The 144,179-nt window shown below is 41.3% G+C and overlaps 1 protein-coding gene across 4 annotated transcripts; it reads left to right on the forward strand.

Annotated features, from left to right (window-relative positions):
• The first annotated feature begins 6,055 nt into the window (after positions 1-6,055).
• On the forward strand, positions 6,056-102,175 carry FUT8 (fucosyltransferase 8). 4 transcript variants are annotated; one of them, XM_088654469.1, is made up of 12 exons: positions 6,076-6,481; positions 41,777-42,190; positions 49,168-49,283; positions 49,381-49,546; positions 53,442-53,556; positions 58,823-59,060; positions 61,598-61,674; position 62,690; positions 90,419-90,665; positions 92,794-92,970; positions 93,505-93,655; positions 100,898-102,175. In XM_088654469.1, the coding sequence occupies exons 2-12, from the start codon at positions 41,988-41,990 to the stop codon at positions 101,213-101,215; spliced, it is 1,809 nt and encodes a 602-aa protein (XP_088510595.1). In that variant the 5' UTR covers positions 6,076-6,481; positions 41,777-41,987; the 3' UTR covers positions 101,216-102,175. The 4 variants fall into 4 exon arrangements, with proteins under 4 accessions (XP_034969984.2, XP_088510595.1, XP_088510586.1 ...); XM_088654460.1 differs by lacking the exons at positions 61,598-61,674; position 62,690 and adding an exon at positions 8,389-8,486 and having other exon boundaries at positions 6,272-6,481; XM_035114093.3 differs by lacking the exons at positions 61,598-61,674; position 62,690 and having other exon boundaries at positions 6,056-6,481.
• Positions 102,176-144,179: the final 42,004 nt, after the last annotated feature.

The raw sequence follows: 144,179 nt of genomic DNA on the forward strand, positions 1-144,179 counted from the left end.
GTTTGAGCTTTGAGAACCTGCATTCATCACTTGCTACTGACAATGGAAATGTGAGAAGGATCAAAAATAAATAAATAAAAAGGAAATGTGAGAAGAATCCTTAGAGCAACAGAAATATTATACACATTATATAGGAGTTTTTGCTGTAGTATGAAGAGATGTGGTGGCATAGACTTTGGAAGTCTTCAAGCTATAAGTTTGCAGCATAGATATTCATCATCAACATATTTGCTTCCATTGTGCATCAATTATTTTTTCCAAATTATTGCAGGCCTTAAGTACATCTTCAGCAGATATTATGTTGATACTGCATATATCATACAGGAAGCCAAATAGGAATTTATGTTGCTGTAGCTGTTGGAATCTCTCTCCAACATATTGAATGGCCATGTCTAAGCACAGCACTCCTTCATGGATCACTGCCTTGTCGTGGCGAAGGGGCTTGAATAACTCAGAGAAGCTATGAGCTATGCCGTGCAGGGCCACCCAAGATGGACAGGTCATAGTGGAGAGTTTTGACTTAACGTGATCCACCTGGAGCAGGAACTGGCAAGCCACTCCAGTATCCCTGCCAAGAAAACTCCATGGACAAAGACAACAAGCATATAAAAGTTATGACGCTGGAAGATGAGCCCCTCAGGTCGGAACACGTCCAATATGCTACTGAGGAAGAGCAGAGGAGAAGTACAAGTAGATTCAGAGCTGATGAAGCAGCTGGGCCAAAGCCAAAAGGTTGGTCAGTTGCAGATATGCCTAGAAGCGAAAGGAAAGTCCAATCCTGTAAAGAAATATATTGCATAGGAACCATGAACCTTGGTAAGCTGGATGTGGTCAAAAATGAGATGGCAAGAATAAATATTGACATCCTGGGCATCAGTGAACTAAAATGGACGGGAATGGGAAAATTCAGTTCGGCTGACCATCATATCTACTACGGTACTGTGGGCAAGAATCCCGTATAAAAAATGGAGTGGCCCTCATAGTCAACAAAAGAGTGGTGAAAGCTGTACTGGGATGCAATCTCAAAAATGATAGAATGATCTCGATACGAATCCAAGGCAGACCTTTTAACATCACAGTAATCCAAGTTTATGCACCAACTACCGGTGCTGAAGAAAGTGAAATTGACCAATTCTATGAAGACTTACACAACACGTTCTAGAAATGACATCAAAGAAGGATGTTCTTCTCATTATAGGGGATTGGAATGCTAAAGTAGGGAATCAAGAGATAAAAGGAACAACTGGCAAGTTTAGCCTTGGAGTTCAAAACGAAACAGGGCAAAGGCTAACAGAGTTCTGTCAAGAGAACAAGATGGTCATCACAAACACTCTTTTCCAACAACACAAGAGATGACTCTACACATGGACATCACCAGATAGGCAGCATCGAAATCAGATTGATTATATTCTCTGCAGCCAAAGATGGAGAAGCTCTATACAGTCAGCAAAAACAAGACCTGGAGCTGACTGTGGCTCAGATCACCAGCTTCTTATAGCAAAATTCAAGCTTAAACTGAAGAAAGTAGGAAAAACCACTGGGCCAGTAAGACACAATCTAAATCAAATCCCTTATGAATACACAGTGGAAGTGAGGAGCAGGTTTAAGGATTTAGATTTGGTGGACAGAGTGCCTGAAGAACTATGGATGGAGGCTCGTAACATTATACAGGAGGCAGCAACGAAAACTATCCCAATGAAAAGGAAATGCAAGAAAGCAAAGTGGCTGTCCAATGAGGCCTTACAAATAGCAGGGGAGAGAAGGCAAGCAAAATGCGAGGGAGATAGTGAAAGATACAGGGAATTGAATGCAGATTTCCAAAAAATAGCAAGGAGAGACAAGAGGGCCTTCTTATACGAGCAATGCAAAGAAATAGAGGAAAACAACAGAATGGGAAAAATCAGAGATCTGTTCAAGAAAATTGGAGATATGAAAGGAACATTTTGTACAAAGATCACCATAATAAAAGAAAAAAGTGGAAAGGACCTAAGAGAAGCAGAAGGCATCAAGAAGATGTGGCAAGAGGAATTATACCAGAGAGATATGGAGGTCTCGTATACCCCAAGTATACCCAATGTCTGACCTTGAACCAGACATCCTGGAGAGTGAAGTCAAATGGGCCTTAGAAAGCACTGCTAATAACAAGGCCTGTGGAAGTGATGATATTCCAGCTGAACTATTTAAAATTTTAAAAGATGATGCTGTTAAGGTGCTACACTCAATATGCCAGCAAGTTTGGAGAATTCAGCAGTGGCCAGAGGATTGGAGAAGATCAGTCTACATCCCAATCCCAAAGAAGGGCAGTGCCAAAGAATGCTCCAACTACCGCACAACTGCACTCATTTCACACGCTAGCAAGGTTATGCTTAAAATTCTACTTAACGTAAGCAGTATGTGGACCGAGAACTCCCAGAAGTGCAAGCTGGATTTCGAAGGGGCAGAGGAACCAGAGACTAAATTGTAAACATGTGCTGGATTACGGAGAAAGCTAGAGAGTTCCAGAAACTGCCATTATAGTAGCATTGCAAAAACTACATGTTAGATGTAAGAAGGGAAGCTGATACCATATATCTGTGAGAGAAGACAGAGGTGGTTTGGGGAAGATAGTGATTAGCTGTGCATTACTGCGGTCGAGGACTTTCAGACAGGAAGTACCAAAACCATTCATGAACAGTCCCATAAATACAAAGTCCTGCAGTCATGTCACCAACGTATTTACATATTTACCACATTTCTACAACACCCTATAACAAACGTATTCCCAAGACAGTTAATACACAATAAAGCAATCAGAGAAGCATGTGTATGTATAAAAATTATAAAGCATGTTAATGAAATAATTCAAAAACAAAACAGCCATAAAAACACATTCCCAAATAAATCTCAAATGTTTCTGAACATTTGAGGCAGAACACAAATAGGACTCTTGAGAATATATTCAGGAGTATATGCCACAGGTCTGAAGCTGCAGCTGAAAGGACTCTTCTCCTAATACATACTAATCTCAACTCCTGGGAAGGCGGCACTTAGATTGGCAGTTCCGAAAGCCCCACTGGGCTCATAAGGGAGAAGGCATCTCTTCAGAATTTTGAATTAGCTTTGGAAACTGGTAACCAATGCAGATGGTTTGGTATCTGTTTACACTGGAGCTGAACTAAATGATTCTCATGTGAGATATGGGGAGGGATGATTCCCTACCCCCCACCTCATGAAGTCTATCCAATTTTTATGGACTGCAAATTCTGATGGGCTAAGTAACCTTCCCCCTCCCCTTTAAAAAAGTTTTAAAACGGGGGGAAGCAGCAAATGGAATCTTCCTGGCTGCCTTCTGGAAGCTGCCATTCCCATCCCTACCCCACAATGCCGCAGGCAGTCCACAATCCAAGTAGTCTTATATGCAAGAGCACATTTTCTCAGGACATTTTGGGGGACCCTCCACCAGTGGCTGCCACCCGCCCTCAAACTGGTTCCAAATGCCCTGCATGAGAGTAGGGTTGTAAATTGGGTGTCATTTTGATGCAGCTCTGGTTCTTGCCACCTGAAACTTCATGGTGTTATAGATGTGGGTAAAATTGATAAATGCTAGGATTTTGGTTATTTGTGGTATGAAGGGAGAATGCAAGCTGCAAATGAATTCCTGGGCTAGGTGTTGATTCTTTGGCCTGGGGAGTCAGATGTCACAAAGGTTGTCTTTGTGTTTGTGTTAACTGTGTTTGAGGGGACAGGAAAAGGGAGGTCTGGGCATAAGGAGGACAAAGAGAGGCTGGGATCCATCTTGGCAAGAAGAGGGAAGATTGCCTGCAATGCTTTGGACAATGCCATAACATCAGGACTTCTTTCATGCAGACAGTCTCCACTGTGTCTTCTATTCTCCAAAGGGACACAGACCATGTGTGTGCGCGCGTCTGAGGCCTCATGTCTTGCCGCTGCTTGGCAGAGAGAGGGGCAGGCACCAGGCTTTTGTAACAATAAGTTAAAGAGGTGGCAGTAGCATTTTAAGCTATTGACCCATTTTCAAAGGCAGCCCCACATGAAATAAAGTAGGCCAATCTGGAGATCACCAAGGTATGGATTACAGTAACCAGGTTTCTCTGTTCCAGCAACTGGTGCAATTGGAGACGTTGATGAAAGGTGTCCCAGGCTAGATACTATCTAAGATTCTGTAAGTCATCCTGGTTCCAGGAAGGCTTAAGCCTTGGAGTATTTTGGGGGGAAGTAATAAGGTCATTAAGGGACACGGTTGGCGCTGTGGTCTAAACCACAGAGCCTAGGGCTTGCTGATCGGAAGGTTGGCAGTTCGAATCCCCATGACGGGGGTGAGCTCCCATTGCTTAGTCCCAGCTCCTGCCCACCTAGCAGTTCAAAAGCACTTCAAGTCCAAGTAGATAAATAGGTACCGCTCTGGTGGGAAAGTAAACGGCGTTTCCGTGTGCTGCTCTGGTTTGCCAGAAGCGGCTTACGTCATGCTGGCCACATGACCCGGAAGCTGTCTGTGGACAAACGCCAGCTCCCTCTGCCTATAAAGCGAGATAAGCGCGCAACCCGAGTCATCCGTGACTGGAACTAATGGTCAGGGGTACCTTTACCTTTTAACAAGGTCATTTGCCGTACTCGCATGGCTCCTTTGTGGCAAGATGTCCTCAGTCATGCAATCGTGGTCTGCAGAAGTGGCTCCCAGGCACTACCCCTCACATAAGAATTAAGAATTGGGCCTCATTCTTTCCCCTCCTCCTTGGTAGATGTAGGGGCAAGATTTAGATCACTGATGGGGGGAATCTGTGGAGCTCCAGATGTTGTTGGACTCAAGTTGTAGTCCACAAACATATGAAGAGCCACTGGTTCCCCACCTCTAATCTAGAGGGCCTATGGTGCTGCACACATACAGAAGCAGCCTCCTCAGGAAACACCATATAGGCACACCTTCCTATTGAAGGCAGGAACCAGTTCAGCAACTGCTTCACAAGCAACTCCAGGAAGTTAAGGCAAAAATATGAATGAAAGTAGTGTATACTAATATTTGTGTGAATTTTTTTTTGCTTTCAATATAACTGACACTGTTTGATAACAAAATACTATGCATGGTGAAATCCTCATCTTCGTTTCTTTATTCAAGAGTCTTCTTCTTCACCTGGCTCCCCTGTATTTCAGTGTTGTCACTGCAGCTCTCCTCTTGCGACCAGGGGCAGACCTACATTTGGGGAGCCCTGACGTTTGAGCTATAGGGGCTCCTTCGCAACCAGCACTGAGGTCTGGGTAGCCATTGTGATATTCAATAGAGTACAGTACGTAGTTCTATGACAGATGGCCACATTTATTTATTTTAAAGTTAGCTACTACATCTCAGATTTTGATTAAAATTGCTGTACTGGATTATCTCGCATGTCAAAGTCACTGGTGTGAATAATTATTTCCTATACCTTATAGTTTTCAAGTTAGTGTGTGTGTGTGTGTGTGTGTGTGTGTGTGTGTGTGTGTGAAAATTAGGGAAATGTCATATACCGTACCTACATGAATAAAGTCGTTTCTTGGGCCCCGTGGGATTAGGGGCCCTAAAGTTTAAACTACATTAATTTCATAGTAGATCTGCCCCTGCTCGCGACTCTGGGCTGCTTGAGAAGCATTTCAAAAACACGAAGACGCCGAAGAGCGGCTGTTCCGCCGGGCTGAGGAATAAAAGCCTCCACTTCGCGTTCAGGATCAGGGCCGAGTCCGACGGACTGACAGGTCGCTCCCCAGCTCCCGGCAGTGATAATCGCATTCGGTGGAGATTATGCAGAACGCCGCTCCTACCCGATCCCGCCAATGCGCGTTCCGCGCGCTCTCCGCCGGGCGCGGCGAGACCCGCGTTGCCTTCAAGCGCAAACGCTAAGCAAGCCGGAATGCAAAAGCAGAGCAGCGGAGACCGCCCTACCACGCATGCGGGCTACCAGCCCTTTTGCCGCCGCCGCCGCCGCCTCCCCGGCTGTGAAGCTAACGTTCCGCCCGCAAGGAGATTTCACAGGAGCGCCTCTCCCATTGGCTGCCTCCCTCCCAGCACGCGCGTCTACGCCACACCCACTTGGCTCCCTAGTTTCCCTCTGAGGCGTCGAGGGCCAATGCCTCGCGCTCCTCCTCCCCAGTTCGCGCGCGCCCTAGTTGCTCGTAGTTCCTCAGCTCGGATTACTTCTTCCCCTCCCTCCTTGCCTGCCTTCGGTGCGCGCGTGAGGGGAGCGCGTTTGCGCGCGCCGTTTCCCCCCTCCCCCCTGCGCTCTGTCAGTGTCTCGCGCTCCTCCAGTCTGTTGGAGGCTCCGTTAAACGGCAGTGGGTTCCTGTTTCCGTCTTTTCATCACTCCCTTCCCCCGCCGCCACTCCGTTTCCACGGCCGTCTCCCTCCGCCTCTTCTTCACAGCCGGCAACCTCAGGAGCGCCGGCGTTGAGGAGCAGAGGTGACCAGGAACCCAGCCTGCGGGCGGGCGGCCGGGCAGCACGGGCACCGAGTCGGGTAAGGCGAGGCCGTGGGGGCGCTCCGGGAACTTGAGGGATGCTGCTTCTCCCGCTCCAGCCCATCCTCCCTCGCGGGCCTGGCGCAGCAGCAGCAGCTGCGGTTACTGATGAGGAGGGAGGGGGCGGGCGGGCGAGCGAGCGAGGGGTGGCTGACTGGGAAGCTCCATTCAGCGAACGAGGGGAAGGAGTGATGGGGAACGGACGGACGGGGACCTTCCGCCGAGGCCGTCTGGCTCTTGGGGTTCCTTCGCCTCGCCCGGGACAAAATCCTCAGGGACAGGGAAGGAGGAAGGAGGAGGTGTCATCCTGGCCGGGGCCTGCCTGCGTGCCCCGGGAAGGCGGCCGGGGGTGTCTCAGGCCGGGGGTGTAGGTAGGAGATGATTCTCTTGTTGGGGCAGCAGCGTTGCTATGTGGGTGCTAGGAAAGAGGCAGCGGCGGCGGCGGCAGAAGCAGCAGCAGCAAAAGCAATGCTGATGCACACACACAAAAACACCCAGGAAAAAAAGGACGTGCACAAGCCAAAGCCCCGAACATCGTGCGCGGAGGCGCCCGCGAGAGACGCGGCAAGCTGTACAAAATGCAGCACGAGCATGTCAGCAGCCAGTGTGCAAGGAGCTGGGGGTGGGGTTGCCATCTGGGGAATAGGCGGGGGTGGAAAAGGAGGGGTAGGATGTGCTGAAAGCGGGCGCTGAAGAAGAAGGACTGCGGGAGTGGTCTTGCTTTTCTTGCACCCCCGCCCCTTGTGTAGAAGTGGTGGCTTTCAACTTTACTTCAGAGTCAGGAAGTGCACTCGGTAGCTTGCGAAGGTGCACACTCCTTTTATTTCCTTAGATCTTGCTCTTTCATTCATGGGCCTCATTAACAAGCATGGGCGCTTGGCCGTCCGCTGTTCAGTGGCCTTGGCATTATCGTTTTTTATGTACTGTATCTGTTTTAGTCAAATTGCTTACTAAAACAGGGTGTTTTGTGTTTTATGTAATTGGTGCTGTTTGCCCTTGGATACCTTTCGCATTTAGTTCTTTGGACTTTTTAAAACTTCTGCTGTGTTGTGTGAGTGACTCAAACATGTCAACTAGAGACTATTTCAATAAAAGTCGCTGTTACATCCTTTCCAAATGTTCATGGATGATCCCCATTGCAAAAAATTCAGAAGACTTGAGAAACTATAGACAAGGACATAAAGACCTCTAGTATAAACAGCTACTCTTTCTTTCCTCTCTTTATATCCTCATAACCTGTGGACACATCCCCACCTACTTCAGAAGTGCATATGGTATTGTACAGCTTCCGTAACCTGTTCTTGACTTTAACTCTGCAAATATTTACATGCATTCTAAATTTGATTACTGATAGTTTAACTTTGGGGAGTAGTCCTTTCAGTGGGGCTGTTGACACCAATAAAAAGAATGGTATGTGTTTCGTTTTAAAGTACTTTAATGGTTCAAAATTTATTTGCTTCCATATGGCTTGAGCTTCCAATGTTGATTTAAATTTTTGCTCAGCAAGGAGTGTTAGTGTTAATGCCAACATTGTTTCCAGTACTAATGTCTCAAATTTCCAATGATGTTAATACATATTTGGACAGTCCTCATGTTTTAAAAAGCCCTAAAAGCTGAAAGAACTATAACAAATCATCCGTCAGACTTATGCCTTCGAGTCTTTCCTTCATAGTTTCCCAAAATTGCCCTGTTTTAGAGGATTAGAAAGTAAGGAACTTGCACTTTAAAGTCTATGAAGTAGATACTGTACAATATTTAAAATCAGTTGCTGGTAAGGGGTTTTGTAGAAAGATACCTGGTGCAATATGGCATTTCTTTATTAATGCAATTTTGCTTTGAGTAATGGCCTTGTTGATCATGCATCCTTTAGATATACACTAATTTGGTACTCACTTGCATCCTGCAGATGTTCATTCTTTTGTAATAAAAAACAAGGAAAGCCTACTTGCAGCACAATCGTAGGTCTGTCTGCTTAGAAGTAAATCCAGTGGGATTTATTCCCAGGTAAGTGTATAGGATTGCAACCTTAGATTGTATCTTCTGATAACTTTGTTATAAACTGCACTGACTTGTTTCATACTTCATATCGTGCAGCTATTTAGAATGTCCAAAGAGTTAGCTGGGTTCTTAAGTTGTGTTAAAATAGTGTTTATTTCAGAAATGTAAGTTGATAGAAGTAAGAAGTGCTATTAGTTGATAAAAGCAGAGGCTTAATTTTCGGTAAGAATTCTCGTAGAGTTTTTGTTTTAATTTACTTAGACTATTTCTTCAGAGGAGTGAAGGGAAATACTGTACAGAAAGGTTGTATGGTAGACTACTTTACAATACTAAGCAACCAAGTAGGCTATTTAATAACAGGAGTTTAATAATAATAAGTTGTGTGGAGAATTCCTTGATTACATAATTTCATTCTAAATAGGTTATGTTTGCATCTAAGTCTACTAACAAACAGGTTAGTATAGGTACAATAAAACTGAGTGTTTCTTCCATCTGAAAGCAGAGTGTTTAATGTTACAACAAACTGTAATGAGTGTCAGTACTGTTCCAAATAGTACTATCTTGGCAATATGGACAATACAGACACCTTCCTTTAAAAAGTAGTTCTCATCATTTTTAAAGACTCACTGCATATTATTTGAAGTTTTGAGAGACAGTTTCAGTCTGTGGCTTTTGTAGCTGTGTATTCCATAATGAAAAAAGTAATTACAGTGTTAAGTTGGTCTGGAGGGGGAGCTAGTGCTAAAGCAAAACAACATTTAAATTTATGTTGGAATCCTACAGACCTTACAGGACTGTTTCCCGTTTGATTGTGGTATGTTCTTATTATGGTTATAATTGCTTTAAATGCTTCAAGGGAAAAGAAAACTATTTTTATTATGCTGTACTCTAATGCCAGTAATCCAAATATGTTCAAGAAGTTCATATAATAGTGTTTTTCACAAACAGTGCATAAAATGTTGGCTTGGAACATATGTCTGCAGACATTTTAAATAAATTATTTTGTTCTGAAAGTTATGATTCTGTTTCAGTGTAAAAAAAGTTTTTAGTGTAGATGTACTCTTCTTGTATTTCTTTTGCAACCTGGTTCATAACCAACTAATTACAGGTAGGTAGCCGTGTTGGTTTGACATAGTCGAAACAAAATTTTTTTAAAAAATCCTTCCAGTAGCACCTTAGAGACCAACTAAGTTTGTCATAGGTATGAGGTTTCGTGTGCATGCACACTTCTTCAGATACACTGAAACAGAAGTCACCAGACCCTTATGTATAGTCAGAAGGTGGGGGAGGGGTATTACTCAGAAGGGTGGGGGAATGGGTGATTGACTGATAGAGTGGTAAACCTGTTGACAACTGTTAACCAGCTAAGTTATAGTACTTGGGTTTAAGCTGAGTTGGACTGCAATCCTAAAAATACTTTCTAAGAAATAAGCCCATTTGAACCCAGTGAAACCATGCCTTTTAGTGTCATTGAACTCAGTGGAACAAAACTGCTTAAATAAAAGTACATGCTGACTGGTCTGACAGTATAGTAATTTCTTAACCTGTTTATATATTTTTTGAAATATTAAGTGCTTTATAAATGCTTTTAAATAACTCCAAGATTAGTCCTTTATGCACTTACTTGGGAGTAAGCCCCAGTGAATATAGTGGGACTTACTTTTGAGTAAATATGCATAGACTTGGAAGAGGTCCTATTGGTACCATGAGAAGGTAACATTTAGGCCTGAGCCAAATTTCCTCTCAGTTCATTTGGGTCCTTTTCTCATAGATAGGCTTCTTGTTTTGTTGGGGGAAAACATTGAAAAAATGTGATATCATAATTATGTCTTTATTTAAGATTTGCTGTCTTGCTCTGTATGACATTGTTGCAGTGCTCAGTAATATCAGCACCTCTTGTCAAGTATAACACCTCGTGACAAGTAGTGGTATAATTGCTACACTGGTGGCAGCTCTGGCTTTCATGTGTTTCAGTTGACTTCTATGTCACTTGTTCATGCCTAAGTTCAAAAATCATATCTGTATCTCGGATAAGGTCCTGTAATTAAGATAACTGTTCTGCACTTTGCTCTTTGTAGAAATCTTGGAACAGGGTTAAATAGTGTAAAGTGTGGGCTGTAGCTGGCTTGTCAAGGCATTTCTCATGGTGCTGTGTACAAATTTGTCCATTGTCAGGTTCTTCTGTGGAAAAAGCCTTAGCAGGCTGAGTGGTGGTATTGCATATTTTTGCTTTAAAAGAATGATTATTCACTTATGATGTAATTCTTGTGATTGTCTTGCAAGTAGGGACTTGTTTGTATTTCGTTAACCTGTATGCAGCTTTGCATGACAGTGAGCCACATACCACATACCAAGTGGAAGTGTTAGAGAAGTGTAGTAGAAATTACTGAAATACAACTTGTTGTTAAGGAAAGCAAATGACACAATATGGATCCTTGTTCCTGAGTGGATTAGATTGACTTTCAACCACTTTTCTAGCCACCTTCTCTCCAATCTCCCTACCCCCCGCCCCTGCCCCACAGCCTATAATAGAAATCTGGGAGCTCAAAACAATGGTTTTTGTAACACATTCCCTCATGGCTTTAAAACGTGTTTCCAGGTGGAAGATGCTGCCTGCTCAGTAGTCTTAAAATGTTAGGTTCTGTACTCCTCTTTGCCCTGGGATGTCTGCTCAACAAACAAAGAGAGAGCATTCCTCTTGTGTGTGCATATATTGATTGATATATCTCAGGCATGTCCAACAGGTAGATCGTGATCTACCGGTAGGTCACTGGACGTCTGCGGTAGATCACTGGTAGATCATTGGCTCCCCCCAAAGAAGCTGAACAACTGTGGATCCCTAAAAAAGCTCAATATTTTATCTACTCCCTGAAAAAACTCAACTTTGACCTACCCCCCCCTGGGCTTTCCTCAACAACTTTGACCTGAACCCCAAAAAGGGGGTAGATCACTGCCAGTTTTTAACTCTGTGATTAGATCGCAGTCTCTTGGGGGTTGGCCACCCCTGATATATCTGATATGGTAGCACTCCATGTGTGTATAACATGAAGGTATGTAAAAAGGGACAGTGGATGCATGCCACTGAAGTTGCATATCTCTTTGGCCCAACCCCAATGCATTAATGTCTGCACAGGTGAAGCCTATGTATGAATTCTTCCACATGAGCTGGAGTGCTATGTAATTAGATACAACTTCAGGGGAAGCCTATGCACACGAGTTTCACCTAAGAAGAGTCTGCACTCAATAGCCATGCAATATATTGCCCCTTGAATATTTAGAGCCCCTTCACACAGTTGATAGTAGTTGGGAACAGCATTTAGGAATAATTCTTTTTGTAAAAAATGTTTGACTGTACTAACAAGACTTTCAAATGTGCATGTGGAGAACAGTAATGTAAGTACTGTTGTTGTTAGGGTTGCCAGACTCAATAGAGGACAGGACTTCTGTGCCTTTAATTGCCCTGCTCCCTTTTGAGTCTGGAAACCTTAAAGAGAAACCAGCAGACCCTTTGTTTAATTTCCAAGCAAAGGGTCTGCTGGTTTCTCTTTAAGGTTTCCAGACTCAAAAGAGAGCAGGGCAATTAAAGGCACAGAAGTCCTGTCCTCTATTGAGTCTGGCAACCCTAGTTGTTGTTGTTTTAAAAAAAGAACCAGCAGAAGCCCTTTAGGTCCATTAGGGGGGGGATCAAAATCCAGTTTCAGGAAATGCCTTTATTTGTATTTTCATTGTTGGATTATTATTTCTATATTTTTATTTTTAAGCTGCTGTAAAAAAAGGCTTAGCAAATACATTTCTATACTGCTTTTCAAGAATAAAATTCTTCCCAAGATGGTTCAGATAATGTATCAAAATACTGTACAACAGTAAAGTACAGTAAACATAATTCAAAAGTGTCTTGTCATTTTAATACAGTATAACATAATCCTATACTGTTAAAAGTATTTACTAACACCTGTTCAGTGCTAAAAACACAACATAGTTCAGTCACCAGTATCAGATTCCAAACCATAATTTGCTACCTTAAGCGAAGGTAAAATATCCAGTGACAGGGCCTTCCTAATATCATTTAGGTGGTCTTCTATTTGAGAGTTGTGAGACCACTGCTGAAAAACCCCTTGCCTGCATATCTGCCAGCTTGACGTCTTTTGCTGGCAGGCATTTCAGCAGGGTTTCAGATGCAGATCTGCTTTGCTTTGAGCAGTGCCTTTGGACGGGAAGATTAGGGTATAAGTTTTAAAAATAAATAAGAACATGCCAAAATTGTAAGCAGTCTTCCAAGTTCTGTTGTAACTTAGTATTCAAATTTTTGGCTGCCTTAGTGTTACGTTGAACCTGTCAGGGATTACAAACCTGTGGCACTTAACTCCCATCAGTTTCAACTAATGTGGTCTGGGATGATGTAATTAATTGGTGATTCAACAAAGGCTGCAAGTTTCCCATCCTTGTTTTAAATTGTTATAATCACATCTAAGTCAGTGTTTCCCAAATTTGGGCCCCCAGCTGCTGTTGGACTATAGCTCCCATCTTCCTTAACAAGTTAATTTATTCCAAATACAGTGGTACCTTGGGTTACAGACGCTTCAGGTTACAGACTCCGCTAACCCAGAAATAGTACCTCGGGTTAAGAACTTTGCTTCAGGATGAGAACAGAAATTGTGCAGCAGCAGTGGCGCAGCAGCAGTGGGAGGCCCCATTAGCTAAAGGGGCACCTCAGGTTAAGAACAGTTTCAGGTTAAGAACAGACCTCCAGAGCAAATTAAATTCTTAACCCGAGGTACCACTGTAATAAAGGAAGGCACTTGTGATAGGACAGTGAAGATGAGTTTAAGCTACAAAGGAAGGGTTTATCTCTTCCTTTGCCACAGGATTTGCTGATAGCACCAAAGGGTGAGTAGTACGTAAGTATCTTATTCTGGTATTACTTCATCTTATCTTGCGGTGGTATGTATCCTGAGCCCTTGGGATGGGGATGGTTAAAATATAATAAAATAAGTTTATTCTATTCCTGTTCTTCATGTTCTTGTTTCTTCTTCTGACCAGCCATAGTTGGCTGAAAGATAATCTGAATCAATTTCCTTTACCATCAGAAGGGGAAATGCTACTTTCTTCACCCCTTTTGAAATGTTTACTCCAGAGCGGAAGTGAATCACTTGACAATATATTTTAGAGAGAATAGTACTTTTTTGATGCTATGATGTTTAGTTCTCTCTTGCATCATGATGTGGAAATGATCATGATTATCTCTTTTATCAGCTTACACAGACCAGTGATGTAAGGGCACTTGCATTATCTCCTTGTTACTGGTTATCTTTTCCTCCCTTTCCTTGAAGTCTTGAAGCTGATAAGAAAACCAAGTTCAACACACCCGTATAAATAAACTGGAAAACAACTTTGTCTTCTCCAGTTATTAAGTAAGTTCTGTCCCATCTGAGTATTTTTAAGGTGCCCATTCTGTATGCTTGCTCTCTTCCGTGTTTCTGCAAAGTTGCAAGGGAATTAGCAGTTTATTTTGCATTGTTGACTCTCTGGGTTTTGCAGTTAAGCATTTGCTCATGTAGAGGTACCGTAGTATAGTGAAATGTGCTGGAGAGCTTCACTTTGATGTCTCCTTGTTAAAGTTTGCATTGAACAAAATCATTGCATGTGTGGAATGACTTCTGCACATGCAGTGCAACTTTCCCTTCTTTTCCTTTTATTCTGCATGGGCCCTAAATCTGCTTTGAAGGGTTGGGGGAATGCACAGAGCAGGTGAAGGGGAGGAGTAGTTCTATTATGCTTATAGAAGTAATTCTGCATGTGCAGTTATTTAGTTGAACATGACCCTGTGACTACAGTCCTGTACACATTTTCACTGTCTGCCTTAATGAAGGATTCTTGTTTCAAGTTTTCATAGAAGCAGAAAAACTTCAGAGGAAGGCCTTTGTCTGTTCCTTTGAACCTGGTATTTTGATCAGGTGCAGTTTGCTTTTGTGGGGGAAACTTTTTCTTAAAGGCAGTTCACATTTCTTGAAGTAAACAACATCTAAGGTTAAAAGCATTTGACTGTGTCGACCACAGCAAACTATGGCAAGTTCTTAAAGAAATGGGAGTGCCTGATCACCTCATCTATCTCCTGAGAAATCTCTATGTGGGACAAGAAGCTACAGTTAGAACTGGATATGGAATAACTGATTGGTTCAAAATTGGGAAAGGAGTACGACAAGGCTGTATATCCTGCTTATTCAACTTATATGCAGAATTCATCATGTGAAAGGCTGGACTGGATGAATCCCATGATGGAATTAAGATTGCTGGAAGAAATATCAACAACCTTAGATTTGCTGATGACACAACCTTGATGACAGAAAGTGAGGAGGAATTAAAGAACCTTTTAATGAGGGTGAAAGAGGAGAGCGCAAAATATGGTCTGAAGCTCAACATCAAAAAAACTAAGATCATGACCACTGGTCCCACCACCTCCTGGCAAATAGAAGGGGAAGAAATGGAGGCAGTGAGAGATTTTACTTTCTTGGGTTCCATGATCACTGCAGATGGTGACAGCAGTCACGAAATCAAAAGGCGCCTGCTTCTTGGGAGAAAACCAATGGCAAACCTAGACAGCAGCTTAAAAAGCAGAGACATCACCTTGCCGACAAAGATCCATATAGTTAAAGCTATGGTTTTCCCAGTAGTGATGTATGGAAGTGAGAGCTGGACTATAAAGAAGGCTGATCGCCGAAGAATTGATGCTTTTGAATTATGGTGCTGGAGGAGACTCTTGAGAGTCCCATGGACTGCAAGAAGATCAAACCTATCCATTCTGAAGGAGATCAGCCCTGAGTGCTCCCTGGAAGGACAGATCGTGAAGCTGAGGCTCCAATACTTTAGCTACCTCATGAGAGGAGAAGACTTCCTGGAAAAGACCCTGATGCTGGGAAAGATTGAGGGCACAAGGAGAAGGGGACGACAGAAGACGAGATGGTTGGACAGGGTTCTTGAAGCTACGAACATGAGTTTGACCAAACTGCGGGAGGCAGTGGAAGAAAGGAGTGCCTGGCGTGCTCTGGTCCATAGGGTCATGAAGAGTCGGACATGACTAAATGACTAAACAACAACAAAGGTTTAGAAGTGGGCACTATTCAATTTGATGCTCTGTTTCTGACTATTTGTGGCTTGATTTCCAAAATATTAAGAGGCAGGAATGGGAGAGAAGGAATGAAACAGCGGTGCTGTTGTTAAATTTCTATCCTTCCTATTTATGTAGAAAAAACCTGCTCCTTTCCCCTTATCGGGTATGCAAGAGCCCATATAGAGTCCTTAAGTGGGATCCCTATCTGTAGGGTAAAATAACAGGCCAACCAGAGAATATTGAGAAGCAAAGCAGCTACCGGTAGTATGGTAAGCCTGATCTTTATTAAATTGTTGCAACAGAGTCCTCACTCACCACATGCAGGAGGGAGGAGGAGGAACCCAGAACAATGGTGTGCAAGCCCTTATATAGACTTTTGAAATTGCCTACCCTGTAGCTCAAGACCACCCCCCAAAACATTATTACATATACATCACAGAAGGAGGCGGTCTACAACAGAAATCCTGTCTACCAGGATACCTGTCAATGGCCAGTAATTACTTGGGCAGCCTGCTCATTCTTTTGTGATGGTAAATACTTTAATTCCTGAATCCAGGTCACAGGTTCACCCTATTCATACACAAAGATGCCCTAAAGACAGGTAAGCAAAAGACAATGGAGAGGGTTTCCCATTTCCTTCCTCCTTGAAGAGAAATATTTGAGGTCAATTTGGGAGTTTCAGGATTGCTCTCCTGTACTGTTTCAGACATGTGGCTTATATACTTATGTATGTGTTTGCCTTTATGAACATTTAATTTTTATATCTGAGACCTTAAATTCTTATGTTGTTGTTGTTGTTTAGTCGTTTAGTCGTGTCCGACTCTTCGTGACCCCATGGACCATAGCACGCCAGGCACTCCTGTCTTCCACTGCCTCCCGCAGTTTGGTCAAACTCATGTTCGTAGCTTCGAGAACACTGTCCAACCATCTCGTCCTCTTAAATTCTTATAAATAAATTCTTATAACACCTCCCAAATTTCCATCCTGCCATGTCCTCCTCAAGACAACAAACTACAAAATAGCAAAAAAAGCAAACTTTTTAAAAAAAGAAACCAATCAAATATTTTCACAGCTAAATAAGTTCAAGGTTGCTAGGAACAACATATTTCAGCCATCAAATACGTGAGATTTGATGCTAGGTCTTTGGAATTGAGAATATTTATTAGACAATTTCCCAAAAAAGACTTTGAAGACTTCAGATATGTTATGTATCATCTAAATATGCAATGCAAATATGTTAAGAAGATTATTATCTTTGACCTTAGTAATAGGTATGAAATGCACTGTAGTGTGCAAACCTCAGAGCAAAATGAAAATAAAACATAAGATGCCAGGGGCGTACCCAGGATCAAAACTAGGGGGGGGCAAGGGGTGGGCCCAAGGCATGGGAGGGGAGGGGCAAGGGGAGGGGCCAAGGCACAGGAGGGGAGGTGCCACAAAGTGGGGACGTGGGTGGGGCTACAGAGCCCAGGTGAAACTGACTCCAGTCTAATAACACCAAAAGGGGGGAAATCCAGGGAAATAATAAGGAGGATCAGAGAAAGGTCAGGACAAGCAGCTATAAAAAGGGACATTCTCAATGAGCCTGCTGAGGACCAGCTGTGGTTACGCAAGAGCAAGGACAAGGCATATCCCATACTACGCACATGGGCACTCATATTATGAATGAACAGCATCCTTTGACAGCCTGGCACCTTCCACGTGTTTTGGACCACAACTGCGCTGCCAGAGGCAGATGGGAGTTGTAGTCCAAAGCACACGGAGGGGAATCAGCTTAGCAAAGCCTGCTGTACAGAAATAAATTAAAGTTTGCCTGCTTTTGCCTTATCCCATCTTTTGCCTTATCCCATTCTGGGCTGCATCAATAGGAGTATAGCATCTAGATCAAGGGAAGTAATAGTACCACTGTATTCTGCCCTGGTCAGACCTCACCTGGAGTACTGTGATTCTATGATTATATGAAAAGTATTGAGGGAATGGAGGAGGGGGGGGGGCAAACTGCAAGTTTTAATATTGTTCCATGCCACCCCAATATCCACAACAGTGAGATTCCAGGGGCCCAGGCACTTACCCAGGGTTCATATTTCCACAGTGGAGATAGTGGTGTCTTTATGATGTATTGCTTATTTACACATATTTATAAGCTGAGCCTACAATACAGGCGCTACATAATTATACTTTGTCCATAATAATTTTCACACAACCATCTTAAGAAATCAATCTATGCCTAGGTAAGCCTGTATAGGATAGCAGCCTGAAGCATAGAAACTATCTACAGCCGCTCCTTTCACTTGAACCCCTCACAGAAATCCTGTAGAGCTGGCCTGAAAGGGACCCCCAGGGTCATCTAGTCCAACCCCCCCGGTAATGCAGGAATCCTGCCCACAGCAAGACCGACCCCTTTCATACGTCTGGATTCCTGTAAGCCTAGCAAGCTGAATACACCAAGGTCCGGACTCTTCTGCCCTGCGAAATGCAACCCAATTGTCTGAATGGTGGACAATGTCAGCAAAACAAATAGGCAAGTTTGAAGACATGGCAAACAGTGGCAAAGTTCATTATGAGAAGGAGATGGAAAGTTATATCCCTCCTAAAGGAGAGAAGAAGAAGTAAAAGGACTCCAATTCCCCCAAAAGTCCACCACCTGCTTTCTTCCTGTTTTGTTCTGAGCATCGCCCAAAGCTAAAAAGCGACTGTTAGGGCAAAATTCTGGGTGCGAGAATGCTCAGCCACCCAGCTCATCAGGCAAGGGCCTGTGGTCGTTGCAGAGTATAAAAGGAAGGAGTCCAGCCACGATCCGGAGCAAACAGCAAGGTTTATTACTGCGCAGCAGGTTCAATGCCAGACTGAACACCATGAACAGGGCTGCAAGAACTTTTAAAAGTTCCCACCACCATCCCATAACGTACATCGAAAGCATCATACATACATCACTTGTGACAGGGTAAAACGTCAGAAAAGGGGAAGGGGCAAGGGGCATTAGCATACAGGTAAACAGGAGGTAAACAGGATTAACATACGGTAACAATGCACGATGTCCCAGAACATTGTTAAGCAAGTACCAGTAAGTATCTGGGAGGGGATCCTTGAGTACCTGGCGGGGGGGGGGGGAACAATGGGTCCAGGTGTGAGTATTGCCTCTGGCTTCGGAGGGTTGGGAATGGCAGGAGATGGTACCTGAATGGATTATGGATATGCAGAGGAGCACCACCCTGGCTACCTGACCTCTTGCTTAAAGGATTATGGCTGTTCCCTGCATCCCTGAGAGCCCTTGGCCAGAGTAGCAAAAGGGGGGTTCATTTAGAAATAAAGATACACTGTATTCATTCATAAAGAAATATGGTTACATAGAGTCTCAGGCAACAGAGAAAGGGTAGGAAAGGGAGCCTTTATTACACAGGGCTTGATCTTGAGGGGGTTCGTGTTGGTGCGATACTAGACTGGTGTTGTAGGATCAAATGGGGTCCCGTTGAGGGCATTTGTGCCAATCTTGATTCCCAAATGAAGCCTCGTTTGGGTGCCCCCCCCATAAAATTCCCTAACAGTGACCACCCAGGTTTTTCTATTGGTGAGACAGCAAAGAAACTAAAAACCGTAATACATAACAACATAAAAATATCTGTTGTCAATGCCAACATACCATCGCTTCCAATGAAGCTACATGCAGACTCTTTATAGCAGGGGTGGCCAACTTCCAAGAGTTAAAAACTAGCAGTGATTGATCTACCCCCTTTTGGGGGTTCAGGTTGAGGTTGTTGAGCTTTTTTTTAGGAAGGAAAGCCATCCATGTTTTAGCGGGTTCAGGTCAAAGTTTAGCTTTATTTAGGAAGGAAAGCCCTGTTTTGGGGGCTTCAGGGCAAAGATGTAGAGCTTTTTTTAGGGGAGCCAAAGTTGCTGAGCTTCTTTGGGGGGAGCCAGTGATCTACCACAGACGTCCAGTGATCTATTAGTAGATCATGATCTACCTGTTGGACATGCCTGCTTTATAGCAATAAAGGGGTGCTGGCCCTTTAAGGCTGAAAGAGAAAACTGAGACATCCATGCCCACCCTTTCTAACACACATCTTTTAAGATCACATCACACAGTGGCTGCCCAAACAGCTTGGATGATAAAAGACACAAAGGAGGGAGGACAATTGGGAAAGATATAACACCATTGCATTCCCATGCCTTCCAAGCCTCCTTATGCAAAACCACCCAGTTAAAACGGAACTCCTTTCACACCTCATTATCGCTGGAGGTTTCATTAAACTGATAAAGATCCCCCCTCCCCAAGGACAAGAGTAAAAGCTGTGGTGCCGACCATTTGCTACCTGAAACAAGGAAACAAATTGTATCTTAAATACTGGCACAGGAGCTTTGGAAGGCTCGCCCTGTCCAGCCTCCTCTCTTTGCGCGCGCGCGAGAGAGAGAGACTTCAATCCTTCAGCAGCCAGCTTCAAGTTCTCTCTCTCTCTCTCTCTCTCTCTCTCTCTCTCTCTTCCCCCCTCCCTCCCACCACGATCCCTGGGAGGAACATCAGAGTGAGTGTGGTGTTTTACGTACAGTGTTTTAATCCACACCCCAGCTCTTCCAATTCTGGTTCTCCATTCCCCCCTCCTTTTTTTGCTCTAGTAAGAGCAGCAGCAGAATGAGCTGAACGAGCGAAGGCTGTGGGGAGGCAGCCCGGCCGAGCTCCAGCAGGAGGGTGTTGCGCTCTCTCCCCTCCTCTCCCTCGCTGCGTCCTTTTGCTTCTAGAGAGGGGCAGCTGCCAGCTGGCTTCTAGAGTAGGGCAGCTGCCCTAACTTGCCCCATGGTGAGTACGCCCTTGTAAGATGCAATAAAGATAATTGTTTTGCAAAATGCAGTTACAGGAGCAAAGAGAGCAAAGAGATCCTCATGCATCACTTCACATTATTTCATGTGCTCAGTTATCCATTCAATGCATAAATGATACCAGAAGCTATGATCTACTTCACTAAAATTCAATAACCAATAACAGGAGTTAAAATAAAGTCATGTGCTTCCAAATAAGAACCCCTTTTATAGTCACGTGGTAAATAAACCTTAAGTAATACTAACCTAGTAAAGGTCTGCATGATATGTGATGCAGACACTTTATGATGTCAGACATTCCTGACATAAAAATTTCAACCTCGCTGCTCTTGGATTTACTACTGTTCCTCTGCAGCTGTAGATAGGAGCCAAACTCTACAGATAAATCCTTTAGTGCAGGAACCTTTGGCCCTCCAGATGTTGCTGAACCCATCAGTCCCTAAGAGCATGGCCAATGGTGAGGGATGATGGAAGCTGTAGTTCAGAATATGTAGAGACAGAAAGCTTCTTCACACTAATTCTAGAGAATGAATGATTCTACTCATATTTAGTAAGAAAAGCTAAAAATTGCTAAGGTTACCAATTTTCTGTGGAAAATAAAGTACTGGAAAATGTTCTGCCCCACATCACTGATGATTAACGTGACTGTTTGCCACTAGATTATCAGATTAGCAATATGTGCCTTAGGGCAGGAGGAAGAAGCATAGAAGTTGCCCTTGCTACCAACTTCATTCTCTTTTAGGAACTTGAATGAAATGCTGCAGGTTGGACTACATGGGCTTTTTGCTTTCCCATTCTTGACAATACTCTATTGTATCTTCCCCATAAGAAAAGGTTAAAATGCTTAGTTTTGTTGTTGTTGTTTTTTAAATAAAAGTTTAGGAAAGGGAAGGACTTGGCTGAGATTTATAAAATTCTGTTATGGTGTGGAGAAAGGTGGATTTTTCTTTCTTTCTTTCACACAGTAGTAGAGCTTGGCCTCCCAGTGAACTTTATTGAAAACAAAATGAAGTACTACTTTACACATTAAGTTCTTAAGTAATTAGCTGTCCATGGATGGGGTGATGACCATTGACATATATGGCTTTAAAATGGATTTACACAAATTCATAAAATATGGGTAGCAACACTGCTTCTGTATTGGATATGTTATTAGATGTTATATCACTTGTGTGTTTGCTCCCCATGGCTCCTATGCAATGAAGAGTGAGATGCAAGTTTAATTAATAATGATGGTGATGGTAATGATAATGTTGTTGTTGTTTAGTCGTTTAGTCGTGTCCGACTCTTCGTGACCCCATGGACCATAGCACGCCAGGCACTCCTGTCTTGCACTGCCTCCCACAGTTTGGTCAAACTCATGTTCGTAGCTTCGAGAACACTGTCCAACCATCTTGTCCTCTGTCGTCCCCTTCTCCTAGTGCCCTCAATCTTTCCCAACACCAGGGTCTTTTCCAAGGATTCTTCTTTTCTCATGAGGTGGCCAAAGTATTGGAGCCTCAGCTTCACGATCTGTCCTTCCAGGGAGCACTCAGGGCTGATTTCCTTAAGAATGGATAGGTTTGATCTTCTTGCAGTCCATGGGACTCTCAAAAGTCTCCTCCAGCACCATAATAATAGTAATCGCTATTAGTTATCATGGCCAAATGAAGCTTCCAGGCTATGTGCTTCGGAATGCTATCTGCTGGGTGTGGAATCTATATGGGGAGGGTTCCTTTGTTCCTTGCTTGTGACTTCTTAGAAGCATCTGATTGATCTGTTGCAAACAGGATGATTGACTAAATGGATTTCTTGATGATGGTCTGGTTTAGTTGGATGGTAAGTCTTCAGAGTAATATTCAGATTTGGTTTGTTGATATTCTTTGACTGTTACAGTGTTAATAAGTAATTTAATACAGTGTTACTAAATAATTTAAAATTTTAAACAAGTTGATATGTTAAATAACCTAGCTGTCTACACAGTTATATCTGCTTGCTGAATTGATCTTCTTGACCTAATTTGGTTAGCCCCTTTCTCAGTTTTGAAATTCACCATAGCTGAATTGAACTCTAGCCTTCTGGAGTTCTTAGAGTGTAAACAAGCGTGTGAATGGGAACAAAGTGGTATGGAATTGTATACTTGGCCTTTCAAAAAGCTTTTGACAGTCTATCAAATAATGCTTCAGAGTAAACTTCACAGCCATGGCTCATCTTATTGATTGGTGACTGGTTAAAGAAAAAGAAGTAAGGTACAAAGAAATGTACTGTTATTGGATGGAAGAAGTAAGAAGTGGGGTATTTCCAGACTAGCTGAATGGGTATTAAAGTGGGCAGTGTGTTCATTGTTTGCAAGATTAAAGTGATACACACTGAGGCAAAAAAAGAAAAGAAAAAGCCTAACTGCCCATATACAGTACAGTCATACCTCGGTTTAAGTACGCCTCGGTTTGAGTATTTTCAGTTTAAGTACTCCGCGGACCTGTCTGGAACGGATTAATCCACTTTCCATTACTTTCAATGGGAAAGTTCACTTCAGGTTAAGTACGCTTCAGGTTAAGTACGGACTTCCAAAACCAATTACACCCATACCTCAGGTTAAGTACGCTTCAGGTTGAGTACTCCGCGGACCTGTCTGGAACAGATTAATCCACTTTCCATTACTTTCAGTGGGAAAGTTCGCTTCAGGTTAAGTACGCTTCAGGTTAAGTACAGACTTCTGGAACCAATTGTGTATTTAAACCGAGGTACCACTGTAATGAGACACCGAACAGGAAAGGAATCTTAGGGTTGTGATGTATAGTTGAATGAAAACACCAGCTTGGCGTCAGATTCAACTAAACAGTTGTGCCAGTGGGACCAGGTCAATGAGTGTCATAAGCGCAACGAGGATTTCCCTCCCCAACCCACTCCACATGCCCCCTCTTCATTGGCTGTGCACTGACAGAATGATCATCATAACACAACTTTGAATTCCACCCTTGGTGTGTGCCAGCTGTGATGAGGCCAAATCCAGTGCTTGGAATCATTAAGCAATGCACTGAAAACAAAACTGCCAGCATTGTGATGTCCTTATATAAATGTACGGCACAGTCACACTTGGAATGCTGTGTATAGTTCTGTGTATAGTACCCATGTATCCAGCAGTAAAAAAAAGTTTTAAAATAATAAATTTCAATAGGACTGATCTAGGGAGACTGGGGGATTCTTTTGAATCGCCCTTTTGATTTTATTTCCCTTCAAATAAACTCGAACCAATCAGGAGTATCTCAGAAATGCATTGAAAATTTTATAACACTAGGACAGGACTATGAAGATCCTTACTTGCCATGTGTGTTTAAACAAGATTGAGAGAATTACTGAATGAGCAGAGATCTACAGTAGGTTCCTGTTCACTGCTGAGGAAGTGTGACTTAACTTTGTGCACACTCATGAAAGCGAGCATACAACTAAAGCTCCGTTGGGTGCCAAGTATTAATAAAACAGCAAGGTTTGAGTGTTCACTGTTTCTTTGCTAAAAGAGGAGGATAGGGAAAGAGCCAGAACAGGTGGAGGCCATGCAACTTTTCTCATATCAGAAAACTGTGACAGCTGTAAAATAATTTTCAGTATTTTACATATTTTACTGATCCCCTTTCACAGTGGGATCAGGTGTTAAACAGCGTTGTGTTATTGCCCCAACTCTATTCATTATTTTCATTGCCATGATCCTACACTTTGGCAAAGGGAAACTCCCCACTGGAGTACAAATCATATATCGAACAGATAGAAAGCTCTTCAATCTGAGCAGGCTGAAAGCAAAGAGCAAGGTTACCGTAACTTCCATCATAGAACTTCAGTACAGTGGTACCTCGACTTACGAAGGTTTCAACTTACGAAGTCGGCAAACCTGGAAGTATTTTCGCCGCGTGCGCGTTCTGCGCAAGAGCAGAAGTGCAAAATTGCGCTCCGCGCATGCGCAAAATGGACGCTTCGACATCCGAAGGTTTTGACTTACGAAGAGCGCTGCAGAACAGATCGCCTTCGTATGTCGAGTTACCACTGTATGCTGATTACAACGTAGTGCGCGCACGCTCAGAGGATGACCTCCAAACCATCCTAAATATCTTTGCAGAAGCTTACGAAAAGCTTGGCCTATCACTCAACATCCCAAAAACCAAAGTGCTACACCAACACGTACAAAATAACCCCTCTGCAGCACCATAAATCCAACTCAATGGTGTAACGTTGGAAAATGTCGATCACTTCTCCTACCTAGGCAGTTATCTTTCCACAAGGGCAAACATTGATGCCGAAATCCAGCATCACTTGAGCTCTGTGAGTGCAGCTTTCTCCCGATTGAAGTCCAGAGTGTTTGAGGACCGGGACATTCGCAGGGAAACCAAAATGCTTGTTTACAAAGCTATTGTACTACCAACCTTACTGTATGCTTGTGAAACATGGACCACTTATAAATGCCATCTTCAACTCCTCGAAAGATTCCATCAACAGTGTCTCCGAAAATTTTTACACATCACTTGGGAAGACAGGCGAACTAATATCAGTGTACTGGAAGAAGCAAAGATCACCAGTGTTGAAGCAACAATTCTTCAACATCAACTTTTTTGGACTGGTCATGTTATGTGGATGCCTGATCATCGTCTTCCAAAGCAACTACTCTATTCTGAACTTAAAAATGGAAAGCGTAATGCTGGTGGTCAACAAAAGAGGTTTAAAGACTGTCTCAAGGCAAATCTAAAAAAATGTAGTATAAACACTGACAACTGGGAAACACTGGCCTGTGAGCTCTCCAGTTGGAGAACAGCCTTTACCAAAGGTGTCATGGACTTTGAAGACACTCAAACTCAGGATGTAAGGGAGAAACTTGCTAAGAGGAAGGAATGCATGGCAATCCACACCGTGATCAACTCCCGTCTGGAAACCAATGTCCCCACTGTGGAAGGACGTGTGGCTCGAGAATTGGCCTCCACAGTCACGGACTCATTGTTAAAACCGTGTTTATGGAAGACAATCTTAATCGGCTACGAGTGATAGCCAAAGAAGAAGAAGATGACTTTTCAGTTAGATGCTATTTGCAAGGGAGCAAGTTTTGGAGAAAACTGGAAGTTGCCACACACCCTGTGACATCTTCCCAGGTCTAGTGGGCACCAACTGCCACTGTTCCAGACTCTTACCTTGCTTTCTTTACTGGAGCAGGTAGGGGAAGGAAAAGGTTCCACAACCAGTTGTGCTAATGGACAACTACTTACTTTAGCCTGCAAGGAGTGGGAAGGAAGATGGCTGTATTTTCATCCTCCAAGGATGACGAAGGATGAACCCTTCTTCAAGGGTTAAAAACATTGGCCTAGAGGTAGAAGGCATGTGAAACCTGGCCACTAATGCTTTATGTCTGTGATCTATTGCCCCAACTACTTTACTGAAAGAGAATTAGCTAGCTTCAGGTCAGGAACACATGTTTTTTTAAAAAAATGTTTTTGTTGAAATTTTATTGGGTAACAATAGAACATACAAAGCCTCTGTTTTCAAGTCATGGAATCATTCAAACAAATAAGTCATATTCAGGGTGAGACATAACTGTTACAGGTAATATGGGGTTGTGGGAAATAAGTTTCAGAGAGAGTTCCCTGCTTTTGGCTGAGATAGTTTTAAAGGGTAGCTTGGTCGATGACCTCCATTGAATGTGGTAGCTTGCAGTGTGGGAGAGTCTGAATAGTTTCCCTTCCCACTTAAAACAAGATTCTTATTACTTCCAATCATTCACCATTGTGTGGACCAAATGCTGTCTCCTCTAGTCAGTATGTTATAAAGATGATAATATAAAAAGTGCTCGCCATATATGCAAGACAGGAGTGCCTGGCGTGCTATGGTCCATGGGGTCACGAAGACTCGGACACGACTAAACGACAACAACATATATGCAAACCAAACAAACATGTAAAGCAATCAAGGGAGCAAGTGTTTTTAGGTCACCATAGGTTTGAATTTATCTTTAGTAGTGATACTGTTTTTCAAGCTCTGCTCTTCTGGATTAGCATTTTAACATGACACCTCTTGCAGGATATCACCTATATAGGACTATAGGTGATGGAAGCATGATTTCAGTCTGAACTCTACCCTCAGGAAGGTTTGCAACATAAAACACAAAAATCATCTTCAGAGGGAGCCCTATGTATAATGTGTTGCAGTAATCTACCTTAGAGGTTACCAGAGCATAGACAACAGTAGTTAGGCTATCCCTGTCCAGGTAGGGGTGCAGCTGGACCACCAGCCACTGAGTCCATCTGAGCCTCAAGCAACAGCAAAGGATATAGAAGTACCCCTTAGCTGCGAACCCGTTCCTTTAGAGCAGGCATAGGCAAACTCGGCTCTCCAGATGTTTTGGCACTGATGATGGGAGTTGGAGGGCCGAGTTTGCCTATGCGGGCTTTAGAGGGAGTGTAACCGCATCAAGAGCAGGCTATCTCCCAGCCATCTGATATAGGGAACCACCCACTAACAGTGCCTCAATCTTATCTGATTGAGCTTCAGATTGTTAGTTCTCATCTAGTCCATTACTGAGGCAAAACAATGATCCAGTACAGAAACTGCCACACCTGCAGATGTAAAGGAGAGCTGTGTGTCATCAGCGTATTGCTGACAATGTACCCCCCAAATCTGTAGGATCCCACTCAATGTTTCATGTAGATATTAAACAGCAAGTGGGTTATAATCGAACTGCGAGAAACCCTGCATTGAAGGCTCCACGGAACTGAGCAACACTCTCCAAGCATCACTCTCTGAAAATGACCATCCAGGTAGGACTCGAACCACCATAAAGCAGTGCCACCCCCCAAAAAGCCTCAGACAGCCACTACAGAATGTTATCCTGGTCGACTGAGAGTTCAAGGACAATTAACAGGAACACATACTCCCTGTCTCTCTCCCAACACAGGTCATTGTGCAGGGTGACCAAAGCAGCTCTTGTGCCAAAACTAGACCTAAACTTTGATGGAAGTGGATCTAGAAAATCCTGCTTCTCTCATCTGAGAGTAAGGAATCTCGTTAGGAGTCTTTCTCTCCTAATCTCTGATATAGTGGTACCTTGGTTTTCAAACTTAATCCGTTCCGGAAGTCTGTTCCAAAACCAAAGCGTTCCAAAACCCAAGGTGCACTTTCCCATAGAAAGTAATACAAAATGGATTAATCCGTTCCAGACTTTTAAAAACAACCCCCAAAACAGCCAATTTAACATGAATTTCACTAACTAACAATACCATTGATCCATAAAATGAAAGCAATAATCAATGTTCTGTAGTATAAAATAAATAAGACAGTATTGTAGATGATAAAAATTAATTTTTTTCCTTACCCTTCTGATGATAGTCATCCCCCCCACACGCTTATTTCCATGCTTATTACATAAAAAAAACACCGAAAAGGGGTACAACTTAAGAGGGGAGGGAAAATGAAAGAAAATAAAATTTGCACAATCTGTTAATAAGATAAAAATTATGACATAAATTTGTGATTGCAATTTCATGTTACAACAAAAATAAAAATAAAAATCTCATTATCTTTTATACCCGACCTCCCATTTTTCCTTAATTCTTTTTACATAAATTTACTGCCATATCAAAATGGTATTTTTATATTAATATTTTCACAGTTTATAAATGTTTATAATTATATAAACAATTAATAAAAACTGCTGGGATCACTCAAAAGCTGCTGCAGATTTTAACATGGTATGATTTGGTTTAAGATATGTTCTGAAGGCCTCCCATTTTGATACAAATTTAATTCTCTGTTTATTTTTATTTTTTCAGATAGACTATCTAATTCAGCATATTCAGTCAATTTTTGTATTCACTCTTGTCTAGAAGGAATTATGTTGCTCTTCCACCTTGCTGCCACTGTTGCATAAAAAAATCTTTAAATTTTTAAGGAATATCTGAATCATTGATGCCCAACAGATATGCCTCTGGTTTCCTAATGTAAATGAGTTTCTTAACATTTTTTCTAGTTCAAGTGGATTTCCTCCCAAAATTTCTTAATTTTTCTACATTGCCACCATACATGGTACAATGAACCTGTTTGGTCCCCACATCTCCAACAATTACTTTTGGCTCCTTTGTACATTTTGGCTAATTTCCATGGAGTTAAATACCACCGGTGTTGCATTTTTAACAAGTTTTCCTTTATGGCATAGCACGTAGTAAATTTCCAACTATTCTTCCACAGGTTTTCCCATTGGGACATTGTTATAGCATACCCAAAGTCTTGAGACCACTTCATCATGGCTGGTGTAATTTCCTTCTCCTCGACTTCCCAGTCGAGGAGGAGGCGATAAGCTTTAGTGAGGGTTTTACTTTTTGAATTTATTACGTCGGATTCAAATCTCAAGGTTTCCTTGGCGAACCCTTTTTGTTTATCTACTTTAAATCTTTCGAATATTTGACAATATTGAAACCAATCTGTAATGACATCTCTTAATTCCTCAAAGCTCTTAAGTTTCAGTTGGTTCTCTTCTTCTTTTAAAAGTGTTTTATAGGTAGGCCAATTTTCCAACATTTTTTTTTCTTTACCACTGTGGTCTCTACTAGAGAGGCTCACCACGGGATTTTGAACGCCAACCAATCTTTACGGGTATATTTCTCCCATACTTTAAGAAGTGATCTCCTTATGATATGATTTGAGAAACCTCTGTGTATTTTTGCCTTTCCATATATTAAATAAGTGTGCCAATCCCAATGTCATTGTTTGGATGGGGGGGGGGGGGTTATCCATTTCCGCAGTCACAAAATCAGTCAATCATAAAATGAAAAACAAGCCACAGTCACAAAAATGAAAAAGCCACAAAAACAAAACCGCAAAAAATAGCAAAAACAAAAGCACCAAATATCACCTCCAAACACTGCAACCAGAAACAGAAGGCTTTAATTACGATTGGGGTGGGGGGACTCAGATGAGCGGCGCAAGGGCAGAAGCGGGAAGAAAATAGGCTTAGTTACGATGGGGGGGGGGACTGAAATTTGCTGTGCAACAGTAAAAACAGAAGCTCAGGAGCACGTTCAGCTTCTGGGGCAAAGTTCGAAAACCGGAACACCTACTTCTGGGTTTGCAGCGTTTGGGTTCCGAGTTGTTCGGGAACTAAGCTGTCTGAAAACCTAGGTACCACTGTACATGAATTTGTATCCTCCTATCATTCACATATGCCATTTCTCTATCCAGAACTTTTAATATGACACCTGGTACATGGCAGCGACGGGACATGGCGGCAGTAACAGCGGCAGCCTGCAAGGCCTTGCGGACGCAACGGTAGGTGATGGCAGTAGCGGCATCCTGCGAGGTCTTGCGGTGATGGTGGCAATAGTAGTGGCAGCCTGCGTGGCCTTGTGGCGACACAAGCATCGGGGTTTGCAAGGCCTCACTCTGGCAGCAAGAAGTGGTGGTGGCCTGCAAGTCCTCCTGGCGGCAGTGGGAGCTTAGTAGATGCTGTAGCAGCCTGCCTCAGCGAGGCCTTGCAGTCCACTTCTGCTTCTGTCACTGTCTCCTGCTGTCACCGCTGTCGTCGCTACTGCTGCCACTACAACAAGGCTTTGCAGGCTGCTGCCGCCACTGCCCACTACCATGGCAAGGCTTTGCAGGCTGCTGATTATTGTGCTACTGCCGGGAGGCTGCTTCTGCATCCGCTTCTGCCCCCCTCCCCCACCATTGTTGATTCTGCTACCAGCAGGCTGTTGCCACTTCTGCCACCTAAGAGGCTTGCTGGTAGCCCCAGATTATTTGTATTCGCCATGACTCATCACCATACTTTGAATTGTCCCGAATACCACCATATGGTAGAACCATAAGTCTAATTTGGATGTGTTTTGGCTTGCTGAAACTGACCATGAGGTGATTGGTAATACCATTTATCATTTTTAGACCCTTAAGTAGTAGCATTGTCTTGTTTGCCTCTGTGTATTTCCTTCCTTATTTAAGATATTGTGATATATCAGTATATCGCTATATTTAGCTGGTGATATATCACAATATTGAAAACCTGTTATCGCTCAGCCCTACTGCCTATCTGCAACCCTTCGTACAAAACTTAATTTCAGCAGGTAGCGTGGTGAGGGGAGGCAACCATGCAGATTCCAGGGGAGGCTTCTTCTTCAGATGCATATGTGCATATCTGTTGGTGACCCTGTTGTAGGCTATTGCTGATTCATGATCAGGACCATGATTCACATCTCTGCAATAGTACTGTATATTCCTGTGTATAAGACTACTTTTTAACCCAGGAAAATCTTCTCAAAAGTTGGGGGATCTTCTTATACGCCGGGTCGTTTTTCTTATATATATATACGGCGAGCATACCCCAAACTCTTTATTTTAACTGGAAAAGTTGTGGGTCGTCTTATACGCCCAGTCGTCTTATATGCCGGAATATACGGTATATCATTTATGGAACATTGCACAGAACATTTCACAACATAACTTTACAATCAATCAGGAGAAACTGAATTGTACTCTTTAAAGCAGAGTTTTCCTAACTGTGTGTCGTGACACGTTAGTGGGTCAGCTGCAGTGTGTAGGTGTGTCTCACAAACATCATCCACACTCCTTCCAGGTCTGGAAAGCTGTTAGTTTGCTAGTAAAACTGAATTAATATGTTGCAAAATAATGCATGTCTAAAAAGTGTGTCACCAATATGAAAAGTTTGAAATGCTCTGCTTTAGAAAATGACTTTGGGCTGATAACTGGGTGAAGTGTTAGTAGATGAAAACATATTTCCCAAATGGTTATGGTTATGGAAAGAGCTTTGAAAGTAGATTAAAGTTTCGACTTCCTGAATATTGGCTGTGGACACCCCTGTACTAATTTCTTTCCCAGTGATGCAAGATCTGTTGAAAGCATAATGTAGAGTTGGGAGTAAGACTGCATCTTGCTGCCCTTCACTCAGGACTCGACTCAAAAAACAAAAACAGATTAGCAAAATTTGCTGGTGTTTATGGGTTACAGGGAGAGCTATATTGAAGTGCTAGTTTGAGAATCCTCCTATTATATTGGTCTCTGTAGGCCAATGTAATAGACTGTTGTATCTCCTTCAATGCTTTTCAGAAGATTCTTCTCCATTTCTTGCTTTGATATGTGTGACTGCAGAAAGAAACACTGGAAGAACATTAAGAAGTAAACAACTCTGTTTTTCTTCTACATGCCTCCATAGGGAATTCTGAATAGATGGTACCCTTGAAAAGCTTATAACTTAGCAGGTAGCTACAAGTTCCTTTCCCAAGAGATGGGAGAGGACTTGGAGAGCTGGTGTCAAGCTAATTCTTGGCCCCTTTGCAGTTTGTCCCACCACCAGCCAGGGAATACTTCCTTCACAGACTTAAATTGAATTCTCTTTTTCTTTTTGACACTTCCTGCCATTCTCAGTTTCTTATTAAGATGTGAAACCATGAACCCCCTGCCATACCTGGTATTTCTGCTCCCCCCCCCATATATGACCATTAACTCCTGGCTGTTTTACATTTCTCCAGGACTCTGGCGGAGCTGCCTCCATACTAAACCTTTGTGGTAAGCAGCCTCCCTTGTCTCTTGTTTACAATATCATTCACTTATACTGAAAGAAGTGGTCATTGTTTATACATAAAATCTGATAAAATATTTTAATTATCTCACAATCAATCTCAATTTTCTTAAGATATTTGAATTTCATGACTTGAGAAATCAAATTTCAACATTTTTAATTTAATTCATCCTTTCATTAGACTTTGTATGTGTGTCCCTCAGGAATAAGTATTATACAAAATTATTTCCTAAGGGCAAAATTAGAATGATCAAGTGCTAGTGTAGTAATCAGTACAGAAAATATCAAATCCTGCCATTTCGAATCCATTATATAAGTATGTACAATGATGGGGAGCAAAAAGTCAGCTATTGAGTGTTTGGCAGTTTTCCACTCGAATGTTAAAGAATTGTGAAGTTAGAGATGGTATGACCTTCTTCAGCAGTACAGTCATACCTCGGTTTAAGTACTTTCAGTTTAGGTACTCCGTGGACCCATCTGGAATGGATTAATCCACTTTCCATTACTTTCAATGGGAAAGTTCGCTTCAGGTTAAGTACGCTTCAGGTTAAGTACTCCACGGACCCGTCTGGAACGGATTAATCCACTTTCCATTACTTTCAATGGGAAAGTTTGCTTCAGGTTAAGTACACTTCAGGTTAAGTACAGACTTCTGGAACCAATTGTGTATTTAAACCGAGGTACCGCTGTACTTGAGCACAAGTGCAGGGGATATTCAGCATGAACACATGATTATAATTCACCATTGTGTTTACCAGTCTCTGTTTTCTGGCATATAAAAAAATGATCGTTGTCTTTGGCCACTTCCCCTCCTTAAGAAGATTGTTCTGCATAAGCACATCAAAATTTCATTTTCAACATGAGTAGAACTGGAAAACTCTTTTGACTCCGTTCATGGGTAAACTTTAAGTCTTCATATTGATGGAAATAAGTAGTCAGCAGAGGTGAAACAACTTGAGGGCATCCACTTTCAATTGTGTGTGTCTTGAATTGCACATCATTTCCAGTGAGATTGTTTCTTTGTGTAAACTACCCTGTTTCTCATATTTTAAGACATCCCCATAAAAAAAGCCATAGCAGGATTTTTAAGCATTCAAGGAATATAAGCCATACCCCGAAAATAAGACATAGTGATAGGCGCAGCAGCAATGCCGGCTGTGGCAGGATGAGGAGGAAAAAAATAAGACATCCCTTGAAAATAAGCCATAGTGTGTTTTTTTTGAGGAAAAAATAAATATAAGACGTGTCTTATAATATGAGAAACACGGTAGAATTTTCTGCAATGATGTGGGGGACTGTGACTAAATGTTAACCTTAATGCAATATCCTTGCCTGTCCTGTGTAGCACACTAAAAAACCATGCATGTAGAGCTGGAGTCTGGGGGCTTATGTAGTTACTTGTACTCAAGTGTCAGTGCCATAGTACACATAAATGTGTATCACATTGGATATGAATGAACACATGTATAAATTGTTTCCTTTTCAAATGAAAGCAAGCAGGAGCCAGATCTTTTTTAGGGCTGTGGATGGACACCCTGTTACAATTTGCAGCTCCAATTTGTGAATCTAGATTGGTCACAATCTGGTTTTAACAATTCTAGGACCATTCTGAATCTGAATTTTGCAAATTGCCAGAAATCTCATTGACCTGTATTGTGAAAGGAAAATAACCATACCTTTATTGTTTTTTGACATAGGGGCATGAAATTTGGGGACATGGTAGCTCTTATAGAGGGGATTAACCCTCCCAAATTTTCAATAGCGCTAGGATTTTATCAGAGCCACCTTTAAATTTTGCTTTTTCCTAAAAATATTTTTAAAAAGAATGGACTACGAGTGCTCAGTCACACCATTTCCCATGGATGTGTATTTGCCCCATTCCAGAGCTCTGAGGTTTTTATTTTAAAATAGGTTTGAGATACAAGGCACGAGTATAAGGATCTGACTGGCATAAGCAAGCAGCAGCATAGAGATAAAAATATACATAGGGACATGGAATTTAAAGATATCATGGCCCCTATAGAAATGATTAACATGTTCAATTGCAGGTGGGTAGTTCCAGAGATCTTCATGTTTGCCATCTTTACAGTTTATTACCCCTGCCTTTTCTTTAAAAAAGATCCTGCCATATTGAGGGCAGATTGCAAGCCATGAGTGAAGGGAAAATCAAAATACTATTTAATAATAATATTCACTGTGGTTAGTAATTGGGATAGTAGTAGTAATTCTGAAGTCAGAATGCTAGCTAACATGCACATTAATTTTGGCTGACTGGTTAATAATACAAAAGTTTTGTGTAAACCCAGTAGGTTACACCACCCAAGCTGCTTAGCAATTGCAGCTGCTCCCCTACCCCTTACTCCTCTCCTCACTCTAGCATTCTGCTTGTATGGTGTTGGAGAGACACTGTCTGGCTTTCTGAGATATTCCTTTGAACTATAAATCTGTACAAATCTGTATGAACCTATTTGGGAAAAATTGGATCCATTCTGTAATTTTACCTGCTTTTACCCAATCCAAACAGGATATAAATCTGCTTGGACAGGCCTGATTTGGTTCAGAATTTAGACACAGGCCTAATCTTTCTACAGTTGATGTTTATCAGTATTTTAGAGAGGAAAGTAATGGTGTATGGTGTATATGTGCACTTTGTATCTATTCTGAGATTTGATTTGATTTTTTGCACCACGGGAATATGTGCTTTGCCTAACTTGGTTGGCAGGATAGACACAACTAGTTTAGTTTTGGATGTAATTGCAAACTATGGAATACCACAAACTAGGACATATTCAGAGCATGTGAGGGGAGGAAGAAGTGGAAGGATGAAATAAATATGTAGAGACTGGAGTGTTTGAGCATGAAATACTGATCCATGATTTGGTTTTAAATGGTAATTGATACAAACTGAAGAACTCTTTTTAAAATGTATGCAAGTAATGGAGGGTGACCAGTATTTTTGTCTTCTGCTTAGTGCATGAAAATAGTACAATTTATTTCACAATGGCAACATGGATAACATGTTACCAGGCATTGCAGGCAGGAAAACTAGACCATTGCTGTTTGATGCTTCTTTTAATACAGTGGTACCGCGGGTTACGAACGCTTCAGGTTACGAACGCTTCAGGTTACAGACTCCACTAACCCAGAAATAGTACCCCAGGTTAATAACTTTGCTTCAGGTCTAGAACAGAAATCGTGCTCCGGCGGCAGCAGGAGGCCCCATTAGCTAAAGTGGTGCTTCAGGTTAAGAACAGTTTCAGGTTAAGAACGGACCTCTGAAATGGATTAAGTTCTTAACCAGAGGTACCACTGTACTGACTATTAGAAGGAAAAAAGAATGTGTCAGTTTGGGTGCGATCATCACTTGTTGACTGCAAATTCAGTGTGCTCCTTCTCGGAGCCTTGTTATTTTCCTGATTATGCCAGATGCTGCTGCTAGGTTGGAGTGGACCATATACCGGTATGTCTGGCTGAGCAAAGCAAGGCCTTTGGTTAAACTTGCCCTTTTGACATTCTTACATGACAATCTATTTATTTTGTAATATGATAACTCCCTTGGAGAATGAGATCTGTATGACATTTAGTACACAAGTTGAAGATGCTTAATGTCCAGTTAAGGTTTCAAAGTGATTTTAACTCTTGGGGGGAAAAACATGTGCAAACTGCTTTTAAAGATGAATTCTAATGCAATGCATTTCATTTTGCACTCAGTGCCATCATCTTGTTATAACCAGAAGCTTTTGTTTGTTTCATTTTGCCTTATCAGCAGCTAGGTTTTTGTTTTTTTAAAAAAGCTTGATGGTGTAATTCAGCATATGCACAGTTTATATAAACTGTAATAGCACATGCAGTGCTATGCTGCTTTCTGGCTGCTGACTTGAGCTCAATTTGCAGTTTGCTGTTTTCTCAAAAGAAATCTGAAGTGCCTTTCAGTAACAATGCTAAGTTAATAACTATAGCATCCATTAGAACCATTTTCAGGAGGTTTTTTTCCTCAAGCAATTTACTAAACACTAGTTTTAAGTAGAGCATAAACTTGATCAAGTAAACATATCCTTTGTTGGCACTGCCTTCTGAAACTCAAACTCTTAGTTAAAGATATATAAAACTTATGGGATAGGTTGCATTTATTAGCCAATTTCTGTTTGTAGAAATTGCTCTGGATTATGTTCTGCCACAACTTCTTTATACGATAGTGAACAAGGATGTATGCATTGGATTAAAGAAGCAACCTGCTTTCACTCTAAACATATAGCTGGTTTGGATTGTTTGTTTTCCCCTGGAGGGATTTGCTCTTTGAAAGGCTGCACACACTTTGGCTTTGTAAAACAAAGTGTGCATGAGCTTGCTGGTGGTGGGGATGTGATACTGAGTTTATACAACAGTCTCTATGTGGGCCAAAATGGATGAGAGATCCATGAAGGGATCCCTTAATATTTCTATTTTTAGCTAAGAGTAGCTGTTGCATCCCACACCCCTATTAGATTATGGCTGCAATATTGTGAGAAGTGGAGTTAACAATTCCCTTAATCTAAATCTCTCCCAGAGATTGCTATTTACCCCACTGGGGAAAGCCTACACAGGCACTTGTGTTTCCTTTGTTGATTAATCAGTTTTGCCTCTGTTTTGCAAAGTGAATTATAAACTGACCCTCTAAAAGAGAACATTATGCTGAGAGCAAAGTGACTGTTCCTGATAACAGTTAAGTGTGTCAAATACGGACGGGATTCGTTCTGGAGGCCTGACCGTAACACAGAACTGACACAAGCCGAAGCGCTGCATCTGTGCACATGTGCGGCACGATTTAGTGCTTCTGTGCATGCGTGAGCAGCGAAACCCAGAAGTAACCCGTTCCGGTACTTCCAGGTTGCTGCAGGAGACAACACGAAAACACGTAACCTGAAGCAGACGCAACATGAGGTATGACTCTATCTGAAATGATTATACTAATATGAAGCATTATCATAAACATAATACAATACTACAAACAGGGTGAAATTTCAAACTGAATACCTGCAGAATCATCCAATCATACAAGTGGGGGGAAAGTACTTGTGTGTGAGAATGAAACAACAACAACCAACACCTGGAGATAGAGGACCTAACTAGGGTTGTTGTTTTGCTTGTTAGGTAAAATGAGGGCCATTCTTAAAATTCTATTGAGTATAGTTGCACTGGCTGCCTGGTGGAAATCTAAGGCAGTATTTATTAGCAGGCCCCTCTACCCAACTGGTGATATTGTATATAAAAAGGCTTTTGGGTGTTGAATTGCTGGAATGCATTGTTATTATTGTTTATTAGATTTGTTAATCACTTGGTTCCCAGAGGTATGTAACCTTTACAATTTAGATTTGCACATTGTCTTTATATTCAGCAGAAGAGAGAATGTTCCAACTGTGGACAATCAGTGTTATACTGATGCTAATATTGGAAAAAAAATGCTATCATGACTCATAGCCACTGATAGCATTGATGATTAAAATTCTATTTTTCCGTAAGAAAATGAATTTGTTTTCTTTTCATTAAAATGATTTTCAAATGCTATTTGAATTTTGGGCAAGAACTACAAAAGAAGAATAAAAAGTTGTATTATAGGTTTGATATGCTGTGCTTACGTTGAAGCCTGTTTTTAATAGAGCCATTCAATAGAGCTTATATGACTTGTCATGTTTAAATCTGAGTTCTTGACTTGTTTCTCCCAAACAAATTATGAGTGGTAAGCCAAGAACAAACTAGGGAGTAAGTTCTAAACTTTATTGACAAATAGAAAATGACAAATCACCATGTCCAGATGGTGCCCATCTTACAATTCTTAAAGAAATCAAATGTGAAATTGCTGATCTTCTAACAAAAATGCATAACATGCCACTGAGAATGGTCCCCTTCTCAGAGAACTGCAGCTAATATGCCACCATTTTTTAAAGGTCCCAGATCCCCATGTTGGGCAAAAAGATTATTCCATTGCAGGGGTTTGGACTGGATGACCCTTGTGGTCCCTTCCTACTGTACAATTCTCTCTCTCCTCCCCCCTTTAAAAGCCAATTATGTGAGTGTCTGTTCCTGGTAACTTGGTGGGACACATTATAAAAAGATAAAAAAATATTGAGTATCTAATAATAATGATAATAATAATTTTAAAAAAATTATTTATACCCCACCCACCCCAGTCAAAACCGGGCTCAGGGTGGCTGACACCAACAAAACCACAACAAAACCAAAAACAACAAAGCCATATAGAAGAAAGAGTATTGCTGGAAAAGAATAAACAGGGCAAAGTTAAATTCTGTCTCACTAAGCTTGTTTATTTGAGTGTGTGAACAAGCACATGTATAGGTATAACCTGGTATATATCTGGAGTATATAACTTTTCAACAAAGGTTGCTGAGCAAACTTAGCAGTCATGGGAAAAGATGATACTTTCTTTTATGAGTTGGTAAAGAACAAGAAGGTGCAAGAAGAATAAACAGACAGTTTTTCTAATGGAGGAATGTACGTAACTAGTGTCAGAAACTCAAATATATAAGCTAGGCATCAAATGGCTCCTTAAACCTAGTCCAAGTGGCATAATTCAAGAAAATCCACACTGTTTGATCTGTATAGGTAAAGGTAAAGAGACCCCTGACTATTAGGTCCAGTCGTGACCGACTTTGGGGTTGCGGCTCTCATCTCGTGTTATTGGCCGAGGGAGCCGGCGTACAGCTTCCAGGTCATGTGGCCAGCATGACAAAGCCGCTTCTGGCGAACCAGAGCAGCACACAGAAATAGCCGTTTACCTTCCCATTGTAGTGGTACCTATTTATCTACTTGCACTTCGAGGTGCTTTCGAACTGCTAGGTTGGCAGGAGCTGGGACTGAGCAACAGGAGCTCACCCTGTTGCAGGGATTCGAACTGCCAACCTTCTGATCGGCAAGCCCTAGGCTCTCTGGTTTAACCCACAGTGCTACCCGCTTTTACTCCTTGCATTTATTAACAAGAACTTTTATTTTTCCCCCCTCCAAGGAGCTCAGAGCAGCTTGTGAGACTCGTGAGAACTTTATAAAATATTAACATAGTAAGTGTGGAATAGAGAGAGTCTTGTTCCACGTTGATGAACTGCATATCTGAGCAGGAGTTTGAACACAGGTCTAGTCTCACTTGCTTCTGGGAGAATTCCATTTGTGTCTGGGTGGTCCTCTGTGGAAGGGATTACAAAATAAGGGTATAGAGGCAGATAACACCACTGTTAATTCTGCCTTGAAGGAGCATGTCAAGGCTTTGCTTGGTTGCTTATAGAGATAATGCTGATATGTATGAAGAGTTGGTCTCCTAAGAGCCAAAATTATTTAGCTTGTATTGTGCCTGAGAAGAAAAGGTTGGGTAGGTTGCCATCTCAGGAATAGTAACTTCAGAAATTAATAAATTGCCATGTAGGAAGTAGGGAGTTTGGTTACAGGCTTTAGCTGGATGAAGAAGTAAAACACTGGCATGAAAGCTTTGAATAAATAAGCACGTGACATCATTCAGTTGCTGCATCTTATGCTAGGATGGGTGGTGATGGGGGAGGCACCCAGCTGAATGTGTGGTATCACAGTGTCCCCAAGTGGCCAAGCAGGAAAACTGCAAACTGAATCTGACATTGTAGGTTGGTTTGACATGCTGATATAGGTGGTAGCTATTGTTGCTTTGTCTTGTATGTCATCACTATTATAAGGGATTTCTGTCAACTATTTTAATGATTTTATACAAGTGTGTACAATATCATTTTAATTATGATTTTGTGTTTGTAACATGCTGTTTAATGCTTAATGCTGGAATGAATACATTTCATGTTCTAGATTCTTCCTTGTTTAAATTACTTCAAATTGGAAGTGGAAAGTTTTATGCTTTGCTTTGATTTTAAAGCACCAAATAATTTTGCAACAGGACATCATAGATACAATATGGATTTTTTATCATAGAATTTTGAATTCTAAGAGAACATTCACCAACTGTTCTCCAAAGCAGCTGTATATTTATGTCCTAATAAGAGCTTGTGGTTTTAGTAAGCAAGTAGATCTCAAAATAAAAACACAGAAGTTTTGACTTACTTGGTGTGTGTTCTGAGCCCCAAGTCATACAAAATTGCACTGTGATGGCCACGTTGGAGGCACCAAATGTTTTGGCTGTAGTAGTTGCTTGACACATGGATTCATTCTGGCTACATCTTTTTAATTTTTTTGCAAAGTTGTTACTGAAAGCAAGTATAATGCTTTCATTTACTTTTAAACATTATTAATGTTATTATTATTTAAATTAAATTTGTATCTCCCCTTCATCTGTCGATCTCAGGGCAGTTCACAGCATAAAAATGCAAGATAATAACAGTAGTGGTGGGCTTTCAGAACTAAAGATTAATTGTAATTCTGAAATGCTATGTTTTTAGTCGATTGTTTGTATCAAGAAAAAATGCTTTCTCCTTTTTAGTGTGATCTGTTGCATGATCTGTAGTGTGTAGTGTCATCTGTTTTCAGGGGTTCTAGCCAGCTTAGTGACCTAAGTACGTCTTGCTAAGTATTAACCATCTTCCTTTATTTATTTAGACTTCCATTCCAAAAATGGTAAGTAGAAGGGAAAATAGCTGCTGCCATTCCATAACTGCCTGTGTAAGGGGCTAGTGAAAGCTCACACAGTGCCACAAAATACTGGGAGTTAAACTACAGAAGGTGAAATATAAGGTAGACAAAGAAGTGGGAAGTTTCTACATACTTAACACATCTAGACCCTGATTTAATACTGTGTATGGGTGTATGACTAGAGTGAGGCTGTGAAGTACATAGTACACATTGTCTATTTTAAGATTCTGGCTGATGTAGTGGGCCTCTCAACTGAGGATGTAATGGAACATGGAGGCCATTATTGTCCTGCATGTGAATTATATGGATAGTGCTGCAGAAAAACAATGAAGGATAGTTAATCAGCATTACAACACAGACTACTGCTATAATGCCACAGTGCTAGGCATTTGAATGCAGGACTTTTAACAGAGAACTCCTGCAAATGATTGTGCATACTGGTTCAAAGTTGCATTATACTGGGTCTAGAGGGTCCTTCTTTTTCAGCCCCTGGTTATTGATTACCCCTGGTTTTGGTTTTTGCAGGAAGAGTGGGTAGTTAATATACCAGTTGTTATGCTTCTGTGAATCACAGCTCTTGTGGAAGTGGAAGAAAATCTTTTGGATTTGATGTCACCTTTATCTTGCGCTCTACCCTGATTTTTACAAGGGCTCTTCTACAATAAGATGATGTTATTGACTTGGTTTATTATCAAAATAAACTATGGCTTAATGTGAATGAGGACAAACTTTGGCTTCTGTTTAGAATGGTTTGGAGTGCAGCAAGCGTCTAGCCTCAGTTCAAATGCCTCAAACAGCCAAGGCATGTCTTATTTTGTTAGCAGCATGGTAGAAGCAAGGAATCAAGACCAGTATAAGAGAACTAAAACTTCTGAAGTTGCTAGTAAGTTTGCTCAAAGAGAAGAAAATACATTATGTGTTATAAGTGGTATCCATTCCACTTACAAGTGTATTGTCTTGCAAGAAAGAATAAATCCAAACCTGTTGCATAAGGTCTCTTATGATTTAGATGCAGTTTTCTAAAGTTCAAAACAGCACTGTGTAAACAAATGTGCTACTTTTTAGTTTTTTTGTCATTTCTATACATGCAGTTGCTGAGAGACTTGTTATTCCTTTGCAAGTTGCTGAAATGTTATAATGCTATTAACTGACTTGAAATTCAGCACCAACTCATTTAAGCTTTACCTCAATATATGTTATTAGCTTTAAATCAGAAAATGTAACTTCATTTTGTTTCTTTCCCCACAGACTATAAATCCAAAACATCTGTGACATTAGAACTTGGATTGCTCATCTTCAGTGATAATTGTTTCAAAGTTTTACTGTTGGAGAAATGCTGTGAGAAGCACAATGTGGTGAATGAAAGACACAGAAACCTTGGAATCTTTGTACTGATTGAGGAGTTACAATGTTTGCTTTGTGAACAAAAACTATTTGGTAGTGGATAGAACTTCTGAAAATGCGGCCATGGACTGGCTCCTGGCGTTGGATTATGCTCATCCTTTTTGCTTGGGGGACCTTGCTGTTTTACATAGGTGGACACTTAGTACGAGACAATGAACACCCAGACCATTCTAGTCGTGAACTATCAAAGATATTAGCAAAACTTGAACGGTTAAAACAGCAAAATGAAGACTTACGACGAATGGCAGAGTCTCTCAGGTAAGTTGATAAAAACTTTCTCAGTGCGGGTATACTGAAATTGCATTTTCTCTGTTAATGTAAAAGACAAAATACTGTACTTTTTTTCCTGGCATGTGTCTTTTCTGAGGTTGAAGGAGACATAAGGGTGCTATGTGTGGTGGTATAGTAGTTGGCTGTTTGTACTGTATTTGTGGAAGCTGATGGTGAAAGTTTGGGGGAAAGTGCAAATTTAATGTTGCTTTTAAGATCCAGTAATCTCAGGTAAAAACTGTAATCCATAATTCTAACTTTCACCAGTACTTAGGGCCAGGCCCGTGGAGAGGAGGGGCACAGCTGGGTACACTTGCCCTGGGCCTCGGAGGGCTAAGCCTGCCAGACACTGGCTGCTGTTTTGCTTGAGTTTATAACTTTATTCTAACAAGACTCCTGCCCTGGGCCTCAGATAAGTTCTGCATAGGCCTCCTTGGGGCTTTATCTCCCTCTAATAAACAATTTATGATAGACAGTCTGTTTTCCTCAGCATACATGCTTACCTTCCTTTCACTTGAAGAAATAGTTCTGTTAGATTATCTTCCAGTTATCATGGCTTGGAGACTCAGTACAGGTTTTTGCCCCCACCCCAGCTTAACGTCTGAATCATCCTGAGCGAAACTGATTTTTCAGTACCAAGGCCCTTTCCTTAAGCCGGTACAGGAGGGTAAGAGACTGGGATATAAGAGACACCTGGTTTTATTCCCCATACCTGCTAGATACAAATGTTAGACTCTTTAGAAGTGGGAAATGCCATGTTTGATAGTCATTGTCTCATGGTCATGTAGCTGGCAAACATATGGAACAGAAAGGGTAGTAATAACTTTTTTACTCTGCCTACTTGGTCCATCTGGACCTATAAAAGAACCTGAACATGTTAATAAATGGAATTGAAATATATAAAGTGAGGTAGCCCAACATGCAATAAACAATGATTTTTTTCATGTTGGTAAAATACTAAGCAGGTTGTGAAGAACTTCAAATGTCCACTCCAAAATGGATATCCATAGAAATGGGATCTATTGTAAGGATTTGTAAATGTGTAGACACTTGGGTTTTATAAGTAAAAAGGGAATGGTAGGTTTTCTGAGGGTCCTCAAAGACATTTAGGATCCTGGCAAGAAGAACAACCCTGTGGCATGAAAGTGTTGCATGATTGCTTTTCTCAAATAAGGATGATTCCTGTCAGTTGAAGGTTGCACACAGATGATAGTATTCTGCTGAGGGCTGAATTGTGTTGCAAAAGAAGACTGAACAGTCTGATACTTCTCTCACTTTCGAGTTAAATATTAGATTTTTAGCTCAGTTTTCAGGGTAGGGCTCATCTTCAACTGAACCCAGCTGTGGACTGATTTTCAGAGTGTATCTGTGGAAAGGAGAAAAATTTCCCTAGGATTTTCAGTGAGTGGTGGCTTGTTTTAGATTTTTAAAAAAGGGGAGAGGGGACTACATTTTTTAAAAAGCATCCTAGCTGTCCTCAGGACCCTGCTATGCTATGCAGGAGTTGGATTGGATCACCTTTAAAATGCAGCAGTAGTCTCCAAGTGGCTATGATGCTACTATATGCTGCTTTCCTGCTGCTTCTGAGTACTCTGCCCCTCACCCAGGCATCTTAGAGATTAGAGCACCTCAGTGGTCAAAACTACTCAACTCTTGCATTTAGCTATTCAGGCACTGCCACTGACTACTGCTTCAGTTCAGCCACAAACTCAGTTGGCAATATTCAGCATTCAGTTTCCATGAGACAATTTTTTTCTTACTTGATGTCATATATGACATACCTCACTGCCCAAAGCAGGGTTTGCAACAGGAATTTCCCCACAGAAGAGGTGGTTTTGGGGATAGCACTGCTTAAAATATATTGCCACACCCCCCGTCAGCCCTGATGGTTTATAACTACCGGTAGTACTATGAGTCTGAGAAAGAGCAGGACTAGATTTGTAGTTCATGGTTCTTGTCCCCAAGGGCAGTGTCTTGGGGTAAATAGCTGCAAGTGTCTTAAATGAGCAGAGGGATGGGGAGGGGAGGAGGGGCTATTCCATGCCATCTTTTCCATCCATTAGTCTGTTCAAAGTCCTTCCCTGTTTGTCTGCAGCTGCTTTCACTGATAACGGAAAAGCCATATAGCTGTATGTAACATGTATCTCAGCCCTAATATCTTACACGTGGTGGGGGGCAGGAATAGAAATGTAAAAAGTGTGTGTGGTTTTTGTCCCTCCCCCCCAATAATGCTTTTAATTTGGGGCATCACTGAAGTAAATTTGAAAAATGTTTTGTAATTAGTGGGGTTTTTTTTAAAGAAAGGAAAGCTATTCTTCATTCCATATGTGGTGCGAATACTTTATGTAAGACAATGCCATATAGCATTAGAGAATGACGGTTCCTATGTATATAGACATAATGCACCACTCAGATCTAAGATTCATTTCTGCAGAGGATACTGAGAGTGCCAAACTACTGGTAGGTGTTCATTGCTTGGGGTTAGGGCAACATTTGATTTAATTTGGAACTGCTTAAAAGCAAGTAGCTCTGTACATTTTATAAATATGTAAAACATTGGTTTTATATGGTTATAAATGATGCTTTTATGAATCTAAAGCAATAATGTTAGTTTAGCTTTGATAAGAAAGTCAAATCTAAAAGGTTTTTCCCCATAAAAAGTGAAAAATGATATATTTTCATGGCTTTACAATTTCTGTAAATCTTTTATCTCTATGCAGAGAGGGAATAAAGTTTTTCTTCAAGTGCTTACAAAAGAGACAAATTAATTTAACATTTCTGTACTGGCCACTACCCAGTGATATTTTTCCACATGAAGAAAACTCTTTAATTCAAGAGTAGCTTTCTGCATAACACACATAATCTGTATAAGATTTTAGAAAATCAGGATAATTATAGAGAAAGTTCTGCATGCAAATGTTTCATGCCACTAATTTGGCATATAGCTTTTACATGACTAGCATGCACAAGCAGTATTTTTTCCTCTGCCATCTAGCTTTCTACATTGTGCCCAGTATATGTTAAATCTAGTGTTCCATTTACTGTATTTTCACTCCATAAGGCGCACTTTTCCCATCCTAAAAACAAAGGGAAACTGCCTGTGCGTCTTATGGAGCGAAGGCACTGGATGGCAGCAAGATCCCTCGAGCGGAGGGATGCCTCTGCTGCCAGAGCCATGGCTCCCAGCGGCAGTGGAGGGATGAGCAGCCCGAAATCGGCTGCTCCCCCTCCACCGCTGCTGCCGACAGCAGCAGGGGGGGGCAAGCAGCCCGAAAGCAGGCTACTCCTTTCTCCGCCACCGCCGACAGCGGCATTGATTCAGAATTTTTTTTCTTGTTCTCATCCTCTTAAAAACTAAGTGCGTCTTATGATCAGGTGCGTCTTATGGAGCGAAAAATATGGTGGATATTTTTACAATATGATCGAAAAGACCATGCTTTTAAATAATTTATGTATTCTCTAGATTTTAATGCTTGTGACTTCATTTTATTGCATTCTATTCTGTCCTTTCTCCAAGGAGTTCAGAGCAGTATTCTTCCCAGCCTTCAGTTCATCTTCAGCATCAGGAGAACTGTAGGTTCTGGATGTTATTGACTCCAAAAATTGTATTGAGAACCCTTCTATAATAGGGAAGGCTATGGATCTTTGCCTTATGAATCCGACTTGATAATGGTAGACATAGTTGGGTAAATTTTTTGAAAGCCTACTGGCCCAATATGCCTGTAAATAATTAAGTATCCACACTAATCATTGAAATAGTTTAAGGAATTTGGCCTCTATTCTGTATGTCAATAAACAATTTCAGAAGAGAAGGCTAATGAATCTGCTGGGAGCAGAAGCATTGTGGAACTTCATATTTTTGATTCCATTTTGGATTTCTGCTAGAGTAAAAGATTGATACAATATAATGATTCCTGGTGAGTCTGTTTAAATCTTGGAATTATATTTTTTTCCTAGGAGTTTTGTGAAGATTTGGGAGTCAAATGGTTCAGTGTCATAGAGTTTTGTATATATATATTTAAAATTCCTCCAAAACCTTTTTTTGTCTATAGGTTTTTTTTTTCAACTTTTGCATTTTAACAGTGCATTACTCATTTTGCTTGCTATATGTACTTGTTTCACTAGGAGGGCAGAATTTTGTTGTTGAATTCATAATAATATTGCTTTATCTTCTGAAGTGAATAAGTACCTGTGGCATATATAGAGATCTAGGTTCTGCTATTTTTCTTTAAAAAATGTTTTCTGTACACTTTGGTTTTGTGTGTGGTTATGTCTAGTTATAATACCTTGTATTTCCTGAATTATATTGACACTTGCCTTTTGGTTATATTTTAAAGTTCTGTTTCTTTCACTTAACAAGTATGCCACAGATCACAGCATTAAATATGTCCCAAACCATGGAAGTTTTCCATTCTCCAACCTATACTATTAAACTTAAAAAATTCAGGAATCTCTTTAAGGCAGAGGTTTTCAACCTTTTTTGAGTCCACGGCTCCCTTGACCAACTACATTCTTTCTGGGGCTCCCCTGTGGGGAAATGTGCTCTGAGCCTCAGAAGCTCAGTTATGTCACTCCTTGCCTACGGAGCCAGCAACCCCTCAACCCTTTTCAAACACCCCACACCCCTCCCTTGTGGAGTGTTTCCTTTCTTCTCTCCTTGGGAGTCCTCCGGACAGCAGCTGCGCCTCCCTCCACAAAGAGAGGTGCCTTCTCACACTGCTCCACAGGGGCCTGGGAAGAGGATACCCCCAGCCTTAGTGGCCCAATGGGGAATGGCCAAGGGTGAATGTGAGGAAGCAGTGGGTGCCACCAGGCCTGCATGGCGGAAAAGCTCCCTTTCAGCGCTGGGCACTCAGCTCCCAGGCAGGCACTGCACACAGCAAGCACAAGAAAGGCCAGTGCGGCACCCGCCTGCCTGCCCGGCCTCTCACTTGTCCATCCATTCCTAACATCAAGGGCTGGTGGACTGGCTGGCTGGCTGGGCTCCCTCACCCACTTGCATGCTTACTCTGAGGCTGCCTCAGCTCCTGGCAACCAGCACCTCTTGGGCACCATTCACCTGGGGAGTTTGTAGCCAGATGTGCTGCAACAAACAACCATACAAGCCTTTTGGAGGACATCAGAGGAAGGAAGGAAGGAAAGAGGGATGGAGGTCAGTTTTGCCTGCAGCACCCTTGACAATTATTCAAGGCACCCCAGGGTGCCACGGCACACTGGGTGATAATCTCTGCTTTAAGAAGCTTCTCTCTAGTAAATAATAATTATGTCTAATTTATGACAGAAAGTTTTAGGTCTGTGCACTCCCAATTGAATTCTGGTGATAACAGGGGTATGGTCCAAGATATTAAGAAGACCAATCTCTGAGTTATGAACCTGAGAGACAAGGCCTTCTGTGATTAACAAATAATCCAATCTGGCATAATTTTTGTATCTTGCTAACATGTGTATAGTTTCTTAGTTCTGGATTGGCTGTGTGCAAAGCATCAAAGGAATTATGTTTATGTAATATTTAGGGTATTTTAAAAAAAGACTGTTTACATGGGTTTTGTTATAGGTGAGATGTTCTGCTTTTATCAAAATAATAATTGAGTACAAGATTTAAGTCAAGTACATTGAGTACAAGATTAAATGAGTGCAGTAATGTAATAAGTTTCATCTAGAATTTGTTCTTGTTGGGTATTAGGCACATAAATAGAGCATAATGTCAGCCAAGAGTTAGCTAACAGACCTTTGAGGAAGATAAATCTTCCATTAGGGTCATTTAAAGGTAAAGGTAAAGGCACCCCTGACCATTAGGTTCAGTTGTGACCGACTCTGGGATTGCGGCGCTCATCTCGAGGCACTCATCTCAGCTTCCAGGTCATGTGGCCAGCATGACAAAGCTGCTTCTGACGAACCAGAGCAGCACACGGAAATGCCATTTACCTTCCCGCTGTAGCGGTACCTATTTATCTACTTGCACTTTGACGTGCTTTCGAGCTGCTAGGTGTGCAGGAGCTGGGACTGAGCAACGGGAGCTCACCCCGTCACGGGGATTCGAACCGCCGAACTTCTGATCGGCAAGCCCTAGGCTCTGTGGTATAACCCACAGCGCCACTCACGTCCCTTATATACTAAGGGTCACTTAGTTTATCTTTTAATTGAAAATAAAGTTTGGGAGGAATCTAAATTGCTGACCCCCTGCTTTTGGAAGTACCTTGTGAGATGTACAATGTCCACCTCTACTTTTGAGGAAGGATTTTACATCAGTATTGTATTTCTTTTTTTTAAAAAATGAATAACTTGTAAAAAAAAAATATAAGGTCTGGGGTATTTCGCTTTAAAGCAGACCTTATCCATATTCTTCTTTTGCTTGGTGCACCCAGGCAATTCCAAGTTACTGCAGTTAACTATGGCACTATAAGGTTAATTTTAAATTGTACAGCATATACCAGGCAACAGATCTACAGTCATGGGAAAAAGAAAGTGTACCCTCTTTGAATTCTGTGGTTTCACATATGAAGACATAATAACAATCATCTGTTCCTTAGCAGGTCTCAAAATTAGGTAAATACAACCTCAGATGAACAACACATGACACTGTGTCATGATTTATTTAACAATCAACCTTCCCAACAGAATAATCTCTACACCTATGATTGAGAGCAGAATAGCCCATCTCTTCCTTCATGAGCTAAATGATCATAAGCTAAAGTGAAATAGAGGTTGTTACTCAAGTAAGTTTCACTCAGAGTAGACCCACTGAAATTAATAAACATGTTTAAGTTAGGCCCATTAATTTCAGTGGGTTTATTCTGAGTGTAAAATAGGTTTTTATATTTTTGTTTAAGTTTTATAACAAAAGACAAAGCCACTCACAACACAAAACTACACTTTTTTCCCTAGTCCATTATCAAGGATATCCTTTCAAAAAGCATGTAATACTAATCAAACTTATTTCATGCATTCTTTCAATTTTGCTATAGGATACCAGAAGGTCCTATTGATCAGGGCCCTGCTGCAGGAAGAGTTCATGCTTTAGAAGAACAGCTAATAAAGGCCAAAGAACAGATAGAAAACTATAAGCAACAAACAGGAGATGGTTGGTATATGCCTATTTTGTTCATAATTCTACAAATGCATTTTCTGTCAAGAAGAAAACTAATGTTGACAATTCTACATTTTTTCCTTTTTTTTAGTGGGCTTAGGAAAAGACCATGAAATATTGAGGAGGCGGATTGAAAATGGAGCCAAGGAGCTTTGGTTTTTTCTCCAGAGCGAATTGAAGAAACTTAAAATATTAGAAGGAATTGAACTCCAAAGTCATATTGATGAACTTGTATCTGACTTGGGTAATCATGAAAGGTATTTGCTGTGCTATATTATTTAATTTGTATACCACCCTTCATCCATAAATCTCAGGAATCTGAAGAGAGCTGGAGATGCCAGACAGACTGGTCTCCCTTGGAGCTGGTTCTCTCTGGTTGGCTGTCTGTCTTCCCTTTTGACTCTTCATTCCGCCTTGCAATAACTGCGATGTACCCTCTCTCTCTGTTCTGGCTGCTTTCTATGATTCATCTCAGCCAGCCATCAGGCACTTAACTGCCCGGCTGCTTCGTTGACCAGCTGCTTTTCACCTTGGCTACCCCTACTCCTTTGACCGTATGCCTATCTGCATCCCTATCCCTGAGATCTCCAAGGATGCCTGCTTCTTTGCCCACAAACCCATTCCCATGCCGCCACCCACAAGATCTCCAAGGCTGTCTGCTCCTTCTCTTATTTGCCCCATCTCTACCCCTCGACCTGTGGATCTCAATGGCTGCTCTTCTTCCCACCACCACCACACGCAATCTTAATGTCCACCCTTCATGTTTTAGACATCGTGATACAGTGGTTACCTCGGTTTAAGGACGCAATTGGTTCCGGGGAGCTGTTCGCTCCCCAAGCAGTACTTAAACAGAGCGCCTCTTTCGCGCATGCCCGAAGTGCCGCTAACCCAGAAATAGTACCTTGGGTTAAGAACTTTGCTTCAGGATGAGAACAGAAATCCGTGTAGTGGCAGCGCGGCGGCAGCGGGAGGATCCATTAGCTAAAGTGCCACCGCAGGTTAAGAACAGTTTCAGGTTAAGACCAGACCTCCAGAACGAATTTAAGTTCTTAACCGGAGGTACCACTGTATATTACTATATTGCATTGTTTAGCTGGTGGTATATCACGATGTTGAAAATCAGATATCGCCCAGCCCTAGTGGCTAACATTGTCCTTCACAGGCAACATGGAAATTTACTGTAGACACTCAGTGGGTTTTATAGTAGAAGCAGGTTGGCTCAAGGGTACTACGGTAGGTGTGAATTATACCCCAGGGATGTAGATGGGTCCCTTGAACAATGAAATAAGATTTTGGGGAGGTACAGGGGGCTTTTACTCAAGATTTATTTGTTTCATTCTGTATAAATTGAAAGCAAGTACAGCTGAAAGCTTATCTGCAGTGCAAATGTTTAGATGTCAAACCTGTTCTAGGTTTTGTAGACTAAGGTGCAATTTATCCCCACTTACTTCCACTTTCACACTAACACATATTTAACACCACCCCCTGGGCATATCTAAATAATGGCCTGGCACATTGAGAGCATTGGAAACTGTCTCACACCATGTCAGACCATGCTCAATTATCCCAGTTTAATCTTAACTTCTGGTCGTTGCCCAGTATTTCTAGCAGAGTACATTCCCATCACCCCTACCCATCACTTGCTATCTGATTCCTTTAATTGTTGGTGCCAGGCATTGAATATGAGAACTTTTGAATACAAAGTATGTGTGCTACCATTGAACTATAGTTCCATCTCCTGAGGTCTGCATTTACTAAGGCAACCAGAGCCCTAAACCCAGTGCCATTCTCTCTGCATGCAAAAGGCTTGATGAACCTGAGATGGATCATGCATTAAGATTATAGCAGACAAATTTTGGGGGTGCAGGTACTATTTAGTCCTAAAATAACCTGAGATTCTCCAATAATTGAACGGACCAATTGCATCTAATTTGTTTACCTAATGTGATTTTAAAAATACTTGTTTTAAAGATAGCACTACCTGATAATGAAGATTATGTGGCTGCTTGACCAGATTATGTAACTCCATGAAAGCTGATACTCACCATGGATTCCTATTCAGTTGCATTCAGGGTCTTATGGTTTATTGAGCCTTTGACATGCTGATTTTACCTTATAACTGTATTTATTGGGCAATTATTGATCTTCCACTAAAAGAGTGATAGGGAATATTGTGCCCTGTTCTTTTTTTATTTGATACAATATACTATGAGATGTTGGGAATGCAGTTGCAGGATATGGCAAAGATTTGTGGGTGCCCTCTTGAGTAATTCTGGATATTGTTGGCCAGTAAATTTTAGAGAGCATTGTTGCTGCCATCACCATAGGACCTTTGTGTGTCACTTTAAGCTTTGATTCTGTTTTTCCTTCCTCTGCCATTCTCCTTCAGGATGTATTCTTTGCATTCTGGGATTTGGCAATATTTGTCTGTTGATAATTCACAGATATCTCTTGAATCCCAGGCAGCTGCCCTGCTGAGTTATCATGCAAGCCTAGTTGAATCTGTCCTTAACCCATTGAGAGTGTTTGTCCTGGGCTTAGCTCACGTGAAGTTCACATCAGGCATTCTCCGACATGCACTCCAATGCCATACATGTTGGTACATGGCACGTAGCACATAGACATATTGTGCTAAGAGTTGTGCTCAGCACTGCACAGCCAGCCTACCATGGTGATAGAGAATTTCACTGATTTTTTTTGAGGGAGTGGATGTTGATTTGACCAGCTACCATTTATTTATTTATTTATTTGTTTATTTATGGGCAGGAAAACTATACAATCACTGGAAATGTTTTCCTGTTATTTATCTGTAACAAACATGAATTTGTCTGGAACAGATAGGTAATAGATACAGCCAGGTCTGTATCAACACCTTTACCCCTTCTTTGCATTCTGTGTGAATGGGAGAGCCATGAATAATTCCTAAGTAAAGGCAAAGAAGGCACCCTCTGAAACTGCTTAGGGGGGAAAGGGCAAGGCTTCAGATATAATTTTGTGGGGTTTGGGGCCTGTTACTGGTTGGCTAAGGTCTAGCACAGGTGTGAGGAACCTGTGGCCTCTCAGGTGCTGAACTACACTTCCTACACTCCCTAACAATTGGCCTTGCTTGCTAGGGCAAAATAGAGTTGTACTTCAACATCTGGAGGGCCAAAGGTTCCCAGTCCTATCTTAGCCCAAATAGTAAGAACCTTCAGCACTTCTAAAATGTGTTCAGAATTTGCAAGCCTGCTGAGAAGGAACTTTCATAACTGTGGAGCAGCCATTCTAACTGTTCATTTGTCATGCAGATTGTATGCATTTGCAGTGCCTTTTTGGTTGTTCTTGAAACAAATGTATGGATACTAGTCAGGGTACGATTTCTTGTGTGACGTTCAAACTATATATGTAGTTTTTAACTAAGCTATGAGTATAATAAACTCTGGGTATAATTATACACATTTATAGTTTTTCTCTGTTACCTCCCCCAAAATGGATTGAGTGGTTTGAGTTTGTTATTGCTCAGAACTAAATTTATTAGTATGCACTGATGGTTTGTGTCTTTATCAACAATATTGAGTTAGCCTAACTGCCTGTAATTTCCACCATGAACCTATACTTTCTTCTCTTTTGCCAGCACCTCTCCTTGATATTCTCAATGGATCAGGGTACCAGTTTTAGTCCACCTCTCTGCCTGCTATCTGTAAACTGAAAACTTTTCACAATACTTTGAGAAGCAGGGAGATTGTGTATTAAACCTATATGCATATTTTCTTAGTGTTTGATGGTAGCAACTCATTTTGGCTTTCAAGAGAGATTATTATGTTGCTCTACCTGCACCAGAAGATTTGTTTTAATATGAATATTGTTTTTGATGCTTAGGGGAAATCAGTTCCAATTCTGTCTGTGCATGTGTGTGAGCTTGGTTTTCTCATCCCTAAACTGTTCAAATATTTTGAATAAATCAGTTTGAGATTGCTAAATTTATTGAAGGTGAATGGCATGTGTACATACAGATATTGGGTTCTGGAAGTGGAGGGAAATCCATTTTTTTAAAAAAAATTCCTATTTTAAGATCTTGTAATCAGCATTTACTGTAGTTTTCATTTTGTCAGTGATTCTTCTGATTAGTTAAGTTAGCCACTAAGGTTGTTTCTTTCCTTTTTAAAAAAACAGGTCAATAATGACAGATTTGTACTACCTCAGTCAAACAGATGGAGCAGGTGATTGGCGAGAAAAAGAAGCCAAAGATTTGACAGAGCTGGTACAGAGGAGAATAACTTACCTTCAGGTAAGAATTATGGAGAAAGTGTCCTTGAATAGTGTCAGGGGTTCTTGCGACTATTCCAGAGTAACGACACTCCACATGCTTGTCTTTAAACAGTATTTTATTGGTGCACTCTATTTACACTGAGACAGGTGTGGAAAACATGTCTGCTCATTCCGATGCAGAATCCGGCACTGCCCCTCCGTGTGACTTCCTCCAACATAAGAGTCTCGGGACAGTAAACCTCCCTTTTTTTCTCCTGCGTAATTCCGGAACTGGAGGAAAGGGTCTACGCTCCATGCTTTCCTTCTTCTCCCTCTATCTCCTCCCTCCTGTGTAGCCGGGGCTCTCCCATGCTGCCAGAGCCCTGGCACTCTCCCTCCACTTCCTGACTGGTTTCCTCAGAGCCCTCGCTTCCATCACTGCTTGGGGAGGAGCTACTTCTGATGCAAGGGGGAGGTTCTCTATACTGTCTCCCCCTTACAAATAGAAAGAAATTAAAGTAGGATTTACTGAAGGAACATTTAATTTACGCTAATATAGAGCACCAGAAAAATATATACGTATTTATCAGGATTAAAGCAACTTCAGTGATTAAAATAATGAAATTAGTTTATTTAATATGTGTTTGGACATTAAATAAGATTTAAATAACATTTGGTAAGTTTTATAGATCAAATTTATTTGCTGTTTGTTTTCAATTTCTGTTGAAGTGCATTTCCAGTCACTTAGCTATGAAAAATTGCTATACCTTTCATCAATATACTTTCTGGTTTTATCATTTTTTTACTAAATTAATTAAAAATAAGAAAATCTCTTTGGCTGTTCAGTATTTTGTCTAGATAACACTTTTTCTCAGGCTCTGAGGGAAATCTGTAAGGTATGTTCTCTTGGATTGAATCACATATGCAAATTCCATAAGTCGATGGCCCATCAGCCACTATCTTTATGGTTAAAGGACATAGTGACCATAGTATCCAGGATGTTATGCTTGGTTGTTCCATGGCAAATACTTTTCTGGTGACATCTTTAAAAATCATGGTACTACTGCCAGAGAGAAGGAAGTGCCCATTCAAACATGACCTTAGGTTACCAGACATCCCCGTTTCCCAAGGACGGTCCCCGGATTTACAAATCAGTTCCCATACAAAATCCATTGAAGTTGACAAGTGTCCCCAATTCATTGAAAAAAAATCTGGTAACCTTACCTTAGAGATACTTCATGTAGTACTTTTCCTGACATTGAGATTAGTTCTAATCAGAAAAAGTATGTAGAATTATTTTATAGAGAGGTATGTTTGTGTGTATGCATGTGTGCCTTGGTACACATATTGAGAAGCAAATTAATGTAGAGGTGCAGAACCCATGGCCTTCTAGATGAGTCTGCCCAGCTGCCAATCGCCTGATGTTACTATGACAAAAGGCAACCCAGTTTTCCTTTGTAGCACAGCAAATTATACAGCAAAAGAAAAGCCAAGGCTTGAAGTAGCCATGGGGAACTTGGTAGCGAAGCTGATCCCAACAGGTTTTCTCTCAGTGCTGATCTGCTGATCAGCTCATCAGTGCTGACAGCAAGCCTGCCTTGCAAATGCACAATTTGGAGTGTTTTTTAAATGCACCTGATTGTGCATTGGCAGCTGTGTCTTCACCTGCGCCCCCCACCTCATATCACATCTGATGTCAGGTGTGGGACAGGTAGACGTGCTTTGAGGGAAACAGCCTTGTGAACAAAATTGGCATCTTTGCCAGGCTTAATTAGGTGTGTAGGCCAGAGCTTTCCTGTTGCTGTTGCAATACATGAAAATTCAAAAACATGCATTTCTTTTAAATTGTTTAAAGGGGAGAAAGCATTCTGTATAAACTTAGCATTTCAATGGGTAGTGTTAGATATCTGATTACATAGTTACCTGAAAAAGAAGTTAACTTTGAAGTGATGCAGTTGGTATTTAATTTTATTATACAATAATCATATCCCATTTATTCACCACTCAGGGCAGCTAGTGACATTTAAAATCAATAAGAAATAGAAAAAAAAAATAGAAATAATAATAAAAAAGTTGAATCCAGCATTGCACAAATGGAGGTCTGCTTGGATAATGGGACTTCTTCCTCTCCTCTCCCCCTACAGCACCACGTGCTTCCCCAGAATTGCTGTGGAGGGTCCCCCACTCTCTAAAACATGTGGGAGGCTGCAGGGAGGAGGACAGGAAGTGGAAGTCCTATTGTCAAAGTGGAACTCAGTTTGGATGCAAACCATAGACAAGCAGCAGCAGCTAAAACATAGCTATTGAATACATGCTGATTACTGTCAGAGCCCGTAGTGTTGATGACCAACACCAACCTCATACTTCACTGATCTACAATACCACCTACAGGGTAACATCAAGGTCAGTAGTGAACACTATTTCCTGGGCTGTGACTTCTGGACATAGCTCAACATCTGGTGGTCCAGCCTATGGAGGTATAGGGAGCTGGCCTTTGCAGTGCCCCACCCCCAATTCAAAGCCTGATCTAGATCTTGCCCTGATTTGCTTTGGAGTGATCTAGTAATCCCAAATATTGTAGTCCCATTCACTTGCATTAGGAAACCAAACCAGACACAACTATTAGGTTTTTACACACAAATGCATCAAATTAGAAGAAAAGATAGTCCCCAAAAGAGGGGATTAACCCTGCTAAATTTCAGATAGGTAGGTCCAGGGGATTTTGTGCTAGGGGATTTATTTTTGCAATAAAGTATTTTAAAAGTACAGTACTACATTGGTGTGCAAAGAATCATGAAATGTCTGGGGAAGGTTATTAACGTGATTGTGTGGCTATGCATTTAAAACTTTAAATTTTCTAAAGTAATATGGAACAAAATAAAAAGAAACAATACAGTATTGTTAAACAACTTCACTAAAACCTAACACAAACAATTAGATAATACAAAGCAGACAGCAAAAGGAATCCCATCTCTTCTCTACCTGAGATGCAACCTTCTTGTATGCAAAGTATGCACTGTGCCATGTGAAGTAATAATCCAACTCGGTTCATTTTTGTAGGAAGTGAAAAACATGTCTCTGACCTGGTGCAACTTTTCATTGGGGGGTATAATGAGCAATAGAAAGTGGGATTGCAAAGACACAGTACAGTGGTACCTCCAGTTACAAACTTAATTTGTACCGGAGGTCAAATGAACAAGAGGTGCACTTTTGCTAATGGGGTCTCCCGCTGCACGCGCGCCTCTGGCGTGTGACTTCTGCTCGCATCCCGGGGCAAAGTTTGCTACCAGGAGCACCTACTTCCAGGTTAGCAGAGCTTGTTACCCGAAGCGTTTGCAAGGAAGACGGTACGTGACACGAGGTTCCACTGTACCTTGTGTCTTAAAGAAGAACAGACTGTATGTAGGCAAGAGGATAGGTGGTGCAGGAAAGGCAGATAAATGTTAAATGAACAGTTGGATTTTAAAGTGTCACCCAGGAAGAACTGGAAAGGACAAGAAGTCTACGACTATAGCTGAATCAATCAGACTTCCTTTTCTTAATGCTGCCTATATTTGTTTTGATTTTAACTTGATTTATTTAATACCCCATTTTTATTGCCCTTCACCAGAAAACTGTTATTCAGTTTTATTCTCATAGCAGTGTTTTAGACTAGGTTAGGCTGAAAGATGGTAACTTGCTCAACGTCAAGCAGTGAGCCTTATATTTGCATGGTAATCTTAACCCATTCACAAATGGTGGATTTTGGCAATTGCAAGTGGGGGGGGGGTTCTACAAAATTTCAGGGAGCACATAACTCATTTTCGCTGGTGGCCACTTAACTCCCCACTCCCCAATGCTTTCAAATGATGCAGTTTCCAATCATTCTGGGTAAAATATTGGCACCAGTGGCTGCTGAGAAGATCTCTGTTTCCATAAATAACAGCACTGAAATAATGGGGGAAGGGAGAGATAACAAAATGACCTCAGTTCAGGAGTTTTTGCGCTCTCAAGTTTAAGTCAAAAGTTCTTTTCAGAGAACTTTGATCTCAGCACTGTTGGTTTGGGATTTTGAACATGGGTCTCCTTGATCCAACTCCATCTTTGATTAAATCAATTCTCACTTCATGTTGTACCACAAACTCAAGCAGTCCCCTCCATTATACATCAGATCCTTAAAGTCCCTTTTGAAAACTATGATGTGCCCGTGTGTATTTGTGTGTGTGTGTGTGCGCAAACACATACACATACACACACACCTGCATTTGTGCGCAAACACACACACATACACATACACATACACACACACCTGCATTTGTGCATGTGTGTGAGACAATGTTAGTATGTGCATGTATGTTTTACTACTTTCCTGGACTTTCCATTGTAATAGTTTCCAGAGAGGGTAGTATCCAGGTCTGTATCTGCTGAACAGATTCTTGAGACTCCTTGTTGTTGTTGTTTAGTCGTTTAGTCGTGTCCGACTCTTCGTGACCCCATGGACCATAGCACGCCAGGCACTCCTGTCTTGCACTGCCTCCCGTAGTTTGGTCAAACTCATGTTCGTAGCTTCGAGAACACTGTCCAACCATCTTGTCCTCTGTCGTCCCCTTCTCCTAGTGCCCTCAATCTTTCCCAACATCAGGGTCTTTTCCAAGGATTCTTCTCTTCTCATGAGGTGGCCAAAGTATTGGAGCCTCAGCTTCACGATCTGTCCTTCCAGGGAGCACTCAGGGCTGATTTCCTTAAGAATTGATAGGTTTCATCTTCTAGCAGTCCATGGGACTCTCAAGAGTCTCCTCCAGCACCATAATTCAAATTTCAAGTTTATGTTAGTCTTCAAGCCACAAAGCTCTTTGTTCTCCTGGACTTGTCTTTTTATTCATACATCTGTTTCTTTGTCCTTGATATACAAAAATTAACATACAAACAATTAACATTTGTTTAATGTTAACAATACAGGCAGAATTGCAGTAGGATGGGTGGGTGGTTATGCATGTTCACTGAAGCAAACTAGGAAATTTGGAAAGTAGCCATCTCAATGGAGAACATTCCACTTTCAAAGCAATACTGGTGGCACGTGAGCATTGAGACCAAAAGCTATGATTCTGATGAATTCAGAAATAAAACAGTAATTTAAAATCATAAAATCATTTTATTTTATATTAGCTTAGTGAAGAATGTGCATAAAATTTTGACTGAGCAGAAGTCTATTCCTGTATCTGCATATGAATTATGATAATTGCTATATAATTTAATATCTCATTTGCTCTGAAAAAATTATTTCTTTTGTGTGTATAATGTCTTCATGTCTACTTTCTCATTTGTAGAACCCTAAGGATTGTAGCAAAGCCAAGAAACTAGTTTGTAATATCAACAAAGGCTGTGGTTATGGTTGCCAACTTCATCATGTAGTCTACTGCTTCATGATTGCATATGGTACTCAAAGGACGCTAATTTTGGAGTCTCAGAACTGGCGATATGCTACCGGAGGCTGGGAGACTGTTTTTAGGCCAGTGAGTGAGACATGCACAGACAGATCAGGAAGTACTACTGGGCACTGGTCAGGTAAGTCCCATTTCATTACAGCTATTTTTCTTTCTTGCATAAGGGGCATGTTAAGAGAAATCTGATAACATTTCAGTCCCAATTACCATTTGGGACCCAGCCTGCCTTTCCATAGTAGAGGAAAGATAATTTATGTTAGGAAATAAAGAAAAACAATGGAAAGAAGAAAAATGAATATTATCAGGTGGTTCAAGAATTTCCACAGATCACTGCCCCATGCTTAATTGGCTCTTCTGATGTTTTTATCAATTGCTCAGACACAGAAAGTATTCAACAGTGTGTGAATGGACTTCTCTGCCTGCGAAACAAATCTTCTTTTCTTCTCCCCACACATCCCAAATCTGTTTCAGAGGTTTGGGGAGCCCCTTCAGTCAGATTTGGAGGGCACAGAGGAGGAGAGGAAGGGGGAATGTTCCATTGAACAAGCAAAAGTCTGCTTATTTAGCATTTGACCTACTACTCTGGGTAGTATCCTTCTTCTCATAGCAATTCAGATAATCTACTGGTCAAAAGGGTAGATAATGGAGAATTTTTAAAAATTATCTAAGGTATTATTTCATGAAGCTAATCCTTGTAAGATAAGGCTGAAGTCCAATGCTCTAACTCTGGTTCATCAGATGAACTTGGGAAGCTCATAGATGAGCATACAAGAGATATCCCTTGTTTTGGTCACATCATTTGAAAAGACGATGTGTACTGTCAGTGAATGTTGTGTCATTGGTTTGTTTGTTGTTGTTGTTTAAAAAAAACTTTGGCTGGTAGCCAGTCATGTTATCAACAGTATCTAGGCTAGCCTTCAACCCTTATTCTCTTTCTAATTGAATAGCTATATTAGGCATGTTGGCTGGAATCCAAAAGGCAATGGCGAGAGCCTTTCTGTATTCATTTGTATCAAAACAAGGGTCACTTATTGCACCAAAGAAATACATTGCTGAGAGCTGTTTATATATAAAGAGTTTAAGATGTATGGTTAGGAATCTCAGCCTAGCATGGCATAGCAAATGTTTATAAGCATATTAGATATACCAGGCATTGGTTGTCTGATCTTTGTTTGGATCTGATTTTATTGTGCTTCTTCCATACTTTATAGTTTTGCTTCTGTAGAGATTGATCTTGTTGATAAATAGCTGTGATTAAATTTCTCCTCCTCTTGGAATTTTTGTTCAAAAAGTAGCTCTGGGTTATCATCTGAACTACCAGGTGTTCGGCTGAAAATCAGTTACACTGAATAGTTTATCTGGCGTATATAAGAGTTCCAATTTGACCTATGTTTTAGTTAGATGACTTGTAGCTTTTTGTTTCTCCTTAACAAATGTTCCGGTCCTAGAATCTTAGCTTGTTTCTTCTTTCTTCTTTAGGGCCACACTTCAAAGTGATATTAGCCACATATTTCCATCCATAATTGAAGGGAGTCTTTTTGTCTTTGTTTTGACCAGTAGCCAATGTGGAGGCTTAAATCAGATTGGGATCCTGGTAGATGAAAGAGGGGCTCTAACTCCCTCCCCCTCTCACAAATACATACTGCAGCCTGATCTAGATCAAGGTCACCACACCTGAAATTTGCATTGCCCAAAAGGGGTCTTCTTGGAAGCCGCCCAGAGTGGCTGGGGGAACCCGGCCAGATGGGTGGGGTATAAATAATAAATTATTATTATTATTTTATTTGGTTATACAAACTCTGGATGCTGTATCAAACCCTGATCTGTATCAGCCCACAGTGGGGAGGGCAAAAGGGTTAAAGCCATATTCTTCACACACTAGGGCCCTGGTCTGGTTCAGGTCTCATGCTATTTGCTCCCAAACTCTTTGCATATAATTTTTTATTTATTAAATTTCTATATCACCCTTCATCTGAAGGTCATAGGGTGGTTTACAATATAAAAAGCAAAAATATATAGCATAATTTTTGGGTTGGATAGCCATCTGTCATGGATGCTTTAGCTGAGATTCCTGCATTGCAGGGGATTGGACTAGATGACCCTTGAATCCCTTCCAACTCTTAAGATTCGATGATTCTATAAATCACAAACAAAAACAATACCCTCAGTTTAAAAGACCATTGATTTGTTTTAGAGCAGATATACATGACTAAGGGGTCATCCAAACTTTCCTTTGTTCTGGATTTTCTAGTCATAGTTCTACACTTTCCAGGTAGGTGACGGAATGGTTTGCTTGTTTTTGTCCCAGCGCTTTCCCTTGCGATACCTGCATTTTACTACTGAATTGGTACAAACAGCAATCTGAGGGACAAAATAAATAAATAAATCAGATAGGCTTGGAAAGCCCAGACCTTTTGCCTAGACACACGGCACAAAAGGAAGTGTGGATGAGCCTGAACATTGCCTGTAATTTGGCCCAAAGTTTCAGGAAGTCTTTCACACCTTTTTACACTACTTGAGTACTTGATAATGAACTGCTTACTTTGAGCCAGTTACTGGTTTGTTTCGAGAAGTTCAATATGCGTCAAGGAATCTGAGATACTTTAGAGTTGGATTTAGCTGCTTCTCTGAAACAACACTCTCTGAACCGGTTTCCAGGTTCGGTTTCAGGTTCGATTCGACTCTCTGAATTAGACTGCAGGATCCTCCAACTGCGAAACATCAGTACATGTAAGGTTATAAACACATGTGTGTGTGTGTGTGTGTGTGTGTGTGTGTGTGTGTGTGAGAGAGAGAGAGAGAGAGAGAGAGAGAGAGACAGAGAGAGATTCATTTTAAAGATGATTTAGAGTGAGTGAGTGAACAACATGCAACTTGTATTGAATCCATAATTTCAGACTGATAACATTTCGCTCTTGTTTGTGATTTGCTTGTTAGTGATTTGGGTTGGTGCCAGTTGGAAAGAGGCTTCTGTTCTCACCAGAGCTAATAGAGAGCAAATGGTGGCTTGAGCTTGTGTTGGCAGCTGACAAATGATCACATGTAAAATTATCCATTAGCATACTTATGAAGTTCTTGGCCTCTCAGTCCCATGAGAACAAGTAATCTTTCACTGAGGGCAGCCAGTGGTATACGCAGGTTTGCTTCACCTGTGCAATTATAGTGAATCCGTTCATTATCCATTCATCTATTGATTGAAGTTCCAGGATTTACTCTTATTTTGGGCTGAATGAACTGCTGCACAATTCAAACAAGAACACAATTAGAAAGCAGTTCTTTACTAGACTGCTCCCCTAACCATACAGGTGATTAAATTATATGGCATGGTTTGTAACACTCTTAAGATGGAATGTGGGAATTGTTAAAAAGGACTTAACTTGTTTTGGTACAAAAAGGCACCAAAAACATCAGGGACAGAAAAGCTTAGGTGTTGTCCCTCTGAAAAGCTACCAGTTAGTTCAGTTTTGTATTCTTCAATCCCTGTGATGCAACCTGAGCATCGTTTTATTTTTTGCACCAAAAATCGCCTTGCAGTAACCTAACCTTATAAGGACTCATAGTTGAAGATCTTACTTTGCACAACTAAGAAAGTCTAGCTTTGATGGTGTTTCCTGTTTGGCAGGGGGTTGGACTGGATGGCCCTTGTGGTCTCTTCCAACTCTATGATTCTATGTTTCTATTCTATGACTTAATGGTGACAGGAAGATGCCCCAGTTATGTTGAGTACTTGTGTTTGGAGTTCTGAAGCAGGGTAGCTTGAAACGTTATAGTATGAGAAGTGTTTTCAGTATGCTCAAGTTCCTCTGTGTTCTGAGGCAAGACTTTTGTGGGAAATGCCAAAGCTTCCATCACCAGAGCTTCAAGTATACCCAACATGAATCCAGAAAGAGATAGTCTTGTGCTGTTTGCACTGTCATTTCAAGCTTCCTGTCTGGAGTTTATAGACAGGTGTTGATGTGATTGAGTTTAGGTGTAAGGTTAGGGTCACCCCCAATCTCTTATTCTACAATGTGCCTGGCAGTGCAGGGGGCATTTTTAAAGTGTGTTTTTCTTCTCCAGTGGGAGATATTTTCCTCCCATCAGCTCTTGTTGCTCAAAATCTATTCTTCAAGGAAAACCTCAAAATGTGGGGGTGGGTGGGATTGCGTTTTGCTGCTCTCTGAATGTATTTAAATATATTAACTTCTTTCTTCCTGTTTCTTTGAAGTAATAAAACTTTTCAACTTAACTTGTGCACACAATAAATAGCTATAATGATCTATGCCAATGCACATTCCATTAGTTTTCCTTTTGCTCTTTCTATGTAGACAAGTGCATTGTGAGTTCAGAGGCAGCGAGCCTGGCTTCACTGGGGGCCAACAGAGTACAATTACCAATAATGACAGGACAACAGTTTGGGATTAAAATGGTCACAACCTTATTGATTACAAGATGCAAGAAGGCCTTTGGCAATAGGCACTTGATATGTATTCTGAATCAGCCTAGCCTGATTGCTTGCTAATTGCCCGTTATGGTCGATCCTGGGTTAAAGGATCCCCCCATGATGCAGATCAAATGGGGAAGACCTGCTAGGCTGCCATTTGGGAAGTTTTATGGCCTGTTAGTCAATGTCTGGGCCTCCGGACAAAACTTTCCCCATGGTCCGTTGCAGAGTGCATTGCCCACTCACAGTACAGCAGGAATGTAAGGTGTGGAGGTGGACCAGAGTGAAGACAGGCTCCCCCAGGTCTTCCTCCAAACCCATTCCCCCGACCACAATTGGCCAATTTGAATTTAAGTTTTGGTGGAACGTCCCAGAGCACCCTGCAACTGGCCGAGATTGTTAATGGTGCTGGCGGCTGCATGGGTAAGGACACCCGGCTCCCCTGAGTCTGTGCCAGGCTTCAATCACTGCCATTGATGATATGGTAAGTGGTCCTTCTAATAAGTATGCAAAGGGAAAAAATTCAGAACTCCTTTAAAATACGTTTTAGTATTTATATTCCTTATGCAGTGCTCTTTCATTGTGACAACTTGCAGTCAATGACATTAAATAGCAGTTACTAAATTGTTTGTTCCTATCAAGCAGAGTGTAGTGCATTTATCTTCATACTAATGAACTGAACTGTCCCTGTTGGAAATTTTTAATTAATTTTGATTAGTAATTATTTAAATATGTTCAAAGCCTGGAATGGATGAAACAATTTATATAGTTACCTAGTGTGAAAATAATTAAGCGGTTTATCTGTGTATTAAGAGGATTTTTACCTTTAAGTGCCATTGTTGATGTCTTTTCTATTTATGTACACTAGCCATTTGTGTGTATTTCAGAGGCTAATTAAATCAGTTCTAGTATTAAGGGAAATAGCATGAATTCTAATAGGGTATTTGACAGTAATCCTTCAGCATTTAATGAGGTAGCACCCCCACCCCACTTTGTATTCTTCTGGCAAAGAATCTTGGGATTTTTCCTATGAAGTTCAAGCTGGGTATTTCTAGAGAGTTGAAAAGACAACAGTTATGGTTAGATGAGTCTGTTGATCAACTTTAAGTGATAAAACAGCCAGAAAGACAAGTATATTTATATGGGAGTCCATCAACATTTCTAAAGTAAAGCATTTCACCTGCCAATCCCGGTGGGGTTCAGGTGTGGACAGAGGGTTGACCAGCCTGGATGGAGGCAGGACCTCCTCTGCATCAGCATACCAACACAAACCATGCCAAAAACCAGGTTGGGGCAGAGTCAGCTAAGTTATGTAAACATGCACAGTCCTCTTTGGATTTTCATCACTTCTTTTGGGTCAAACTGTAGGACTAGTTGGTTTCTGAGTAACTGAGTATCACCACCACCACCACCGATTAGCTATAATTGGCAGGTTTTCTCCCACTTCCTCTGCACTACACAGAGTGGAATGTTGCAACTGGTTCAGAAGTGCCTTCTTAAACAGTTGGCAAGTTGGTTCTTTGTACAACTTGGAGCCACTAACATGCCATTTTACTATCTAAATTCTGATCCTAGCAGACAGTTTATGTAATCCAGGCCAGCTCTAGTGATATATGGCTTTTTCACTGCCTATGTTTAGGAGGCCAGTTAAACGTCTTATAAGTCTTTAAGGTCTCTAAGCTATTGTAGTGTGCTGTGAGTTTGGTGGTACTTTGTTTTTCAATTTTTATTGCATGCTGCATTGATATCCTTGGGCACGAAGAACAGGATATATTGTAAATTATTTGAAATAAACAAACTAGTAGGTTAGAATCTGATTGCTAGAGTAAAATGATTGTATGGATGGAGGTGCTGAACCCTCCTTATACTTGTAGCTTAACTTCCAGCAGACTGTTCCAACACTCTGTTCCTCTGCATCTGAATTCCAATACATTACTGGATATTAGCTCAATTCAGAGATTTTGGGAATTTGGCCCTCCTCTGCTTTAGTTTTTCAGATTTCAGATTTTCCTTTTGTGTTACATTTGCTGGTTTTAAATTTTGCTTGGGTTGTGCAAATGAGTTTTATTCATATCACACTGGAATCTTTTTATAAATAGTGTTTAAAATATTGTAAATAAAAGGGAATGTATAGAGTAAAATCTTGACTGTCTGCTAATAGAATGAGACATGAAGGAGGAACAGATGTTATCAGCCCCATGGAGCAGAAAACGAAAAAAAAAAAATAAGAATACTCCTATACAAATTAATGCATCTTCACACCTAACTGTGGTGGGGTCCAGATGGGCATGGCACATCTTAATTAAAAAAATATGCTGTAAAAGTTTATGATGAAATGCAGCAAGAAAGTTCAGGTATTTTGAACTTACCCATTCAAGTAAATGGGGTAAAGGTTCCAGTTGTCTATTGTGTCAGCTAATTTTGAATAGTGATGTACAAGATATATGAAGTCACATGATCTAGGTGATTTGAGAAGCTAATTTAAAAGCTAATTTCAGAGTGTTGACCTTCCAAGCTCTTCTCACAGAAATAAAGGTCTTATTCTAATGTGGAATGCCTGTTAACCTACAATGCGAAGTAATACATGTTGTGATCACACACAACCCTCCAATTTTCCCAACCTGTATGCTAGAAACAAACCAAAATTACTTACGGCTTTATCTCTGATCTTTTCACTGATGTCATTATGTGTTGGACTGAACTTTTTGGACATGAAATGTCAGATAGGCTTACCTGTATCCGAAACTAGATGTCAAGTACTCTTCACATTGAGGATAATTAGAGGAAACACTTCATGAATATCAAGCTCTCGAAGTGTTTCATGTAGGGAATATAGCCAACAAGCCTAATTGGGCCCACCAAGCCTCTGAATGTGTCCTGCTAGGTCATTTTGGACAATCCATATCTTACAGCCCACAGTTGTCACCTGACATTATATCAGATCTGTTATTGCCGATCTAAGCATTATGATCAGGGGTAAATATTTGATTATCTCTGATCTTAATGCTATGTGATTAATTCTAAAATTGGAGAGAAGGCTCTGTCTCCTCTTTAAAAGACAGCAGACACAGACTTTTTCAGATCTTAGCTCTGTGGTCCCATAGTGCTAAAATTAGATATAACAGAAATGCTGCCTATTTTTGACAGTAAAATGTAATTCTTTCTTTGTATTCCTGGCTTGAGTTCAAGCTGCAGTTTGAACTTTGAAGCACCTGACATAATATGAATGGCATCAGGTGATTGACTCATCTGTCAAAATAGTCCATGGATCTTCCCCTTATGTGTATTGATACAGTGGTACACTTTGGATTATTTTCTTTTGACATTCTAATAGCAATAGAAAAGGGGGATCTTGCAGTGTTGGTTCTGGAGCCCCTATGCTTTCTTTGTAGATTGAAGTTAACTTTTGGTTTTGCTCATTGCGGCAGTTGTTCTTGTAAATGAGAGGAGAGTGCATGTGCAGCAGTGACTGATAACTTGGAATATTTTTTCCCTTTATCTCTCATCATAAAATTAAGTAATACATTGCAACATAGGTACAAAACATCACTACTATTAGCTGTCTTGGGTACCTCCCATAACAATACTTATAAACAATCAGATTGTCCAACAACTACCTGTAATTTGACATAACCTGATTTCCAGTACTGGAAGCAGACAATAGAGTGTTTTGAAGACTGAAGGGTACTTCATGGGCACTTCTTTTCATATAGTATATTTTGCCCCAACTGTTTTATATATATTTTGCCCCAACTCTTTTATTTTGCCCCGTTGCTTCTTGCAGCAGGTTTGTAATTTTCTGAAGCATCTAAAATAAATGGTTTTACTACAGACTATTGTGGTATGAATGTGCATGCCACCAGAAATAATGCTTGTTTTATACCACATCACCTTTGACCTTTTGAGAAACTATTGCCTATCTTCAGGCGAAGCCACAGGAAGATAGAATTTAGATATTTCTGTTCTACAATAGTGGTGCTCTCAACCGATATTTAAGGATGTGACAAGAATCCATTCTTAATCTGCAATATTAAGTCAAAGCCATTCCTTTGAAAGGATAGGGCCGGTAATATAAGAATTGAATATTATGGATGAATGCTTGGAACAAATGCATTTTTGCTGGAAAAAACAATAAATGTTTAGAACAGTCTACTAGGCAGGAATAATGAAGCAAAGAATTTAGTGCATTTCAAAAGCAATTATATTATATTCCAGTAGAAATAATATGTTATATGTCTTAGTAGTAGAGCGTTTTCTTGATTTTGTGTGCTGGTGTTTTCAAGAACAGTCTAGAGAATATACCATGCCTTCCAATTCAAATAGTAATGTACTGTACTTTGAGAATTGGATTAACAAAACTGAGATTATTTAAATCAGGGGTAGGCAACCTAAGGCCCATGGGCCACAAGCAGCTCACGGGGGTCATTTAACCGGCCCACGAGCCACCCCCGAACCGAGCTGCCCACTCGGCGAGTCCTCGCGCGCTGCGATAAACCAGCACAGTGCGGGGACTCGCTTCTGCGGTGCTGGAAATTGCATCTGCATGACCCGGACGCCAGAAATTGCTTCTGTGCAGACGCCAGAAATCGCGGGCACGCTTACGCGCAATCCGGCCCTCAGAGGGATCTCCGCTGGAGTGAAGTAGCCCAGGCGAGGTAAACCTTGCCAACCCCTGATTTAAATGGCAAGTGGACAGTAAATGAAACCTGCTTTTGAGACTATGACTGGCTTGTAAAACAATCATAATGTCAAAGGCAGGTTTCATTTACAGTCCATTTACAATTAAGATAATCTCGGTTTTATTGCTATAATTTAAAAGCTATGGAAGTTGGGGTTGTTGATCATTTGTAAACCACTGGGACAATGTAATTTTTCCAATGGACAAACTGGCTGCCTTTTAGCAAAAATGAACAAAACTTATGTCTGTGTCACAGGAGGTGAAATTATTTACACATAAGATTGAATTTGATTTGGTTAAAAAGATGAACTTGAGCACTATTTATGTACATTAAAAAAACCAAAAACAAATTAATGATAAAGAACAAGCGATGTATGACCTGATAGTTCTTTCATGGTTACTTGTGGCTGTTATATGTTCTAACAGGAATTCTTCAATAAAATGTTAGAATATTGAAAAATTCCAATAAAAATAGTTTTGTTTGGGGTTTTGCTTTGTTTTTTAAAAAAGAAGAAGCATAATGGAAGTACACCAGTGTTCTAAAGGATTGCATAAAAAGATAGGAATTGAGTGTCACGGGGGTTCCCAATTTAAAAAAGACACACCATCTAAACATAGACTGCCTTCACATGCTGAGATTAATGAACCGCCAGGAGCCAAACTTTGGGAAACTAGCTTCAAGGAACTCACAGGGGAGGAGAGGCACCACAGCAATTTCTCTCCTAAAATCTCCAACTACAAAAGGATGGGTGGGTGGGAACCCTGAAAAGGTACCTTCTGTAAATCATGAAGTCCAATTTTGCAATAACTCACCCAAAAGTCTATAGCAGCAATACAAGATCCTGTAACTCAATGCAACGATAAAAATTTGAAGATAAGCCATATTAGAATTTTAGGAACATTTGAATCTCAATACAGGCACACACCAAGAAAATAATAAATACCGTAGCTTAGGCCAGAATACTTACTTTCCAGGCCCCCCAGTGAGAAGTGGCTTGACGAAACTGGGCCTTGAACACAGCTCCAGGGAATCAGGCAAGGAGAAATAGCCAGCAGAAATAACTGAAGCAATAACTTCACAGCAGCAGGAGGGCTAATGGCTGGCAGGGGGCAAGAAATCTATGAGGTAGATATATTTTATACCAGTTCGCACAGAGACAGCACAACCTGCCCTCAACTAATCCCAGAGTTTTATTGAAATTTCCAGAACTAGTCAGAAGATGAACCCCATGACAGGCTCAGCTGCAAGATGTTTCTCTAGTGATTTTGGAATGCAAGGGGATGTTGTTGAGTTTTTGGTACCAGACTCTAGAGATAAGGGACTGTATATTAGCAATTACTACATTAGAACACTAAATTCCCAGAGAACCTGGGTCAACCCAGTAGTGCTAGCTGCCAGTGAACTGAAGTTTGCTCAAACGGCCCTGATTTGCACAGTTGTAAAACATACCAATTCCGATTAATAATAATCACATCACAAGATTCACCCAAACCTGATACTGAACACTAATGACATACATAACACCAGTATTCCTGTTACTGGTGGCACTACTATAAGTACTGTGGATGATCAAATCAAAATGTAAAAAACGGGGGGGGGGGGATAGATATTAGTGTCATTGATCCTTTAGAGCAGGCTTCCTCAACCTCGGCACTCCAGATGTTTTTGGCCTACAACTCCCATGATTCCTAGCTAGCAGGACCAGTGGGTCAGGGATGATTGGAATTGTAGTCCCAAAACATCTGGAGGGCCGAGGTTGAGGAAGCCTGCTTTAAAGGAAACAGCTGTTGACTTTTTGACTGATTTTTCCTCCAACAATGCCATGTAGAAGAATGGAAATGCTGAGTGTGTGTGTGTGTGTGTGTGTGTGTGTGTGTGTGTGTGCGCGTGCGCGTGCGCATGTGCCTTCATGGCTTGTGTGTGAGATTCTGTTGACTGGAATTTTCTACTCCATTATGTGTCACTTACCTGAAATCTAGCTTGCCACTTTGTTGCCATTTCACTTAATTTGGAGAGAGTATCTTGGAGCGATTCAGTTTACTTGACTTTTTGCCATCCTGAATAATTTGGTGTTGTCTTCATACATGCTGCTCACCCAGACTAGTTTATTTATATACGGTACAGGTTAAATGTATGTATTAAATGAATTTCTAATCAGCATTTCAGGGCACATTGCTCTTATAAGGAAGGTGGCAAAAATATCTTAAACACACAGACACCATAACCAACCTACACACACACACACACACACACACACACACATAACTTTCAAAACCATTAATTAAAACTAGCAGCAGCTAAAGTTTTTTTCTAAGCATGACACATCGACTAAGTGTGGACTGGAATAATGCTAGTCCTAAAACAAAACCTTAGTAGACTCCATTGTTTTCTTCCATTGATAACCAAAAAGTATTCATAAACCTGTTCTCTCTATATTTTAGCTAACTGCTGATCAGTTACCAGTCCATAAGACAATCCAGTCTATTATAGCATTACCGCTAGGACCACTTGGTGAGTGCTTTTTGAATGTCCCAGTACATAGAGTCTACCATATGACCACTATGTACCTGTTTACTTTAAGCTCTAGGTCACAGGTGTCAAACCCAAGGCCCGCGGGCCAAATGCGGCCCGCCAGACCTCCTCATGTGGCCCGCCGAGCGCCCCAGCCAGCAGGACCCAGCAGCGGGACCTTGCTGCTGAAGCGCCGCACCGACAAACAGGCCGCTATCTGGAGGCGCGCGGGGAGCGCTCTGCTTGGAGACTACAGCTCCCAGGGGCTCCTTTCGGGAAACCGTTCTCGCCTCTTACTCTCGCGAGATGGCCCGCCGCCGCTCCCTTCCCCAACCCCACCTCTCGCAACTTCGCGCTCGCTTTCGGCGCGGTGGTTGAATGTGGGGCGGGGCGGTGGCGGCGATGGCAACATGCTCCGCTGCCACGTCGTCTCCTCCGACGAAGCTGTCCTTTGTCGCCATTCGTCCGGAAGCTCCGCAAGTCCTCCAAAGTCCCTCTCCCTTTCTGGCTAGAGGAGACAAGCGCGCTGCAGCCGCAGCCGCAGCCGCGGCTTCCAGGGGCGCCGGAATGAGCGGCAGAGGCAGGGCTGGCTGCTGCTGCTGCTTCTCCCTCTCGCTCGCTCGCTCGCTCGCTCGCTCGCTCTGAACTACCCAATGAAGGGTTGCTTCACTGGGAGGGATCAAAAGAGCAGCGAGGGGTGTGGGAAGGGAGAGGGGTGGGAGAAATGCAACAGTGGAGAAACTGAGGTCGGGCTGCCTTTAAGTGGGAGTTTTTAAAAAAAGGTTTCAATCCAAGTTGGGGGGGGGGGGAAGAGAAGGAAAAAATCAACTCCTCCTGATTCCCGAGGAAATCAGAAGCAGATTTCAAGACATTTAATCACACACAGGGTGTCACTCTTGTGTGTGTGGGTGTGGGTGTGGGTGTGGGTGTGGGTGTGGGTGTTATGCTTTTCAAAATCTGCTTCACCCAACAAGGACAGCGAATTTGGGTTTCCTGTAAATTTCCCAAATGGAGAAGGATTGATTGGCGAAAAAGGGGAGGGGGAAGGGGTGGGCAGCTAGCAAAGGAGCGGAGAAGAATGGCATATTATCTGGCAGGGGAGGGGTGGCAGGAAGGAGGCAGCCCTCCATTCCTCCCTGGATAGTTTATATAGATCAGGGGTGGCCGACTCCAGAGAGACTGCTTGAGTTGTTGAGCTTTTTTTAGGGAGATATATGGTCCGTTTTCTGAGGAACGAACAGAAGCAGCCACTAACGTTATGGAAAGGGTTAAACTCCGACTTCACTTCTGCACAGGGAGAGGGGGCGGGGCCAGAAGGGCAGAGCCTCGCAGGGATCGACCAATAGACTAACTTGCAGGCTGCAGCTAGCTGCAACAGAATATTCTAAAGTAGAGCGGTTTGAGAATTTGTTGAATATAAAACATTTTTACTTGTCCTAGATACCTGCGTGCTTTGCTGATTACTGGATCCATGGTCCCTTGTGTTCACATTAATGTTTGCATATCGTATGACTTATGAGGCTCAACCCAAGGCTGCACTTCCACACCCATTTATACAAACCTATGCTCCATTGGGTATTAAAGATACATAGGCTTGCAGTGCAGAGAATTCTTACATTTGCCCTCTGCTCCATGAAGCGCCAGAGCAGGAGCCCCACCCAGCCCCCTTCTGCCCCCCCCCCCCCAACCAGCAGGAATGAGGAAGGGCTGAAGGCTTCCTCACTCAGCCCCACACCCAAGCCCCTCTCCCCAGAGAACCCTGTGAGGCGCAGGGGGATGATGGGGGACCCTTGTAAATCCATCTTCCTGAACAGCAGCTCCAAGCGTTTGGCAATATTTGTATGTTTTAAAAAAATACTGTCTGTTACCAAAAATCATTTTTCAATAAATTGTACAATAATTGTACATTTGAATATCTACTTGCCATTATTCTGACTACGTTTCTGCTTTCAGAGCTAGTTATTACTTACATTATTACAAAAAACAGTAATAATTGAATGCAGTGACAATAATTTATGATAATAAAGAGTGGACACATAGTCCTACAGATGCAACCGGCCCTTTGAGGGTGACCAAACTGCTGATGCGGCCCCCGATGAATTTGAGTTTGACACCCCTGCTCTAGGTGTATAAGCTGAGTTCTGAGGTTACTGAGGTAAAGCTTTCCTTCACACAAGTGAAGTTAACTTCTTCGTAAGAGGCATTTAAATTATTTTACTTGACCACCTCCTATGATGCTTATGAACTACAGTTTGCTCATTAGAAATGATGGCAGAATAAAGCTTACATATAAGTGAGAAAATAAAAACCCTAAAAGACTTTATTCAAACTTTCTGTGTGGGATTTTTTTCATTTATTTTCTCACCAGTATTGCCATCAAAGACTTTGAAAAATGTGTTGTGTAGGAGAGATTTTCTCCCCCCCCCCCAGCTTTTCATTATGTGAATCATGGTGATAGGAAGCATAGAATCATAGAGTTGGAAGAGACCACAAGGGCCATCCAGTCCAACCCCCTGCCAAGCAGGAAACACCATCAAAGCATTCCTGACAGATGGCTGTCAAGCCTCTGCTTAAAGACCTCCAAAGAAGGAGACTCCACCACACTCCTTGGCAGCAAATTCCACTGCCGAACAGCTCTTACTGTCAGGAAGTTCTTCCTAATGTTTAGGTGGAATTTTCTTTCTTGTAGTTTGAATCCGTTGCTCCGTGTCCGCTTCTCTGGAGCAGCAGAAAACAACCTTTCTCCCTCCTTTATATGACATCCTTTTATATATTTGAACATGGTTATCATATCACCCCTTAACCTTCTCTTCTCCAGGCTAAACATACCCAGCTCCCTAAGCCGTTCCTCATAAGGCATCGTTTCCAGGCCTTTGACCATTTTGGTTGCCCTCTTCTGGACACGTTCCAGCTTATCAGTATCCTTCTTGAACTGTGGTGCCCAGAACTGGACACAATACTCCAGGTGAGGTCTGACCAGAGCAGAATACAGTGGTACTATTACTTCCCTTGATCTAGATGCTATACTCCTATTGATGCAGCCCAGAATTGCATTGGCTTTTTTAGCTGCTGCATCACACTGCTGACTCATGTCAAGTTTGTGGTCAACCAAAACCCCTTAGATCCTTTTCACATATACTGCTCTCAAGCCAGGTGTCTCCCATCCTGTATTTGTGCCTTTCATTTTTTTTGCCCAAGTGTAGTACTTTACATTTCTCCTTGTTAAAATTCATCTTGTTTGCTTTGGCCCAGCTGTCTAATCTGTTAAGGTCATTCTGAAGTGTGATCCTGTCCTCTGGGGTGTTAGCCACCCCTCCCAATTTGGTGTCATCTGCAAACTTGCTCAGGATTCCCTCAAGCCCATCATCCAAGTCATTGATAAAGATGTTGAACAAGACTGGGCCCAAGACAGAACCCTGTGGCACCCCACTAGTCACTACTCTCCAGGATGAGGAGGAGCCATTGATGAGCACCCTTTGGGTTCGGTCAGTAAGCCAGCTACAAATCCACTGAATGGTAGCATTGTCTAGCCCACATTTTACCAGCTTCTTTACAAGAATATCATGGGGCACCTTGTCAAAGGCCTTGCTGAAATCAAGATAGGCTACATCCACAGCGTTCCCTTCATCTACCAGGCTTGTAATTCTGTCAAAAAATGAGATCAGATTAGTCTGACATGACTTATTTTTCAGGAACCCATGCTGACTTTTAGTGATCACAGAGTTTCTTTCTAGGTGCTCACAGACTGTTTGCTTAATGATCTGCTCTAGAATCTTTCCTGGTATTGATGTCAGGCTGACTGGGCGGTAATTGTTTGGGTCCTCTCTTTTCCCCTTTTTGAATATAGGGACAACATTTGCCCTCCTCCAGTCTGCTGGAACTTCGCCTGTTCTCCAGGAATTTTCAAAGATTATTGCCAGTGGTTCTGAAATCACCTCTGCCAGTTCTTTTAATACTCTTGGATGTAGTTCATCTGGCCCTGGAGACTTGAATACATCTAAACTAACCAAGTATTCTTGTACTACCTCCTTACTTATTCTGGGCTGTGTTTCCCCTGCTGAATCATCTGCTCCATATTCTTCAGGTCAGGCGTTTTTTTCTTTCTTGGAGAAGACTGAGGCAAAGAAGGCATTGAGGAGTTCTGCCCTTTCTCTGTCCCCTGTTTGCATTTCACCATCTTCTCCTCTGAGTGACCCCACTGTTTCCTTGTTTTTCCTCTTGCTACGGACATACCCATAAAAGCCCTTTTTGTTGCTTTTAACCTCTCTGGCGAGCCTGAGTTCATTCTGTGCTTTAGCTTTTCTGACTTTGTCTCTACACGTGCTGGCTATATGTTTGAATTCCTCTCTGGAGATTTCCCCCCTTTTCCATTTTTTGTACATATCCCTTTTAAATCTTAACTCAGTCAAAAGTTCTTTAGATAGCCAGCCTGGCTTCTTTAGGCACCTTCCATGTTTCCGTCTCATTGGTATTGCCTGAAGTTGTGCTTTTAATATCTCCCTTTTAACAAACTCCCAACCATCATGAACTCCCTTCCCTTTTAGTATTACTGTCCATGGGATTTCACCCAGCGTTTCCCTAAGTTTTCTGAAGTCGGCTTTCTTAAAGTCTAGAATTTGGACCTTAGTATGCTTGGTTGCTCCTTTCCGCTGGATAATAAACTCCAGAAGAGCATGGTCACTCCCACCTAATGATCCTGCCACTTCTACCCCACTAACCAAGTCATCACTATTGGTTAGGACCAGATCTAAAATGGCTGATCCTCTTGTTGCTTCTCCCACTTTCTGGACAATGAAGTTGTCTGCAAGGCCAGTGAGGAATCTGTTCGACCTTATGCTCTTGGCTGAGTTTGACATCCAACAAATATCAGGATAGTTGAAATCCCCCATTACTACTATCTCACTTCCTTTGGAATGCTTGGCCATCTGTTCCAGGAAGGCATCATCTGTGTCCTCAGTTTGGCTTGGGGATCTATAGTAAACTCCCACAATGAGATCACTGTTGTTTTTCTCTCCCTTAATTTTGACCCAGATACTCTCAATTTGGCTTTGAAGTTTTAAATCCTGGATCTCTTCACAGGTATACATATCCCTAACATATAAAGCTACTCCTCCTCCTTTCCTGTTTGGTCTATTTCTCTTAAATAGATTGTATCCCTCTATTACTACATTCCAGTCATGAGACTCATCCCACCAGGTTTCAGTGATGCCTATTATGTCATATTTAGTTTGCTGTACCAAGAGCTCAAGTTCATCTTGTTTATTTCCCATGCTCTGTGCATTAGTATACAGACATTGAAGACCGTTGATCATTCCCCCATGTCTCTTATTTAAGGATATTTTCGTCCCACCACTAGGTCTGCATGCTGCTTGCTCCATTTGGTCCTTGACATTCGGATGATCATCTTCAGCATTTGATAGACTCCTACCTTCAGGACCACTGTCTCCCTCCCCCACATAAGTCAGTTTAAAGCCCTCCTGATGAGGTTTTTGAGTTTCGTGGCAAAAACATTCCTCCCAACTTTTGTGAGGTGCAGTCTGTCACTTGCCAGAAGTCCATCTTCAAGAAACTGCAGACCGTGATCTAGGAATCCAAACCGTTCCTGTTTGCACCATTTGCGAAGCCAGTTGTTCACTTCCCCTATTTTTCCCTCTCTCCCTGGGCCATGTCGTTCAACTGGGAGGACAGAAGAGATGACAATTTGTGCATCTAATTGCTTCAACTTCCTGCCCAGAGCCTCATAATCATTTTTGATCATCTGTAAGCTATGGCTTGCAGTGTCATTGGTTCCCACATGCACCAAAAGGAAGGGGTATTTGTCGGTGGGTTTTATGATTCCTTGCAGCCGTTCTGTTACATCTTTGATCTTGGCCCCAGGTAGACAGCACACCTCTCGAGACATCTTGTCAGGCCCACAGATTACTGCTTCTGTACCCCTCAGTAGGGAATCCCCAATCACCACTACACGCCTCTTCATAGGCTTGGTTGGGATTCTTCCATGTGCTGTCCCTTCCAAGGTTACCTGCATATTCCCAGAGGACTGACTTGGTTGCTCGTCTTCATATTCCTCATCAACTGTGATGAGGGAGAGATCCTCAGGTGGAGTCTGTTTCTCGTCTTCCATGAGCACTTCAAAATGGTTGTGTAATTCTAAGCACTCAGAGCGATCCCTGGGCCTTCTACTTCTATGAGTCACGTTCCTCCATACATCTGGCTGCTGTGTTGGGGAACTGACCTCCTCCTCAAGGAGATCCCCTGTCTCCTCCTTGGTGCAGACAGTGTGCTCTGCTGCATCCAAGAAAAGCTCCAGCTCTTTAATTCTCTGGAGCGTAGATACATGCCCCTGAAGCTGCTGCACCTTCTCTTCCAGAAGGGCAACCTTGTTTTCTAGTAGGGCAACCAACTTGCAATTGTTGCAGGTGTAGCTACCCACATCCTTTGGCAAGAAAACAAACATTGCACAGGAATTGCAGGTGACAACGGTTGTTCCCTCCACCTCCATCTTGAAAATCTTGAGGTCAAGGGGGAAAGAGGAAGAGGCCTAGGTCCCCCCTAACAAACGTGTGAGACTTGCTGTCCTAGATCAAAAAGATGGGTCAAACAGAGTGTCTCCCAAGCTCAGCTCACCTTCTGCTCCTTCCTCAGTCGCTGCACTCCAAGCTCTGACTAGCTCCGCCCACAGCTAATCACCTGACCCTCCTGACTCACACTTCTAGGTGAAAGGTCACAGCTAGAAACAAACAAGGTCACAGCCAGAAACAAACACCCACACAAGCCTGAACAGTCACCCAAATCCAAGAGGCAGCAGCCCTTCTGCTCCTTCCTCAGTCGCTGCACTCCAAGCTCTGACTAGCTCCGCCCACAGCTAATCACCTGAACTTCCTAACTCACACTTCTAGGTGAAAGGTCACAGCCAGAAACAAACAAGGTCACAGCCAGAAACAAGCACCCACACAAGCCTGAACAGTCACCCAAATCCAAGAGGCAGCAGCCCTTCAGGGGCCAGGGGCCCTGCTTCTGGTCTTCCCATAGAACACAGTGAGAACAGGATGCTGGACTAAATGGATCTTTAGTCTGATCCAGCATGGTCTTAGTTATTGTGTACATGAAATAAAAGGCAAAAGCTTTTTCTTCTTCACCTCTGAAGCTATTTGCGAACGTGTTAAATCATTCACATCAGTTTATCCTTTTCATCTGTTCTTTGAAGAACAAGCATTGAGTGTTAGTGTTAATAGTGTAAAGCTGCTGGTGAGGAGTCTCCAATTGAATAGGTTAACAAGAGGGAAGCATCTCATAATTTGACTGAAGTTCTGTGCTCTGCAATGATAATTCTTAGCATGAAGGTTGTGTCTGCAATTCTTCCTTTGTCAGTGTGGCAGGAGGAAGCAGTAGAAGAGTTCTCACTGTCTTACATAAAGTACAAATCAAGTATGGTATGTATAAAGATCTTGTGCAGATAGACAGCAGCACTCACTAGCAATGCTGCCATTATTTTAAAGATCAATCAGAAAATTGGCATTGGAACACTTTAAATCATAATCCTATACACAGATTTCCTGGGAGCAAGCCCCAGTAACCATTATGAAGCTTTCTTCTGAGTCAACATATATAGGATTGTGCTGTGAACCTGTAAGCATACAGTTACGATTTGATTAAATCTCCAATAGGCTTGTATATACTAAAAATTCATGAGGAAAAGTTTACATCATGACTGAATAGCATTAAGAAAGAAGATGTAAGCTTCATACTCCTAGCAGTAGAAAGTGCATTAATGTTCTTGTTAAAATATTCCAAAGAGAACTTACAGCAATAGTAAGATGTGATAATCACAATTAAGTTTGAAGAGGAATGAAACACTTTTCCATTAGTGCTCAATAATAGTGGTCTAATTGTTCCAAGGAAAAACTAAAACTTGTTCCATGACAATTAATGGATATTAATGGAGTGGATAATTGACTCGATTGTATTTTTCAGCTGCTGCTCAGGATGCATGTAACTTTTTAAATATATATATATCCACTGCAGAAACGTGTACTCCCAACCTGATTATCTGAACCCTCAAAGGATTTCTTAAAATCATCCTAAAATTTCTTTGTTTGTTTGCTTACCTGAATGCAATTGGATGCATGTTTAATCAGGACTATGTGGGGCTTCAGCTACTGCCAGACCCGAACCCAACCCTGTGTTGGTCTGACATAGTCAAAACAAAATAAAAAAATTCCTTCCAGTAGCACCTTAGAGACCAACTAAGTTTGTCATTCGTATGAGCTTTCGTGTGCATGCACACTTCTTGTAATAGTTTCGCCACCAGCTCATAGGTCCTTGCACTGCAGCATGAGCTGAGAGAAGGCTCCTAGCTCAAGGCCTCCAGCTGTGCTTTATTTAATAGGCAGCCAGGCCCAAAACAGGCAGAGGGGGAAATTGGACAGTTCTAAAAGATTTGTCTGAGGGATGCTGGTGCCACTGTGGGTTAAACCACAGAGCCTAGGGCTTGCCGATCAGAAAGTTGGCAGTTCGAATCCCTGCGACGGGGTGAGCTCCCGTTGCCCGGTCCCAGCTCCTGCCAACCTAGCAGTTCAAAAGCATGTCAAAGTGCAAGTAGATAAATAGGTACCGCTACTACGGGAAGGTAAATGGCGTTTCTGTGTGCTACTCTGGTTCGCCAGAAGCGGCTTTGTCATGCTGGCCACATGACCTGGAAGCTGTACACCGGCTCCCTCGGCCAATAACGCGAGATGAGCACACAACCCCAGAGTCGGTCACGACTGGACCTAATGGTCAGGGATCCCTTTACCTTTTAAAAAGATTTGTCTAGTTGCACTTTGTTAGGTGATGGAAAAGTGACTGTCAGTATGAAAAGCAAATTACATAGTTCTGACTCTCCAAGAACTCCAGACCCTGACCAAACAAATTTATTTCTCCTCTTTCTCCTAAATACTCTGGGCAGACTCCACTGCTACTCTCCACAGGGTATTCACCAGTATTTATAATATGATGGATAATTCTAGAACATGGAGACACCTTTCCTGACAAGTCACATGAAGTTGTCAATGTCATAATAAGGATGGTGAGGCCAGAAATATCCAATATGACATTCTTAACAGGGACCTTATTGGGGGAAAGCTACATGAAAGGTCTGTGTCTGGTATCATCCTAGCACAAATTGCTGAATTTGAGCTTCAGAAAGAAAGAAATCTACCTAGATTAATGAGAGTCAACCACATTTTGACCCCAAAGAGGCACTTAGGAAGTATGAGTTCTCCACTCTCTGAAGATCCCTCTTCACTCTAAATGGAAACAAGCTCTTCTTACCAGTCAAGTACAGTATCAGCCATGTCTTAACACAACCACCACCACTACCACACACATTCCAAGTTCTGAGGATTCTCTCCCATGGTGTGTAGGCTATTAAATGTCATGGAATGTGCCCCCTGAGCAAGAAAACTTTTATGTGCACATAAAGACATGTGCTGAAGTGGTATGTGCTTTGCACACAAATTGTAATTGCATCCACTGAGCAGCTCTAAATTTTCCTGGCTTCCTGTAGCACTCTGCCAACCCAGATGTAATGTTAGGTTAGTTTGATTTGGAAGTTTAAAGACTGTGGCTTAATGTCAGTTTACTAATCAGGACCTCAAACCAAATTTGGATTTAATGGCAAACTGCAGTTTAATTAAACCAGAATAATTATAAGAGGAAAAGAGGGGCATCTCACTTGTTCCCAACTCCCATCATCCCCTGACTGATGGTTAGGTTGGCTGAGGTTGATAGAAGTTGTGGTCCCACAACATATGGAGGGCCACAGTTTTACCAGCCTTACTTAAGCATGGTTTAGTGTGATGGGCAAACAAGATCATTTACCTGGATAACTTTATTCTAGAATTCATTTCTGTGATAGCAGATGCTATTTAGCCCCTAGTCCAAATAAGTTTTAAAAAGTGAGGAATTTCACATTTAACACTTTTCAAAGTGGGAGAACATTGTGGATTCCTTGTTGTCCATAGTGTATGTGTGCATACACCTTTCCTATCCCACTGTAGCTTCTGGTTAAGTCTGCATTTAGGAAAACTAGATTTGTCCTCCCTGGAGGAAGATGAACACTGGTTCTAAAAATGTGTGTGTGGCTGCTGCAGCTGTCTATTTGCCATTCTCCATGGCATCACTTGTGCCAAGCAGTACATCTCTATTCCCTCCCATTATCCCATACCCACATACATAGAACCATTTTGCAGTTGTTTGAATAAGGTCAGTAAGTTCATATATGCAACTTAGCTGCCCTTCTTTTTTCAATAGCACTATCTCTTTGAGCCATTTTGCACTGACAAAGGGTTGCACTGGAGCTAGGGTTTTATTTATTTTATTTTTAGAGCAAGCAAGTACATCTAATGTATTTCAGAATGAATGAATATTACCCCTTTGGTCTACTTCTGGGCTATAGATTGAGGTCTAGCCCATGCCTTTGCAGTGTTGTTCCCATGTTTTCTCTCGTCTTGGAGTTGATAGGGCTGGGAAGGAATTTCACTCTGCATTCACACAACTTGGTGCTGCAGAATTTAGCAGTGTCTTTCTTGGTTATTTGGTTATGTTGTCCTATAATTTTGCAAGCATTAGACTCCATGTTTGTTTATTATTATTATTATTATTATTATTATTATTATTATTATTATTAAGTTACTACCTTATGGGATATTGGGTGTCAGTTCAAGAGCTGTCTCAGAGGGACTAGCATGCCTACCACATCCATATTCTTAGTGATGGCGTATGCCCTGTTGCAGACCTGGACTTGCCTTCCACCCATTTATGTTTTTCCCAGCAAGTGAATTGGTGATTTTGTCAGTAAGCAGCTTGGCTGTCAGTGATCCTTGCCCTATGCCATGTCAAACTATGTAAGTTGTAACCAATAAAGTTGTAGCTGTTTTAACCCATTTTCTGTATTGGTATATTTCTCTTCCAATTTGTGGAGCAATTATTTGCAAATATTTTTTGAGTTTTCAGTTTCTATCTTAATTATTTCCAACAGTAGGCATGGTGAGAAATATACTAAAGTTAAATTGTTTCTTTCAGAACATCCAATTGGGAATGTGTCTCATTAGACGAGTCCATCTCTGCATTAAATCAATTATTTCGATATTTACAAAGTATGATAAATTATTTCTAGTATCTTCTGTTTAAGATTTAATTTTCCTTTTCATGTTAATGTGGCATAATGAATATGTGTTATTTCTGAAAGGCCAGTGTTTTTTCTTTTTCATTTTTCATTATCTGCCCAAGAATAAATGATTCTGGAAGTATGCTATTTTTCAGATAATCATTTATGGGTCTGCTAAGTGAAGAAATCTTAGTAATATTTGCCAGGCAGTAAATCACCCCTTTAAATGAGTACTTTTATATTGGCAGTTTTTTAGATGTGGTAATTTAGTGTGTTTCATTTGTGTAGTACAATAGTCAGTTATTATTTTGGTGCTAGCAGAAGTTTCACATGCAGCTCTTTGGGGCTCCTTGTTAAGTATATTGTACTTTTGATTGTACTACTCTCCATATAGAGTAACAATGAAGCAGCTCAGGCCTTCAGCATCTATAAGGATGTTGGGCAGATCAGTTGAAAACAGTGTTTCGAATGGATTTCCTTCTGCCCCCCCCCCCAGTTGACCCCTGTCATGGTATGGATTCTTCTTATGGGTGCTTTTAACCTTAGTTGTCTACAACATAAATATTTTTTTTTAAAAAAAATGCACACATGATGTGTATACATATTGATTTGCCATGTACATTTAGATGTTCACTGATGCATATTTGCCACTGTCCCTATGGGTGCATCATTGTTTTTCTTTTTTCTGAAGTATTTAATTATGTAAGTTGTTTATTCCTAGATACTACGTATATCCACTACGGCTGAAATCCTAACCATGTCTAATCAGAACTCAGTTGGACTTGTTTCTTTGCGGTTAGGATTGCAGCCTTAATCTGCTTCTTATTGTGAATTTTAAAACCCAGTGGAATGCATTGTTCATTATTGTTTTCATATGGAAATAAGTTACGCTTTTTGTTACCTGTAGACTTTATCTGTGTTCCTCAGTTAAAAGTCTAAGCCTCTTTGTCAAAGTGAGTGGAACCACCAAGATTTGGCTGCTCAGTTTGACCACCCACCTGCCCTTTAAACATTTGTTTTGTTTTTTCATTTAATAGCATCCAAACCAATGGAACACATAATTCATTGTTGTTCTTTTTCCACATGGCAAGAATGCATTGGCACTAAAAAGGATTTAAAGCTGCTAATCATGAATTAGCTTGAACATTATGCTTCTGCATACCCATACAGTGGTACCTTGGTTCTCAGACTTAATCCGTTCCAGAATTCCGTTCCAAAACCAAAGCGTTCCTAAACCAAGGCGCACTTTCCCATGGAAAGTAATGCAAAATGGATTAATCCATTCCTGACTTTAAAAAACAACCCCTAAAACAGCAAGTTAACATGAATTTTATTATCTAACAAGACCATTGATCCATAAAATGAAAGCAATAAACAATGTACTGCAGTCACACAATCAATCAATCAATCAATCAATCAATAGCTGAACTGGGTTCCACATAGTCACAAAAACAAAACAAAAACTCAAAATAAATAGCAAAAACAGACAGACCTCAGTGTAACACTCAAAACGGAAGCGTGACACTCAAATCGGAAGTGTAACACTAAAAAATGGAGCACGTTCGGCTTCCAAAAAAAGTTCGCAAACCGGAACACTTACTTCCGGGTTTCCAGTGTTTGGGTTCAAAGTTGTTTGAGTACCAAGGCATTTGAGAACCAAGGTACCACTGTATATGACTACTTTCTGTATAAAATACAAATTTATGAAATAAGATGTTGCAATAAATAGAACTTGTATGTAGCTAAGCTAGCAAGAGAGACTGCAACTGTAACTCCACTTACCTGGGAGCAAGCCCCATTGAACTGAATGGTACTTCCTTCTCAATATACTTGGATAGAACTGCAGCCATAGGTGACTTTGTGATGTGTCGTTAGCCAGTTCATTAACTTTGCCACCTTTGTAGCAAAATCCATTATTCTTGTGGCATCTTAGCCACAAGAATAACTGATTTTGCTACAAAAGAGGCCTACCCCCTCTGGAAATCACTAACTTTGAAAGATAACACACAGGGAAAGTAATTGATTTGTAAATATATTTTGACTGCTGAGAGTTGCATGTTTCCTGTGTGCTATGATATATATGAAAAAATATGTATATTTCTACACCAGAGGATGACAAAACTGAAGAAAAACTTTGGCAAAATAAACCAATTGCCATGGAATGGAAAATACCAGATCAAAGTGTGAATGAATGTTGGAATGGATTGAGGCATGTTCAAACATCTCTGCTTGTACACCAAATTTAGCTTTACAGTGGTACCTCGGTTTATGAACACAATTGGTTCCGGAAGTCTGTTCATAAACTGAAGCGAACTTTCCCATTGAAAGTAATGGAAAGTGGATCAAGCTGTTCCAGACGGTCCGCGGAGTACTTAAACTGAAGCGTTCATAAACTGAAGCGAACTTTCCCTTTGAAAGTAATGGAAAGTGGATTAATCCGTTCCAGACGGGTCCACGGAGTACTCAACCTGAAGCGTACTTAACCCGAAGCATGGGTGTAATTGGTTCCGGAAGTCTGTTCATAAACCGAAGCGTTCATAAACTGAAGCGAACTTTCCCATTGAAAGTAATGGAAAGTGAATTAATCCGTTCCAGATGGGTCCGTGGCATTCGTAAACCGAAAATTCATAAACCGAGGTGTTCATAAACCGAGGTTCCACTGTATATTGTTGCTGAAAATAAGGCATGATGTCCCCAGCTTTGCTTACTGTCAAGTGTCCTCTGCTGCTGGTATGTCTTGTGTTTTTGTCCTCAAGACGCTTGCACACCCATGAAGTTCTCATACTGTGAGAAATTGAATCAGTATTATTTGGCTTCCTTGATGTTAAGTCCCGAAATAGCACTCAAGGACCAAAGAGACAGATGAAGACTGAGGAGTGATTACAGTGATTCAGAAACACTGTGGAGGATTGGAGTATGTAGCAGTTATCCTACTGTATGCAAAATGTAGAAGGTTTTCGTTTTGATTACATCAAAAGAAGGCTTAAGAGAAATCCTTAATTGTGTAGATATAGCCGTCATCCATGGGGTGTCCCCCCCCCCAGAATAAGCACATTTATCTTACATTCAGAAAGTGGTAACATTTTGATTTTTGAATTACGGTACCATTTTATTTTACTTTAAGTGAACCTTCCTTGGAAATCAGTTGTTGAGACCAGAGTTAAATAACCTTCATCTACGGAAATAACTCATCTTTTAGAATTAGATTTTTTGTGTGCGCACGCGCGCGCACACACATGCATACTGTGTATTATCAATCAAATAGTGTGTTAATGCATTGAATTTGCAACATTTCAGTTATTTTGTTGTTAGGGAATGTTCAGTTCATTCTTTACAATTTCTTATTGCGCACTACTATTAGCATCACTTCTCTCATGTAATTATTTCCATACTTCTTTTCATGTGAGAATTCCAAATCTAATTATTCTTCATTAAATTTAATTGTGTGTGTGTGTCTACACACACACACACACACACACACACACACACACACACACACACTGCATCATTCTGCCTCACTTATAAATTAGTCCTTTCTTCACAAATCTCTAATAGAGGTGCTTTCACATGCTTTTCAACTAAATTGATTATATTTTTCTTTAATCAATATTTTGTTGATATTACAGCAGCAGCTAGTGAAGACCATTCTTATAATTTTGCAGAAATTGTCATTGGATCTTTTCCAATTGTTTTCACCATCTAGGTGCAATATTCAGTTTTAAATTGTGTCTACAAACTACAATACATGTGTCGGAATCGGATCCACCATCAAAATGTCTATAAAGTGTGTGTTGGAGGGGGGAGTTCAAAACATATTGGGGTGAGCTGGAGAAATGCCAAAACCTTTCCCTGCCTGTGCTTTGTCTCCACTTACCTCCCACTTGCTTCTCTTTTGTGGACCCAAAGTAACTCTTGCAGAGAAGAAAACTGCTGCGGGGGTATGTTTTAGGGGGAGAAAACTTTGACACACAATAGAATCATGAAATTGTAGAGTTGGAAAGGATCCAAAGGGTCATCTAGTTCTTGCAGTGCAGAAATATCAACTAAAACTTCCATGACAGATGGTCGTCCAACCTAGGCTTAAAAACCTCCAATGAAGGAGGGAGTTTGTTCTGCTGTTGAACAGCTCTTACCATCAGAATCCCCCCCCCATATGTTTAGTTGGAATCTCCTTTCTTGTAACTTGAAGCCATTGGTTTTGGTCCTACCCTCCAGAGGAGAAAGCAAGCTTGTGCCATCTTCCATGTGACACCCTTTGATATTATCATGTTGATCAGCAAGCTCTAAATGAATCTGCTAACCATCATTGCCAGATATATACAACATTTTACATAAGGGCCATTCCATTGTCACGGGTGGGACACTTGGACCATGTTTTTTGGTATTCACACATGTGTAAGAATGTAAATATACATAAAAATTAACAACCAAAATTTGAACTATGTTCTTAATAAGATACTGAACATTTTACTAATTTTTTATTATTTTTATGGATATTTTTGACAATTTTATTAAATGTTAAAGTATTGTCACGGGTGGGACAAAAAAAGGACACGGAGCTTGAGATAAGTTTGATTTATGGAAAAACTCTGTGAGTTGGGAGGTGAATCAATTATAAACTCAGCATATCTGTTTAAATCAATGTTTATTGGTTACAACTATGCAATCAGAAATTTAGGTTAAGAAATTTAATGATACAAAATTAAGGAAAAAATGCTGTCACGGGTGGGACAATGAAATGTCACGGGTGGGACGCGTCTGGCATACACTTGATTTAACATACAATTAAGGTTGTTAAAAATGGAATAATTACAAAAAAACCTTTTGCTATTACTATACTTACTATCTACTATAGCCTACAAAGTATAATGTTGTATTTACTAAAATTAAAATCTATTTTAAAAATATTTTCTTCTAGTCCATCTCTGGGCCAATTAACCACTTTCAAACACATCTACATTTTCAGTAAATTCATAAAAAATGTTCCTTCTGACTCGTTTAACATTAGGTTGGGGTAAGATACTAAGAATATGTTCAAACTGCACATATGATATGTCTTTTTCATCAACTTGAAACAGCTTTCCAGAATTGTTAACTGCTCGCATACACATCACCTTGACTTCTCCATCATCTTCAACATTACTTTGGCATATTGCAGCATATCTATATTTAGTAGGCCTGGTTCTTTGTCTTTTTGTAGTTGTTTCAAATTCAACTAAAACATATGTCCCAATAGTCACTCCATCAACAAACGGCTTCACTCCAACCACCGGCACATCTGTTTCATTTGTACAACTTGCTACACCATCTTGTTTTTCTGTGTCACTATCAGAATCTCTGTAAACATCAGAAACTTTTAACTTGAACAGTTCTGTGAAGACTACGTGGGTGGACTTTTGAAAAGAAGGTCCATAAACTAAACTTCTTTTGTCTTTAGCTTTAAAAAAATGGTTGGACTGCACGTTTGGAATCTTCCTCACCAAAGTCCAGCGCTCATCTAGCATCGCCATATTTGCACTGATATCAGTAGGTGTTAAAAGGACAAACTTCACTCTCGGTACTGCTTTTTCAGCACATTTAACAAAATCTGATGCTGAATTGATTACTACTCTCCTTTGTTTCACTGCATTCCAAACTGCTTGCTTAGTTAATCCACCAATCCCATCCACGGCACCCTTGCCGTGGGATGTAGCAAAAAAAAACCATTCCCCATCAACACCAAAGTCTTCAGGCATAAAACACAGATTGGACAGTGTGTACTTATTTTTGAACTGACCAGCACACCCATCAGAAAAGATTTTGACCTTTGTCAGTCTGTTAAATTCTTTCTTAAGTTCTTCAATTATGGCTTTTAGGCATGCATATACTGAGTATTTGTCGTGGGTTAAGTGATCCGAAACCACGGCAAAAGAACGTACTTTGCCTTGAGTCCAAGCGCAACCAGTAAATACTGTGATTTGGTTGTGGGTCCAGTGTGCACTTTGGATTTCATCTTGCGATGTTGCCAAATAGTTTTCAGCAAAATCCACTTGAAGAATCACCTCATCATCAGCTACTGTGTCCTTCATATTTTTGAAAGCTTTAGCTTGTAATCGCTTTACAAAGAAGTGCTTCTTAAATTTACTAAATTGATTTTGTAGCTCATTGACAGCTTCTTCTATGGTTCCTTTTGCTTCAAAAACCTTAGGCCGGCTAGAACAGTCATCTTTCCATTGCTTCCAGAAAATCTCAGACGACATGTTTAAGTCTTCATCAATTAGGGTGTGCAAATTAAGTACACACTTTTTGCATTCACCATTCATGCACTTTTCATTTTCCAAATCACAACAAGTAAGGCTCAAAAGATCAGAATGTGTGGAAGGAAAAAAAATGTCTTTCCTACTTATGGCTTCAATTAGGAAATTGAAATTAGCGTGGTATTTGCAAACGCAAACATTGTGTGGCATTTGAGAAGCTAAGTCAATATTTTTAGGCCTCAGTTCATAAAATTTTGATTTGCTGATTTCAACTGTTGGGTTATCAATCTTAAATAAGGCATAGGCCTCTTGGACTGTCATATTCATATGCCGCTTTTGGATTTTGATTCTTTTTCCACTTGTTGGATCTTTAATAGATTTGACATCCTTAATTCCTGGTGCCTGCCTGCTAATATCATCTGAATTATAAAACTCATGGACCTTTGCGATATTATCTTGTGAAATAATAGAACTTTTGGTGTTCTGTTTAGGGCTTTTATCAAATAGTGTTTTTGACGCTTGAGGTGAACTCTCATACACAAGCTTTCGTAACACGGCTATTCTTTTCCGTGGACTTAATGGCAACACTCTTTTAACTTTGGTAACAGCCTTTCCAAGAGATTGTGGGCATTTAAATGACCCAATCTCTGGAATAGTAGTGTCGCCAATTGGCCTAGATTCTTTTTCTTTTATCTTTTGTCTGTACTTTCTTTTGCGCTCAGTTTCTTTCCGTCTGTATTCCATAAGTGATTTTGCAGACAAATTCTTTACCAACTTCATCTTTTCTCGCCTCTTCTTATCTCTGACCCTCTCCTTTTCTTTGAAGCTTTCACATTTGTTTTTATCTTGTTTTAGTTTTTCACGCAGCTTTCTCATACGTTCTGCAGATGTAGTCTTTCCCATTTTGTGTATTGATTCAAAGGTTATATTATCTGTATTACTGTATGTATTCGCATTAGGGTAAAGTAACGGTAACTGCCTTTGTTCCAGAAGGAACAGCTACTATTGGTTCATTCAAGCAGCTGCATTTGGCTCCTTAGTCTTATTGGTTTCCACCAAAAGGCAGCTTTGTGATTGCTTGAGATTGTTCCCTCCAAAATGTATCTCTTTCTAGCTAGTTCCCCTCTCCTCAGTCCCCTCAGTCTTGTTTGCCAGAATAAAGAATTATTACATGAGGAATCTGTCTCCTGTCTGCAGAGAGCTGAAATCACTTGCTGAAATCACTAACTCAAGCTACAACAGTTAGCAACCTAATAAAACAAGCTGAAAACTGTCACGGGTGGGACAGAAAAAAATTATTAAAATTTCATGGTGTTTACATTAATTAACTGCATTTTTATTATTGATAGGTGTGTTATACTCTAATACATACTCCCACAATAAAACAAACATAACCTATAAATTAGTTTTATCACAAAATAAACTTTTGTACCTTTTGCTGTCACGGGTGGGACACTGAAACAGCATCCCATTCAATAATAAAAATAAAATAGAAATAACTTACCTATTTAAAAATTTTCAAGTCCAATGTGTAGACAAAGTTATTCACTTTAATAATATACCAACAATGACAACCACAATTTTTGTTTATCTTTAAAAAATAATGCCAACCTAAATGAACAAAATTAAGCTACACAATCAGAAAAGTGATACTGAAACTTCAAGCTCAAATTTCTCATGAAAAAAATAATTTCAAATTCTTTTTTCCTTTGGAATATTGAACTTTAATATGTTTAGTTAATGAAACTATAAGTAAAATAAGTATATTTTAAAAATAATTTTTTTCTTATCAGGCTCATTTTTCACGGAATGGCCCATAAGTTCTTGAACAATGGGTACGGATGAACTGGTTAAATGGTCATTTAGTTTGCAAGCAATCTAGAATATTTATTGTGTTCTCAAATATATCTGATGTTGCTGCTGAATCATTTGCCAGAACTCTGAAATATTGCAGGTGCTACATGCAAGATATTAATAAGAATGGGTGGTTGGGAGTGGGTGGTTTTCAGCTGGGAAATGAGGGCAACAATAAGTTCTACATTTTGTGATCCAGCCTTTCTTCAGTAATATTTGTCAGGCAAGTCACTTGGAAATCTTCTATTTTGTCACCTTCATTTTAGTATGCCCATACCAACATTCCATGTGGTCATAAACCCCAGACTTGTTCAGATACTGTAAATTGAATTGTGGAACCTGCTCTTTCTTTGGCACCTCTGCCAGGCTTATGAAAGTTGTCTAAACTCCAATGAACTTCTACCAGGGATGAGTGATTTTGTTCTGCAAAATAATATCGGTAGTGCTTTTCTGTCACCTTATTTTTGTTTGTATATATTCTTACATACATTATTTCTTTTATACTTAATCTGGTGATTTATCAAACAAGAAAACATTGTGTGTTTGGTAAAAATGATCTCCTGTTTGGTTGTATGGAAAGCTATGTATCTGTTTTTGAAGTATTAACTAATACTGTATCTTTTATAGGTGAGGCAAATGATAAAGAGGTTCAAGTAATAGAGCTACCCATAGTTGACAGTCTACACCCGCGACCTCCATATTTGCCATTGGCTATCCCAGAAGACTTGGCTGACAGGCTGATTCGTGTCCATGGGGATCCTGCAGTGTGGTGGGTCTCACAGTTTGTCAAATACCTGATCCGTCCACAGCCTTGGTTAGAAAAGGAAATAGAAGAATCTACAAGGAAACTTGGCTTTAAACATCCAGTTATTGGGTAAGATATTTTATTATGCACTACGACTACAATCTTAGCCAGATCCCTATTCATGCTTACTCCTATATTGAAATAAGTAGGACTTCTGAGTAAACAAGAACATTTCACCACCTTTAGAATTCATTTTCACACAGAAGGCTGTGAAACACTTCTTGGAAAGTCATAACTCAAAATGCATTGTGACTAAAGGATGCTGTCCTAAACCTATTTTGCTACTTTATTATTTTAATGCATGAAGTCAGCAGCCCTCCTGTGTTGGTCATCAGAACCTAGTACTCTGAGATAAACTGCTTCTGAATGTGGGTGCTCTGTTTGCCCATTGATAGTCCTGTCCTTCATGAGTTTGTCTAATCCTTTGAAAGAACTTCCTAAGAGAGAGAGAGAACTTTTTTTTTCTCATGTCTATAACAGTGGTGGAGAACTTCTGGCCTGCAGGCCTAATTAGGCCTACCAGTCCTTCTGATTTGACTGTTTTTGCCAAGCCATGGCCATCTACCCTGCCACTGACATTTTGTGCAGGGCAGGTAAAGCTGTGGTTGAGCTGAAAGACTTTTCATCTGCATCTGCAAAGCCCCATGAATAGTGCTGTGGAAGTGCCAACAATCAGCTGATCCTCCAGGATCAGTACAGTACTATGCAAAAAATGGGTCACCTGGCAAAAAAATGGGTCACCTGGCATCATTGTAATGACAGTTACATATTTTTTGTAGAAATGTAGGCTCCTGCCCACCCTTGCTTGGTTTAGATATGAAAGGAGAAGGCATACTTAATACTTTTATAAGATTTCTGTGACTTATGCTTACACCCAGTTGAAGACTAAATTAAAATCACAATAGAAATAATTAAAATCATAATAGAAATAAATTAAGCAACAAAGAAGACATGACATATTTAAAAAAAGATGAAGTCCTCAATGCAGATCCTTATCTAAAGTGATGCAGCAAAGCCTGTTGGTACAGAAAGTTTTCACTGACCTGCAGAAAATGGCAAAAGAGGGTGCTACTTGAACCTCAAGGGATAAAGTGTTTCATAATCTAGGTGCAGCCACAGAAAAGGTTCTGAATAAGCATTTTCCTGTCTCTGTCATATCTAATTTGGCACTAATGGTCTTAATAATGTTTGGATACAGTGCACCAAGAGTTCAGTGTATGGAATTGCTCTCTAAAAATTAGTGTAATTCTTGTTCCACCTTTTTACATACTAATATTGTTATCCATCTACAATAGCTCCTTGGGTTTCAGAACTCAGCCACTTGCATAATATTGGTTATATATTTGACTTATAACTTATTAACATACTTAAAATAAGACACTTCTAGTTTGAATCTATTCCTATCATTCAGTCATCAGTTTTGTGGGGAAATGAACAAGATGTTAAAGAAAATTGAAGTTTAATAGGGGACTTTTCAGTAAACATTTCTTCTTGTTTGTTTTTATATTCCACCCTTCAGTCTTGAGGTGGATGACAGACAGCATCAGCTAGTTTAAACAAGACAGGGCACAATTAAAGCCATAATTGAAACCACAGAATCGCAATCAAATCAGCAGCAGTAAGTAACTATAGTACTACCCCAATAAAAGACAGCTTCCTTTCCAGAAACCCTGGAGAAAATTAATTTTACTCCAGTGTTTTAGTTCAGCAGGCATGTTTTAGTATGGATGAAACTAGAGAAGTGAAATGCCTTAAGAACCCTCTTGACAAATACATATTTAAGATAAATGCAGTGTCTTTTCACACAAGGTTAAATTCTGTGAGCTGGCAACTAAATTTTAAGCTACTGGTTTTGTGTGTAAAAGGAGGCCATGCTGACCATGTGGAACATTAGTACCTTGAAGGTATTTGCAAAATCATAATGCTGTGATTCTACTGTGACATGTGTAAAATATATTGGCATTTGGCCTCCAACTATTTATTTGGTTTTCAAGGATCTTTACTTCTCTCCACCCACCCTCAGCCATGTAACTAATCCAAGCCCTTGCTCTGTGGTTTTTGACAAATTTATTCTGAAAATAATATATATTCTAATGCCAATTTATTTTACAGTCCGTTCTAATGAAAGTGAAGGACAAACAACCCAAAAACAAACAAACCCTGATCAAGAGAAATGTTTGTTTGCTTTTCTTTGCAGTATTCATGTCCGAAGAACAGACAAAGTGGGAACTGAAGCAGCATTTCATCCCATTGAAGAATATATGGTACATGTTGAAGAACGTTTCCAACTTCTCTCCCGCAGAATGCATATTGACAAAAAACGAGTCTATTTGGCTACAGATGATCCTTCATTATTGCAAGAGGCAAAATCTAAGTAAGACCATATTATTGTACATATTATTTGATATTATTATTTAATACATATTATTTGACCATATTATTTGATAATAGCTATAACTGCTGAGCTTTATATACATACTTCCAAAACAGGTATGGTAGAACAAGGCTCCACTAATAGTACCGTAATTCTTATGAGATACAGCTGAAAGCTTCCAATTTGTTCTTGAATTTGCAGGTCGATTATGACATACATGAGTCATGGGTTTCTGTTTACAAGAAGTGGATAAAAATCCTGCAAAATTGGCATAGCAAACTGCTAAGAGGTGAAAAAAATCTGTTTAATTTAAAAGTGTGGTATCCAATTAACAAGTCCTGTCAGTGCACGAATTTCCACTTGTGCAGCAAGGCGGCGGCGTCCCCCGTCCCCCCGAACAGATTTAGAAGGTACTTGAGGGGAGGCGGAAGTTCCATTGCACAAGCAAAAATCCTTGCACTGATGGGATGTACTACTTTGGATGCAACCTCCAAAACTGAATGCTGATATTTGTGGTGCATTTCCCCCCTGCAGGTATCCAAATTATGAGTTTATTAGTGACAACTCCATTTCGTGGTCAGCGGGTCTCCATAATCGGTACACAGAAAACTCTCTACGGGGTGTTATTCTGGATATACACTTTTTGTCTCAGGCAGACTTCCTTGTCTGCACATTTTCTTCACAGGTAAGGTGGTACACATTATAAAGTTCTGTATATCAGTACACCAGTAGCACAATATAAACATGAATGGCTATAGTACTTAGTGGTTTCCTATAACCAATAGTAGTACTATGAAACAAAATTTTAAAATTCCTTCCAGTAGCACCTTAGAGACCAACTAAGTTTGTCATTGGTATGAGCTTTCGTGTGCATGCACACTTCTTCAAATACCTGATAAAAGCTCATATGGGATGTGGGTGGTGCTTGGGACGCGGGTGGCACTGTGGGTTAAACCACAGAGCCTAGAGCTTGCTGATCAGGTGGTCAGCGGTTCGAATCCCCGCGACGGGGTGAGCTCCCATTGCTCTGTCCCAGCTCCTGCCAACCTAGCAGTTCGAAAGCACCTCAAAGTGCAAGTAGATAAATAGGTACCGCTACAGCGGGAACGTAAACAGCGTTTCCGTGTGCTGCTCTGGTTCACCAGAAGCGGCTTTTTCATGCTGGCCACATGACCTGGAAGCTGTACGCCGGCTCCCTCGGCCAATAACACGAGATGAGCGCCGCAACCCCAGAGTCGGTCACAACTGGACCTAATGGTCAGGGGTCCCTTTACCTTTAATGTGCTACTGGAAGGAATTTTTAAATTTTGTTTCGACTACGTCAGACCAACACGGCCACCTACCTGTAACTAGTAGTACAATGAAATGCTTGAAATATACAAGCATTACTAATGCCTTTAGATTATTCTCTTTCCTAACATGCAGAAAATCAATGCAAAACTAACATCCCTAAAAACAAGAGCAAAACTACTACTGTATTTAAAAAAGGAAACCACAGAAATATGTAGCTCTGCTTGTTACATCTCAGAAATAATGAGCTGCATTCAGACATGCCCTTTGACATACAGAAGGAGGAAGAGGAAGCAATTTTAGCTGATCCCCAAGTCGCCTCCCATGATGTTCTGGAAAGTCCCCACCCTTCCAGAGCAGGTTGCGAGAATTGGAGGAAGAGTCAGCAAAAAATAATTCCCCCCCCCCTCTTCCTGTAAGTGTGTCACATTAGTGGAACTAGTTTGCATAATGACACTGGATCCAATCCATGGTTTGTTTCATGAAAATATAGTAAGTTTAAGAGAAGTGATTGGAAGTTAAAACTCTGCCCCTTTGAAAAAGATGAACATGGGGAGCAATGGTAGAGAGATTTGTTGGCATTTTTTTGTCTTGAGAGACAGTGGAAGTGTGTCTTGGAGGTAGTGGTGAAATCAAATTGTTGGAAGGTTGCAGCACCTGCTGTAGAGGAGATATATGGGAGATATATCAAAAGAAATGTAAATGATAAACAATGTGAACATTTGGTAGAAAAAAGTATTATGTCAGAACATTGGAACTCAGTGGATATCTGGCTGCAATTGATTTTCTATTGGTTTAGGACAAACAAAAGGGTATACTTTTTTCAAACAACTTGGTTATTAACTGGAAGACTATATTGCCAGATGTGGTGATGGCTGCTAATTAACCTTAAAGGGATAATCACATTCATGAAGAGGATAGTGTTGATTATTATTTTTGGATCATCTGTCTTCGGAGGTATATTGCCTCTGGGGACAAACATTAGGAGATGGCTTTCTCAGTCACATAGTGTTTGAGAACTTGCTAGTGACATCTTAATGTCACTAATGGAGACCGCTAAATAGCCTAAATGAACCAATCTAGCAGTTCTAAGAAGTCTACCTTGAAGAGTGAACATCAAACCAAGTGCTGTGCTCTTATCTTGAGCTGTTAAATACCAGCGATAGATTGTTTTAAAACAGTTTACAAATTTCCCTTCAATATTTAAGGGTTTGTATTTTAATTGATTTTTTTTTATTTGCACATATAACAAGGGGGAAAGAGAAAGAGATGAAATAAAATTAAAGAACAAAATGAAGAAAAAGAAGAGAAAAATAATGATAAATAATAATGGCCTATCACTATTAGTATTATTTGTATATTATTATTGACCCAAATTTGAGAGTTTCTTTAATATAGGATTGCTCCATCAACAGGATTGCCAATAAAAATATTTTCATAGCGGTCCTTGCTATCTTAAGCGCTTTTGAGTTTTATTCCCCGGCTTTTCCCAGTTCCTTAGTTCCTTGTTTCCAGGGCCACTTTTTATTTATTTATTAGATCTATATAGATTTATATTCTTTCCTTAAGCTTTGTTTCCCTTTTACTTTCTTTCAGATTCTTCCTCACTCGGTTGCCTATTCTGTATCCTCCCTTCAGCCTCTTTCTTGTGGCCGCCCCATGTTAGGTTTTTACTCTCTTCCAAACTGACAGTTTTCCTTTCTGTCAGAAGGTGGACTGCAGACTATTTGATTTTTCCCCCACGCAACAGAATATTCTTTTTCACCATTTTAGTATCAGAGGATTAATTCCCATGACAGCAATGCAATATATATTTAAAACTTTCTCAGTAGTTTTACGGTGTTCCCCATCTACTGCAGTACCTGGAACAATGTGGATTAGCTACCTGCATTGATGGTTTTTAAATTGCCCTTTTCTGCAGAGAATTTTCCTTGATAGTTAAGCATGATGGAAGAGATTATAGGATTATAAAATATTGCAAGCCTTTTCAGGTATGCTGTTCAAGTATATGCTGAAGAGTTGTACTTTTTATAATCAAGAAGTGAACAATATGCACTACAAAGCATTAAACTGTTTTTAAAGACTGACATTTTGACAAACCATTTCTTAACTTCATTCAAGGCAAAAATGTAACAAATGCCTCTTTCACTGTGAATGTTCCATGGTTAGCCTTTTAATTATGAACCCAGAAAGTATTCTGTTGCACATAAATCATCTTTGCTACAGTATTCATTTCTTCAGGTTTGGAACTATAAAGTACTGTTACTTTACCGTTCATATCTTTCATCTGTATATTTTATAACATTTCCATTAAGTGAAAAAAGTATCTGATCAATTCTTATGGTATTCAGAAATCCTCTTAAATGCTTTAGCTTTTTATATTTTTCATTGTATTGTATTGTGTAATTCTTGTATTGTGTATTACCTTGGAGGTCAGGAGTTGGGATGTAATTCAAATTAAAATATTAGATTTTGAAAGTAGAAATAGGTGGGTTTTTTTAAAAAAACTATATCCAGTTGCCTTTATTGCTGCAAAGTTTTTTCACACATAAGCTGAGGTCTGCAAATGCCAGTGGTGTGAGGATAGGTGGGGATAGCAGACCAACATTTGGTGATGTGCAACAATTTTACCAGTTTAGAACAGGAGTCTAAAATTCTTGAACCTCACTCAACAGTGTGCCTCATAGTATAATAGGATAAAAAATAAACAAATATTAATTTCCCTATGAACAAGGAGATTCCAGAAGTGAAATAAGCACATGAAGATTACACCCAATACTACAACTTTCTACCTTAGTAGTACTTGCTTTTCAACTCAAATAGCAACTTAGTATGAGAACAGATAATCAAATATCAAGTGGCACCAGTTGTTGTGAACTGTAGTGACTATATTGGTGAAGAAACACCTACGTTTATTCATAGCTAGGAGAACACTGAATTTTGTTGATAATTAAACCATTCCAATTTCGGTTTTGTTGCTTACTTTAGTACCGATTGTATTGTTTCTTCAGTTGATGATTGACCAGATTTGCTAATGAGGCAAGGCTTTTTAATGTTTGTGGATTTGAAATAAACTTGATTAAAAAAGAAAAGTATGTTATAGAATCGTAGAATTGGAATCATCATGAAAGTTGTAGTGGTCGAGAAAGTCAGCCAGCAATACCATTCTGTACTTGCATGAAAAGATATAGTTGAGCATCATAGAAATCTGCATATATGTGAGTCTTAAGGCTGTTTTCCACATGTCACTTTAGCAGCAGCATAACATGTGACTAAGGAAACTTCGAGTGTGGCTACAGCCCTTTCCCCAATCATTAGTTTCAGACTGTTATCTAATAATTCATTCCCAGATACTTTATGATTGGGTTAGAGGTATAGAAAGTCAATGTCAAATTATGGACAAGTCAGCCATTCTTCCTGGAGAACTTAGGCTGGGCAATATCTGGTTTTCAACATCATGATTTCTGTCTGCAGTGGCGGGGGGCTTTGTTGGGCCTCCCTCCAGGGGCAGAGGATCCCTCCAAACCTCCCTGCAGCAGCAGAGGGTGCGCTGTGCTTCCCCGCTGCAGCAGAGGGCTTTGTCATGCCTCCCCACGGCAGCCGAAGGTCCAGCCATACCTCCCCATGGTGGTGGTGCACTGTGCTTCCCCGCAGCAGCCGAGGGCCTTGATGAAGCTCCCTGTGGTGGTGGAGAGCCTTAAGATGTAAGGAAGTAGTACATTTAATAAAAATATTAAATAAGCTTCCATATATCATATTTAATATATTTTCAACTGATTTATGAGTGGTTTAAGTGATTTACTAGTCAAGTTGCATCTGCTTCCCCACTCAGAGGTCTAAGTGGAATCTGTGCATGAACCCACTGAGTTCAAACTTACTTCTACCTTCCTGGGAGTAAGTCCCATTGAATTCCATAGGGCTTGCTTGTGAGTAGACACACATTTGCTTTCACTGCTTACCAAAAAACACCCTCCCCATCATTCTCACATAGTATCCAACCTCCCATTTCAGCATAAGGCAGCCAGCTAAATCTTCTCCCCGCCCCCACCCTCATCCCACCAAACTCTTCCTTTTTATCAAAGGGAGGGCAAGCAAGCAAGCAGATAGCTTCCTTTGAATTAAAAAAACACCCTTCCTTTTAATATGGAGGAAAGCTATTTAGGGGGGACCAACAACATAAACACCCCCATAAAATAGAAAATAAAAACTCTTCCCCCTCTCTTTTTCACTGGTGAGGGAAGAAAGAAGTGTTTTCCAGTTTACTTTGCCTCTTTGATTGTCTAGGCATGGGGGATCCCTCTTAGATTGTTAGCAGGCTCTGCTGAAATCTAAGTGGAAAGCTCGTGCGCTGCTCTGGTTCGCCAGAAGCAGCTTTGTCATGCTGGCCACATGACCCGGAAGCTGTCTGCGGACAAACGCTGGCTCCCTCGGCCTATAGAGTGAGATGAGCGCCGCAACCCCAGAGTCAGACATGACTGGACCTGATGGTCAGGGGTCCCTTTACCTTTAAGTGGAAAGCTACAGGTGAAGCTGAAAGAGTTTGCTGGTTTGTGTGAGGGCATATCTTCATTATCATTAGGAGGGAGGAGGGAGAGAGCAAACAAAGCTGGAGACATGTGCCTGCAAATAATCTGCAAAGTATTAGTCAGTTGAGCTACCCCCTGGAAAGCTGTTAAGTTTCTACCTTTTGTTCACCAGTATATTGTCTTTTTGAAAAACTCATCACAATGTTATTTCAATACCGGTATTCAACAATATGGCAATTTATTGCACAGCCCTACTCCCAACCAGATTGGATAAAACAAAACTTAAGCTATATTAATGTGTCCAGGTCTGTGTCCCTTTTCACTGAATATGTTGCTTATTCTGTCTAGAATTGGTCACAGACTATGCAAAATGTTGAAAAGCTCACCTGCTTTCTTGTGCACTTCCTATTTTTTTTTCAATGGGCCTTGTGTTCACAAGTGGATCATGCCCATATTTTGTGACTTTGAGGACAAGTCCTTCCATTTTAAACATATCTGAAAATAAACAGTGTGCTTTCAAAGGTCCTTTTCCTGTGTACAAGGATTTTTTAAATTTATCAAATAGATGTTTTAAAAAGCTACAAGAAATTTAAATACCATTCATCTTAATATCAATGAGACCTAATAATATCAGGAAAGATGATGGCTTTGCTTTGGCCTTGTAAATAAAAATGAGCAGAAATGGCTTAATTAATAGATAAGGCTGCAGTGTTTGTTTTTTTAAGGTGAAAAAAAGTTACCCACTTCTAATTTTAGAGTGTCAAACCTCTCTTGATTATAACGAGACACCTGTTATACCTAAAAGAGATACTGGCCTTCAGCCTTAGTGGTAGCATATTTGGTCATTGTTGTGGACACAGAACTGTGGCTTCAGAGTGAAGCAGTCAGAAATAGTGTTTAGTAATTCATATATGCACTAAAGTATTAACAGTTATTACTGTTTTTAGGAATAGATGAGAGAATGTGTAAATCTGAGATTTTGATAAATGGCTGTGCTTTAAGTTTATTAAATGGGATACATGTTTGATCACTCTAGATTTGAATTTATTTTGTTTACCTACTATCCATCTACCTCTTTTATTAAAACATTTATCACCACTCCTGGCCACCTTCTATAGCATACAGAGGAAATAAAAAATTGGTGATTGGACCAATTTTTCTTTCCGTGCTCTCTGGCACTTGTATACTATTCATTTTTCATTTCCTTTTTCCTTCTGCTACTCTGCTTTGGACTTGATATTCATATTCCATTTAATCGATTTAGTGGCAACTCTGAAAACCAAGAGGGTTTCACATTGCTCTGAAGGTCATGAGATTATAAGTCATTCTAATATTCTCCAATTATCCAGAGCCTTGGGCCTGATGCCAAGACATTCCTATCTCCAGTTCTAAGAGGGCTTGTACTTAAGCCTGACAGCTTTGGAGTTGCTGAAGGATATCACTGCCAAGCAAGATCATAGTCAGAAGGTTGTCTGGATGCCTTGGGCCAATTTTAAGGAGGTTCCACAGAGTAATACTAAGAATTTGAATTTGATCCAGTGAAGACCCAGTGTAGTAAATGTCCTTTGGGCTTCTAGTAGGTTCTGAAGTTTCTTACAGAGGATGAGTCACTGTTTTTTATTTAATTGAAACTTTTTTTAAGGTTCAGTAAGTCAGGCTTGGGGCTTATAATATAAACTGCTGTAGTGTGAGTTGCTCAGTGGTAGAGCTCATGCTTTGCGTGCAAAAAGTCCGAGTTCAAGACAACAAAGTAGGTGCATCCAATTAAGTTATACTGACTAGGCCCATTGAGATTTGTCATCTCTACTAATTTCAGTGGGTCTGAGTATGATTAACGTTGGATACAACCCAAAATGCCTTTATCTCATTCTCCAGATGTAAGCAAATTAAAATTACTTTAAATTGAATGTTTTAAAAGAGTTCTGTAAAACATTATACAAGGATTAACATTGTTGCATTCTGTTGCTAATTGCTTAATGTTGAAGTAATATGCTTTATGAATGATTGGAGAAGAAAGAAAGTTGGACAAGATACACTTCTGTAAGGAATACTTAACTGATGTACTGTAATGCTGTTTGCTAATTAGTGCTTTTTGTTACTACTTTCCCTAGGTTTGTCGAGTTGCCTATGAAATAATGCAGACATTGCATCCAGATGCATCAGCCTTTTTTCACTCTTTAGATGATATCTATTATTTTGGGGGACAAAATGCCCATAACCAGCTTGCCATTTATGCTCATCATCCCCGAACTGCTGATGAAATTCCTATGGAACCTGGAGATATAATTGGTGTTGCTGGAAACCACTGGGATGGTTACTCCAAAGGCGTCAATAGAAAATTAGGAAAAACAGGCTTATACCCCTCCTACAAAGTAAAAGAGAAAATTGAGACAGTCAAGTACCCCACATATCCAGAGGCTGACAAATAAAGACAAGCAGGACAACTTGCAGTAACACTCACTTTGAAGCTATTTCAACCAACCATACTGTTGGCTTTTGTGGGATATGAATTTGCATTTTAACATACAGTTAAAATGAAAGCCTTTTATCATTCGGACTGGATATACAGCTTGGAACAATTCAGCGGGCCATGGTTTGGACTTCTTTTGTTACATGCACTTGCACTCATGCACACTGATACACATTCAACAGGGAACCTGTTGTTTTATACTGTTTGTCTCTTTGAGGACATGTCCCTCCCATGAGTCATATATGAGCCTTGGGCTCAGTTCTTTGCCATTAATAGACTATAATAAGACTTTTAACACTGCTGCATTGTGTAATTTGAGTGACATGAGCATATTTTGTATGTGCAGAATTTAAAACATGGTGCCTCTCTTTGAAAGATCCAGTGACCTTTTAGAAGAGCCATGCCTAGTTCTGTTGATGGGTAAGAGTTGTACTTGCCTTTAACTGATGATGTTGTTATGACCACTGAATATGCTCCAACCAACAGATTCAAAACTCAGCCTAGACCTTTCTTTATAGGAGTTTTGTTAGCAATTTCATTGATTAGTTCATCTCATCATTAATAAAGAGTACATCCAACAATAAAATAATTGTCTGGTAGGAACTTTTGTAAAACAATGCCATGAACAGATTCTTTGGTACTGTTTCTGGGCATTGTCTTTGATAACAAAAAATAAATTCAAAAAAGAAGTAGCCAGAGTTATACAAGTAATTTGATTTTAAAATTTGGAAGAACCGACAAGGGTATGTATTTCCAGATCCTTGATCTCTTTATCTGTGATGAAATTTGATAACATTTCGGATTTTTTTCTGGTGTTCTCAATCAGCAGGAAACTGCCAGTCAAGACTTTATTTCTTTCTTGACCAAGTGACAAGACTGCAGCCTGTTGGCCTCTGAATAATAAAAATTTAAAAAACAAGTGAGTGCAGTTGCACACAAACAATCTCTCTTACCTCTCCTGTAGTATTTCTTTTCAATTTTTCTTTATGGCCACAACACAAGATCAGCCATGGGTTAAACTACTGTTGGTATAAGTCTTTGCATATAAAAGGTCACAGGTTCAATCCCTGGTGCCTTTAGGTAGGGCTGGGTAAGACTCCTGCATGAAACCAAGGTAAGCTGCTACCAGTATATGCCAACAATACTGAATGAGGTGGGCCAATGGTCTGACTTGGTGTGCGGAAACTTCCTGTGTTGCAGGAGGTTGGACTAGATGATCCTCCGGGTCCCTTCCAACTCTATGATTCTCAGTCAGGATATCTATGAGATGTTCTTTGGTGTGAATTACATATAGTATCAGTGTAAAAGCATCAGTTTGTTTGTGTAAATATTTCTTCTGAATGGTGGTAGAAGTCTATTTTGAAATTTATCTGGATGATTTGACACTCCCCCCCCCCCCCGAGTTAACTGTTAGGCTTTTCTAATTACTTTTAACTTCTAAGACAAAGAAGTTGCTACATGATCATCAGTTCAAATATCCTTGGTGAGACCATAACCAACCTGTGTTATAGAGAGGCTACTTTCTGAGATACTATAACATAATGCTTTAAGAGCAAATAGAAACTACGAAAAAAGCTTCCTAACTTAAAGGCTATGAGTGAATTAAGAAATGCTTGCTATTTAGTCTTAGGCCTATTCTATATGTTACAATTTAGTGAGAGTAGCTTATTTTAATGACCACAAGTATATGACAGCTATGTAGTACACACTCCAGGGAACTGGGCCAGTTACATCGCAAAATGTGGGGTGGGGAAAACTGTATCTCCCTTGGATATAAAAAAATTCCTTCATTAGCACCTTAAAGACCAACTAAGTTTATATTTTGGTATGAGCTTTCGTGTGCATGCACACTTCTTCTTTCGTGCATGCACACGAAAGCTCATACCAAAATATAAACTTAGTTGGTCTTTAAGGTGCTACTGAAGGAATTTTTTTATTTTGCTTCGACTCAGACCAACACGGCTACCTACCTCCCTTGGATATTACAGCATACATTTGCTGTGCTCCTTATCTCTGCAACAAGTGAAAGGGCCTCAAAAATCTCTTCATCAGTTCTGGTGGCAACCAGGGCAACCCTATGCGTGCCTACTGAGAAGCAAAACACACAGTCCAGTGTGCCTTACTTTTAGGTAAATGGGTATGCAATTGCAACTTGCGTCACTCCTTTCCCATTAGGAGGGTATATCTCATAAGAGCCACTCTGGGGGAATCTGATCAGAGGCCTAACTAGGCTAGCATCCTGTTTCCCCCAGTGGCCAGCAAGATGCGTATGGGAAGCTCACAAGCAGGACATGAGTGTTTATGCGTATGGGAAGCTCACAAGCAGGACATGAGTCTGTTATTGTTCCCCAGCAATCTCAGTGCTTCAACATTGTGGGGTCACTAAAAAAGAAAAGTGGTTCACACTTTATTTTCTTCAGCTGGTGCAGTCTCTCTTAACACACAAGTTTCCACTTCAGGTGTTCTCCAGTCACATTATGTTTACTTTGCTCTATGCCTCTACTTTAATTTTTATTTTATTTTATTGCATAGCTTCCTGCATTAGCATGTCTTGACAGATGGTAAAATGTAACCCATTTTCCTACTCAAAAGGAAGAAATATTATTTATTCGCCAGGCCAACAAGAAGAAAAATAAGACAGTCTTTGGTTATTCAATAGTAGTGAGAAATCTTTCTTGGCTCCCCGTAATACATGCTTTGGACCTTATTGCTACTCTCCTACTTGGATAAAGTGGCAACATTTTTATATATGAATTATTTAGCTCCACTCTACTGAAAAACAGCATCTCTCTCAAAAGCTGGCAGAAAATGGATTCTGCTCAAATAATAATTAGCTTGTAGGGAAGGCAGAGAACCTTCTGGCTTCTGTCTTATAGTCCATTTCATTAAGCTCTTCCATTTAAATGTCTTGGAAAATTGTGATAAAAGGTATACTGTACATGTTTCTAAATGTAATCAGGCTTACCACTAAAATTTTAAATGAAAAACATACTCATAAAGGTGATCTTAGGCTTTGCATTTTGCTTCCACAGTTGAATTACTCAAATAAAGGAGATTGGGGAAACTAGCGCCCCCCCCCGGTAACATTTATATCCTGCTTTTCCTCTTTCATTAAACCCAAAGTTCTGTGCATATCCAGCTAGGCATGGACTAGATCCAGACCTGCTTAGCTTCAGCAAGGTAGAAGGCTCATATCATAAAGCCAATCCCTGGGACTTTGTAATTACATACAAGCTTTATATACTTTGTTTTATAAGGTTCTCTCAAATAGGGAAATGTAGAATTGTGTGAGTTTGGATTTATTCAACTCTGTATAGTGTATGTGGCAACATGTTCAGAAAGGATTCAGCTGGAGTCAATGATTGCCGATCATCTCGGTGGATACAGTCTTATGTTGGTAGTTGCTATTTTGATCTGAGCTAAGAAGCTACAGAAATTCTCATTACTACCACAAGATATACAAAAAAGACATTCAACATTTCTGCTTGTAGCACAGTTAATAACTCTGGGGTTTTATGTAGGACAACTCCTCTTAGCCATGGGACCCACTTAATCACCTTGGTCTCTCTTTCAGCCAAACTTGTCATAACAAAGATGCTCTGTGAGGATAACAAGATGAGAGTTGTGAAATACTTTGGACACTATGAAGTAGTACAGTACGGTGGCTAATAGCATGAGCTTTGAAGTCACCACTTCAGATCTCACGTCAGTGATTAATCTGCAGGGTTGTCTTACAAAATCAACTGCTCCTTACCTTCAGACAGACACTTGCAATACTGGAATAATAATTAGCGTTGAGTGGCTTTGCCCTGGCTTAATATAGAATGGGCTAGTGATTGTGAGCAAGAGGGATTTCATTTGAATTCTCCTTCAACTGCCACCTCTCTCAGACCTCAAGGTCCTGTACCTTGTGCTAGGGAGAAAGCCCCCCTCCCCCCCAAAATAGTTGATTGGACAGAGTTTCTCCCTACTCACCACTTTCTTCTGTGGTTGACTAGGAGGAATATTGCTTTTCTACCCTATTCTCCTGCAGCTGGTATGATGCTACAGCACTGAGAGGTGTACTTTTCCTGACACCTGGCAGCCATACTAACAGGTGCTCTTTGAAAATGACATATCTGATGGCTCCTGGGTGTCATTTGCGAAAGCCAGGTAGAGAAAGAAAGAGAAAGAGAGGGGGATAGGTATCTCAATCACTGCTGCTACCTGGCTGTTGCTGTGGTGGTGAGAGGGAAGGAGAATTCCCGCCTCCTCCAATTCAGATTCAAACGTCTCTACCTACTTGTGAGTTCTGAAGGGAAATGGTTCTGCACATTTTTAGCATAGTTCATTTTGAACTGGGGAGAACAGCTATTGTGAGTGCCTTGAAAATTTATTTCCCCTTGAGTAGTGATTTGCAGAAGTGAGTCTCTGCTGTACCTCATTCTAAAGGAAACATGAACCTTGGGTAAGTGTCTGAAATGCCTGGAATCTCGTACCACTCGCAGATTGTGGTGGCATACAATAATAACTTTGCTAGTTCAATGGAAAAATCCTCATCTTACACTGACGGTAAAAATGATGACTAAAGTATCCCTTTCAATGGCAGCATTAATGTAGTAATGGGGTGGTGTTCACCATCACGTTTTATACCCTTATGAAAGAAGCTTTGGTTATGTAACACTCAAAGGCTTCATATCAGTTATTTGTTCTGTTCCCATCTATATCCAGCCATGCTATGTTTGTGCCTCTCAGCATTGTCAAAGGAAACATTAATAGGAAAAGTTGTGTGGAAGGACAGCCTGACCTGAAAATTCTGTTAAGCTTCTTAGTTTTTTATATAAAAAACTGCAAAGAGAACTCTCATATTTATTGAGAATTTTGAGGGTGTGTGTGTGTGTGTGTGTGTGTGTGTGAGAGAGAGAGAGAGAGAGAGAGAGAGAGAGAGATCACAACTTTAAGAATTTGGACACAATCCCTTACAAAACTTTAGCCCTCTTAAGGTGTTCAAAATAATGCATGAGACTGGATAGAAGTCGATAATTTGTCTAATTTGGTTTCTTTTAGTTTCTCATTTTTCTGGTCTTAAATTCAGTTGGCCACATTTCCACATCAGTTTGTGGTGTGTGTGTTTCCTCACAAAGAATGGTGAGGATTTTAGTGTGTATTTTGCTTAATATATACAATATTGTGTGCACAGGGATGTTAGCCCCAAGGCCAATTCACACCTACCTTTCCTCTGTAAGCCCTCAAATGCTCTCTTGGAAGGCTGACAAGGTCCTGTGTTTATAGTGAGTCTTTAATGTGTAGAGTGAGGGCTGAGATATGGGGGTAAATGCTCACAAAAATTTTCAAATCCTGTGTCAAGCTTGATGTTCAAAGTTTAAGTCACAATTTGACATTTAGCATTTGGAGCTGTGACATATTTGACTTAAAATGAATGATAATTAGCATTTCTTTATTATTGGGACTCAAGATCATATTTGGTACTTGATTGCTTGTACTATTTTATGAGATGAATGACCAAAACCCAAACATATACACAACAGTGCAATAAAGATTTGGGAGATTTCTAGCAAGACCAAAACATTCAGATTTTGAATTCAAAATCTGAATTCCTCCAAAATGTTAATTTTAGTTTTGCATAGGGACCATATTTGTGTTCTTAGAGAGCAAATGTGAAAACTCAAGGAGGACATGTGTGGTGAGGCAGGCCAAAAGAGAAATGACTGGGATCTATGCTGTGGGGGGAGAGGGATTTAATCCTCTGCCACACCCTTCTGCTGATGACAATACTCCCCCAAGGGTGCCATTTACTCCATTAGGAAGACTTTTGTGTGACCAATGGATCAAATAGCAAATGAATTGGAGGAAAGGATTGAACACCTGTCTCCCACTGCTGCAGTCTTGATCCTCATTCAGTTCAGTTCGATTTATTGTGTTTAGCGAGCAGCCATTTCACACACAATAACAACAACAACAAGAATACTGCTAATAATAGTGGTTTATATTTCTGCTCCCTGATCTATACAGAATAAATCATTTCCCATTCCCCCTTTAAATGTTATTACACGAATTTTTAAAGCCTTGGTAATAAATTTGGATGTTCTAATAGGATATACGCCTCTGCAACAGACAACAAAAAACAGATCTTTGCAAGAGACATCTTTCCCTAACTGGAGGATTCCGTAGTTCTGAAATCACAGATCTCAATTAACTTGCCTAGTTTGGAAAGTAAAATAAATAAATAAAGGGCATGCTTCTTAAGAGATATTTTTTACTTAAATAGTTATAAATAATCTGTTCCTGTTTTAGTGGAAGAAATATGTGAATTGCAACATAACTGGAAATGATGAACAATTCACACAATGGTTTAAATTTGCACTACAGCTAGCCCCTAAAGTGGAAAAGAGCTGATTAGGCTACCACAACTTGGTGGTGATCACAACAGAAGCTTGCCGTTTGCCCTTTAGAAAGCTAGGTCTTCTGCTAGTGCAAACTGCCTTTTGGGAATTAGCTTTTCATGCCCCTTAGGGAGGAAGAGATAGTTCAAGAAAACAAATCTAAATGCCTCTTGAGCTCGTATTACTTGTTTGGTGTTTCTTTGCACCCTGGGCATTGTCCCAAGTGCACACACTGATGTGTAACAGCCCTTTCCAGGGATCCGGCAGAGAAGGCCACAGAAAAGGAGGAGACAATGCCTAAATCTCCTATAGCCATAGCAGGGATAGAATAAGGCAGTGGCTCCCAGGCCAGGAACCTCTTGGTAGAAGATGTGGGCTTTGAAGGGAGGAAGTGTATGTGACTTGATGGGTAACAAGCACAAGTCAGTGGCAAGACTACATACCTTGCAGGCAATGGTTCGATCCCTGGCACCTCCTATTGAGAGACAGTGGAGAAGTAGGTGATGGGGAAAGGTTCTGCCTGAGATCCTAGACAGCCATTGGCCACCCAGAAAGCAGGTACTGGTCATGATGAACCTCTCATTCCGTGTAGGGCAAAGACTGGAAGAGAGATTTTTTTCCATGCACAGGCAGTAGGGATATGGTAGACAAATCCTCTGTACTTACTGATTTATCACACAATGGTTTAAACAAGCATCAATCTAAACTATATATAATAAAACAATGGAGACAAACTACATTGCAAAGTGCCTTTTGAAAGCTCAATGTCTTCACTCTTCAAGGCAAGATGGTTCTGGAGGAGCCCTCTGGTGGCAGTTGGAGAGAGGCTGTGTTTTCTGCTGTTTGCTATTATTAAATAATAGGGCCTTTGTCATATCATCTTAGATCTGAATGTTTTCTAAAGGTTAGCATGGCTGGCAGTTTGAAATGTTACATTCCTGCAATTCAAATCGGAGAAAATCTCCCTCCTTCTCTTCCAGATTTTTATGACAACAATTTCAACGTACGGAAAAATGAGCCATCAGATGAATGTTATTACACAAATCACTATCATCAATGTTCATTTTGGGTTGTATCAAAGTCCCACTTTGAGTAAACCCATTGAATTTAATGAACTTCCATTTCAGTGGGTCTTCTCTGAGGATGGCTAACTTTCAATTCAACTCCTTGGCGAGACCTTCCTTTCAAGCATACTTTTGCATAAAAAATGAAAGATAAGTGTTGCACACAAAGATCATTATGGAATATGGATGTTTCTTTGGGCTCTGAGAAATCTTTCTGAATGTGTTTCCCTTCTGGAACATTATTCCACAATGTACAAAACATGAGACCATGTATTTCCTCGTCATGAAATAGCGATAGCAAGGTGCGTTCTGATACATTGTTCTGAGGATATATTAAGCCATCATGAATGTGACTAGCATTTCCCATCTTCAGATCTGTGTCTTGCTAACTCAATGTTAGCATACTAATGTTATATCATTGCTGACGTAATATCACCTCAGGAAAATGAACTTTTCACTATATAATGTCTTAATTCCAATTAACCAACACATTGAGTGTACTGTGAATTATTTTGAAGGGTGGTGTTTATAAAACATTGATCTGTCTTCAAGGCAAGTCTCATGCTCTTTATACTGAGAATGACCCAAAGCCATTGCTGTCAGTTTTCAGCAAAAATGCATCCCCCTCCCTGCCCCCCCCCCAGGTTAAGATGCATGGAAACCCAAGGCCACTAAAGTTATTTTGGCACCTGAGAAGGAAAGTCACCCAGGCTCATCTTCCTGGAAGTAAAAATACAACAGCAATTAATGAAATAACAATTTGACAGCGAAGTGGCTGCCTCAGACGGTTGATTTTAGGTGTCATAAAACAACAGCAAAATGTTAGGTTTTTTTCTGTTGTTTTAGGACACCCAAAATCAACTGTCTGAGGTGGCCATTTTCCTGTCAAACCATAGGGTGGGCCATGACCTTTGTTTCAAAGAAGTAGACATGGAAGACGTGATTGCCATCTCACATTATTTCTAGTACATAAGAGACAGACAGAGACAGGCTGCGTTTGGATAACCCATTATGGCAGAAGGAATGGCTTACCACAGGCATCCCCAAACTGCGGCCCTCCAGATGTTTTGGCCTACAACTCCCATGATCCCTAGCTAACAGGACCAGTGGTCAGGGAAGATGGGAATTGTAGTCCAAAACATCTGGAGGGCCGAAGTTTGGGGGTGCCTGGCTTACCATGAACGAGGAATGTGTTAGTGCTCCTCTTGCACTTCTTCCTTACTGCAGCCTTCACATGTTTGCTGTTATAGATGTGATATGAATTGTGTGAAATGAATTAATACACAGCTTGCAAAAATTAAATAGCAGGAAAATCCCCTGGAAAGTCCAGCAGCCTGGTGCATACGGAGAGGTATTAACTCTGGGGGCAAAACTCCCATTGGGATCTGGAGGAATCTTCTGTCCCAGAAGTAAGTGTACTTACAATACCGGTAGGTGCAGGGGATTAACTTCATCCTTCATTCCCATAGTCCCAATCCTACTTCAATCCATCAACAGACACTACCTATATTGTTTAAAAGTGCACATTAATTGTCTTCTTTCAGCTAACTTCATGCCTTATCTGGCTGTTAAGAAATGCTTTGCGGCACCAGCCTTGAATCTAGATCTAGAGCAGGGGTTGGCAACCTAAGGCCTGTGGGCCGGATGCGGCCCAATCGCCTTCTCAATCCGGCCCACGGACGGTTCAGGAATCAGCGTGTTTTTACATGAGTAGAATGTGTCCTTTTATTTAAAATGCATCTCTGGGTTATTTGTGGGGCATAGGAATTCGATCATTATTATTTTCAAAATATAGTCTGGCCCACCACATGGTCTGAGGGACGATGGACCAGCCCACAGCTGAAAAAGGTTGCTGACCCCTGTTTTAGAGGTTAATCTATTTCAGCCAAGAAGACAAGGGTTCCTGTGGCACCTTGCAGGCAAAAGTCACACCACAGGCAAAGCTGGAACATTTTGTTTACCTTTCAGTCATTTAAACGGGAGAGGGTTAAGGATCTTTATGATTCTTCTATTGAAAACCAATGAGGCTTAAAAGTGTTTGGCTGTAGTCCAGCACAGAATCAAGCATGGTTTAGCCCAGTGTTTCTCAACCAGTGTGCCTCCAGATGTTTTGGGACTACAACTCCCATCATTCCTGACCACTGGTCTTGCTAGCTAGGGATGATGGGAGTTGTAGTCCCAAAACATCTGGAGGCACACTGGTTGAGAAACACTGGTTTAGCCCACGGATTTCAGTAGGATTTACAGTGCAATTCTAACAGTGCTTACTCAGAAGTAAGCCCCTCTAAGTTTAATGGGAGCTTACACTTTAGTAGGTGGGTTAAGGTTGGCATATATTTTTTTAGCATGCTGTGCTACAATTGTGGCTTTTCTTTTCCTTGGTTGGATTGTGCTCAGTTGGTTAGTGTGGTGCTGATGACGTCAAGGTTGCAGGTTCGATCCCTGTATGGGGCAGCTACATTGCAGGGGGCTGGACTAGATGATCCTTAGGGTCCCTAATACAATTCTATGAATCTAGAATTTTAGTGTGATAATCTGTCAATAGGTGCTTGGTCTTAAGGTTCTTCAGGGGCTGCTCCAGATGATCTTTTCGCTGATCATCCTGATTTGCTTGCAGAAAGCTTGTGCAGAGGTAATACAATGCCTACACATTACCGAGGATTTCTGTTCTGATTTGTTTGCATGGAGGTTATAGTCTTCCCATCAATCTTATCCTACAACCTAACAACAACAAAAACCCCTTTTTTTCATTAAAGTGAACTTGCTGCCCCCGAGTGCTTTCAACTATAATCGCACAAACCTAAATTTCCCACCGAATCCTATCTGCAAAAAAGTGAGAGGCTGGAGGAGACCCAGAACTCTACTTCAGAAGTCCTGGTAAGAACAGAGTGAGTGCTTTGAGCCACATTTCACCTTTCACATTCTCTAATCTAAGCACAGATGCTAATTCTATGGTCAATCTCAAGTATATCATTTCAAGAACAATACAAATAATTGTGAACTTCCTTTAGCAATTTGTGAACAATCGGAGATGAGTTGCTGGGGAATAAAACAGCCAAATCTGACAACTACTTAAGCAAAGCTGTTGAATAGCTTCCATGAATTAGCCATATAAATTGCTGCTTCAGTGATTCACCTGTCCCAAATTAACCCTAAAACAAAAGAGTATCTGTCTATATATCCACTTACCAGTATGGTATTCTGACTGCTAATGGGGAGCCATTCATATAATAAACACATTCATAAGCAAAATTATGCCCCATATGGCAATTTTGTTTATAAACTTCGAAGCTCACAAAGAACTTAAGTAATACATCGCATTCAGCAGGAGCTGGCAATTGGTAACTCACAGCTGAATAGATTAAATGTTAATCCCTTTCAGTAACCAGCGACTATATTATGCACAGCATACAAATGAATGAATATGGTTAACACACAATAGCATAGCCCTAAGATTTGGGGGAGAATCTCAAAAAATGCCCCCCCCAACTTGATACTAATTTTGTTTGCAATTTTTTTGTAAGTAGAATAAAAGTGTCCTCCCATTTTCTCCAGCCTTCTACATTTCCGAGTTTTATTCCTTGTCACTGGAATTCTAAAGCTCTTTGCTGAAGCTGATGAGCTTACATTTTGAGGAACAATTCATCACCTGTCATAAATACGTGATTGGTTTGGGGTTGTGTTGAAGTTTTGATGTGAGCCAACCAGAGAATGCTGATTTAGTTAGTGATTTGTATCCCACCTTTCCTCCAGGGAGCTCAAAGTGGCATGCATGGCACCCCCCATTTTATCCTTGTAAGAACTGTATGAGGTACTCCTCATGCTCCCTTATGACTGCTGCTGGAGCCAGTCACCCCAATGCTACTTCCAGAGAAACTGGAAGCAGAAACTGCAGGTCCATTCTTCTGCCTGCCTCTGCCTCCGTCTCATAGCTCTGTCTGTGTCTGAGCTCTGAGCTGGCTGGATGATGGTGATGAGTGGTCAGAAAGAGAAGAGGGAGCAGACTGGGAGGAGGAGGTGTCAGAAGCTGGAGAAGTAATAGGGTTTAGTGAGCAGGAAGAGGCTATGGCAAAGACCAATCCAGAATGAGAGGTAGAAGCAGAGGCTGGAAAGGAGCGGGGCCAAAGTGGCAGAAATGAGTCTGTCTCTCTCTCTCCCCCCCCCCCCCCTGCTGCAACCAGCTCCCCTCCCTTCTTGGTCTCCCAGAACCTGCAGAGGTATGAAGAGAGCAGAGCAAAAGACAGACAAGGCGAGGAAGTCTCAGTGGAAGGTCCCAGGGGAAGAGGAGGCAGTTGTGAGGACTGAAGGTCAACACATTCCTGCAACTCACAACTGCCTCTTTGGGGCAAGACCTACTGGGAAGAGTTGCTGTGCTCGCTGGCCCTGAGCTGTTTTGTTTCTTTGAATAAAGCTGACTTCATGGATGCCTTGTGAGATATTGCAGACCTGCTCTTGCCTCCTGTCTTGACATCGGCTCACTACATTTGGTAAAGATCTGTACTGGTGAGGGGCTGCTTTTGTAGCATGGAAGCAGGGAGGAGGAGGAGCAGTCCAGTCCTCAGCCCTCCAGATCTGCCCTGCATCTGGTCGGCTTGGCACAGGCCTTTTTCTCTGCATGACCGCTTTTGTGGTTGTTTTGTTAGCTTTTTGCCTCTTTGCCTCTTCCTTGTCCTTATTTGTTTGTCTTATCATTCCCTCCACTTCTTCCTTTGTTGAAATAAATAAATAAATTCCCTGAATGCACATTGCAATGAACTGTTCAGCACATGCCTGTGATAGAAATGGCTACTTGGACTACTTTTTTTTGTCTCTAATGTCTGAACAAACCTTAATTTTGAAACAAAGCAAAGCAAAGCAAGAGACCCACCGCAATGCCAGGCATGTACCCTCCATCTCCAAGATATCCTTTGCTAGCAACAATTTGAACACCAACTTCAACTTCCTTCTAAAAATTTCACTAATGATCAAATGAAAAGAGGCTAGTAAAGGCCACATTCAAGGGTGAGACTTGAAGGGAACAGGAGAACAATCTCTTGTATTCTCATTGATGTTTCAACTAGGAGATCCTCACAGGGGCAAAGCCTTGGAGACACTGGCAATAGAAAGACCTGTATGTGCAAAAAAACTGAATAAGAACGAATCTTTAAATTCAAGTGTGGCTGGAGCTTCATCTTTATGTGTGTGTATACATAATGTGTGTTTCAGGGAGACATGCTGATTTACTATAGAGGAGTGAGTTTCCTACTTTTGATGCTTCCTATATCTTGAATGGCTATACAGCATGCAGTTTTGACTTTCTGGATACTTGTCCCCTAGGCATATTGAACCTAATTATTTCCAAAACATGAGTGTTCAGTAGAGTGTGGAGAGCGCATCACTGCCATAAAAGACAAACAATTATTGACACCCGATGCACAGTTATACTCCCTGATCTACTCAGCCTCTTGGTTTATCCCAAAGTCAATGGGAAATTGCCAAAGATGCGGTAGGCGAAATAGCAAAAGGCTTCATGTCATTTCCATTAGGGTGCATTTGAGAATACCACTTCTAATGGATGTGCATTGCAAAGTGTTCGTGTCAGTTTGTCTTTGACCTTGCCTAATGCACTGGAAATACCTTGTTTGTATGTAACTTTTAAGTATATTTGTAGCTTCTTTTCTCTTTTACACTTGAGTGTTTTTTCAACCCTGCCCATACCTGAGCACTTCACTGATCATAGATGACAAAATATTGTACCATGAGTACTGTGTGTGTCTCTGTGTGAAAGAAGCCTTTAAGTAATTGGTTCTCCACTTCTTCAGTTCTTTTGATAATCTCTACCTTCTGATTTTAGTTTTGACTCCAACACATTAATTGGGATGGTACAATCCTCTTCTCAGTTTCCTGCCCCCCCCCTGTTCTTTCCTTCTGCTATCTTCTGCTTCTGGCGAGTATGTGTGTATCCCTTTCATCAGGGTGAAAAACAGCTGAGCCAACATTTAACATTTTTTCCTGAGAAAATGTCTGAGGTTTTTCTCCTCTTTCCCCCTCCCGCTAGAAAAAGACTGTAGAATTGTCTCCAAATATTCTCCACATGGCAATAAATATATAATTTTCTCTGAAGAATTCAAGACGTTTTGCCCGAGGGCTTCAAATATGCTGCCTAATACCTGTTCTAAGCCTTCGTATGTTGCTGTTTTGTACTACAATGCAGCTTGATGGTATTTAAAGAGCAGTCCCAGATCATCTCCCCTTCTAGAGCAGCAGGGAGGTGGACAGGGGCCTCTCAACAAATTTCATTGCCCTGGTTCACAATCACAGGAATGGAATGGGTCTTACTGCACAATGCTCTGGCCACAACAGCTGCTCATCAGGTAATGTGTGATTCTTTATGACTAGAATGCTATCATGGTATCTAATCATATGCTGGATTGTATGATAACATGCCCTGTTGACTGCTGGGCCCAAGAAGCTACAATGCATTTTTCGCAAGGAACAGCTGGTGGCACACTCAGAGTGGAGGGCCCTCTGAGAATATTACACCCTCATATAACCCAAATGCTCAAGTCTAATTAATGCACGAAGGGGTTAATGCTATAGGGCAGGCATCCCCAAACTGCGGCCCTCCAGATGTTTTGGCCTACAACTCCCATGATCCCTAGCTAACAGGACCAGTGGTCGGGGAAGATGGGAATTGTAGTCCAAAACATCTGGAGGGCCGAAGTTTGGGGATGCCTGCCATAGAGTAAGCTGTCCTGCCAGACTTAGCTAGGTCACTCCTTTTCTCCTTAGGAGGAAGGTAGTCTAGTCCTTTTGTTCCCTCAGTCCACCATGTGAACTCCAGTGTTTGAAGAGGTCTCAGCTGGTTGCTCCAGGCTCAGACTGCATGGCCTTTTTACAAAGGCATCATTATGTTCTTATATAAATAATTAGGAACTTTCACCACTTTGGAACTAACCTAAGTTTTGCTGCCTGTGTTTTCTGAATGCTGTATGGAAAAGCACATGAATCTGACCTTCAAAGAGTTTGTAAGTAAACCATTTTTAACTTTCCAAATGTGTGGTGCTTTTCTATGATAAAGGGAGTGAGAAACTTTGGCAGGAACTTAGAAGAGCATCTTTTAAAGGTCTAACAGCCTATATTTCCATGCTTTACTTTGCTGCATGTTTTGTGATTTTAAATCTCTGCTGGGGTTCTCTTACCAAAGAGTACCTGCCTCAAACCTGGAGCTTGGCATCCAAGAATTCTCCTTTTTATAAACCTATTTCCAACCAACAAATACTTCGTCCAAGGACTCTCTAAACCTGGAGCTGTCATTGCAGCACTCCATCAGCTTCATCATCTTGCTTGTGTGTCAGGCAAGAGCTACTACTATGGTCCAGAAAATAGCTGCCTTGTGGTGATGCCCATGTTTATAAACCAAGCCTTGGTATGAGTTCAGATTTCCTACTTCTAAATAATAATATGGTAATAATAATAATAATAAATTAGTTATACCCCGCCCTTCCCGGTTTAAAAACTAGGCTCAGGGCGGCTAACAGCAAATATAAAACATTGATTAAACATTGATTAAATGCCATGTTGTTGTTTTTTAAACCAAGCCAGCTGTAGAAACTAGCTGGTTACTTTGCTTTCCATTCATGTCTCTAATTGTAATGTGCTAATGAAGCTACTCTTCCCAGGAAAAGTGCTGAGATAACACTAAGAATGTTATTTCATGCTCAAGAGTTGTGGAACCTTCTGAAAGGTACCTGCTGAATAGCCTGTTGTTCTATGCACTGGAGCAGCTGGGAGCTGGAACCTAACAGCACCTGGAAGGCTATAGGATCCCTGCACCTTTTCTGTTAGCAAGCCTGTAGTTTTAACAGACAGTGAAGGTGCTGTAGTTATTTTGTGTTATTTGCAGTGCAAATTCTGCATAACAAAGGAAATTCTTTGGGGAAGGAGAGATGGGCAAATTAGGTAGCTGACAGATGGTTTCTTCATGTACCCCAGATTGTGTTATGAAAGCATTAGAAGCTGCTTTTTCAGCCTTGGCGTTGGGAACTAATTGTTTCATTATGCATATCACCGGAATAGAACAGGGACCCAAAGGTCTTGCCCTAAGGCTGGTAGCACACCTTGCAAGATCCTTGCTTTTTGCTTCACAGCTGCCCTCATAAGGTGGTGCTTAGAGATACTTTGGCGCCCATTTGCATTTCCTGAAGGGTTTGCAGCCAGCTTCTTCCAAGCTTGCATTTTATTATTGATGCATACATTATCCCTCCAGCTTGATTAGGCTGCCTAAAAACTAATGATATGAAACCTAAAACAATCTGCTGGGAATATCCTTTGCGGTTCAATAACTCCTTCAAGATTGTCAGGGGAAGGGTGAGGCTGACCAACTGGCTCCCCTTGTGTGCCATTAATGTCTTCAAATTCTTCTGGAAGAAGGTTAGTCCTCCCTGGGAGTTACAGACCTCACTGAACACGTTGGGACTTAGTACAAGGGCATAGAATGGCACTGTGTATGTATCATCTACACCAGTGATGGAATTCTGTTATTCCATAGTAGATGATTGGACTATTCTGGGACACACGTCTCAGGTCCAAACAGATCACAGACTACTTCTCCGTGTTCATGGAATAAGCATTCCTGGAAGATGAATGATTTGAGATGTTCTTGGAATACAACTCTTATCATCCCTGCCCAGCTGTCTAGGGCTGACTGGAGTCCAGGAAATTCTGGAGGACCACAGATTCTATATCCTTGCTCCAGAGCCAGGTTGATATGAAGCATTCGTTCTGTGACAAGAAATGATAAGCTTACCTGCAGAGAAAGCCCAAAAAAGTAGTCATAAACAAAGAAAGGGATTAGATTTGGCACAACAGGAAAAGAGTTGGGCTTGAAATTGGGCTGTTCTTAAAGAGAGAAAAAGCTGCACAGTCTATCCCACATCTGTCACTAAGTTTGTATGTATTTTAGAGGTCCTTCATTTAAAACTACATATTTCCTTTTATTGGATTGACTTCCTGAAGGTATCTTCCAAATATTATTGAATGATATAGTTCTCAGTCCCTCTGAAAGGTAAGTTATATCCGCAGCATTTTTCTGATCCACCAAGCTTAAACTCTATTAAAAAAATAGTCTGGCATGGGTTTTTGAGAAAACCATATTAGCTCTTAGTAATCACAGCATCCCTTTCTAAGCGTTCACAGACCAACTGTTTAATTATATGTTCTAGGACTTTCCCTGGTATTGATGGTAAGTTGCCTGGGCCCTATACTTTCCCATTTGTGAAGAAGATGGGGACAACATTTGCCTGCCTCCAGTCTGTAGGGACCTCACCTGTTCTCCAAGAACTGTCAAATATGATTTTCTTTTTCTTCCCTGGGACAGAGTGTAAGCCAGCCTTGGCCAACCTGATGCCTCCAGATGCGGCTGGCTTCCATCTCTCATAAACTCTTGCCACCTGTGATCCCTGGTCTGGAGGACAGAAGGTTGGGTAAGCAGTACTGGGAATAGGTGGACTGGGTGACATTTGGCTCAACAGCAGAGTGACTAAGTAAGTTTGTTCTAGGTGTAAGCTTTCGTGTGCATGCACACGAAAGCTTATACCTAGAACAAACTTAGTTGGTCTCTAAGGTGGTACTGGACAATTTTTTTATTTTGACTACGTCAGATCAACAAGGCTACCTACCTGAATCTAGCAGAGTGACTGTAAAGAAAGCAGCTGGATAATTGGCATTCATCAGTTGTGTGATCCCCAGTTATTAGGATTCACAGACCTGCACAACTGCACACACACGTACGCACAAGTGAGACAGTCTCTCTTCTCCCCACCCCCCACCAAGCAGATAAATGATTTGGAAGCTTTGAGAATCCACTGCAGTGTCTTGTAGTGAAGTAGTGCATCTGAACAGCAGCAGCCCATCCCTTGTTCATCAAGCTGCTGTTGCTTTCATTTCTTGGCAGGTGGTCTCTGAGCTACATGTGTTCAGTGCAATCCGGCCTTGGCACTTTGGAGATTTCAACAAGGTAAAGACTGCTGTTTTTAATTACTAGCATACTGGGAGGTGTGACAAGAGAATTCATCCAGCTCTCACTCCCCCCCTTCTGATATGCCACTCCAGCATTGGCACATAATGCAATTAGTCCATTTTGGGGTGTTCTGTTCTTTACCAATTTAGTTCAGATTAGGCTGGGGGCTTTGCTCAAAGTATATCTGTCCTGGATTTCCCTTTGCTGTCTTCCTTGGGTTTGGTTAAAATATATGAGCATGCAGTCCTATGCGTATTTACTTAAATAAGCCTCTTTGTGTCAATAAAGTTCTAGGGAGAAATGTTTAGGATTGTAACCAGTGCTTTTTTTCTAAAAAAAAAATGTTTAGGGGAACTCTCATTTTCCTACTCATATTGAAATAGTGCCCCTCAATGAGGCCAAACTTAGATTTACAAAATGTTTAGGACCCAGGTGGCGCTGTGGGTTAAACCACAGAGTCTAGGGCTTGCTGATCAGAAGGTCGGCAGTTCGAATCCTTGCAATGGGGTGAGCTCCTGTTGCTCGGTCCCAGCTCCTGCCCACCTAGCAGTTCGAAAGCACATCAAAGTACCTTCCGACGGGAAGGTAAACGGCATTTCCGTGCGCTGCTCTGGTTTGCCAGAAGCAGCTTTGTCATGCTGGCCACATGACCCGGAAGCTGTCTGCGGACAAACGCAAAGCGAGATGAGCGCCGCAACCCCAGAGTTGGACACGACTGGACCTGATGGTCAGGAGCCCCTTTACCTTTTCCTTTAGGGGTATGCGTACCCCTGCGTCGCCCCAGAAAAAAACACACTGATTGTAACCATGCTGTTTCTTTCTTTCTGGGGATTCAAAAGCATTTGCTGAGGGTCTTCTCAGCAGTAGCACCCTCTCTGTGGAACGCCCTCACAACCAATGTCAAGGAGATAAAGAACTACATAACTTTTAGAAAACATCTGAAGGCAGCCCTGGATTGGGAAGTTTTTAATGATTGATGTTTTATTGTGTTTTGGAAGCCACCCACAGTGGCTGGGGTAGAAATAATAATATTGTTGTGGTGGTGGTTGCTATTATTATTTATTATTATTTAATGCCTACAAATTCCTGAAAACAAAGGAAGAAGAGGGGAGCAATATGGTGCAAATTTGACAGTGTCAGATGAGGTCTGAGAAAAACCGGTTTCAAATCTCCACATGCTAATGAAGATCACTGGATGACTGTGCAAAGACCACATGGACTCTTAACTTTTAACATGATATCTTGGGATTGTTTGTCTTTTAGGGGGATGTCTACTGAACCTTCTACTTTTTTTCTTGAATTTTGCGCACAATGTGGCAAACCTGAATTTGCTGCTACATAATGGCTGTTTTGGGATGTTACATTAAACTATGGTTTAGCCTTACATAAATGCCCACCATGAGGAATGCCCCTCCCATCAGATGTCAAGTAGATAAATAACCACAGTACACAACTTTTAGAAGACATCTGAAGGCAGCCCTATATAGGGAAGTTTTCAATGTTCGATGTTTTATTGTGTTTTGGAAGCCACCCACAGTGGCTGGGGCCACCCAGACAGATGGGCAGGGCACAAATAATACAATTATTGCTGTTATTATTACATAAATGAGCCTTGAGAGGGTGGAGCTGATGATCCCCTTTTATCATCCAGTGCATCCACAAGAAAGAAGACACTTTCACTTCAAGTTATGGTTTATGATGTTTCACTAAAGTATAAACAGTGGTACCTCGGTTTAAGAACAGTCCAGTTTAGTTTACAAACTCCGCAAAACCAGAAATAGTGTCTTGGTTTAAGAACGTTAACTCAGCCTAAGAACGGAATCTGAATGTTGGAAGGGCACCGGTGGCAGGAGGCCTCATTAGGGAAAGCGCACCTTGGTTTAAGAACAGTTTAGGTTTAAGAACGGACTTCCGGAATGGATTAAGTTCTTAAACCAAGGTACCACTGTACATTGAACACATCATTCATGAGATTAACAATTTTGTGTTCAGATGTAATGCTAAACTGTGATTAATTAAACATGGAAGTGAAAATGCTTGATCTTCTCATGGCTGCACCCAGTCCCTTTCTTATAGAAAAAATGGTGCCAGAGTGCCCCCACCTCCTAATTTGGTTGTAAGTCGCTTGGGGTTGCCTGGGCAAGAGAATGCTGGTGTGTCATGAAGTTCCTAAGAGGTAGAGGACGTTCCACAATTCACACACATCCCAGGTCAATCAATATGGCCCAGAGCAACTTCATTCAAAATTTTGCTAGCCTAGTCCTCTAGATTCTAAATCCACAAAATTGCTTTCCTTTGTTGTTCTCATGTGGCAGGAAAGTGAGATTGTGAATGAACTCCTAATGGTATATTCCTGAAACTGCTAGGATTTTCTTTTAATGCCCCAAATTGCCAGGTGAATCTGACCTAACCTTGAAATTACTATACCTAACTCAAAAGGCATTTGGATGACGGGGTAGAGTGGATGCTTATCAAATTTACAAATAACACAAAGCTGGGGTGTATAGCTAATACTATAGAAGGCAGACTTGCAACTGAAAAAAGATCTCAACAGGCTGGACACTGGGCCAAAATCAACAGGTTAAATTCAACATAGATAAATGCAAAGTCCTGCATTTAGATGCATTTTTTTTAAAAAAGAATCAAAGGCTCACGTATGGAATGGGGAAGTCATAGCTGAATGTTATCTAAATGTCTTTGTGGGTCACAGACTGAACAATAGTGGAATGTAACTGCTAAAAAATGTTAATGCATCACTTCTTGGCCTTTTGGCTAAGATAAGTGTAGTGTAAAAAAGCTAATGCAAATTTTTTTTATACCATGCTAAGGCAAATATTAAAAATACACAGAACCTTATGATGAGGTTCCAAAGTGGTGGCATATGCATTCCCCATTTTTAATACATTTATATCCCATCTTTCCTTCAAGAAGCTCAAGGCGCCACACATGACTCTCTTTCCCTCCCATTTGTCCTCCCAACAACCTTGCAAAGTAGGTTAGGCTAAGACAGGTACCCCCAACCTTCGACCCTCCAGATGTTTTGGACTACAATTCCCATCATCACTGAACACTGGTCCTGTTAGCTAGGGATCATGGGAGTTGTAGGCCAAAACATCTGGAGGGCCACAGGTTGGGGATAATAATAATAATAATAATAATAATAATAATAATAATAATAATAATATATTATTTATACCCCACCCATCTGGCTGGGTTTCCTGGGCTAAGAGATGGTGATTGGCCAAAGGCTCAGTGGCTCTCTCTCTCTCTCTCTCTGTGTGTGTGTGTGTGTGTGTGTGTGTAGATTTAGATGCGAGAGTGGCAGCCTTGCACTGGTTATTGGACTCAAATCTTTTTATATTCAACAGTGTTTTGTTTTGTTTTGCTGCATGTACAAACATACCGGCATACCTTTTTATTTTTACCACAAAACTCCCTTTAAAAAGTTCTCTAAACTATTTTATGGTAATTAGATTCAGTTCTACTATTTTCTGAAAGCAGAGCTATCAACTAGAAGTAAATTTTCTGGTGTACTGAGCACATTTGATGTTGAGTTTTTGAGACACCAGAAACATGTAAGCCCTTTGAGATATATTTAGAGTTGTATTTTATATGAAAGATGCTTCACACAGAAAAGGGATGGAGAAAAGGTTACATTGTCAAGATGGAGATGTGCATGGAAGACCAGGGAGTTAAATAGCAAGGATCACCTAAGGTCAGTGTTAAATCAAATGTAAAAACAAAACCCTTGTTCCAATGGCTTTGCTAAAGCAAACATGGATACTCATGGTAAGAACTAGGGATGTTATGCTAGCATAAGCTTGCATTGCCATTGCAGCATGAAGTTAATTTTTCTGTTACTCTTCCCCCCCAGGATTATTTCCCACCCCCCTGGGTAAAATTTTGGGTTCCTTGGACTATATTTTAAAAATAGTTTTCTGGATGGATAGATCTAAATTGATACAATTTAGGTGAATTTGGTTGGTTCCTTTTCTGGCTATGAGGTAAATGTCTGCATGGAATCACATGCCCCCTTCCATTAGAGTCATGTAGCTATGTTTTGGGGATGAATGTTTCCAGTGGTCTTACAAAATGCCCGCATTTTGTTTTTCTGCACTCTTTGAATAAACTTCCTTGATACATTGACATTGTCCTTGCTCTTAATTGCCCTGACTTGTCCTCTGTAGTAATATCACATATCCATAGCTACACAGTATTGTGATGACATCATCTTATTTGCTGCCTGTCTCTGTTTGGGATAGATCACCCATGTGATTTATCCAGGAAGAATGATGAAGAAGCCAGGGGAAGGTGGGGAGGGTGGTGTGATGCTCCTGCACCATTAGCCAGGAGGAAAAAGCTATAGTGGAAAGATTTGAAAAAAGAGAGTAAATATTTGCACAATGTAAGTATTCTTTTCTCTTGTACCTGGGTAAGGACAACCATTCATATGTGTGTGTGAGAAAGACCACCAGCCTTGGAGTTGTATGGACAGGTCAAAGGTATGGCAGCCTTTTCTTCTTTTATATATATATATATAATTTTATTAGGTTTTACAATTTAATATTCAACACATTAAACACATAAAAGAAGAAAAACACAAAAAAGCAAAAATTCCCCCACCCCATGACTTCCCTCAGCTATCCCTTCTGGTTCTTTAAATATATACTACTTCTGCTAAATTTTATCTTACTTCCTATGTGTTTTTTTTTTACTAAATGCTCTTATATTCTTATCATTTTTGTACCAATTTTTCTTTCAAATAACATCTTACACCTAATTAATTTCCATATTGTTGTTTCTTAACCGTGCACTTATTTTCTTAATTATAAGCGTTCCCTCAAACCCTACTAGTGAGTCCAATTCTTTACACTGTTTCTGTAGATACAATATAAATGGTTCCCAGTCTTTTTAAAAAATCTCTATTGTCATTGTCTCTAAGTCTTCCTGGTAAGTTTCGCCATTTTTGCGTATTCCATAAGTTTGAGTTGCCATTCTTCTTTCGTTGGTTTCTTGTCGTCCTTCCACAGCAGCTTAAAATATACGCGACCAGATTCAAATAAAAAAAGGGAACACGAGAAGCTGACTCATACCAGGTTCGTTCCTCTCACCTCATGTTAATCTGGACCCTGCTAGACCTGTAGAACCATCAACTATATGAAGTATGGACAAGTAGCAGAAGAACCATGATAGACAAAATGGATGAAACCTTCAGCTCCGCACGAACTTTATGCAAGCAGCTTGGAACTTTTGTTGACTTTTCAGTAGCAACCATGTTAGATCTTGGATGATCTTGGATGTTAGATCTTGGATGATGATAAGAAGGCAACATATTTTCAGCAGAAATCAGGTGATTTCGCCTTTTCCAAAGATGCCTCCTGCACACACACCCCACCCTGCAATTTATTGACAATGCTGATTTTTATGCACATATGTTAACTCATGGTGTTGCTAAGAATATGAAAAGTGTGTGGGAAGAAACAGAGGGTAATGTAAACAGCCTTGAGCTATTGGGAGGAAAAGCAAGATACAAATATATTGTAGTGTTCACAGATCATAGAGAGAGCGAAATAAATATGCACAAAGTCAGGAAAGCAGGCTCCATACTTGAACTGGAACACTACAATGTCCCGATATTTTATAGCAAAAAAGCACTCTCCCCAAAAACAAAATAGTTTGCCAACCCTGATAAACAAACATACTCTGAGCATATGCCTTACTCTCTCTGTAAAGATTCCACATTCTGCATTCAGGGAGGAGGGATTCTTTAACACCCACCCACACTTATTGTACAGTACACAGAATAAGTATTGGCACAGAAAAAGAGACACCCTGTTTAAATTAGTATTAGATTGTATTAACTGGATGTAAATTCATTATATATTTTTAAAACTAATAAATATTAATTGGCAAAAAAGAGAGAGAAAGAAGAAGAAGAGTTTGGATTTGATATTCCACTTCATCATTACTCGAAGGAGTCTCAAAGCGGCTAACAATCTCCTTTCCCTTCCTCCCCCACAACAAACACTCTGTGAGGTGGGTGGGGCTGAGAGACTTCAGAGAAGTGTGACTAGCCCAAGGTCACCCAGCAGCTGCATGTGGAGGAGTGGAGACCCGATCCTGGTTCTCCAGAATACAAGTCTACCGCTCTTAACCACTACACCACACTGGTGTAGTGATACATCCTGGTTGCTAAGAAGACAAGAAGGACAAATTGTGGAGATTCCAAGGACAAAAAAATGAGACAGAAGCAGGAAAGACAAGAGCACCAAAGCAGAAGGGGAAGCAGCAGCTCTTTAGGACCTTCTGGATTCCAATTGCCTCATGTGCAAACTACTCCAGTCACAGCTCTGGCTTCTCTCATTGGCTAAAAATATTGACAGGTGGGAGCAACCAGGTTGGCTCGTATCTCAGAAATCATCCAGTTTTGCTTCATAACTCTCCAGATGAAATGGAGACAACTGCTCCCCCTGGTACCTCAGTACCCTCTGTACCTGCCTCTTGTAGGCCCTGGGGCTTCTCATTGCTGTTGATGCAGAAGGAGGGCATCAAATCCCAGGAGTGAGAGGAAGACTGGCCTCTTTGTCCCTGTGCCATTGTCTCAGCTGCACACAGGTCTGGTCTGGTAGCACCTGAATTCTCCGAGCCTTCCTACCTTCCTGATAGTTCTGAGTGAACGTTCAGCTTGTGGGGCCTGTATCCTCTTCTCTCTTAATTTTTTGCATTCAATGCCACAATCAACCTAGCACTGTTTATTTTTAAACCAACCTTTTCATCATCATTATTGGTGATAAGCACAGCAGCAGCAGCAGTCGCCTCTGCCTGCCCACAGCCTGCCCACAGCCCAAAGTTCCTTTGCTGTCAGGCTTCTTTTCCCGGAGGGGATGAGCCGCTCATGGAGGCCGCCTGTGTTTGCACACTGACAGCTTCTTGCTGCAGGGGATCTTGAGCTCTGTGGCACATTTGCCTCAGGTGTGCCGTAACAACAATTCTGCCACTTCAGCTATTTGGGTGACCTGACATGGGAAGAAAGCAATCCAAGTAGAGCAAACAAAAACGGGAGCCGACAGTGTGGCTCAACAGGCAATGAGCAGAGAGTGCTGCGAGATGCGTGGCTTTTGCTCTGCCAACTGCTGTAAACAGGCCATGCCACCGCGAGGGAGCAAAACAGCATACCAGCCTGTGCTAGAGTCTTCACCTGCCCACAGGTAAAGCCAAAAAGAGTGATCTGGACTGCTGCCCAGCCTCATACATACACAGCAGTGGCTTGATGCCGCCCTTGAGTTAGTTTGACCTGCTATGGGTATATCAAGGGTGCGGATATTGAAATCAGTTGTTAACTGTCTATGTCAATGTTGTTTTTGCTATGTGTTCTGTTTGCATATGTTATGTGCACAGTAGAATTCAGGAAAGGGTAAAGCTACAAAAGTTTGTTTTTGCAATTTGCTGGCAAGAAGTGTTGCACGTGATGAAGGAATGGCTCAATAAATTTCAGAGCAAATGGTATTTCCTTCAGGATCTATTCTCTCTCATTGTAGCAGTTGGGTTCTGGCAGGAGAGCCTTCTAAATGTTTGGATCACTGGGGTCCTACAGCAAACAACATACCCAAGGCTTCTTTTCTTTACGTCTAATTAAAAGTTATGGTCTAGGCCAGGCACCCCCAAACTGCGGCCCTCCAGATGTTTTGGCCTACAACTCCCATGATCCCTAGCTAACAGGACCAGTGGTCGGGGAAGATGGGAATTGTAGTCCAAAACTTCTGGAGGGCCGAAGTTTGGGGATGCCTGGTCTAGGCAGCCTTGCTGTCTCTTATTACAGACTCTCTTCCCCATCTATTGCTAAGGTATCCATGTCTTACCAAAAGGTGTTTGCCTCCACATCAACATAATCCTTAGTATTTTCTCATTTTTTTCATCTACAGTATAGCTTCATTGCTTTGAACTTTGTTCCATAAAATTTTCTTCTTCACAGTCACCATGACTTTTGGATCAAGACCCACACCTGCACACTTGTAATTATTGATACATGAAGATGCAGACCCATAGTAAATAAAGAGGATCATCTCCCATATTGCAAATTGGGGGAGGACTGGGATTGAGAGAGAAAGAGATTGGCTTGCCTACATTTCCCGAGAAGTAACTGTGTTTTTCTCTTGCAGTAAAAGCAAGTAAAAGAGTCAAGGTAACACCTTAAAGATTAGCAAATCTGTTATCACATAAGCATTTGTGAACTCAAGACTACTTCAGTAGATGCCTACAGCTCTCTGGGAGTTCATGCTGGAGGTGAGATTGAAACAGGGGATTTCCTGATTTGTAGCTTAGTCTCTTAGGCTGTAATCCTATACACCAGGGGTCAGCAACCTTTTTCAGCTGTCCCTCATGTGGTGGGCCGGACTATTTTTTTGGGGGGGGGGGGTATGAACGAATTCCTATGCCCCATAAATAACCCAGAGATGCATTTTAAATAAAAGGACACATTCTACTCATGTAAAAACACGCTGATTCCCAGACTGTCCATGGGCTGGATTGAGAAAGCGATTGGGCCGTATCCGGCCCACGGGCCTTAGGTTGCCTACCCCTGCTATACACAATTACCTGGGAGTAGGGATGTTTGAGAATTCTTCTGAAAATGGAAGTTGAAATTGCCAGCGTTCACTTATTCATCCTTTGTCTAGAACAGGAATCAATCCAGTGAAGATGATCAGTATGCACTGTTGTTGCTTTCAGTTTACATAATTGACTGCCAAGCCCTTCCGATTGTTTCTTTTGTGCTGAAATTAATGGAGTGGAATCACGTAATGGCAAGCAACTTATGTAATTACATAATTTTCCCACAGTGTACAGTAAGAGAAATAGTGTAGTTTGGGAGGAAGGCGGCCTGCGCTGGAACGAAAACATAGCTGCAGGTGACAGCAACAGGGCAGAGCAGAAAATGACGCCTTCTTATATCGCAACCTGGGAGTAATCCTCATTGTTCTCAATGGGCATTTACTTTTGTCTGAATAGACCCGTGAAGGGCTGCATTCTTAGCTCCTGCACTGCACCATACATCAACATGTTCATTTTCAAGTATTACTATCGACTTGCCTGTGTTAGCAGAATTTGACCTTCCTCCTTCTGACTGTGTGGCTTAAGTAAATACCATCTTCTGTTCTTGCTCTGATGAAAGCACATCATTCAGCTCAACCAGTCTCTGCTGAGACTTTGTAACTGCTAATTAGGAATGCCCCATGCTTGGGATGCAAAGCTCTTAGCTGAGCTGATAAAATGTTACAATTAATATTGTATTAATTAAAGGCTAGTTAAAATTCTTCATCAAATATGCCCTTGAGGGAGCAACAGGTTGCAACTGTTCTTTCATATGGTATGTCGTTGCAGGTGGGGGGGGGAAATCTCTCTATTAATTAGGCTTAGGAATTATTCAGATTTTGGTAATGAATTAGGGAAAAAACCCGTTACTTCTCTCCTTAAAGAAACAATCGCTGCAACAATTGCCCTCAGATTTAAATGTTACCTCAGCTGGCATCTCCCAAAAGTCCCTATTTATGCAAAACTTGGTTAACTTTGGAGCTGCTTCAATCTATTTCTTTGCATCTGCAGGCACCAAGTTTTGATAAATGCAAAGAAGTTACGCAATTGACTGAGGGCTGGGAGTAGTTACCTTGGCTAGACTTCTTTATCGGTGCAAGCAGCCCTATACAGTGGTACTCGGGTTACAAACACTTCGGGTTACAAACTGCACTAACCCGGGAGTAGTACCTCGGGTTAAGGACTTTGCCTCAGGATGAGAACAGAAATCATGCGTTGGCAGCACGGTTTCAGGACGCCCCATTGGCGAAAGCGCGCCTCAGGTTAAGAATGGTTTCGGGTTAAGAACGGCCCTCCAGAACGAATTAAGTTTGTAACCCGAGGTGCCACTGTACATCTCCTCCCACTCCTATACACCACGTGTCTGATCACAAATGGCATCACTCTTTCTGCTCTTCACCCCCCCCTTATTTCTTCATTTTATGGGGCTTCTCATTGCTTATAAAAGTGCCAAATAGCTTTAAAATACCAAGTGGTATCCCAACACCTCTTGCAATTCCACGGTGCCAAACTGCTTCATAAAAGATTTAATTGCTCTTGCATTCATTCGTATGTCCAGGCTTTACCCGGGAGCTCCGAATCCTGCAGAGGAAGAAGAATGGCTACAATTGCAGGAGCCAAAGCCTGCTGTGGATGAGGCAGAATAGATGTTTGCTAATGGATTGTGTCAGGGAGGCCTGAGTGCTGTGGGATGGCTTTCAGTGCCCTGGATGCCCAACTGCAGCTAGGAAGAGTAGGTTTAAAGGCATCGGCGTGACTCTGAGCTGCAGTTCAGAAAAACGAATATAGCATTTACAAAAATCTTTCCGTAAACTTCCAAGTAGGACGGAGCTTAACGGATGTGTGTGTGTGTGTGTGTGTGTGTGTGTGTGTGAATATTTTCCAGCATCAAAAAGCATTCCCTCCCTTCTGGCAAATCTGCAGTGATTGCTTTAAAACTGCAGTCCAAGTGGTTTGCTCTCACTCTGAATTAACTCAATTTGCTCGCTCTCATGTCATTGCTTAGCTAAATCTGATTGGCTTCATAGCATCAAGGTATTTTGTTCACTGACTGGTCACATGGGTGGCCCCCGCCAATTGAGAATCAGTCAAGAAGGCATTGTCATCCCCTTCAGCAAGCTTTGTTTGCTCTATGGATATCATCTCAGTGACCAAACCTGATCGGCTATTTAGTCATCATGACATCCTTCCACTATGCAGTTCCCACCTGGCTGGGATTGCCATTGAGACTAACAAGTCAAATGGAAACAGGAAAATATGCTGCATGACCCTCCCTCCAAGCCACCCTATCCCATAATAAAGGTAAAGGTAAAGGACCCCTGGACAGCACTCTACTAAACCATACTGGTTCGGGATCAACAGGACATCTTGACAAACTGTTCTACCCCTGGATGGTTAAGTCCAGTCAATGGCGACTCTGGGGTTGCGGCGCTCATCTCACTTTCAGGCCAAGGGAGACGGTGTTTGTCTACAGACAGCTTTCCAGGTCATGTGGCCAGCATGACTAAACCGCTTCTGGCACAACGGAACACCGTGACAGAAACCAGAGCGCACAGAAACACCGTCTACCTTCCTGGCCCAGCAGTACCTATTTATCTATTTGCACTGGCGTGCTTTCGAACTGCTAGGTTGGCAGGAGCTGGGACAGAGTAATGGGAGCTCACCCCATTGCAGGGATTCGAATTGGCAACCTTCTGATCGGCAAGCCTAAGAGGCTCAGTGTTTTAGACCACAGCGTCATAGAACATGTGGGAATACAGGGATTTAGAGAAGAACGTCATGTGGTCAACAGAAAATTAATGAAGCTACAGGAAGACTACCAACAACTGTATAGATGAGCCCCAATATTAACCCACTTTCATTGTGGGGTATAAATGAACAAACAAAAGGAAAGAAAACTTAAGTTATGCTGTATGCCCCCCTTTTGAATCCCATTTGGCACCATGGTTTCTCTGTTTCTTTTTCATCCTGGATTTGGTGAGGTTACCCAGTCTTGCATCACACAGTGTGTGGAAGACATTACAATGTTTACCTAGCCAATTGGATCAGGCTACATGCTCATATCAGTGAGAGTGACAGGGGCCATGTTAAAGATTATGCAAACAGTTCCTCGGGGTGCTGGAAAATTGCCACAGAAGAGAGGCATTTTGTGGCCTTGCCAAAATGTTTGCCAAAAGAAAAGGTAAATCGTTTGTGGTTAGCTTTATAGTTGTATTCTCATGGTGTGTTAAAAGTAACAATGGGGAGACAAGAGAGAAAAATTACAGAGAGGAGCCTCTTTTCCTTTATTGACACATTTCCAGGCTTTAAACTCGGAAGACTGGGAAGACTTGCCAGCAGTCTCCTTTAATGTAAGCTACATGATTAAAGACTTATTCTGGAAACCCAGGAAGAAGTCAATTAAGTAAGGAGCAGATGACCAAAACTTGTGGTAGATCAGGTAACCTTTATTAAGCTAAGGTATCTTTGCTCACATCTGCCAGCTGGTCTCGAATGTGTTGCCAGGGAGGGTAGCTGTAAAACTCTCATTGATTTTCACCCAGGTAGCTTTGAAACTTTAAAGGTCAGGCCACACTTGAATCAAAGTTCTCTGAAGCTATTAAATATATCCTTTAAATATATCCACTTACTTGAATGCCTCACACTCTCATCTTTAGAAGCTGTGTGTATGGTGGTGGTTGTTATTGTGATTTTTTTAAAAAATTAGGAGTCAGTAGTTACAGCTAGAGTGGCATTCAGCTAAGTTTTACTCAGAGTAGACCCAATGAAATTAATGGACCTAACTTAGTCATGTTAATTAATCTCAAAATGTCTATTCCTACTAAAACTTAGCTGAAGGCCATCCTTAATTTATAGTCCACTAAACTGAAATAAATGTGCATGCCATAAAGCCCTAAATTCTTAGGACATTGAAAGACAGGGGCACCATCTCTGCAGGGCCATGTGAGCCGAAGGCGCCCCCCCCTGCAATTTTCAATGAGGGGGCTGATCCACCCAAATATTCCACAGCCCACACAATGAAAGGAGACCCGAAAGGGCACATATGCACCCTCTGAAAGTCCTGAGCGGCGGGCTCTGTTGAGCAGCCATGGGAGGACCCAAGAGAGGGCCTAATGGAGCCCATTGTAGTCACAGCAGGCCCCCTTACGCCTTTTGGAGAGTGCAACGGGCCCCGTTGGCTTCCACCCGCTGTGTGACATCACATGTGTGACGCACATACATCACACACGCCAGGCACCCACAAGGTTGGGCGAAGCCTGGTGCGCCGGTTGAAAGAAGTATGGTACATAGCTTCTCAAGTAGGAGATGACAAAACTCTGGCCCTACAGATGTTGGACTCAACTCCCACCAGCCAGCATTACCAATTGTCAGAGATGATAGGAGCTTCAGGAACATTTGGGGGGGGGGAGGCTACAGGTTCCCCAACTGTGTGCTAAGTGGGGGTTAGCATGCCATCAGATAAACAGAAAATTACTACCTGTCTGAAAGGAAACCTATCTTCAATCTTTTTCACTTTTATTCACTTTGGGAATCAGGGAAAATTCTACATTCCAATGTCAGTACTGCACCAAGGCTTTGCATAAAAGGAAAAGTTCAAATTGCATTAAGATTATGAAAGAGATAAATTGACATTGGCTACAGTCCTAGGTAGCCATATGTACACAAGCTGGGAAGAAAGATCCACACAGCCAGAGGTGTTCTGAAGATCTTATAGCCGATAACCTGGCAAAATAGATTATCTGTGTTTCCGTTTAGAAATGGCATATCTATTCAGCCAAGTGATTTGGCTGCAATAAAACACCTCTGACTGTGAGCACAGCTCCTCCACCTGCACGTATACCTGTGCAAGATTGCAGCCATTGATTTTGGCTGAACACAGTTGGTTTTAGTCACAAACGGCTCTGATTGGTAGAGGGGAAACCACAGAGGTTTTGCACTGGAATTGAAAAATGGCTGTGAGCTTTGCATACAAACTGGAAGGGAACATCATCTTTCAGTTTCCTTCTTTAAACAAAGTTTGCTGTACTGTGTTGTGAGAGATCAAGTGCATCTCTGTAGTTTGCTCTGCACAGACATTTGCTCCATAATGTCAACCTTATCAATTAAACATAATATGCATGTGAAGCTTTAATGGATTGACCAATGTGGTAATTAAGTACCCACTTAAAAGGTAAAGGTAAAGGTATCCCTGACCATTAGGTCCAGTCGCGGATGGCTCGGGTTGCGGTGCTCATCTTGCTCTAAAGGCTGAGGGAGCTTGCGTTTGTCCACAGACAGCTTCCGGGTCATGTGGCCAGCATGACTAAGCCACTTCTGGCGAAACCAGAGCAGTGCACGGAAACGGCGTTTACCTTCCTGCCAGTAAAGGTAAAGGGACCCCTGACCATTAGGTCCAGTCGTGACCGATTCTGGGGTTACGGCGCTCATCTCACATTATTGGCCGAGGGAGCCAGCGTACAGCTTACAGATCATGTGGCCAGCATGACAAAGCCACTTCTGGTGAACCAGAGCAGCACACGGAAACGCCGTTTACCTTCCCGCTGTAGCGATACCTATTTATCTACTTGCACTTTGACGTGCTTTTGAGCTGGGACCGAGCAACGGGAGCTCACCCCGTTGCGGGGATTCGAACTGCCGACCTTCTGATCGGCAAGCCCTAGGCTCAGTGGTTTAACCCACAGCACCACCCGCATTCCTGCCGAAGCGGTACCTATTTATCTACTTGCACTTGATGTGCTTTTGAACTGCTAGGTGGGCAGGAGCTGGAAGCTTCTATGGAAGCCCTATGGAACTCAGTGACACAAACATCGATGTAGACATATAGAGGATTGCACGACTAGCAATTAATTTTTTTAATTTGTTCAAAACTTTTGAGAAGAAAACCAAATAGAATCACATCCTAAAGCCACACCAAATAACCAATCAAGGTGGGAAAATATATATTAGGTGGTTTCTAAAAGATTGGAAGATGCTGCCATCTGTGATTCTTTTGATTCTTGAGAACTTGAGCAAGCTCAGCGTGAAGTTTACTGACATTTGGTGCTGTTGATTTCCTCCTCATTTGTCCTTTGAATTACCGTACTTTTCTGTGTATAAGATGATGGTTGGTTTTTTTTTTTTAACCTTAAAACAATGCTTAAAAATTGGGATCATCTTATACATGGGTAGTGCAGAGGGGGGGGGGGGATTGTGGAAATGGTTTCTATCTTGAGTAGTAGATTGTCACTGGCATTATTGTGGGTGGTAGGCTGCTGCAGCAATGTCCACTTGCGATTGGACGCTGCTGCAGCAATGGCTGCTGGTGATTGTGCTCTGCTGCAGCAATTGGGTGTGTGATTGGCAGCTGCTGGTGTCGATCGCAAATACATAGGAGGCTTCTGCATTGTGTTTGATCGCAAGCATTTGGAATTTGGGTGAGCTTTTTTGGCATTTCTCCCATTCGAGACAATTCCCCCCCCCCCATTTTCTGAATATTGAGTCCCCAAAATTAGGGGGCGTCTTATCCATCGGGGCGTCTTATAGATGGAAAAGTACGGTACATACCTTCATAGTGGTTGGTTTTTGTTTTAAATCTAATTTTGGATTGTTTAGTTTTATTTCCTATAGAGCAGCCTTTGCCAACCTGGTGCCCTCCAGATGTTTTGGACTACAACTCCCAGCATTGGCTACATTTTCCAGTGCATTTCTCCATTATTTCCCAAATCACAAGAAGCCTGATCTTTTGGGGAAGCGGGTTTCTTGTGCAAAACTTAATCGACTATAATTGTGCAACCTGAATCTGCGATTGAATCCCACCCAAAAATAAGGGCAGTCTGGGAGGGTCTTTAGTTGAGCTGGGGAGTGAATAGGAAAGTTTACACTACTACTAAGAACTGTCCAGCAATATACCACTTTTGGGAAGCTTCCAGTTTCTGAACTATGGATATAGAAAAATGACTGGTTTATTTAGAGAAATAATAATTATAATTATAATGATTATTTATACTCCGCCCATCTGGATGGGTTTCCCTACAGGGTTGCATCCAACATAGTGCTACATAATGGAACATTCCCCCCTAAATCTATTCTAGGAGGTTCCCCCTCCTCCTTGGAGCAGATTTTGGGAGGAGACATGGCACCTGTGAAGGGAGAGGAAGGGGACAGTCCCATTGCTGAAGCAGAAATCCTTGACCTGATGGGACTTCTTAGTTGAATACTAATCAGCCATTGATTGGATTATATGTTTGCTGCTTTTCTACAAATTTGTCTCCAAAGCATCAAAAGAATACCAATTAAATTGGAACAGTTACAAATAATCATAATATCCATAAGTAAATGCAGTGCTCCCCCCCCCTTTAAAACGTTCAGGGGTGCTTTCATTTTGACTCAACAAAACCATCATTTTATAGTTCAAATCGGGGAAAATAAATGCAGTAAATGGAGAAAAGTACAACGATTCACAAAATGTTTAGGGGTATGTGCACCCCTGCTTACCCCCGGAAAAAAGCACTGAGTAAATGCACCATAAAAACAGTCCGTACAACCTTGTGTAGCATAGAAATAAAACCAACCTTACAACTGGACAGGAGAGAATAAAGCTAAACACAGAATAAAACCATTGCAAGCCATGAAACCTGCGGGTATAGGGCAGTATACAAACAAACAAACAAACAAATGCAAGAGGGCACTAACTCAGTTGTTAGCATGCCAGTGAGGAAGGTGAGTACGGTAGGTTTGCCTGCAGTGTCCCCAGCAGACAAGGTGACTATGACCCAGTGACAACATTGGGCCAGTGTGGACTAGCCTTCTTGCTCCTCTCTACTGCTTGTGGCAGTGCCCTCAACATGGGCTAGGTCTCCACTGTTGGATATGCCAGGCTGTCACCATGTGGGCCCTCTGTGCTTGCAAGTATGGCTATCCCACATACAAATGCAGCTGATGACATCGGCCACTGGGTGCTGGGTGCTCACGGAGGTGAAGTGGCGAGGGCTCTTTCCTTGCCGGGGCAGAATCATAAATCACTAGCAGTATTGATTGCCTTGCCCCACCAACATCATTTATGATTGAAACCAGCAAACTTTAATTAATTTGTGCTTTATTTCAAGGACTGTTGACTTTTCCAAAATGTTAATGGGGACTTAAAAAAAGGATGAATAAAATGTGACGATAATCAATGTGTGCGCAGGTGCTCCTGCATTAAAGATATAAATCCATCAGTGATTCAAATAAAAACATATATGAATTATTCCATGTCTGAAATAAAAATTATGCTGTGTTGTAATGCGAAGGGCTTCTCAAATGCCCCTTTCTGCTTTACCTCTTGATTGCAGTTCCAATAAGTAATTTGCATTTATTTCATTGTTTTAGGTGATGGTGAGTGCATTTCTAAGTAATGCGTAAGAGGAGGAAATAATATTTCAACGGGTGATGCAGTACAGCAGTATTTTATTTTCCAAGGGAGAATCCCATGTGCTGTGTGCGTTTAAAACTACTGACAGTCATGAGTTTATCCTATAGGACAGTGGTTTTCAACCAATGTGCCGTGGCACCCTGGGGTGCCTTGAATGATGGTCAGGCGTGCCGCAGGAACATTGGCCCCTGTCCCTCTTTCCTTCCTTCCCTCCTTTGATGCCCTCTCACGTCTCTGCCTTCCAAAGGCTTGCACAGCTGTTTGTTGCAGCAGATCTGGCTACAAGCTCCCCAGGCGTATGGTGCCTCTGGGGCTGGCCAGGCGGTGCTTTCCAGGCCCCTGTGGGGCAGTATGAGGAGGCACCTCTCTTTTTGGGGGTGGGGGCAGCTCAGAGACCAGGGGTGGCAGCAGTGGCTGCCCAGGACTCCCAAGAAGAGGGGAGAGGAGAGGAGGCTGAGGGAACGCTCCACAAGGGGGGGTGTCTGAAAAGGGGCAAGAGGCTGCCGGCTCTGCAAGCAAGGGGAGACATAACTGTTTTCCTGAGCCCACAGGGGTACCACAGAAAGAATGCAGTTGGTCAAGGGAGCCGTGGACCCCAAAAGGTTGAAAACCCCTGCTATAGGATAATGTGTTGGTTGTGGAAGTTATGTAAGTAGCAGGTGTTACTGTGGGAACAAAATATGTTTCCGGAGAGATGTGCCATAAATATCAGCACTCCTTTTCCTGTTAATTGCCACCATGCAACTAGATTGCTTGTTTGGGAAAGCTCTCACTGAGAAAGGGATTTCAATTTGCATTGAGGAGATCCATTAACTGGCCATTTCAGGGCACTGGCAAAGGGAAGCTCCTTGGCTCAAAGCACTGGGAGACCAACTGACAACAACACATTAAAGGGACTTAGCTGGCCACCAGCACCCATTCACAACCTCCAGGGTTAGAAACCTCCATCCATATTATGCCTATGCAACTCCCTACATGTTACACTTGGCACCCATGGTGGGAATACTTTGATCCTACTAGCAACTTGAATGCTGCTGCTTCTCCTTTTTGACCTAGGAAAACTTGCCCCTTGACTAACCAACCCCTTAAGAAGGGATCCATGTGTGAGTGAGTGTATGTATAGTTTATTCATTGAATTTTCAAAAAGAAAACAACAGATATAGTCAAACAATAGAAACTAAATCATAATAAACCTAGACAATGTGTCCTATGCATAAAAGTAAGAAGGTGAGTGGGGGGTTGTGTTGTAAATTTCTCCTTCCAGCATTGAATTGTTAGACACTTAGCCACCAAGAGCGCCCTTAGAAACCAGTTCAATTGTCCCTCTGTAAAATCTCAAGGACGTATCCAAAACCATATGCACAAGGCTGTGGCTGTGAATCTAGCACAAGACCAAATCATGTAGCAGAGCATTGCACGTGAGACATTACAACACCAGCACCTGTCAGCACAAGTTATTTTTTTTCTTGTGTGGAGTCCAATGAACTCTGAAAACAACTTTTTGTTGCATCAAGCGCAGTTCAATATATGTGGAAATCAGCCTGACGGAAGACAATGTTTTGTTTCATCTTTGAATATGAACTAGATAGTTCTTAATCAACACCCTAAGCAAGTGATATATGTCTTTACCAAAGTCCCCCAACAATGCAGGGGCTTCTGAGGTAGTGCTTCAGGGCCAAATTAGATAACATATGTATGTTTTTATTGGCAATCTAGCTCTTTCAGCTGATGGGAGGGAGTGTGCTTCACTCACGTTAGAAAAGGGGAGAAATTCATCATTTTTCTCCAGTCAGTTGATTTAAGGTAGACACACCTGCATTAGCCCATTTCTCCCCCAAAGTAAGATTACCCACCAATTCTTGGCCTAGGGTTAAACCCGGCAGCCTGTTTATCTTATTGTCATTATTATTTATTACATTTTTATACCGCCCTTCATCTGAAGGTCACAGGGTGGTTCACAACATAAAAATACAAAAATGAGAACACAAAATACATAATAAAACAAAAACAAAGCCCCTCTCCCACAAACACATTTAAAAGACTGTGGAATGTTAACCAGCCAAAGGCCTGGTTATGGATATTATGATTTATTAAACTACATCTTGTGCCTATGGATCAAACCCTAATTTTTGTGCCAGCCTGTTCCATGTCTCATCAGTGCTGCCACAGCCATCACCACCGGCTTTCCCCCCCCACAACATCTTGTAAACAGCTTTACACGGTTCTCTAAAACACCTGAGGCTTGGGCTTTATTGGTCACCAGCAATCAATTCGGTAGGCTTTGGCTCAGCCAAATTTTTCATTTCCTTGCCAGTGCACAGAATCACAGAGCTGGAAGGCACCACGAAGGTCATCTAGTCCAACCCCCTGCAACGCAGGAGTCTTTTTGCCCAACATGGGTCTCGAACCCATGGCCCTCAGATTAAGAGTCTCATGCTCTTCCACCTGAGCTACGCAGTTGGGGGCACACTTTAAGCCTCCCAATAATGCACTGGCAGTCACATCTCTACCTGCCCCACACCTTGTGTCTCATATGATGTGGGGAAGGTGGGTGTGATTTTGGGGGAACGGCCTCACGGACCAAATTTGAAGCCCTGTTGGGCCAGGTTTGGCCCAAAGACCAGAGGTTCCCCACCCCTGCTCTAGAATGGGGATGGGGAGCCTGTGGTCAGTGTGGCTGAGTCCAACAACATTTGGAGGGCCTGAGATGCCCTATCCAGAAGGCAGGCACTGAGTCTGGGTTTAAATTTAATAAGATATCCAACAAAGTATAGCAGCATGTGGGGGGGGGGAGAGAAATAAGGAGAAGATTAGCCGGGCAATGAGAAGTGGTGTGAACTAATTTAGCTTTCTGGCTGCCATGCAGATTACAAAACCAGAAGGGAGTATCAGGCCTACAGTCTGATTTCTCCGCTGCCTCCCTTTGATCTATTCCAGGATCCGTCCCCTGAAGAATTGCAGTGCTGAGCAGCCCCTAAGTAACATGCCCTGCTGTTAGAAGGGAAAAGACAAGGTTCAGAAGCCTGTGCCTGGCAAGTAAGGAGTTTCCCTTTTAAATACTGATCAGAAAGCAGAATAGTATAATCTTCCTTTTTTTTAAAGCAAAGTGCGGAAGGGAGGAAATGGTGCAGCTCAGAAGAGATCATTAGAAAAAGAAAGAAAGAGGCGTCTAAATTGCACAAACATCTCCCCAGGCAACGTCAGAAGATAAATCCACAAATACTGTCAGATCAATATCAGAACTGTGTAATGCAGACAAAGAAAAATGAACCAAGGGCAGCAGTGGGTGGGGCGAAAGAAAACAAAGCTACCAAATACTAACTTACATGTGCCAATGCAAGGCAGGGGAAAACCTTTCTCCTTTTCTCCTGAGACGGGCATTTAATGCAGGAGTTGAGAAATGGAGGAGGGAGAAAAACTGGGCTTCCTATGCAGCCTCACTTAAACATGGGTCTTTTTGTGTGTGTGTGTGGGGAGGTATTTCAGTGTTGAAACAAATGCAGTCCCAAGGGGTCTGTGCATGTTAAACCGTATGTTGCATTAAATTGTTCCCTGTAGTGGCTGGTGACCTGCAGGCAGCTCTCCATCTGCAGCAGCTCGCCATGTGGATTTCTATAGATTTCCTTCAAAGGGCTGTGCTGGCCTGAGAAAGACCCCCCCCCACCTCCGTGCAGAGTTGTGACGGAGAAACAGCTGGGCATGCAGTAGCAGCTACCATGGACAGCAACTGAGAGCAGCCGCTGCATGTCTAGTGGCCGAAGGGAGAAAAGCAAAGCACATCTCGGAGTCCGTTGCCTGCTCCTTAAAATGTCACCAGAGTGGTATACAGCCTAGCCTTTAAGCGCCCTTTCAGAAGTACCCACAGTTAAGCAAGAGCCCCTTTTCTGTGAAGTTGATGCCATGCAGCCGAGGGTTGCTTGCAATGGAATGTCAAAACCACATGGGGGTGGGGCTTTCTTGTGCCATGTGACCTTGTGATTTTGGGGCAAGCTTATGCTATTGGCCTCGCCCATGGCCAGCCCCCAGCTACGTGTAGTTCTTTGATGCAAAAGCGTCTCCCACATGGCTGTGGGTATCCCCCCCCAAAAGGCACCTTAAACTCTTGCCTTTCTGCCAAACCCAACAGCCAATAAATAATGCCATGCCTGTGCCTGAGTCTTGTTATCTCAGTCCTTAGTCATCTTATTTAATCCATTTGCCCTGGGTGACGCTCACTATATCTGGTTGCCTGGTAAGAGGGGGGAAATGACTCTTTCAAGGTGGCTGGGAGAGATTAGAGAGTATTTATTTAAAGCAAAGTTGTAGGTCACTGGGAAAGTGTAGCTATTCCCTTCTAAATTTGCTTCCAAGCTCACATTGCCATTTGGTTACATTTTCTTTTTCTATTTAAGGCAACATTTATCTGTAAATTCTGCCCTTCCTGAGATAGTGTAGTAATTAATAAAGCTGCATCAAATGCTACACGTGCTTATGAACTTTGCCATTCAATAGATTGTCCATTTGCTGCAGAAGAGCTGCATGGAATCTTAAACAAACCCTCACTGTTTCATTAGAGCTAGCAAAATTATGTTAACATGCATATCACCCTCTTCCACCCTAGGTTAGCTTTTTGCATTACACCACCGAACAAATACATTTTATTCCTATTCTGTAAGGGAAGAAAATGAGAATGATGAAAATTAAATGTCTTGCCATGGGCCACACAGGAATTCATTAGCAGGGCCGGTAACAGGAGCCAGCTGCCAAGCCTCCTTCCTATGCTTCATCAGTCCAATTTAGCATTAGTGCCAAATCAATTGGAAGCTATTTTGACCTTATTTGCTCAGGACTGCATCACAGTTTTAGCTGGAGGACACAGCCATAGTAGAAACAACAAAACCAAAAAGGTAAACCCCTAAACCCGTGTATGCATATGAGAATCGCTCTGGCCAAAATAAGCACATGATGAGAAGTTCTACTCCATTTAAGAATCCACCGCCCCCCCCCAAATAAACTTCAAACAACCTTGGATATTACTTAAGATTTGAGAGTAGGAACCTGCCTTGGAGAGGGGAAGATTTTTCATTATTTGTTTAATTTCACAAGATTTATATACTGCTTGATTGTAATAAAACTTCAAAGTGGGTTATGAAAAGAATAAAACTTAACCAGGGCTCTTCCACACTTCGGCTCCCCCTGCCACTTTTCCCTGGGAAACTCACTGTTTAGTGCTGAATCAAAGCAATTGTCAATCAGGTTTTCTTTGGATTGATGCTTGCTCCTATTTAGTGCTAAAGAGCAGGTTTTCTGGGGGAAAGTGGGGTGGGGGAAAAGGCAAAACCACTCAGACCTGTGCTTTCTAGGCATGCGACAAATGGAAGTGTGGATGAGCCCAAAATTATCGGGGGGGGGGAGGGGAGAGAAAAGAAACCCAGTGCAAAACAACTCTTTAAAACATTTTTTAAAAAACTAATTAAAATAAACAATAAGCTAAAAACCAGATTAAGACACACATCAACATTCTACATGTTGGAATAGGCTTGCCTAAACAAAAATGTTATTCACAGGTGCCAAAAAGAGTCCAGTGAAGGTGCCTGGCAGATGCCAAAAGGAAGGGAGTTGCAAAGTGTGGGTGCTGCCACGTTAAAAAACTGATTTCTTGCAAATGTGGAGTGAGTATGATGTGGTTCCTGCAGCAATTCTGCAGATTGAAGTGGTCCAGTGGGCATATATGGAGGAAGGTGCTCTGACTTAACTCTGAAAAGCACTGAAAAGAGCTATGTGGACAGGTCACTGATTGCGCTGCGTGAAAAAATAGTTATAGCAGATGTACAGGCGATGTTTAGATGGTGGGCGGATTCGTGGATGAATTGAAGTGGAGATAATCCCACTGGAGAAGGAGTTTCTTGGTTTCAGTAAAACCCTTTATATCATCCTGATTTTTGCTGTGGGTGCCATAAAACAGAGCAGATCCCGAGAAATCATTTGTAAAACTGAAATGAACCAAAATCACAACCCTGCCATGCTCACCTTCTTCACTAAGAATTTGCTTGCATGTTGTATTTTAGTTCAAGGTAGCAGGTGATGTATTGCTTTAGCCCCTTACAAAACTCCGTGGTTTATCTCTGTGATCATAAACAGCCCTGTTATGTCTGGCAATGGCTTAAATCACGATCCCAGCTACAGATGTTAAGCATGAACTCTCCTGACAAAGTACAAGGCCTCTTTGCAAATAAATATACTTGTTTCTATGCAGGCTGCAGTCTAAGCCCTGAGGGGCTGTATTTACCCATTAGTTATGTGTTGTGGTCATGATATATTCACTGCTCTCGCAACCAATTTTTATTTCTGTCATCTTAAGTTCTCGCCATGTTGACAGTTTCGGCCCATGTGTATCCATGCCTACCTCTTTCTCTGGTAATTTTATGCATCTAATAAAGTAGGCTATTGCCTATGAAAGCACATGCCACAGTGAATCAGTCCCTTAAGGGGCAGCATCACTTTTTTGTCATCTTGGTCTTACGAAAAGAAGAAGCATCTTTATGAAAATCTGTAATGTAGCCTACTAAATATGGCAGTCTAACACAATATCATATAGGAAACTGTTCGGTACAAACCACGCACAATGAAGCGGTGAAAATAAATTCATGGTAACAATCTCATAGGTTTACCTATAGGATCTGTCTGTCCCTTGGTGTCTAAAGGAATTCAGACATCATCTTGTTCCCCTCTAGAAATCCCACTGGGGAATAATCCATATGAAAATTATTGAAAAATCCATAATTCTGTTGCAGATCTTGTGAGGAGACCAGATTTTGGCATGTGCATGGGTCCCCTTCAAACACCAGTAGTATAAAGGCAGTATCATACAACTACTGAAAAATGCAACTTTGTCTCTTGCCCTGCCCCCAGCACTGGGCATCCTGCTGGCATGTGAAGAGGCCTGTGTGTGTGCAGCTTCCACACAATCAGGATAGGGAAGGGCTGTAAATGAACCTCAGACCTTCTGAATGCAAAGCATTAACTTAACTTTGCAGAAGCCATGCTTAACAAGACTTGTTCTTCTGTATCCAGGCTGAGGAACCTTTAGCTTTGAGACAATGAGCCAGCTGGCATGTAATTTCCTGGATCCCCTGGCTGGTGTATCTGATATGGAGACCAAACTTAGGGACACAATACTTTTGTTGCTTTTGTTAAGCAATTTTACATTTGAATTCCTTAAGAACTATCAGGTGGATACCATCTAGATCAGTGATAACAAACCTGGTGCTTGGGTTGGATGAGCCCCCCCCACAGCTGTATCCTGTTGGATGGACATGTTATGCAGCAACTTCTATTTCTTGGGTCACCATGTGCAGAGGTATGCAGTTTGGCCACTAAAGAGCCAGTTATGTAAGCACCAACTTCTGCAGCTAATGTTTGCTCCAAACTCTTAGAACAGGGTGCGGGACCCAGGTGGCGCTGTGGTTAAACCACAGAGCCTAGGGCTTGCTGATCAGAAGGTCGGTGGTTCGAATCCCTGTGACGGGGTGAGCTCCTGTTGCTTGGTCCCAGCTCCTGCCAACCTAGCAGTTCGAAAGCACGTCAAAATGCAAGTAGATAAATAGGAACCGCTACAGCGGGAAGGTAAACAGCGTTTCCATGTGCTGCTCTGGTTTGCCAGAAGCGGCTTTGTCATGCTGGCCACATGACCTGGAAGCTATATGCCAGCTCCCTCGGCCAATAACGCGAGATGAGCGCTGCAACCCCAGAGTCGGTCACGACTGGACCTAATGGTCAGGGGTCCCTTTACCTTTACCTTAGAACAGGATGACAAATATACTTTGCTTTCCTCTGGCAGGACATTGCCATAGTCAGGTCAGCTGATGCTCCTCTTTTGGAATGGGCTCCAGCTGTGTGTATTTGCATTGCTTTGATGCTGTACTGTTTGTATTGTAATGTATGGAATTGATTTTAATTGACCATGGTTTATAGATTACGGGGTAAACTTTTTGCACTAGGACAAGGATTAGGGCTAGTGCAAGGTGATTTCTATCCCTTCCTCCCCCCCCCCATGCCATACCCAAATCTGTTCTGGAGGGTTGAGGGGAAACCCTAGAATAGATTTATCCCATAGCCTTTCAGTGGACTGTCTTCTTTAATGACCGGACAAATAATAAGGGAGACACAAGCTTAACATTAGTTCTGTTAAGGTGCAAAGCAGCCTTCTTGCAGTTAAGAGTTTACTTGTGCATGTGAAGAACCAAATGCAAGCCAAACACAACTGCCATTTAGAATGCGCAGCAACTTTTAATTTACCACAGTTGATTAGGCTTCTATTTCCTTGAGTGCCAAACACATCAAGCCCTTGAAAAAGAACCAAAACCCTGCTCTTCTTGCTCTTTCCTGAACAAATGAAGCTGCCTTGGCAGTGCTCTGTGGCCTCCATGTTAGTGCTAATGACTCAAGGACTGGCTCACTGCAGTCCATTCACTACTTGAAACAGTCCCAGTATGGATACTGCAAATTAACAAGTGACC

Source organism: Zootoca vivipara, chromosome 1 (assembly GCF_965207765.1).
Source record: "Zootoca vivipara chromosome 1, rZooViv2.hap1.1, whole genome shotgun sequence".
NCBI lineage: Eukaryota > Metazoa > Chordata > Lepidosauria > Squamata > Lacertidae > Zootoca > Zootoca vivipara.

What these genes read in the sequence shown, in the direction of transcription:
- FUT8 (XM_088654469.1), top strand. Translation starts at nt 41,988, where the DNA reads ATGCGGCCATGGACTGGCTCCTGGCGTTGGATTATGCTCATCCTTTTT. An exon ending in TTGCAAGAGGCAAAATCTAA is followed by an intron (nt 92,971 to 93,504) that starts GTAAGACCATAT and finishes TCCCCCCTGCAG; the next exon opens with GTATCCAAATTATGAGTTTA. An exon ending in TCTGCACATTTTCTTCACAG is followed by an intron (nt 93,656 to 100,897) that starts GTAAGGTGGTAC and finishes TACTTTCCCTAG; the next exon opens with GTTTGTCGAGTTGCCTATGA.